This window comes from Engraulis encrasicolus, chromosome 10 (genome assembly GCF_034702125.1).
Source record: "Engraulis encrasicolus isolate BLACKSEA-1 chromosome 10, IST_EnEncr_1.0, whole genome shotgun sequence".
NCBI lineage: Eukaryota > Metazoa > Chordata > Actinopteri > Clupeiformes > Engraulidae > Engraulis > Engraulis encrasicolus.
The window spans coordinates 24,427,310-24,566,386 of NC_085866.1; the positions used below are offsets into that span (position 1 = coordinate 24,427,310).

A 139,077-nucleotide genomic window follows, 5' to 3' on the forward strand; every position below is an offset into this window, starting at 1 on the left:
TTATGGAAGTTGTCATGGAAATTCAGTTTTTTGGGTCTGGACAGTCTTGGAAAATCATGGAATTTTATAGCTGAAGAGTGGGAACCCTGTTACAAGTTTTTATGTGATCTCACAGTGGCAGAAAATGATTCCACATTTCACTCATTGCAGTACAATAAGCTCATTGTATGTTTTGATGGTTGTCAGTCAATAGTGGTGTGCATTGGCACGGCCCTTGCGATTCAATTACGATTCGGGAGGTAGCGGTTCGATTAGAATAGATTCAGTCCAATTCTATGATGCAGGCATTACATTTCTACTGAAAGCAAGACACATTTTTCATGAGTCATGAGGCAATGCAAGCAGTCAGATGCTGAACAATATTTTATTGGCTTGTGTGTCCCAGTCCTGCAATTTGAAGTGTTTTAATTAAATTTAGTTCAAATTTAGTTCATTTGCATTTACTTGAAAAAATATTCTGCATCGATTATGGCATTTGCCGAATCGATTATTGAATTATCTGTGCCCTTCATCATGATGCATTGCTGAATCAATTATTGTTGACACCACTGTCAGTTAGGGGTGTAAATAATGGAGATGCACCGGTTCCTGATTTTTTGGATCCTGCCGGATACCAGATCGATTGCTTAAGATCCTGCCGGATCCGGAACCGGATACCGGACCCTACAAAAGGGTTGAAACATATAGTCTACTCGCACACATGGGCCCTTTTTATTACGTTGGCTAAAAACTATTTTCTAGACTCATTGGTTTACTGCCACACTGCCTGCAATGGCCGCTTCCAAAGGGCTTTCACTCCATGCGGTGATTGGGGTTGTGAAAGACTGACTGAAAAGCCTAGGCTAGAGATGCACCAGACCCTGATTATTTGGTAACATGCCGGATACCGGATCCTCTGCTTAAGATCCTGCCGGACCCGGATCCTGTGAAAAACCCTATTATCCTGCCAGATCCGGATCCGGAACCGGAACCAGATCCGGTGCATCTCTAGTAAATAATAATCGAAATGTATCGATATATTGCGATATAATCTGACGATTGAATTGAATCACATCGTATCGTGGGGCATTCTTAAGTATCGAAAATAATCAAATCCCTGGCCCCTGCCAAATGCCTTAACTCCATAACATAAAAGTAGACAAGCAATTGGAAAAAAAGTCGAATCGAATCGTATTGTATCGTATCATGGGGCATTCTTAAGTATCAAAAAAAAAAACGAATCGCATCGCATCGAATCAAATAATAAGATATCAATATTGAATCGTATCGTCATGGAGGCTGTGATTTGCTCCCCTACTGTCAGTCAGTGTGTTATCCTGATTTTTAGGATCCTGCTGGATACCGGATCCACTGCTTAAGATCCTGCCGGATCCAGAACCGGATACCGGATCCTACGAAAGGGTTGAAACACATAGCCAACTCACACACGTGGGCCCTTTTAATTACGTTGGCTCCAGGGGCGGCTCTATCATTGGGCAAGGTCGGGCAATTGCCCGTCGTCAATTGATATTCATGCATGGATTTATCATGCGGTGGCAATTTAAGCTTTCGGGGCCCTTGGCCGCAGCTCGATGGGGCCCACCTAGATAATCTTGCTTCTGGGCCCATGTTTCCGTTGTTACGCCACTGCCTGCATTTTATACACCATCGATTATTAATTAATAATTTAAATGGGGCCTCAAAATTGTTCTTTGCCCAGGGCCTCAGATTTCCTAAAACCGCCCCTGGTTGGCTCAAATTATTTTTAAGACTCATTGGCTTACTGCCACACTGCCTTCAACGGCCGCTTCCAAAGGACTTTCAATCCATGCAGCGATTGGGGTTGTGAAAGACTGACTGAAAAGCCTAGGCTACATAAAAAGTAGAGATGCCCCAGATCCTGATTTTTAGGTAACTGCCGGATACCGGATCCACTGCTTAAGATCCTGCCGGATCCGGATAGTCTGAAAAACCCTATTATCCTGCCGGATCCGGAAACGGATCTTGGATCCTGTACATTTCTACAGTAGTGTTTCTCAGAGCGCCACCTCCCTCTGTGCCTTGTTGCCCCTCTACAGCCCTCCATGAGGAGTTCTACATCATGTTCTCCACAGAGAAGAAGTCCATGCTGTGCATCAACTGTTTCAGAGACATGCAAGTGTAAGCACAAACTGCACAGAGCAGATATCACATCACTTCAAACACTGTGTGTGTGTGTGTGTGTGTGTGTGTGTGTGTGTGTGTGTGTGTGTGTGTGTGTGTGTGTGTGTGTGTGTGTGTGTGTGTGTGTGTGTGTGTGTGTGTGTGTGTGTGTGTGTGTGAGAGAGAGAGAGAGTGCGCATGCGTCTTTATGTTTCTCTCACTTTCTTTCCTCTGTATGTGTGTGTGTGTGGGCGTGAGAGCATGCATCTTTATGTTTCTCTCACTTTCTTTCCTCTGTGTGTGTGTGTGTGTGTGTGTGTGTGTGTGTGTGTGTGTGTGTGTGTGTGTGTGTGTGTGTGTGTGTGTGTGTGTGTGTGTGTGTGTGTGTGTGTGTGTGTGTGTGTGTGTGTGTGTGTGTGTGTGTGTGTGCGCGCGCATGCATGCATGCGTGAATACATGCATCTTTATATTTCTCTCACTTTCTTTTGTGTGTGTGTGTGTGTGTGTGTGTGTGTGTGTGTGTGTGTGTGTGTGTGTGGGTGGGTGTGTGTGTGTGTATCTGTGTGTATCTGTGTGTATCTGTGTGTATGTGTGTGTTTTTTTTCTGTTTCTCTTTCCCCAGGGAGAGCAGAGCACACTGCATTGATATTGAGACAGCATATATGCAAGGCTGTGAAAAATTGGACCAAGCCGTCCTAGTGAGTGGTGAAATGAGCTTTTCACAACCCCTTTTCACACCCTAGTTCTGTCTCTGAATGAATGTATGTCGTCAGCTATTTTCTTCACAAAGAACATGTTCAAAGGCTGTTTACAAAGACTGACTACACAGTACACATGCGGAAATGCAACATGAATATGAAATAGTTGTCATATCATTGCATGCAGTTTTTCAATTGCTAACACAATCCTAGTATATCGTATGTGAGGCTCATTTAAAGACATTTTGTTATTAAGCTTTTTATGGGAAGTGATGTTTAAAGGAAATGTGCAGTATTTCCAAGCATTATTCATATTCATATCATGTTTGTGTCTATGTGTTTGCATTGCCGAGTTTAACAGTATAGCCACATTAAGCATAGCAATGCAAGTCAGTGGGAACAAACAAAACATTCTCAAATGTACTTATAAACTGCTTTAAAATTAATGTCAAATTCACCAAAGTGCAAAGCCTATTTAATCCCGTTCTGTGATCACTTTTGGTTTGATGCTAATGTTCCCATTTACTTCCAGTGATTGATTAGCTAAGCTATGATGATTCTGACCCAATAAATGTAAGTAGTGAAAACACAGAGAAGAAAATGATACGCACATTCATGAAGAATGCTTGGAAATACTGCTAATGTGTGAAAATCAAAAATGGGTGGACTGTTCCTTTAAAAAAATGGAAATGACCATCCATGCCATGCCACCTTGAAGATTTTTTTTAAACTTCTAACCTTTCCTTATACGTATTCATGAAAACCTGTGTTGAACTGGCAGTGAGATAAATTTGCAATATTGCATGTAGTATATACCGTAGTTCCAAAAGGGTCACATGTCATATAGTATGTCCAGCATTTTCATATCCATATTTTCATGTCCACCATTACGTAGTCCTACTTAATATTCCACTAAAGCCCTCACAATGGGGCATGTAGTGTACCCATTGCACAATCTCTTACACACGCATTAATGAATGAAACATGCAGCAAGATAAATATACAATATACTGCATGCAGTTTTACAACGGTCACATTTATAGCCAGTATTAGTCACACTTCAGGCTATGTTCTATTAAGCATACGTATAGGGTGTGTGTACCCCCTGCACGCACAATCACTACATACTAATAATGAGACTCTGTGCTGAACAGGCAGTGAATTGAAAATGCAATATTTAAATGTTGTATTAATCATAGCGGGGTCTGTGTAGCCCTCACACTAATGAGTCCCGGTGTGTAACAGCTGTTGCCTGGCTCTTGCCCGACCTGTAGTTCCACGTAGCTTCGTGACCACCACTACTAGGTCTGGGAGCATGTAGCAGGATTCCATTTCTCCACTCAAAAAATGATCGGAGCATTTATTGCTTCAATATCAGCAAATTCTTTCAAAAACGTTTTCTGTTGATCTCTAAAGCATCAATATAATCTATAATATGTCCTGTGACTCCTCAATGCGAGCTGCCATTGATATTGAAGCAATAAATGCTCCGATTATTTTTTGAGTGGAGAAATGCTCCCAGACCTCCGTGTGTGTTGAGCGCCACCAGGGGGCTCCAGAGCTACACACACACAGACACACAGACACACACACACACACACACACACACACACACACACACACACACACACACACACACACACACACACACACACACACACACACACACACACACACAGGTCTGGTAGGAACCAGGCTATAACAGCTGCACAATAGGTTCATCTTTCTAAACCTTCAAGAGATGAAGACTGTTCTCTTCCAAGACGATTTCCCCTTCATAACAAAATTCACCCTACTCATCTACACTAGACTAGTCATGCCTGTATACACATACAGTATAATTTTATGTCGCTGATTATGTCCTAATTGTATGTTGCTGATTATGTCCTCTTTTGTAAACTGTTTTGGATAAACATGTCTGCTAAATATAATGTATTGTAAATCAAAAAAGAAATAAATTAAACTGATTTATGTATGTGTATTTACAAAATTATTTATATGGAATATACAAGTCTTATAGTGTAGTCTAGTACTACAAGTATGCTATAAGTAGACTTAGGCCCTATAGTGTTATACCGGTGCTATTAAAGAGTAGGGCCTCCCCACACCGGCTCCGACAGCAGCACTGCAGAGCGCTATTGGTTCCAACAAGTTTGGTTACCCCCCTCACACTGGCACCGATGTATGTACAAACCCCAACTCCATAGAAGTTGGGACACAAGGTGAATTGTGAATAATAACAAACATTAGATGGAGAACGGCACAAAGAAAACATATCAGCCATCAAAACTGACCAAAATTATTGTTTTGGGGATATTCATGAATATGTAAAAACAACACGTCTCAAAAGAGTTGGGACGGGGACAATAAAAGGCAGCAAATGCCAAGGAAGACTAAAAACAAAACAAAAAACAACACTTAACAGTTAAATACATTAACCAATGAGATGATTTTATATACAGTGTTAATTCCTATCTTGGGCATGATTTCACCAGCTTAAGTGGAGGGTGTATTCCTTGTCATGTTTTGCAATGGTTTCCTTTCTGTAGTGCTTACAGTGTGACAGGTCGTGACCAAAAGCCCACCATTTTATCACCTGCTGGTCCTTATGATGGAGTTAAACTGTTAAAACATAGTAGAGAATGCAATTTGTCCTCACTATATGGCAGTAATTGAAGATTCAATGCCTGAGCGGCTTTTCATGCTGATTAAAACCCATTCATATCATTCAGCATCTATCAAATTAGAAATGAGTACATATGTCCCTCAAAACAATATTGTTTCTCTGTTTTAACACTTGATATGTTGTCTTTTCACTATTCTCCATCTAATTAACGGTTTGAATGTTTTGAAAATGATAGCATTTTGATTTTATTCACAGTTTACCAAACGTCCCAACTTCACCGGAGTTGGGGTTTGTATACAATTTCATTACAGCAGAGCATTAAAGCAGATCAATGGCCTGGTGGCTCCGACAAAATAAAACTCGTCTGTAACTGGCAGCCGGCATCCGGGGACATCAGAGCTGGTATGCGGAGTTGTATTGAAAACATTGGAATCGAGGCCCTAACGTGGCCAACCAGTAGGGCACTTGCCTGCCATTCGGCTGACCCTGGTTTGATTCCCGGCCCGGGTCCTTTGTCGACCCCTCCTCGTCTCTCTCCCCATTCGCTTCCTGTCCACCTCTCACACGGTCCTATCAAATAAAGTCGAAAAAGAATACAGTGGAATCGAATATTCCCAAAACAGTGCTAATGTGCAGAGGCCCTTATACTTTAAGTGGCCCATTATTCATTTTAAGAATATTTTTTATTATAAGAATTGTGTAGGCATTCAATCAGGCAGCTAAGGGGCTGCAAAGAGGCCAAAATGCAATATGTAAATTAAGTATGAATCATATTAATGTGTGTGTGCATGCGTGTGTGCGTGCGTCCCTGTGTGTGTGTGTGTGTGTGTGTGTGTGTGTGTGTGTGTGTGTGTGTGTGTGTGTGTGTGTGTGTGTGTGTGTGTGTGTGTGTGTGTGTGTGTGTGTGTGTGTGTGTGTGTGTGTGTGTGTGTGTGTGTGTGTGTGTTTGTGCGGCAGGCAGTAAAGAGGCTGCAGCCAAAATGCAATATGTAAATTAAGTATCCTATTATTGTGTGTGTGTGTGTGTGTACGTGGATGTGTGCGTGTGTGCATGCGTGTGTGTGTCTATGTGTGCGTGCGTGTGTTTGGCAGGCAGTGAAGGAGCTGCAGACGTCAGCGCGTGAGGCCATCGTGCTGCTGAAGGCCATGATAGGGGAGGTGAGGGCCAACGTGGACGAGGAGGAGAGCGCCATCTGCACACTCTTCAGCAGCATGCAGGTACACACACACACACACACGCACACCGCCATCTGTATGCTGTTCAGCAGCATGCAGGTACACACACACACACACACACACACACACACACACACACACACACACACACACACACACACACACACACACACACACACACACACACACACACACACACACACTGCCATCTGCACTCTCTTCAGTAGATTGCAGGTCAGATGTACTTAACTGTTCTGTAATGCTTCACCAGTGTTAGCAGCTGACCATTTTGCCATACAAACACAATTGCACGCACACGCACTGCACATACACCTGGACACACAGCGTCCAGGTGAGATGTACTCTACTGCATTGTACTGTACACTGCTATTGCTGTTAGCAGATGACCTTTTGTCTCTCTCTCTCACACACACGCACGCACAGACACAAACACACACACACACATGCGCGCACACACATGCACGCATGCACGCATGCACGCATGCACGCATGCACGCACACAGACACAGACACACACCCACACACACAGACACCCTCACACACACACACACACACACACACACACACACACACACACACACACACACACACACACACACACACACACACACACACACACACACACACACACACACACACACACACACACACACACCTTATGTAAGAGGATTAGCAGCATCTGGTGAATTGTTGGTGATGAGTGCCTTTTACTTACCTGTGAATGGACTCTTTAGACGGGGGATTTTGATCCTAAAACGTCACAGGAGTAGTTTAAAACCCACACATCCAAAAAACATCTGACCTGGCTGGGAGCTGGACAACCAGATGACTAAATAGAGATGAAAAAGGCAGCCACAACCAAGATTTTTTTTTTTGCTCCCACTTCTTTTATTTTTACGTAACGTTTCGGGTGAACACCCATCTTCAGACGCATCACTCAACGTTACGTAAACATGAAAAAGTGGGAGCTAAAAAATCATGGCCAAAGCGTCACGCACATCAGTGGGGATTAAAACCGTGTCCACTTTTGGAGCTCTGAGTGATTTTCATCTTCCTCTATCCAGGTCATCAGTCCACCTGGTTTTTAAAGTGACATTTCCACCATTTGTGACTGGATTTCAGACCCAGAGACACAGTTTCTCAGAATGAGACTTCTTTTTTTTAGTTTAAAAGTTTTTAGTTGTTAGGTTTTTTTTAGAATGTGCAACTAGAGGTCCTGAAGACGCACTATGCTTTTGCGGTTTCTTTCCAGAATTCATGCTGCCTATTCATTTATGTTACCTTTTTCATGAATACTTGCCACCACCATGAAATTCTAAGGAAATTCAGCTAACACTTTATTTTAGGGATACATCTATAAGCACTAATAAATACAATGTTAATGAGTGATTCTCTAATTCGCCTAAGCTTTTAAGTCCGTGGATTTTATTTGGCAATTCCACTAACTATTAACTGCATCCAATGATGTTTTGGACATTAGAAAACATTTATCTTTCATATAATACAGAAAGTGTAGACATAGCATTATTTCCCTCAGCAATAATGAATATTTAATACTGGTTTTGGGCGTTTTCATGCCGTCCTGTTTTCCAAATGTCAGATTCAGTCTTCATATTAGCATGTAAAGAAACTTGTTTTGCCCAAGACGATTGCAAATGTTGATTCACAGTAATCATCACAATATGACAAAACTGTCAGAAAGACCACTGTCCTTTCCATTATACATGAAATTTGCCATTTTGTGTGTGTCCACGAAAACTGTGTTAACCGTGTCACGGTCTGAAACCTCCTCCATAAATCAGTAATGGTTTGGTCTTAGGCCATACGAATAACATCACGTGATGTCATAACCTCTTTGGCAGGATACGGGAAGACTTTTTGGTAAATTTTGAGCTCCATCCTTCCATAATTTAATCCATTCTTTTTCATGTTCTCATAGCGGGAAAATTGCCTGTCAACTGTGTTATCAACATATTCATAAGAATCTGAATTAGAAATCACATGTAGAAAAACACAGATAACGCATACAGATACATGAATTGATTAATGTGTTGTGGTGGAACTTCTGAGGTCCTCAGTTAGCACAACACCATAAAAATGGCTGAAATGTCAACGGTGTTACCGTCAATGGTGTTACAATTAAGTATGACAGTCAGGGTTGCCAGATGAGGCTTATGATTTCCAGCCCAAAAAATGATCAAAATCCGCCCTAAAAACCCGCCCAATTCTATTGATTTATATGGCAGTGGGAAGGTTTTTCTGATAGATGCCATTTTTACCCGCACACGGCCATCCTAAGCAGCCCAATTGGGCGAGAACCAGCCCAATCTGGCAACACTGATGACAGTTGAGGAGGAGTATGTTTTTGCCAATTTATATCCATATTGACAGACAAACAAACAAAATAATTTGTGTTCTAGGGAGATGGGTTTGTCTGCTCTGTTTTTTTCTCCTAAAAAAGTGCCGCCCCTGCACTGTTGACCGTAACACAGTTGAGTAACACGGTTGACTGTTTTGAAAGTGTTTTTGCGCTATTGATCCCTTATGTGTTGGAAAAATCCTATGAACATACACTAGGGATTATCTCTGGAGAAGGAAGTCTTGTGTCTTGTGTAAGTCTTGTGTAACGTACCAACATACTCACACATGTGCAACCGGCCCAAGATTCGGACCAACTTGCTACGGTGAAGTTAAATCATAACCTCATGAGAAATTTTCATTTAGCTGATGTGGACATTCTTAATAGAACAGTACAAAGTCTTAGCTCCTCTACATCTGACTTAGATATTCTACCAACAGCCTTCTTCAAATCCGTCTTACATCTAATATCACCAGATGTACTTCAGATCATCAACACCTCACTACAAACAGGCATATTCCCAGGCTGTCTGAAAGAAGCCGTTGTGAAACCCTTATTGAAAAAGAACAACCTGGACCCACTGGTACTTAACAACTATAGGCCCATATCCAATCTACCACTCATGGGTAAAATAATAGAGAAAATAGTTTTTAACCAATTAACTGCCTTTCTAATGTCTAACAGCTGCCTTGATAAGTTTCAATCAGGTTTCCGTGCCTACCACAGCACCGAAACAGCTCTTATTAAAGTTATGAATGACATAAGATTGAGTTCTGATGCTGGCAAATCATCCGTCCTGGTGCTATTAGATTTAAGCGCAGCTTTCGACACAGTTGATCATGCCATATTACTACATAGACTGGAACACTGGGTGGGCTTTACAGGCATAGTAATCAACTGGTTAAAATCGTACTTAGAACAAAGAAGTTTTTTTGTCACCATTGGAGGACATACCTCATCACCAATGTCCCTGAATTGTGGTGTCCCCCAGGGCTCCATTCTGGGACCACTACTGTTCAATCTGTATATGCTGCCACTGGGACACATTATCGAGAATAACTCCATAAATTACCATAGCTATGCGGATGATACCCAGCTCTACTTATCTATGTCCCCCAATGACTACACCCCCCTTGAATCACTCTATCATTGCATTGACCAAATTAACAAATGGATGTCTCACAATTTCCTCCAGCTGAACACAGATAAAACTGAAGTAATTATATTTGGGAAAAGAGAGGAGAGACAAAAGATTGCTACTATCCTTGAAACGAAGGGACTGAAAGCAAGGGAAACAGTTAAAAATCTTGGGGTCCTCATTGACAGTGACCTAAACTTCAACAGTCACATGAAAGCTATTACTAAGTCTGCATTTTATCACATAAAAAACGTCTCTAAATTTAGGGGCCTTATGTCTAAACATGACCTGGAGAAGCTAATACATGCCTTCATTTCTAGTAAGGTTGATTACTGTAACAGTCTTTTTATTGGCCTCCCCAAAAAGACCATTAAACAGCTTCAACTTGTACAAAATGCAGCAGCAAGGGTTCTAACAAAAACAAGGAAGTTCGACCACATTACTCCAATTTTAAGATCGCTGCATTGGCTCCCAGTAAGCTACAGAATTGATTTTAAGGCAATGCTACTTGTGTTTAAATCATTAAATGGAATGGGACCCACATATATACTGGATATGTTTCAGCTGTATGCACCAACCAGGTCACTAAGGTCTACAGAGAAGAATTTGCTGGTGATTCCAAAAGTCAAAACAAAGTGTGGAGAGGCAGCCTTTAGCTTTTATGCTTCAAAGCTTTGGAACCAGCTCCCAGATAACGTAAAAAATGCACCGACTATTGATACCTTTAAATCTAGACTCAAAACAAAGCTGTTTTCAGATGCTTTTAACTAGCTCGCTTTTTATATCATTTTTTATCTCTATGTCTATTTCTTACCATATGTTTTTATCTGAATGTTTTAAACACATTTCTTAAAAATGTATTGTTCTTTTTATGTTTTTCTATTTACCATATGTTTTTAATGTTGGTGTTGTAAATGTTCTTTTTTTTTTTGTTTTTTTTTTTTTGTGAAGCACATTGAGTTGCACCTGTGTATGAAATGCGCTATAAAAATAAATTTGACTTGACTTGACTTGACTAAGGAGGGTGACTATATTCAAATCAGACGTTACAGGGATTTATGATGAAAAATGTGTCAGTCTGTATCACAGTGACTCATAAAATCCTACTTATGAAGCTCAACAATCACATTTTCTATATCAGTTGCACAGATTAATGACAACATTACTGCTAAGGGACATAAGCACTTTCAAACATATATTGTTTTAACTCTGTAGTATTTTTATATATGTTTGAAATGACATAGTATTTGTCCATAACACTGTTGACAAAATAATTAAGCAAATGTTCGCTTTCATTAGAGTATTTATCAAATGATTTAAGATTAAGCTTGGCAATTTGTTTGTTTGGAAACTTAAATATATACACTATGTAAACATCTAGGTCATTTAATTGAAAAAAAATACTGATAATTGACATTTTGCTTTTGCCAAAAGCGTAGGGGAATCGTAGAATCACTCTAATGCCTGCATAAGTAACTTGTAAGGCATGTACTAAGCAAACGCTAAGGCCTACTAGGTCCTTACTAAGGTTAAATTGGTAATAAATCCCTTATTGTGCATGAACAAGACATTTGCGAATACATGCCTAACAAATGTTTGATTTTGCGTTGTACATGCCTTACAAGTTGCTTATACAGGCACATTGTATGTATTAGTGCTAATAGATGTATCCCTAAAATAAAGTGTTACCGAAATTCAAAATGGACCATGCAGAAGATCCCCCTTTCCATGTATGAAAAGTGCAATTTTCTCAGTCATACTTAATACTTAGAATTTGATGGTGGTGGTAAGTATTTGTTAAAAAGGTAACATTGTGAATGGGCTGTATGGATTCTGAAAAGGAACTACTGAAAATATTGCACAGTGCACCTTTAAATTATTGAGCTTTGCCTTCGTCCTGTTCTTCTCCTAGTTGTACTCTGAGTCTGGTGGTATTACTCCTTGTTCCAAGCTAACATGTATCATTGAACCAGATGAACAGGAGGAAGGTAAAACTCAATTGTTTAACTCCAGGGAAGGTGGGAAATTAGAACCTTTCACAATATAATAGTGCAATGTCACTTTACTAGTTTTGCAGGTGTGCATCTGCTGCTTAGTCTAGTATAGATACTGCTACAGTATAATCTGATGCTGTATATATGAATGTGTACAATGCCTGCACAGAGACATACACACATGTTCGTTCTGTTCAAAATGCATTGTGCAATGTAGCCAACGAAATGTCCCTGACACTGACTTGACTGTATTTTCATTTCAAGGAGAAACTGGCTGAAAGAAAGAAAATTCTCCTCAAGGCTGCAAAAAGGTAAAAAAAAAAAAAAAAAAAGCATTCCCCTTCCATGTCCACCACTAGGATGACAGAGGAATCAGCAAAAAAAAAAAAGAGAGAGGGAAAGGGGGTTGGGTGGAAATCAAGCCCGAGAGAGCCTTCGGGGTTATATATCATGCATAGCACAGTCATTCTGCGTGGAAAATGCCATCCTTTCTTGCAGAATATGTTCCAGCAAAAATGTGGCCCAATGTTTGTGTGGCCCACAAAAAAAGAAAGCAAAGTCCAAACAATGCTTGAACTGTTTGAATCGTTATTTTGAAAACATAATGTCACTTTCAACCTTATTTGGTCTTCCTCAGGCTGCCTAATAAAACAGTAGAGCTCAAGCAGTGTTGCTTTCTTTTTTTGTATTTAACTTCAGATGTCCTCTACCTTTCCAACCAGGGCAGGATTAACCTAGAGGCTAGATCCCCACCTACCAGGGGGCCCCTGATTGTCCAAAAGCAAAAAATTGCAGAAATGTGACAGGATGCAATATTGAAAAAAAATCATGTGTCAGACTCTTAATTGAGCACAGTCATTAGACAAGTTATCCTTAATTCCGTTTTCATAATTATGACACTTTGTAAATTTGTCTCAAAATTTGCCTTCCGGGGGCTCCACAGCAACCTGAAGCCTAGGGGCCCCAGGCCATCTTAACCCAGCCCTGTTTCCAGCCACAACTGACTTTCTTCACTTGATATCAGACACCTTCAATTCAATACATTTGAAACAAGTAGCATTCAGTGCCATAGTTTTCCATGAAAACTGGTAGTTATTTATACCCGTTGAGCTTCAAAACGGAACTTGTTTGACATAATTGCTGAAAGGGGTAGCGGAGGGATATGCACACATTTAACTTTTTTTAAGCACAATATTTGTGCGGGCCTGACAAATGTCTTCAGCTTTCACACAAAGGCCTGATGTCTCAACACGTGTACATGGCTGTGTCACAGAAGAAGGCAATGCCATGCCTGTGTGCAAAGCGCATCAATACAAAATCCATTATGGGCCATTTAATGTCAGTGAACAAGACATATCACATTACTTTTTCAAGATGCTCTGGTGAAACTATCTGACGAGATGCACTCAATCAAGGGTGTTGATTCCAGGAAAACGGGACACTAAATAATAATAATAAATAAATAAATAAATAATAATATGAATTATAGAACCATGCACTAAGACAAAATATTTGTTTACATATTCATAGATTCACTTTATTTAATATGTTGCCGGAAAATTTGTGATATTTCGCAACAAGTACTGTATGTTAACTGCTATAAACAGTGCAGAATATTGATTAATTGACGAGAACTCTAATGAGGATGTGTGGTTATAGTTGGTTATACACAGCAGGTCTAATAGTCTAGCCCAGTACTGAAATGGCTGTCTCATTCATCCCCAGTCAGCATGAGGAGAAGGAGAGAGCTTTCAAAGAGCAGCTGTCCCATTTAGCAGCCCTCCTTCCTACCCTGCAAGTATGAACTCATCTCTCTCTCTCTCTCCTTCTCTCTTCTTCTCTCTCCTTCTCTCTCTCTCTCTCTCTCTCTCTCTCTCTCTCTCTCTCTCTCTCTCTCCCTCTCCGCAGTATTGACACGTCCATGTGTGGTGTTCATTTGAGATGATTTTATTTTTGCTTTTACGCACTGCTCTACTCATCCATAGAAATTGGTAGTACTGTAATCATTTTTGGAAATCATATAAGCACATTATTTGATACACAATATCTGCATTTAGTCTTTTTCCAGAAGTTATGCATACATGAAAATGTAGAAATAATTATGTCGATGTACGTAATTTTACGTATGATATTATTAATAGTATTGGACTTAATATTTGTTTCTATTTTGCGCAGGTTCACCTTGTGACATGTTCTGCCTTCCTCAGTTCGGCCAACAAATTCGAGTTTTTAGACATGGGTTATGTAAGTGCACAATGACAATGACAATGCCATTAAGTCACATTTCCACTTGGCTTGATATCACTCAAAACATTCGCCAGAGTACATGTCAGCTTTTGTTGACAGATAAACATACAGTTGTTAGAATGAAACTGGCTCCTGCTTATATATGTTTTTCATTACCAGCAACTGATGGAGAGGTTGAAAAAGATTGCAAAACTGCCTCACAGACTGCGGCCAACTCAGAGCAGTAAGGTACAGAATTATTTCATTACTGTACTCCATCCATGTACACGTGTCCTGCACACACACACACACACACACACACACACACACACACACACACACACACACACACACACACACACACACACACACACACACACACACACACACACACACACACACACACACACACACACCTGTGAAACAATTTTAGCACAAATGTATAGAAAAAAAGGAAAAAAACGGAAGCGCTGCGTGGATCCAGATCTTTTGACACGGGTGCTCTGACAGTGTGTGGATAAAATTGACATAAAAAAAATGAAGAGCAGGAAACTGTGGCACTCCGTTTTCTTATTTTTTAAAAGTACTCAGTACTTAGTAATAGTTTAATAGTAATAGTACAAAGGTTTGTACTTTTAAAAAATAAGAAAACGGAGTGCCACAGTTTCCTGCTCTTCATTTTTTTGATGCATCCTATGTATCTCAGATAAGATTATCAAAAATCATATTGCACTGCATGAAAATCTTGAAAAGTGAGTAGTATGTGTCTATCTTTGTATTGTGCAATGTGAGTAAATGTGCTGGAAGTGGAGCTTTGTAAATGGCAAGTAGGCGAGTGATATGACTCATCGCTGTGATGCGCTGTGCTGTGCTGTGCTGTGCTGTGCCTGTGATGAACAGATAAATTCGGAGTACCGGTCAGAGTTCGCTCGCTGCCTGGAGCCCTTGCTGCTGATTGGTCAACGCCGCTCCGTCTCCGGGAGCGTCTCGGGACTCGGCCACGGCAACGCCACTGGACTGTGAGTCAGTCTCTCGGCCTTGCGCCCTCATGCTCAGTCTGTCTGTCTGTCTGTCAGTCTGTCTGTCTGTCTGTCTTTTGGGGGCTTTTTATGCCTTTATTATGACAGAGACAGTGAAGAGCGACAGATAATTAGCGGGGAGAGAGAGCCGGGGAGGGCTTGGCCATATGACCTTGGGCCGGAATCGAACCCGGGTCGCCGTCCTCAAATTCTCTCTCAGTCTGTCTGTATTCATCCATCTTTATAGCCTGGGCGAAAGCCAACTGTTGACTCAAACAGTCAAACAGTCTGGCGAAAGCTTAGAGGAACCCGTCTCCATGAAGAGTGGGAGATGGTCTAATCTAACTCTGCCATTGTAATTCATTGGAGTCCCGAATTCAAATTGAAACTCATATTGTGTTTTATTAGCATGACTGTTACGATATAATGTCGCAAAAGCATACAAATTACAAAACAAAAGTGTGAATAGTGTTACCTTAACCAATCAGCGACGGATGGACTTTGTGGGTGAGTTCTGCGTCACCACTCTGAACTGTTTGCTGATTGGCTAAACAGTGAGCAAACCGAGCTAGGAGGGTTTCGCCAGACTAGGTGCAGAGCCAAAATCTTTGGTTGGAGTACATAGGATGGCGTCGCCAGGCTACCATCTATCCAGTTCCATCCATCTACCCATCCTTTCATCCATCCTTGATTGCATTCTTCATCTGGCTGCCTTTCTATCCAATCCCTCATCCAGCCTTGTACTTATTCAGTCTTTTTGTCTGTCCATCCATGTCCATATCATTCTTTCATCTATCCATCGATGTAGTTTTCTGTGTACCTGTCTGTCTGCCTGTCTGTCTGCCTGTTTGTCTGTCTGTCTGCCCATGATTACCTATCCCCATCTATCCATTATGCATCCATCATTGTGGTCCCTGCATCTCTTGTAGTTTGTCCATCATGTCTACTCATATAATGTAGCATACAGTCCCAGGAAAAAGTTTGTACACCCTTTGAAATTTCTTACCTTTCTGTCAAAATTGGTCATAAAACATGGTCTGATCTTCCCGGAAATCACAAGAAGGAACAACCAGAGTCTGCGTTAACTAATTCAACCCAAACATTTACAAGTTTTCATATTTTCATTGGCCATAAGATGTAAACATTCACAGGACAGCAAGGCATAAGTAAGTACACCCTTGCATTCAATAGGTTTTAACCCTAAGTTAGTCGCAATAACCTCAACCAGATGTTTCCTGTAGTTGCAGATCAGATTAACAGAACAATCTGGATGTATCTTGTCTCCCTCTTCTTTAGAGAACTGCCTCTCGTCAGCAAGGTTTGTGGGATGTCTGGAGTGCATAGCTTTCTTGACTTCATGCCATATAATCTCAATTGTTTTTTTGTCAGGGCTTTGACAGGGCTATTTCAGAATGTGTATTTCATTATTATGAAGCCATTCTAAAGTCGATTTGCTTCTAAAGTATGGGTTGTTGTCACATTTCAGCACCCATCCTCTTGTGTGCTTCAACTGTGTGACAGACTACCTCACTTTTTTCTGTAAAATATTTCGATAAACTTCTGAGTTCATTGTTCCACTGATAATATCAAACTGAAAAGGGCCTGAGGCAGCAAGGTAGCCGCATATAATGATGCTCACGCCACCATACTCAAAGGTGGAGATGATGTTTTGGTGAAGGTGTGGTTCTCCAGTTCTCCTCCAAACCTGACATTGTGTGTTCCCTTGAACAATTCAACTTTGGTTTCAACGTTGGTCTACAGAATATTTTGCAGTAATTCTATGAAGCATATAAATGCTTTTTGGCAAACCTCAAATGTGCAGCAATATTTTTTGGACAGAAACCCCATTAATTTTAGATTGGCAGAATGAATCCCATTTTTAACTATTCTTGGTTACATCTACTCCTCTGAATATGGTGGCGGGAGCATCATTATATGTGTCTACCTTGCTGCCTCAGGCCCTTGACAGTTTGCTATTATCAGAGGAACAATGAACTCAAGTTTATTGAGATATTTTACAGAAAAAACGTGAGGAAGTCTGTCACACAGTTGAAGCACACAAGAGTATGGGTCCTGAAATGTGACAACAACCCATACTTTAGAAGCAAATCGACTTTAGAATGGCTTCATAATAATGAAATACACATTCTGAAATAGCCCAGTCAAAGCCCTGACAAAAAACAATTGAGATTATATGGCATGAAGTCAAGAAAGCTATGCACTCCAGACATCCCACAAACCTTGCTGACGAGAGGCAGTTCTCTAAAGAAGAGGGAGACAAGATACAAACAGATTGTTTTGTTAATCTGATCTGCAACTACAGGACAAGTCTGGTTGATGATATTGCAACTAACTGAGGGTTAAAACCTACTTAATGCAAGGGTGTACTTACTTATGCCCTGCTCTCTTGTGAATGTTATGGCCTTATGGCCAATAAACATATGATAACATGTAAATGTTTGGGTGGAATTAATTAAAGCAGACTTTGATTGTTCTTTCCTGAGATTTCCGGGAAGATCAGACCATGTTTTATGACCAATTTTGACAGAAATGTAAGACATTTCAAAGGGTGTACAAACTTTTTCCTGGGACTGTATATATAATGATGATTATTTGCAAACCTTACAACTGAGATAGAGCCCCCCTACTGGCAAACTACAACTACTGTCACTACTGTGTTGTTAATGGATAATGTTGTCCCCTGTCACTGTTAGTTTATGCATAATGCTGTCTGTCTACCTGTCTGTCTGTCTGTCTGTCTGTCTGTCTGCCTCTGTCTTTCTGCCTGCCTGCCTGTCTGTCTCTGTCTCTGTCTGTCATTCTGCCTGCCTGCCTGCCTGTCTGCCTGTCTGCCTCCATGTCAGATTGCAGTCGTCCCTGTCTGCACCGTGCCACTGCCCTGCAGACCGTGACCTGCCCCTGAGCGCCTCGGTGGTGCGCAAGCCCACGGCCCACCGCTACATCAGCACCAAGGTCCTGCTAGCCGAGGGGGATGAGACGCCCTTTACGGACCACTGCCGCACCTACGAGGAGAGCTACAAGGTACAGCACCTAACCCTAACCCTAACCTTAACCTTAACATGACTAGACCACTGCCCACTTACAAGGAGGAGAGCTACAAGGTACAGCACCTAACCCTAACCCTAACCCTAACCCTAACACTAGACCACTGCCCACCTACGAGGAGAGCTACAAGGTACAGCACCCAACCCTTACCCTAACCCTAATCCTAACCCTAGAGGAAAGCTACGAGGTACAGCACCTAACCCTAACCCTAACCCTAAAGGGTGGTTTATGCCTCCAGTCCAGCGTCCCTGCGTCGTAATGCAGTGAGCCGCGCAGTTAACGTAGTGAAGCCCCCCCCATCACGCAGGTACTTTGGGGCACCTCCCCAAAATTGTGTCTCGACGCAGGGAGCGACGGCGTGAAAGGGCGAAAATAGGTCTCTGATTGGTCCTCTCGACCAGCCTGCTCTGTCCTCGAGTCGAGAACAAGCGCTACTTCCTTGTTCTAACCTTCGTCGGTCTACGGACTGTGAGCTCTTCATTAAATAAGTTGCCCGTGCTTTGTTGTTTGATTTATTTACACGAACCAAAGACAACACATGCGCTTGCAAGTTACGACGCTGAAGTTATTTGGACAGTTGAACAGTGGTTCCGAGGTCGAGGAAACATTCCGCTTCGTCCTCGACAAATGAGCCACTTCTTTGTTCCAAACTACCACTGTGGCTGCCAGTGCGATCAAACATGCACGTGATATAAAGATTTAATGTTTCATTTTCATTCTCGTCGAGTCTGTGATGCTAAAAAACAACCGACACGTCTAGTTTACTCTTTGTATTGAAGGCAGTTTCAGCGTGGAATGACATCGCGCAGACCGTGCTTCAAAACAGGGCATAAACCAAAATTAACTGCATCATGGCTGCGACAAGCTCACTCTGTGGCACAAGTAGGAAGCATAACCCGCCCTTAACCCTAGTGCCTTGTCCAGTGCAGCACCTATGGGGAAAGCTACAAGGTACAACACCTAACCCTTACCCTAACCCTAACCCTAACCCTAGACCACTGCCCAGCTACAAGGTACAGCGCCTAACCTTAATCCTAACCCTATCCCTAACCCTAGACCACTGCCGTACCTACAAGGAGAGCTGCAAGGTACATCACCTAACCCTAACCCTAACCCTAGAGCAGGGGTCCCCAAACTAAGGCCCGGGGGCCGGATGCGGCCCGCCAAGCCCCTTTGACCGGCCCTCCACCTCTCTGCACCTCACCATTTGAACTGGCCCAAAGAAGCAATCCTTACAGAAAAAAAATAATGATAAAATATATTTTTTAAATATTTTATTTTGTTTATCAACAGGCCTTCCTACAGTTTCATTTTCACTAACCAAGTGTGAATCACCAGAAGTTTCTTGTCTTGATAGTTTCTCTCTCTGTAATATAATATCTCACTGTAATATAAACAGGCCTAGCATTTCTATTGTATCACTCATAAACTGTCAATCACCATATTTTTCTAACCTTTCCTTGCAATTTTTACATGGTTATTAGAAATTAAAACGAATACCTGTGGTATTTCAAATTGAAAAACATGTGAAGTACTCACTTCTTTTGCAAATCACTTGTAATGCTGAACTATTTTGTGCTAGAAATTATGGCTATAACAGGCAGTGGCCTAGTATAAAGCCCACATGATTGATCCCGGCCCTAGAGGAAAGCTACGAGGTACAGCACCTAACTGTGAATAATTTCACATTATCACCTTAACAATTTCACTGTATTACCTTATCAAATTGACCTGAAAGAACACACAGGAAACAGAGGTAGCATTTAAAATCTGTGAGCAGATTTTATTGTTTAACGGCCGGAGGAGTTACTGCGTGGGAGCAGCAGCAAGTCCTAAAGTGTATACAGAAAACAAGCCTATTTAACCAGTCCCAGCCCCACAGTCCATGACATGATCTCATCTTTCCTGTCATGCATATGTAGAACTATATATGGTCTCTGTCTGTCCCTTGTTCCGACAATGGCGTCGTTCTGTGATGTATAGCTTCCACGTAGCCTAAACATCCAAGGTCATAGTTCAGCAAAGTGATAACTTAGAGAGAGACTTCTCTGGGAGAGAAGTCTCCTCCTAGTACAGATGTCACATAAATCAATGAGCAAAGGAGAGAGAGAGAATAACAGAGAATAATGAGAATCAAAGAAAACAAGAAAATCCTAACTAAAGGTTACACTTGTATCACATTGTATATTTTCAATAATACATGCAGATAATTTATTAACACTAACCCTTAAGCCCCCTACATTTGGGCTTGCATGCCCACCCACGGGGACCCTGGTTCGAGTCCGGCCGGGGTCATTTCCCGATCCTCCCCTGCATGTCTCTCTGTCCCTTTCGCTTCCTGTCACTGTCTTTGACTGTCCTGTCAAAATAAAGGCATAAAAGCCCCTAAAAAATATATTAAAAAAAAAAAAAAAAACACTAACCCTAACCCTAACCCTAAACCACCGATGAGGAAAGCTATAAGGTACAGCACCTAACCCTAACTCTAACCCTAAACCACTGGCTCACGGACGAGGAAAGCTACAAGGTACATCACCTAACCCTAACCCTAACATTAGACCACTGCCGCACCGACGAGGAAAGCTGCAATGTACATTAGAAAGAGGCTTGGAGAACTTTGCCAAAGAGAAGGTTTTCCACACAACGTTATCAGTCTGCAGACTTCTCTTCGCTTTCCACATTCATATGTATTGTGCAGCTTTGATATAATAGGAGCTCCATGCTCCATGCTCCATGCAAAAGGAAAAAATCTGCACCCTTCAGGTCTGTGTACAATACAGTATATCACGAAAGTGAATACACCCCTCACAGTTTTGCAGATTTTTGAGTATATCTTTTCATAGGAAAGCATTACAGAAATTTCACTTTGACACAATGATTAGTGACCTTTTAACAACATATTTAACCGCTTAAATTTCTTGTTCACTCAGAAAAAAGCTAAATACAGCCATTAATGTTTGAACATGTACTCACAAAAGTGAGTACACCCCAGATTAAAATCCGGTAGAGAAGGGGCTGTGTTGGCTTGAATCGTCTCGAATTGAAACGAAATGAAAAGGGATGAAAAGGGAGGTCATCAGTGTGCGTTTCAACCTTTCTTTGCATTGAACTTTTACATTTTGAGTCTGCATCTGGCTTAAATAGATTGGTGTGAGATTTGAATGCAATCCTATGGAGAATATCAAGATCTGCTTCAGTAGTCACAGTGCATGTTGACATGCATGTTTCTTTTAGGTGTATTTCAGATTGCCAATGTTGACAGCATTCATGCATCCCCAAACCATGTCAGTCCCACTACCATGCTTGGCTATGGAGAGGATACACCTTTTTTGTAAAACTCACTTGTTTACCACCACACATGCTTGACACCATCTAAAGTATATTTGTTTATCTTGGTCTCTTCATATCACACGACATGGTTCCAGTGATCCATATCCTTGGTCTGTCCATCTCTCTTGAGACCAAGATAAACAAATTTGCTTTAGATGGTGTCAAGCATGTGTGGTGGTAAACAAGTGAGTTTTACAAAAAAGGTGTATCCTCTCCATAGCCAAGCATGGTAGTGGGACTGACATGTTTTGGGGATGCATGAATGCTGTCAACATTGGCAATCTGAAATACACCTAAAAGAAACATGCATGTCATCATGCACTGTGACTACTGAAGCAGATCCTGATATTCTCCATAGGATTGCATTCAAATCTCACACCAATCTATTTAAGCCAGATGCTGACTCAAAATGTAAAAGTTCAATGCAAAGAAAGGTTGAAACGCACACTGATGACCTCCCTTTTCATCCCTTTTCATTTCGTTTCAATTCGAGACGATTCGAGCCAACACAGCCCCTTCTCTACCGGATTTTAATCTGGGGTGTACTCACTTTTGTGAGTACATGTTCAAACATTAATGGCTGTATTTAGTTTTTTTCTGAGTGAACAAGAAATCTAAGCAGTTAAATATGTTGTTAAAAGGTCACTAATCATTGTGTCAAAGTGAAATTTCTGTAATGCTTTCCTATGAAAAGATATACTCAAAAATCTGCAAAACTGTGAGGGGTGTATTCATTTTCGTGATATACTGTAGCTTTACAGAAGACATTTTGCACAGAACTAAAGTGTGCAGGTTTTTTTTTACTTGTTTCTCATTGAGTTGGGGAGTTGGTTTGGCCCGCAGCCTCACTTGCACTACATACAGTAATTTGGCCCTTGGAGAAGAACAATTGGAGACCACTGTCCTACACCTTTTTAAGAGAAGAGCGGTGACCCTGTCACTTATCCAAAGCGACTTATAAAGATGGCATATTACTTAGAATACTTTTGGATAAAAGCGTCTGCTAATGTCATGTCATGTCATGTCATGTCATGTCATGTAGACCCTCCAGAGTGAGATCCAGATGCTGAAAGACCAGGTGCAGGAGGTCCACAGGGACCTGACCAAGCACCACTCCCTCATCAAGTCCCACACCATGAACGACATCCTGGACAAGTCCGTAAAAGTGGACAGCGAGATCTCCACCGAATACTCCTCTGTGGAGAAGATGAGGGCCATGTTTGAAGAGGTAGAGGACAATTGTGACACATAGACCTGTACAACATGGATGGTTATGTGCCACATATTTATTTGTATGATGCAACATGTTACATGTTAACTTCTTACATGTTAAATAAATATATTTGACCATATTAAGTTTTTTTCTTTTAAATGGATATACCTTTCTTGTAGGTTTGGGAGGAGACTTTTCAGAGGGTAGCAAATGAACAAGAAATCTATGAGGGTAAGAAGACCAAAACAGATGTCTAGGCATATACTGTATGAAAGACGATATTGCTATACGTGTATAGCTGACTGGCTGTGCCTCCAGCAATAGTACAGTGTATATTACATAGAGTCAAGACTAAGATGTATTAGCCTGTTGCCACTTACTTGTGCCGGCACCCTTGTGCCAGTAACTGACCACATGGTGTCTCTGGTTTCATGGGGTTGTGCTTGTCTGTGTGTCTGTTTGTGTGTTCTTTCCATTATCCTGACTCTCGTCTTCCTTTGTGCTTGTGGCCTTGAGATGATGTACCAAGATGTCATTGACGACAGAGGTTTAATTCAATATCCCACAAAAGCGTAATTCAAAGGTCATTTTCTCCTTTTCATTTGGGATATTGAATGAGAAAATATCCCCCAAAGGTTGTTGTGGATAGGCTGACAGCGGAGAAACGTTGTTGTTTTCTCCATGGAAGCCGGGCGTTAGTGAAGTACAAGGTTACAAGCACAGGTCGAGGATGGGAGTTGTGATATTGGAACGTTGCTGCCACATACTTTGTGCCTGCATCCTTGTGTAGTAACTGACCACGTATGTATGGATGTGTGCACAGATAGGGATGAGGTGGTGCTGAAGCACCTGTCCCTTTGTCCCATTGGACAAAAAAATGTCAGAATGTACTGTGTGGTCCATTTGGACATAATCAACACACGTGTCAATAACCCTCCGATATGACATATAGCATCCCCCCCCTCCCCCCAGAACCTGCCCCCAAAATGTCTGTGCACACCACTGACTGACCACATGGTGTCTATGGTTTCATGGGGTTGTGTCTGTGTGTCTGTTTGTGTGTGTTCTTGTCCTGACTGTGTCCTGACTCTTGTCCTCCCTTGTGCTAGTGGCCTCGAGATGATAATGTTGATGATTGTTGTGGCTGGGCTTACAGCAGGGAAACGTTCTTGTTTTCTCTATGGAAACAAGTCAAGTCAAGTCAGCTTTTCTTGTCACTTTCTTCATATGCACAAGTCATACAAGGAAAATGAAATTAAGTTTTCTCTCTATACCATGCGAAGGCATAGACATACACAAGATGACTGACATTTTACAGACTGACATAAAGTGCAAGACAGGACAGGTAACAGTGATAGACTGGTTACAATAAGTGATTAATAATACCGGGGCGTCAGTGAAGCACTAGGCCACAAACACAGGTCGAGGATGGGAGTTCTGATAATGGAATGTACCCTGTGTGTCTGCAGCTCAGCTCCATGACCTGCTGCAGCTGAAACAGGAGAACTCCTACCTCACCACCATCGCCAGGCAGATCGGACCCTACATCCACTCCATCGCCAAGGTTAAGGAGCGCATCCAACCCAGGTGCAATAATACTGGCCCTACGCACAATTTACACTGGCGGTTTAAAGCATCACCATGTAGAATCGTTTCCTATCTCAATATGTTCAGCAATCACATGGGCATTGAGCCCAGTTACTGCTCAGTGTCATTGCTGATAGTAACCTTCGCTAAGGAGGTTATTTTTTCTGTCACAGTGGTTAGTTTGTCCGGCAGCAGCAGGATAACTCAAAAAGTTATGAACGGATTTTGATGAAATTTTGTGTTGTTGTTGGAAATGGCAAAAGGAACGAGTGATTAAATTTTGATAGTGATCCGGATCCAGGATTTTTTTAAATTGTAAGTTACATTATAGGCATAGGGTTCCACTTATATCTACTGTCAATGGTTCCAGCATGTAGATATTATGGCGTCAGTGACCCCATGGCCTTGGCAGAGGTTTGCACTCTCTGAGTGATTCTAGTTTCAAATGTTTTTATTTATTTTATAAATATTTCTTTAAAAACTTAAGTTAGAGCTTTTCCGAAGACTTATGTCATATTTGACTGTTCAAATACACATTTATTTGCATTGACTTCATGCCTTGGCATGTATATAATAAACTAATTTCTCTGTGAATCAGGCGAAAAGACCCCAAGGTGTGTAAGGATGACCGGACGGAGACAATGGTCAAAATCTATGATGACAGCAGCACTACTGACTCAAGGCAAGTGCTTCATTCATTTATGGTAATACCTGTAACTGTGCATAGCAGCTCTGCTAACAAAGTAAGGATAGACCGATATATATATCGGTATCGGGCCGATATTTGCATTTTTTAAGTGTATCGGTATCGGCCGATACACGTGTGGTTTTGGCCGATACGCAATATTTATTATTTTATGTCATTCAGGTTTTTTTAAAAGCACCAAGACACTTTATTTTTTTATTACTTGATTGTTAGACATTACTTGATTGTTTCAGTGGGTGTTTAAATGTTACAAGTTCTACCTCAATTTGATAATGTTAAAGGAATGTTTATTTTTAACTTGAGACCTGGAATATTTGTCATTTTTTAACCTTTTTTAACCTGGATATCGGGTATCATAGTGGGTTTTCAGCATGATCAATGCAGGGCAGCAGGTGGTATTGTGTAGCCTAGTCATTTTCAACCTTTTTTGAATTAACGCCCGCTTGACCTCATCATAAGCCTCTCAACGCACACTTGACCTCATCATATGCCTGCCAACGCCCCCTTAGTATTAAAAGATAAAATGGACTAATGCCCCCCAATGGCAACTAAGCACTGTCCCCTCTCAACTGTATCCTTCTATCTAAACGCCCCCCTTGGGCTCCCCAATGGGGTATTGTAGAGCATCTGTTGAGAAACACTGGAGTAGCCCATTACGAAGATGGGCTTGTCAACGGGTCTATGCAACTACATCATAACAACATTGCTATGACATTAACAAAGTGTCAGATTAGGACAAGACAATTCATGTATGGTAATAATAACCACACAGCAATGTTAACAAATTGTGTTTTCCCCAGAAGAAATGCATTTACTGGAAAACCGGGTGGTACTAACTACCTACGCTTAATAACTAAAGGCTCTTTTCCATTGCCAGTTTTCTGGTAGGCCTACAGCTTGACACAGCACAACTCGGCACCTACTTTTTGCTTTTTGATTCGGAACGACACAGCTCAATCGTAAAGCAAAAAGTGGCGCCCGAGTCATGCTGCGTCGAGCTGTAGGCCTGCCAGAAAATCGGCAGTGGAAAAGAGCCTATAGCTATTTGTACAAGACAATGCATAACAGAAGACTATGCATAACAGAAGAATGTATTGATATAATGTGTGTGTTATTGTGTGGACAGCAAGAATGACACGTCTAGCGCCGAGGGCGAGGGTCATGAGAAGGTTGTGGAGAACCCGTCGCTGCCGGACGAGGCTGGACCCAAGACCAAGGACCACCACAGAGCTAGCAGGCAGAAGAGCCCCACAGAACTAGTAACATGCCGCAAGGAGCCACCCATTTAGCAGCACCCACACATTAAAGCACATCACAGCAGGGTAGACACGTTTCAGCCTAAGACAGGCGCGTTTGCAGAGGACATGGTGTAGTAGTAATAAGTGCCGTAATGAGAACAAGCTTGAGAGTGCATGATTTTGCTTTAATTGGATCTTTTAACCTGGAAGCTTTTTTTCCCATTTAGCACACACACCAATTCTCAGCAAAAGACATCACAGGGCCATTTCACAGAGACTGGGCCAACGATGACTGTCTGGAGCACACAGGATGTTTTTCAGTTATTATTGTGGTTGGAGACTAAAGAAGAAGCGCTGAATCGACATGTTAGTCATGCTTGCACCATTAATAAAATAACTGAAAAAATGTATCCTTTGTGCTCCAGTCATCCTTGGCCCAGTCTCTCTGAAGGGGACCAACTTGTTTCCTAATCCTCCTGTCTACAGTCCTGCACTGTGAGCACCAATAAGGCTAAAGCACAAGTGACCTCCTTTCCCAACACCACAGGGCCATGCCTGTGAAGATTCCCATTCATCCAGGTCATGTTATCCAAATGAGTCAATTGACTTGGCAACAGAGCTGGACTTCATTCAATCTGGAGTCCTGACTGATTCCAATTTTCTGACACTTTCAATTCGCTTTTATCCAGAGCACCGTACAGTTATTTAGGTACAGGATAGTAGTTATAGTCCCTGGGACAATGTGAGGTTAGGTGTTTGTGTTGCTCATACGCATTTCACCCCTGGATGGGGGTATTGGAAATGGGAAAGCCCCCCAAAAGCTGCTCGGTGCTGCTTGACAGGTAGGCCAGACCATTCATTTTGAATTACTTGGGGACGGTTTAGTCGTCCTCCAGGCGGCCCACCAATAGGCGAACGCACGTGGACACATAACATACAGTACGTCATGAACATCAACTGTCAGCAATTGATCACAGCAGGTTTCAAACCAGAGCTGATCTCACTCATCCTACCCAAGCACTCCAGGGCATTGAGGATCCAGTCCAAAAATGAATTACTAAGTAATTAGTGTGGTCTGGTAAAACCAGGCTAGCTTGACAGTGGGGAAACCAGAGACGATTGATAGATGAGGAGGAGACTGTTCATAAGGAGTTTCTTCCAGTATTAGCATGACGGAATATTCTAAGCTGCCATACTATGGCAGCCACACCCCTTTAGGAGACGAGGAGAATCAATGGGGTTCAATGGTAAAGTCACACCCATTAAGAAGACGGGACTTTATCCCACTTCACTGCATTGGAAACGCATGCTACAGTCAGGGCCACTGACAGCTTGTGCCGGTCCCTCAGGATAAAAAACTCTAAAAGGGCTCCCAATCCAAGACGTGCAATTTAATGAAAAGCCAATTTTGGGGCCCCTCTCTCCCTGGGCCCGGGACAACTGACCCCGTTGTCCTCCCCCTACCGCAGGGATGAGGAAGGAAATGCCCTTTCATAATCCAAAATGATCTCCAGTTACGCTACTTACAGCTGAACCCTAGGACACCAACGATCATGATGCAGCCCAAGTGATGGTCAACCTTCAGTATATTTAACTGAGTTTTTCAGGGCAGATTCCAATAGCATAAGTAGATGCCAGTCTAGTCTGTGCAAATAAAATCAGTTTCAAATAAAGTCAAGTTAATGTCGTGATGTTAGTTTTGTGACAATGTATAGACACGTTGACGGGAGTATGACCATGGTGACAGGAGTAGAAATAAAGGTTGTATTTCATCTATGTACCATATTTCAATCCAGCTGCTTTTAAACTTGAAAGTATCAGGAAGAAATGTAATTATAGGAAATGATGGGAAAATACATCATTTTTTGTCATATCACCTTCTTCCAAAGCATGAAATAGACATACATTATGAAATGTTTTGTCAAAAAATTACATCATTCACTTCAAACTGATTAAACATGAACTTTATTTCACACATTTGAAATGTTTCCATTTTTCTTCTTTTTTTATTTCAATTTTGAAAACGTGAGTAAATGCACAGTAATCACCTAGGAAGTAAACTCTTTTTTTTCCTCCACAGTAAAATTCCCTAATAGGTCTGCGTTTGTATTATAGTGCAAGTCAACCATCATCTAAAAAAAAAAAAATCTGCATCCCGTCAGCAATATCACAGATAGATACCTACCACATGTGCTCATGTTCACAATAACCCAGGACCATTGTGTATACTTAGTGCTCTTAATTCGTTTAAGTGTGCTGAGCAGTCAGTTTCCATTACTCCACACATAATCTGTGTGCACATCAAACACCAAATCCAGTCAGTGCATTTCCGGTTTGGCCTTGCCCTGCCAAGCCCAGCCCAGCCCAGCCAAGCCACGTCAGGCAAAACAAATCAATACCCGATGAATCTCTTCCCTTAAACCCAAGCAAGTTGAGGAGTGCTGAGGCAGCTGCGCATCAGCCTTCATTCTCAGGTCAGGTCCACTGTGCTACTGGAATCAGTGCTGCTGTTGGTTTCAAGACTTTGAGATGGTTGAACACAAGGAGTGGGGGGTGACGAAGATGAATGAGTGGGAATGAAGATGAAATAAACAAACAAAAAATATATAGAATTTAAAAAAACCTCAGAAGAATTCCCTGAATAAAGCATCAACCTCTGGAAAGCACGTATATTTTGGTTTATTCCAAGACCAGGTCACTCTTGCAGACAAGCTACAAAGGTCTGCTACAACTGGCCCTTGACTCAAATAAGTTTTCTTTAATTTCAAATGCCACACTGAAAGGATCACAATCACTACTCAATGCTTCATGTAGAAAATCCTCTGAATAATTTAAATCCGCAACACAATTCCTCAGATGTTCCACAGCTAACAGCATTATTTATGTCCATCATCATAATCATAAAATCAAGCGTGACCAGCACGGGCCACCACAACAACCAAGCACACAGATTGCTTCTCGCATTCGCCACAAATATTGGAAACATTTTAAATAACCATCATCACTCCACAAAGTCAGATAAAAACTTGCTAACGAAACAGTAGTAAAACAGGACATGGCTTTGAATATGAACTTCAGCTAACACATCTGAATGGAAAAACACTGCCAAAATCTGGGTCAAGGTCCATATAAAACTCCTTTTTTAAATACAAAACTAAATAAAACAGGAACACAATCTGTCGCTGGCTAAAAGACAATACACTGGTTTCTATTGTCAGATGCCCAGACTCTAATTTAGGGTCCATTGCTGGAAATGATGCGTAAGCAAACATGACACCAGATACGTGATCAGTGGCCCTGATTCTTCAAGACGTATTCCTGAATCAGTAACATTTATGCTTGATGAAACAAACATTGCTCCCCATCTCTAATCTTTTGGAACAACCATCAGAGGGGCTACATGATCTGGAGAATCTTAAAACATTACAGCAAAAAACAAAACAACTTTACATTTAACACCCTAGTTATACACTGGGTGGGCTGATGCAACAGACATTGAAGGTGACTTTTTTTTTTGAAAGATGAAATGTATACATACAGAGTGAGGAATGAGTGTGCGTGAGAGAGAGACAGAGAGAGAAAGTGTGAGAGTGACAGAAAGAGATGACGTGTACATTACAATTTTATGAGTGTGATTACCAAAAAAAGAAAAACGAGACACTTTTTGTTTTGGAAGGTGTCTGTGTGGTTGAGTCCAGGTGGCCATGTGTGCCGTGCATGTTTGGTGTGCACGAGACGAGAGGTCAGTGGATGGTGGTGGTGGTGGTGGTGGTGTTTGGAGTCGATTGGTGGATACATCAACTCCTCAGCCATGCTCAGAGCAGACCAGTGTCCCCAAGACAATGCAGCTTGTTGTCCTGGTTGCCCTTAATGCTGTGACCCAGGTCCCCGGTCCATCAGACTAGAGAGAGAGAGGGGGGGGAGGTGAGACAGGAACCCCCGGGGCATATCCAGAGCATCACACTCCGGGCCACAGCCACAGCCACAGCTAGCCTGCTCTAATCTCACGGTGCCTGTCAAGTTCAGGTGAGGGTTTCTAGCTCTAGCTTCCCCCACCTTTCACACAATGTGCATTTCGTATCCCAGGATCTCCTCTTGCAGGCCCTCCCACAACACCTATCCTACCCAATCCAATCCAGTCCAGTTCAGTGTAGTGGAGGTAGTCCGTTCCACGTTTTTGTGTGTGTGTGTGTGGTTTAGGGGGCCATCCTGATCCCCCTGATGAAGGGAAGGCCAGAGGGCACCCTGCGCTTGTACTCGATGTAGTCGTCGCCGAAGAAGTGGATGAGGGAGATCTCCTCCTCCTCGATGCGCTCGCGGAAGAAGCGCCAGCTGGCCAGCGTGTAGCCCAGGATGCAAATAGGGTTGCACAGCATCACCTGCGGAGAGTACGGAGGCACGTCAGTTTTTTTGACAACATACGTAACACAATTTATCTTGCATCAAATGGAAATGCTTTTAACCAACACAAATCACAGTTGCACACATGTCTGCCATATGACAGCCGTGAAAGCCCATTGGGAAACTCCAACTCCCATTGTCATTGTGAGACAACACACCACAGCACACAAGTGAACACTGCACACTACGAAATTGCATTTATGCTTCACCCGTGGAAGGGGGAAGCCCTCAATGGCACTCCAAGGGAGCAGTGCGGTGGGATGGTACCATGCTCTGGGTACCTCAGTCATGGAGGAGGATGGGGCAGAGCACTGGTTAATTACTCCCCCCACCAACCTGGCGGGTCGTGAGTCGAACCGGCAACCTTTGGGCTACAAGTCTGATGCCCTAACCGCTTACCCATGACTGTCTGTGTGCCTGCTGATGCTCCAGTATTGCTATTCTTTTTTTTTTTATTTGTGCCAAATATCTTCTATTCTTGTAGCTCAGTGTTTCCCAACCTTTTTTGTCTTGCCTACCCCTTACGCCTTTTTGTCATATTATAAGTACCCCCTAACTCCTGCTATATATCTCTTACTCCATCCTAGTGTGGCTACATTCCATTCATTTGTCATCATTACATTTTTCCTGGAACCCCCTGCAGTTTGCTTCCATACCCTTATGTAGCGGATGCTGACTAGCAAAGTGTCTCCCATGCCCGAACCGGAGCGTTGAATGGTAGGTGGGGGTTCAAGCCCTGAGTGGCAAACTAGCGCAGCATCACCCCAGTTCCACTGGTGCCGTGACCCAGATGGGAGTGAGGATTAGGGGGGTGAATGTAACCGATGCCAACTAGCACAGTTCAACATAGAACATTAGTAACACCTCCCTCCAGAAGCCTCATATAGTATCCGTAGCACTGTCTGGACCTTAAGCTCAGCAGTATTGTATTGTGCTTCCCATGCCCGAACTGGAGCGTTGACTGGAAGGTGGCGAGTTCAAGCAAAATAGATCACCACAGTTACACCTGCAGTGTGCTTGCATACCCCTAGTGGTACACGTGCCCCTGGATGAGACGGCATCATACTTCCAATACAAGAGCAGTATTAATAAGATTTAAAACTCTACCTGATATGGCAGACTACGCTATCAATACTGCATCATCTTGTTACATTGCTCCAATTATATTGATTTTCCCCCCTTTGGCCAACTTGGGGCCCCCTGGCAGTGGGGGACCCCTAGGCTGCAGCCATATCTAGCCTGTGCATTAATCCGGCCTTGACAAAAGGGTCAGACAACTATGAAAATAAAGTTGTAGCTCGAAAACGTTCACTTGGTAAACTTTCTTTTTTTAAAGCAAAACGGGAGCAAGTGTGAGGAGGACATTCAACTTTCACGAATCTACCTGTGTGCCGATGCTCCAGTAGAACCAGCCCACGTAGGAGGGGTGCCTGAAGAAGGCGTAGACGCCGCCGGTGACCAGGATGTGGCTCTGCGACTTCTCGTTCTGCACGATGTGGTTGAAGTTGGAGCCGGCCGTGAACATGGCCATCTTCCTCAGGAACTCACCGCATATCACCATCCCCAGCCCCAGCACACTGAGCCATGTCATCTGTTTCCCATCTGAGTCAAGGAGATGCATTTATTATTATTATAAAGGAGATGTCTTATTTATTCAGTGTTTCCCACCGTTTCAGGTGGTGGTGCGTTACTCCGCATCAGAATCACAAGTCCATTTCTAAAGCAACTTTATGAATTACATTCACAACATGAAATTTCTATCTTTTCAGGGGACTTAGTCAAGGTGGTAGGTGTGTCTCGTCAAGGTGGCCGCCTTAGCAATAAAGTGCTGGGGGAAACCCTGTTATTACCATCAAGGAGATTTACATATTATTATCAAGGAGATTTATTTATTATCATTATTATTATTATTATTATTATTATGGGGAGTATTATATGGTCAGCTGAATGTTTTCAACACACAATGTTCAGCATTCAGTATTTATAGTCGTAGCTTAGAGTAGAGTAGAGTTACTTTATTGATCCCCAAGGGGAAATTATGGTGTAGCTCAAGGCTTAAAAAAAGGCTTAATTCAGCATTCAATACTAAGCTGAATGTTTTGACATTCTGAAAACTTGAAAGCGGTGATGATGGTGGAGGTTATTGGGGGGCTAGTTTGGCCAGAAAGCTGTGTGTGAACCTAGCTTGGCCTTACCGTCCAAAGCACAATTAATTCCCATGTATGGCTAATGCAAATCAGCATGACAATTAAATTTGACAGTGGTTGCTGTACGACTGGGTATAGGAACTTATCCACCATAGATTGTAGGCCTATAGATGAAATCATGTCTGTGGTAGTCTCTGGCATCTATAGGCCTACAATACACTCTCTGCTATACATCACACAGGGGGTTGAGCGATAAGATGGTTAAGTGATCTGAAATTGAAAAACTGAAGTTGAAATTGGGTAACGAATGCAGACCTGGAAATAGCAGCTTCTCTACTATGAATTCAATCCACGATGACGCAGCAGCAATCGTGTATTCGAAACTGTGGTTGAGGAGGAAGGAATCCAGTGTGAGACTGCGTGGGTTGATGATCGCCGTCACCAGATACTCCGAGTAGTGGAAGAAGGCGAGTGAACACATGTACCTAGAGAGAGGAAATCAGTGTAATTCAGTGGAATTGTCTCTTAGTGAAATTTTAACGACTCATCATACACTGGCTTGAATGAACGTTGGAGGGCACCTCCCCAATGATCAATAAATGCAGCTCGACTAGACACACAGTCTTGCGAGGGACAGCGAGTTTCACGGTGAGGGAGGGACGTGTTCTTACCATCCAAAGTGTGTCCATGTTGTGTCTGCACAACTTATTATGATACCGCATCCGAAGGCAAATCCAAGAAAGCATGCACGCACGGCGACCTGAGGAAAGGGGACAAGAGCTGAGTTACCAACAGCACGCGAGGGGACAGGTGAGGGACAACTTTAGTCTCAAACCCAACAGTTTGTTCTAGAGCTAGACCACTCAGTTAGGATGTTATCCAAGTGATCACCACGCAGAGGTGGATGACAGCTGTCCAGCTAAATCTACTTATGCTGCCAACTTAGCCAAGGTAATAGGCTTATGACAACAGTGGAATAGACAGCGCGTCTTACTGGTTTCACGACGGCAAACCAAAACAATTAACTAACAGAACGCCATGTCATAGGTAGTATTATTTTAGAGACTTACTTTCTTTAGGTATTGTGAAAAGTGTACGTAACTGACTAGCCCGCTAGCAAGCCATCTCTTACCTTGTATAGAGGTCCCTTGTATATCAGTAGAAGGAAGCCGTTGATTACTGTGAGGTACACAACCGAGGCTATTTTACCATTAGATCCCGTTAAATACTCGAGAACCCAGTCTATATGAGGTGCTACTGTTGTAAGAAAGGGGATCAAAAGAACGCCGAGTCCACAGAAAAAGCTAATAATACTAGTCTTCCCCTCTAACACCAACTTATTGCCTGCCATGTTGGAAACTGATGTCTCTCTCGGTCAAGTCTCGCGTTTTTTGACCGTGATCTCCTCCCTCCCTTCCATCGCTTTGCACTTCCCACAACTAGACACCAGAGGTCGCCGTAGCTGTTGTAATAAGTTTGAGAAGGAAAAAAATATGTGTCATTTGTAGATAGAGCTAGGCGTCCTGCAATCTGACGGGACGGTGGACGTAAAAAAAGACACATTACATATTTTTAGAATATATTATATAATATAATTTATGAAATATTATATAAAAACTATATTCGGCATAAACTTTGTGTATGCCATTGCCCTCTAGGCCTAGGCCCATACACTAACTATGCCAGTGGGTAGGGGCCTATGCCTATAGGCCTAAGTAATCAGTAGTAGCCTAAATGAGTTGTATTTCTGAATAGAGATGTAGGCCTGTCTAGAAATGTAGCTTACACGAATTGGCATTTTTTGCAATGGACTGGAAATAGACAGGCACAACATTAGTCCTGCTACAGCAGCCTATAGCCTGTGGCAGCATAAAATATCTTTTTTTATTTGCAAGAATATTCACTAGAGAGCTGTTGTAGAAAATGTTACGTTTATTAAGAAAATCATTCACATGTCATTCACAATACAACAATTTGGCTACAGTACACAACTATTATAATGAGGGTAAATTCAACAACCATTATGACTAATAGTCATAGTGTAAAAGTGTAAAAACATCAGAGGGTTCGTAGTGATTTCCAAATCCATCGATAAAATGCCACAAAATGCCCCCCCAACTGGAGCACTGATCAAACAGCATTAACAACAATAAAAAAGATGTATAAGGAAATACAATGGCAGCGCCTGTGACACCAAACATATACAAAATAAGCATGAATACACATAGATTATAGGCCTACTGTATATGAAATGTTGCATGGTGACAGTGTATTGCATATGTTTCCTCTGCCTCTGATATTTAGAGGGGTAAATCACTAAAACATGGACAGTACTGTGGCAGGCCCCTGTTTTTCCTCAGACAAGTTCCATTAAAAAAAGACAAGAGAGAGAGAGAGAGAGAGAGAGAGAGAGAGAGAGATGGAAATGGAGGCGGGGGTAGATAGACAGAGCAGAGGGAGGGAAGGAAAAGAAAGAAAGACAGAAAAAAGAAAGCAAGAATGAAAGAAAGAGAGGGATAGAGAGAGAGGCAGAGAGGAAGGAAAGAAAGACTGAGAGAAATATGATTATGGCCGATCACACAGCTCAGTGTGTGTGTGTGTGTGTGTGTGTGTGTGTGTGTGTGTGTGTGTGTGTGCGTGCGGCGGCGTGATTAAGATTTTAAGCCATAGGGGTAGATTTAATGCTTTAATAACAGCGGGGATGTAGAGAAGTCCCCCATGTCGACTCTGTGTTTCCTTTTGTGTCCGCTCCACTCATGTGTGATAAGAAGAGGGGAGCATGGGGAGAGGAGAGCGATGCTCACGTGTGCCCGGCTTTCCAACTCAGCATCCGGCGGGGCCTCCCAAACCAAACACTGTCTGCATGTGCTCAGGGGTGCCGACAGGGGGGGGGACAAAGGGAACAAATGTCCCGGGCCCAAGGAGAGAGGGGGCCCATAATTGGGTTCTCTTTACATTGTATCTATTTGGCTGGGGGGCCCTTTGAAATGACTTTGTCCTGGGCCCTGCGAAAGCTGTCAGCAACCCTGCATGTGCTCATTTGTCGTTTGGTGTTTTTGTTGTTGATGATGATGCTTGTGGCAAATTTTTTCTTTTCTTTTCTTTGTTTGTGGTTGGCAGTATTGGTGGGGAATTGTCATGGATTAGAGTTGGGGGGACGGGAGGTTGTGTTGAATGAGGAAACAATGCAAAGAGAGGATGAGGATGAATGGGCTACATCATGTTGTGAGAGGCTGATCCTTGAGTTCATGAGTGTAATAATGTCTCTGTTGGACCTTGATAGGACACGAGAAAACCCCCATGGCCCTACACACACACACATGCACACTAACACACACACACACACACACACACACACACACACACACACACACACACACACACACACACACACACACACACACACACACACACACACACACACACACACACACACACACACACACACACACACACACACACACACACACACACACGTGCGCACACACACACAAACACACACACATTCTCTCTCTCTCTCTCTCTCTCACACGCACACAGGCACGCATGCAAATAATGCGCTTTTCATTCACTATGCACAATTCATATACCCAGTACCCCAAAACCACATCCACTGCATGATGAAATGATGTGGCCCTGCCTTCTGGTGTTGAGCTCAAAAACAATGAAAAATTAAACAGGAAAAAGAGGCTTTAGAAAATAATAATGAGCAGTCAGACAAGCAATTGTGGAATGCAGGCGAATGCTAGCAAAGAAACTTCATACTGTATGGCAAACTTGAAAAGACTTCACGTCTTATTAGGATGACAGATGTCATTTGAATGCGTCTGAAATATTATGCGCTATGAAGGAGCTGCAGAACGTACGATAAAGAATGTGTACTACACAGCAGCAACTCTGCAGTGTTACTTCACTGTAGGACCAACACCGTGAGTGTGGCAGGCATTCAACTCTTTAGGTTTATAATTAACTCTGGAAAACGTACGTACTGTGAAATGAAAGTAGAGAAGACAAGTTAGCATGCAGCAAGCCTTATGTGTCAGGAGCACTGATGCTAGTCATGCAGACATACAGCAAGGACAGCGGAACGAGGGAATGAGAGAGAGAGAGAGGAAGAAAAAGAACAGTAAAACATGAAGTGTTAATTCAACACTTAGAGAGTACTCTGGGACTAAATACACTCTAGAAGTAATTAATCAACTCTCTACGTGTTCAATTAACACTGTCTTTTTTAAACTGAAAGAATAGAACAGTCACTGAGGAGAGAGAATAATTCCTTCTCTGCTGGAGGTTTTGTACTGTTGGGTTTGTCACTTCAGACGGTGATAAATGCTCCCCGGCTCAGGCTCACTGTGTCTGGATCCACGCACCGGCCTCGTTTCTGCTTCACACGGAGGTTTTCATGAAATTTCATGTAGCAGCGAAACCCTGTGGAGAGTAATAACACGTTATCAAATGAAAAGCATTAATCAGTTTCATGCCTCACATTAAAACATTAATCAGATTCATATAGCACATTATAAAACGTTCATCAGATTCAGGTCTCACATTCTCTCTCTCCTTTTTTTCTCTCTTCAGCTTAATGAAACATGTTAAGCATGACTTTTTAACATTCAATTATGCCTTTGGTCTTGTATGTGACTTTTACAGTAGCTACATTACATTTCATTACATTACATTACACTAAGCTGGTGCCTTTATCCAAAGTGATATTAAAGGTGGCCACCTTTACAACAGACCCCACCTGCACTAGGTCCCCTGAAAATATAACATAACTCAATTGCATGAGAAATGTAATTAATTACTGAGATTTCTTTACAAATCATGTCATATTTCATGTGAAACGGCATAACATTAAAACTGATAAGATGGCCGTAAATGGCCCACCCCTGGTGTCTTCAATTGTGAACCTCATATTGTATGCAGTGTAGCGTCACTGTCGTGATAGGCTACTGACTCCCTACTCACACATGCATTTGGCACTTGTTGAAAATGTCAAAGTTACAAGTTAACTTAAAATGAAGGAAAAACCACACAAGCTGATATTATTTGTTGTACCTTTTTGAGAATAAGATACCGCACACTCTTGTCCATTGTGCTGAATTTTATTTACAAAGCAACATTTCGGTCAGTGTGGCCTTTCTCAAGTTCAGAAAGGCCACACTGGCCGAAACGTTGTTTTGTTAATAAGACTCAGCATGATGGACAAGAGTGTGCATTATCTTCCTCTCAAAAAGTGATCTTGCACCCGCTACCGGCACCTCGAAACCTCTGGTGTGCGTTGGTCTCCTCTTTCAAAAGATTATTTGTTGTACCACCATGTCCACAAGCAGAAGCGTTTCGACCCTGAAGACATCATCAGTCCGAGAGCCAAAACACGTCTGCTTGTGGACATGGTGGCACAATAAATGATGAGATCCATCTCATGAATGCGTTTTTTCCTCCATTTTAAGTTTGCAATATCTTTTTTCCCTAACCCAAAAGTTCTTTTTTTTATTTCACTACAGAAGAGGGAGATGGGGTAGCGATGCCTTGGGTCTCAAACGATAAAATGCAGGCGCTCTTCAAGGAGAATGGGGCATCTATAGAGCATCAAAAATAAGCAACGTCCTGAGGCAACTCTGACAAGTCCTTTGTTTTATTTGTGCCACATGCACTGACGCAGTTCGACTCGGGCAGGTGTACAAGGTGTACAAGTTTTTTTTTAATTTCACTATAGAACTTCAGCGAGCCCATCACTACACTTGAAGGTCACAAGTTCACCCTCCTCACACCTGGAGTCTGTTTAGCTTTTTTTAGGAGATGTGGACTTGTGACTTGTGACTCGGACTGACTTGTGACTTGAGTCACAAATGACTCGACTTGAGACTTGACTTGCCAATATTAGGAGTGACTTGTGACTTGACTCGACTTGTACGCTATTGACTTGAGACTTGACTCGACTTGACAGTTTTAGCTTGCAATGACTTGCAATTGTGCTCCAAGTCAATGAATATATATTTTTTTTTGCATTTTGTGTGTGAAAAAAATGCATGAAAGACAGAAAAATAAATGATTTACCTTCAACCATAGTCAAAAACCATGCTAAAAAATATATATGATCAATTGTGGGTTGCATGGTCACCCAAACAAACATGAAAGCTTGTCTGCAGCCGTGCTGTAATGGTTAGGGAGTTGGGCTGGAGATCACAGAGTTGCAGGTTTGAATCCCACCCTTAAACCCACCTCTTCCTACATCTCCATCCATGACTGAAGTGCCCTTGAGCAAGGCACCTAACCCCATATTGCTCAAAGGACTGTCACCAATATATGCGTTGGATAAAAGATAAAAGTAATTTAATGAATAATTATAAACCGTGGTAAAACCATGGTTAGTTTTCAGAGTAAAACCATGGTTCAATTTATAGTTAAACCTAGTAAAACCAAAAACCAATGCCGAACCATGCTCAAAAAACTGAAATCATAGTATACCATGGTCGATTTTCGGGACATGATTGGCGAAGGGGGACATGCAAAGCAGTGTGGAGAGGTAATGAATTTATGACCAAAGGTAATTGTCAATATTGCACATATAATACAAGGTGACTTGTTAATGACTTGGAAAAAATAAGACTTGGACTTGGACTTGACTTGGCTTTGGCACGACTTGGACTTGGACTTGACTTGACTTGGCTTTGGCATGACTTGGACTTGGACTTGACTTGGTCAAATGTGTCGTAACTTGTGACTTGACTCGGACTTGATTGGAAGGACTTGAGACTTACTTGCGACTTGCAAATTAGTGACTTGGTCCCATCTCTGGGAGTTATTCTAATTTACCCTCCTCACACATGATGTATTAGACCTTAGTAGCATTGTGGTTGAGGATGCGTTACATGTTTTAAACTTTGCATACGCCTGTCTGTCTCTTTATATGTCTATGCCTGTAGCATTTGCTATTGAGGCTGCGGACTACTGTCTTACCCTCCTCACACATGCAGTCTGCGTAGCACTTGTTGTTGAGGCTACGGTTGTGAATCTCACATATGTGGCTCCTCAGATCACAGCAGGAGCCTGGGAGAGAGAGGGAGAGAGAGAGAGAGAGAGAGAGAGAGAGAGAAAGAGAGAGAGAGAGAGAGAGAGAGAGAGAGAGAGAGAGAGAGAGAGAGAGAGAGAGAGAGAGAGAGAGAGAGAGAGGGGGAATGTGAATCCAGTGCAATAGCCTAACACAGTCAGATCAGCAAAGTATAACAAATTCCTTTGAAGTCTTATATTTATTCCGTTTTAGCAAGACAGAATGCACATTTTTGCTACTTTTTTCCAATACATCTTTCTTTGAAGTTAAATTGGAGCTATATGCCGTTTTTAGTAAGATACTTTCAACTACAAATCACATTTTCCAACTTTTAAAATATTCTCTGTTTGAAGAGTTGTGCAAAATATAAGAGCTACAAACCTTCGTTGTCTTAATTAATTAACTTAATGAGCTTTGTGAATGTGAGAAGATGAGTAGACACAAAGAACAAAGTATTGCTCAACTCAGATGTACAGCTTTTTGTCTCAGGTGTGAAATTGGCAGTAAAGCTGAAAAATCTTGGGTGCCACCAGAATGTCAACGACGTAACATTTTACTAAATGTAACGTATTAATAAATGTTCTGTGTGATGTCGACTCGTAGTAGTGTAGTACAATGGTAGATAAGTCTTTTCAACAACTCATACATACTGTGCTACTTCTCAGCGACTAGACCCAGGGATGACTGGAGCAGTATACTTTTTTCTCAAAGTTGTGCACCAAAATAAAATAAAAAAAACTCTGAAAAAGTCCCTTGGTCTAGTCGCTGAGAAGTAGCCCAGTCTGTCTTGATTCTGCTGTCCTGGACTGTGAGCACCACAATCGCTGAAGCACAGACATCCTTCCTCTTCTCAACTACTATTACAAGGTTGCACTTTTGAAAGGGTGCACAGCGCATTATGAGGCGACAAGCCAAAACAAAATGATGAGTGGAGTAGACATAAATAGGCCGACCTTGAGGGCAGTCGACGTGATGGTCACATGGTGTAGCAGCAGTGTCCCTGCGTGTGTCTGTCGCATCTCCACTTATCTGGTCCACAACACTGTCTCTGCCTGAGAGAAATTAGAAGAGTGCCGCAGATGAAACACATGTGAAACCAGACACACACAGTGAAAACATCAGCGTTACTAAAACGCTGAAAGAGTTGAAATTAAGATGCTATTTGGTCCCACTTGAAAAACTTTGGTCAGTTTATGATTTTCTGAGCTTATTCTTCTCAATACTTTGTAAGTATTACGAGCTGTAGAGTCGAAATTACACTGGCCACCTGCAGAAGTTGACACTGACTTATGACTCACTGTTAGAGTAATTCAAATCTCCAAAGTGTTGTAAGTAGGCCTATAAGTTTACTCTGAAATATTGACACACCATTTTTTACTGCACAAAAATACTATGCTGGAGCACACACCTGTGTTTGCGTGGGTTGCACTGGCGTTTGGAGGCTCTGGCTGATTAAATGCTGTGCTGTGAGAAGGTGCCTGATGCCATGTGACACCCGGGTCACGGTTTGCTTTCCCTCCTGTGGTCAAGTCAGTTCTGTCAGTGGCTGTCTGTCCTTCAAAAGGATTGCTATGGTTGTGCCCTTTAGCTGTCTGCCTCTCCCGCCAAATGAAGCCTGGATATAAAGTGAAGAAATAGATTTTGTCACATAATAGACAGGCAGAGAGGTAGACTGACCGACAAGCAGGCAGGGCTGGATGGGGGGAAAAACAGGGCCCGGGCACTTTTGGCTTGAAGGGAAGAACTGACTCACCGGTGGGCCTTGTACCATCGTGGGCCCCTATTTTCAGAAATATAAAAATATGTGTACAGTGTGTATATATATATATATATATATATATATATATATATATATATATATATATATATATATATATATATATATATATTACATATCTGAAAATAGGGGCTCACGAAGGTGCAGGGCCCACCGGGAAATGCCCACTATGCCAGATGACCAGTCCAGCCCTGTAAGCAGTACAGACAGCAGACAGACAGAGAGACAGATACACCTACAGTAGGTTGGTAGATGCAGTCGACCGATGGTTAGACAAGATTCCTTTCCTGTAGACTTTTCCTGTAACTTTATATACAAACCATTCTAAGGTGGATTACATACCTTGCTACAAAATGCAATCCCAATCTCACCTTTAACATGCTTTTTCTGATCCGCCTTGTGCCTTGTATGGATCATCTCCTCTGGGCCCTGTCGCTCCCCCATGTCACCCCACTCCTCCCTGGAGCCCATCTCCAGCCTCACAGGTGCCAGCCCCAGCTCCACCTCCTCCGGGCCCTCCTCCATGTGGGGCCAAAAGCCCGCCTGGTGGTGCAGTGGCCCCCCTCCATAGGAGGTCATCATGGTGGAGGAGGAGGTGGGCCTCTCTCCTCCTCCTCCTCCTCTTCTGCTCCGGTGGTGGTGGTGCCCGCTGTGTCGTCGCCTGTGCAGGTGGGGCTGCTGTGCTGCGGAGTGCTCGGGGATGTGCGGTTTTGTGTTGCCTGTAAAGCTGTGGTGAGCCAGTGGGTTGTTGTTGTTGTTGTTGTTGTTGTTGTTGTTGTTGTTGTTGTTGTTGTTGTTGTTGTTGTTGTTGTTGTTGTTGTTGTCAGCGTCCAGGTCCACAGGTGGTTGGGGTTGACGGTGCTGCTGTTGGTTGGTGTGTGCTATGGTGAGCATGGAGACGACCAGAGCATAGAGGGCGAACCAAGAGATACTGGCCATCTCCGTTTTTTGTTGTTTGGTTGGATGAAAAAAGATATTCTGCGAAAGGAGGATACATTATGTAATTGAATCAAACTGTTTGGGGCCACCTCATTAACACTCTAACACATTAGCACATTATTTAAGCATTAGCAATTTTACCTCATTAATATACACAGGCGATATCATTAGCCTGATAAATGTCTTTGTGGTACTTATCGAACAATGCAATGCACTGGAGAATTGTATAGGCTACATGTAGACAGACGAATATCTCTATGGATGTAGACAGACGGATATCTTTATGAAATTCACATAGTAGGCTAAGTACACTATGTCGTATACACTGTAGGTGTAGGTGTACGCACATGTGTGTTTGAGTGTTGCAGGTCAGGGGTTGCATTTTGATTTTTTTTAAAAGCGGAAAGCCAAAGTAAAATAGCAAGATCAAGGGCAGATGTGCTATGTGCAATATCAGCTTTGACTGCCAGGTCTCTTGGTGACTTTCAATCCACTCCACTCTGCTTTCTCTCTCTCTTTCTTTCTTTGCCCCCTCTCTCTCTCTCCCTCTCCCTCTGTAGTGAACCAACAGGCCCACATTGCCTGGGGCACACTTCATTGATAATTTAGCATTCTGATATTTGCATTAAGCCGTCCGTGTCATTGGGAGTTATGGATGTCGGGGGTCTTTCCATCGCTAGAAGCCAGCTCTCACACCACCGTTACACTGTTTGAATATCTTACTTAGATTACGTATATTTTGTTGGAGAAGAATATAATAATAATAATGAATTTTATTTGAAAGCGCCTTTCAAAACTCTCAAGGACACTGTACAGACAGAAACAAAATTAAACAAGACACATAAACAGAATTTTAAACAAAAATAAATAAATGAATACAATTTTTTTTTTTTTTTTTAAATATGAAAATAAAATAAAATAAAATAAAACAGAATTTAAGAATCATAAAGAATAGGCTATTTGAAAAAGATAGGTTTTTAGCCTGGATTTGAAAAGGGGGAGAGAGTCAGTATTGCGGATGTCAGGGGGAAGGGCATTCCACAGCTGAGGAGCAGAGCAGCTAAAAGCTCTATTCCCCATGGAATTAAGACGGGCAGAGGGGACAGAGAGGAGAATGGAGGAAGAGGAACGGAGGGGGCGGGAGGGAACAGCAATGTGAATAAGATTAGAAAGATAAGGGGGGGCAAGATTGTGGATAGCCTTGAAGGTGTGGAGAAGTATTTTAAAATGAATTCTATATTTGACAGGGAGCCAGTGAAGATGTTGCAGTGCAGGGGTAATATGGTGACAGGAAGGGGTTTTTGTAATGATGCGGGCAGCTGAGTTCTGGACCAGTTGGAGCTTGTGGAGAGATTTTTGAGGGAGACCAAAGAGGAGAGAATTACAGTAATCAATGCGGGAGGTGACAAGATATAATATGATATAAATATTCCAGGAAGGCAGTGGCACTAATGTCCAGAAAGATAAATCTCTTCTTCGAGAACCGACACTTTTACTGTATACGCCACTGTTTGTGTTTTACCTATTTAGATGAATAAGTTAGGTGCTTTTGCACTAGGACTTTATTACCATGAAGCACTGTGTTCATGTTATGTGTTTATTATTCCCTTGCAGAAGACCTTTGGGAGCTGCTTGTTATACTGTTAAGTGAGCATAGTAGTACATCATACTTCAGTGGGGGGGTCTGAGAGCCATCCGTAGATACAGTACTTAATAAGAGTGTGGCTTTTTGAGCATTCTATAGAAAGAATGCGTTCTATAACAATGCAAGATTCTACAATTACATGTTGTATTGAATGACGCCCAGAATTCTATAGATCTTTCACTGCCCGAACATTCCGTCACACCGGTGTGACGGTACACTCTTAAAGGTTAAATGAGATTCAGGCATTGCCATTTCAACACTGCAATGCATACTATATATGGTACACTCAATGGTTAAAAATGCAGAAGTCACCCCCCATTCTATTCCCTCAATACTGCATGTCATGCCATGGGCTACTGTACGGTACATAAGCATGGCTGACAGCTACACTAGCCCGTACTTAAACCAGGCAGACACAGAGGCTGCTGTTCTAATCTGGAAGTGGCCTTTTCCACTGTCTACACACACACATACACGCACGCACGCACACACACACACACACACACACACACACACACACACACACACACACACACACACACACACACACACACACACACACACACACACACACACACACACACACATTCACACACACACATTCGTACACACACACGCACACACACGCACACACACATACACACAGCCAGAAACACACAGCTGGTGTTTGGCTAAAGCTTTAGCACATTATCATTTTCGGAGATTAGGGAGACTACTTAAAAACTGTGTCTTGGCATGTCCTCAGTGTGTTTTTTTGGGGCTGGGTGGGTGCTGCCACTGAAAAATATATGAGAGACAGATGAAAAAAGGGAGAGTCCTGTTTGAAGATCTGGGAAATAGGGTGAGCTGAGCGGGTACAGAGTGGCTTGGGTGAAGGGAAGAGGCAGATTTTATTTCCATCCAAAAGGATTAAGAGGGGATGGTAAGCAGGGCTGGCCTGGGGGGAGAAATAGGGCCCAGGCACTTTTGGGTTAAAGGGGCCCCTCAAAATTAGTAGCGCAGATCTGACTCATCAGGGTTTTTTAGGGTTTTTTTTCTACATTTCTGAAAATAGGGGCCCACGAGGGTGCAGGGCCCACCGGGAAATGCCCGCTATGCCAGATGACCAGTCCAACCCCAATGGCAAGGCATGGAGGGGGGAGGGGGGGAGGGGATGAGTGGGTGTATCAGTGCCAGCCCTGCTTCTCTGGCTATCATCAGTCCTGGGGTGCATTGGCAAAGAGTACTCTACTGTCTACTCTACTCTACTCTAAAAGTTAGGGCAGTCACTGCTGGTCGGGTGGTGTGGAGGTTGGAGGGAGCACACAATAATTACACCCTGAAAATATTTACCAATCCCAGGCAGCTACAGATGTCAGTGTTCATTGCAAATACATTCAACAATACATGCACAGTGGTTACCTGACAATACTATGTCACTATACAATGGTTACTATGTCACACAGATAAAAGGGGCGATCCCTGTTTGAAGATCTAAGAAATAGGGTGAGTGGGTAAGCGTAGAGAGCTGCATTCGAGAGGGGAAGAGGCAGACTTTATTTCCTTCCAAAAGGATTTAGATTGCTGGAATCCCTACTTTGGGAAAATGCAATATTTGGTTTATTAACCAAATGTTGAATAAACACAAACAAGGGAAAAGAAGAAGGAACACAACCAATGTACAAAGACGTGGTGGTTAATCCACAAGATACAAACAGTAAATTGCAGATTAACATATTACGCATGGGCCGCATGTTTTAGATTAACATCACGAAACAAATTCCAGGAAATACGGTTTGAGCTGTAGTGTGGCTGAATCCATTGCAGTGCTTCGGGAAAAAAAAGAATTCGCAAAAGGTTCCGATCACGTCTACTCGGATGTCTAAAATAGGTGGAGGTTGAGTTTGACATAGTCTGCATATGGGAGCAGACATCTTGGCTGATCCCGCTGACCTGCTTTATAAGTTATGGATCAAAGGAATCAAATCTAGTGCACACCTCTCAGCATCAGCGGTAGCTCCCGACGAGAAGTTTTAATGTGATAGAAGTAGTTTCCTGACAGGCAGGGTTATGTGAATAAAACATTCCCATTTCCATTTCCATGTAGCAGACATGGAAATAAATGGGCATAGACAACTGGCTACTGCTCCTCTGCACTGTATTGCCCTGTAAAGGCAAATTGCAGTAACAGCATATTACTGAAAATGGTTATGACAAAGCCTTATGAAAAATGAAAATAAAGTCTGCACACCAGCTCCCGTTTCTGTTATGTAATGTGACGTTTCGGGCATCCTGCCCTTCATCAGACATTACAAACACATGAAAACCACAGTTTAAATACCCATGATTCCATAGGTGGTTCAACCCCCCAACCAGGTGATCCCCATTGATGTCAATCTCCTGGGAAAAGGGACGTTTGCAACATAAACCCACATAGCGAATGTACAATATTTACAATATAATGAAAACTTGTCAGAGAAAACATGAGAGCTGGTGTGCGGACTTTATTTTCGTTTTTCATGTGACTTTGCTGGTCCAGCACCCAAAACGTTTTTGTGACGGATGTGCGTGTTTTTTTCTTTGTTATACTAAGCCTTATGATCCTCATGTGTCCCATTTTAAAGATATTGCTGTCAAATTTGCAATAACTACAATATCCAACCTAATGCCAAGGCTTTGAAGGTCTTTTTCTCACTTTCAATGTTGGCGTTGTTACTGCACTTTGCCTTTATGGCAGTATAAAGTTATTATTGTAGAATTAAACAATTTGTTTCTCGGTTCCATGAGTATAGTAGGAAAAAAGGATTCAGTAAGTACAGATACAGGAGTACAGATATTTCGTTGGTCCAAAAGGAATCTATTATGTTGTTGTTTTATGGGTTTTCTTGTATATATCATGTGCAGTATAGTATTCTAACTTTACGAGGATAAGCACGGCTACATATTAGCATGAAATTGACCAGTTCTGACCATTAATCCGATATGGGAATTGACCCATGTCTTTTTTTTCAGAGACTACTACTGTAATCTACTACTGAGTCCATACATATTAATACTACAGCCAGGCAGCTGACCTTTACAACTAATGAGACTATAAAGCCCACAGACGCACAAGTGGACTCATAAGGCTTTAGCTCAAAAAGCTGCTGTTCCCTGCTCTATCCAATATTTAACTCCACCCTGGAACAATAACTGCTAGTATGGTGTTGTTGCACCAAAACATTGGTAACAAACATAATCTAGTAGTGAATTTTACGCATAGACACATACGGATGTGATACCGAAAGACATTCTCTGCAGTTGCATCTGAATATGGAGAGAATATGTGTGTATGTTTTTTTTTTCATGTTTATGAGTGCCTGTGTGTGTGTGAGAGAGAGAGAGAGAGAGAGAGAGAGAGAGAGAGAGAGAGAGAGAGAGAGAGAGAGAGAGAGAGAGAGAAGAGAGAGAGGAAGAGCAAGCAGAGCAAGCATAGTCAGTCAGAGTGCAGTCAGTGTGGAGTCTAAAGTGATGCCATGCGGTGTACACATGACTGGCAGGTGCTACTTACACTGCAGATATCTCTGTTTGCCCCCGGGGGAAGGCACTGACAATACCCTCTCAACACACACACACACACACACACACACACACACACGCACACACACACACACACACACACACACACACACACACACACACACACACACACACACACACACACGCACACACACGCACACACACACACGGTCGGCAGCTCCTCACTCATTTTAGCTACTTTTTTTTTTAGATGAAATGCCTCTGGCTTCTCAGAGTCCATGCCTGAGAATATGACTTGCTTTTGTTCTCAATAACATTTAAATGATGCAGACTGCTTATTTAATACAATACGACTGATTTGGAATTCTGCTTTTTGTTGTTATTATAATATTCCAGGCTTCCATGGCAGTGTGAGTAGTACTGTGAATGTGATGCTACAGCATTATGGTAATTTCACCCTTTTCTAGCTCTGTAGCTTCAGCCTCAGCTCAGTCAATTAGCACATATATGGCGCTCATTACATTCAAAACAGCATAATTTCTCGCCACACTTTCTCTTTCAAATGCATGATCCCTTGCTGTGCATTACTGTGTCCACATGGCTCGCCCCAAGCATACCAAATAGCTTAAGCTTAAGTATTAAAACCCTTTTTTCTCCAGGCTATAGGTTTTGGTCATTATATATGCAATTATTAATATATAATTAATGCATAATTATTGTATGTATTGCAAGGACAGTAATAACTCATTTGTTAAGACAGCCGTCGGTACAGCTCTTGTTTTTGCTATAAATCTAGCTAAAAATTAGGACCAAATCATGTTATTATATTTTATATCACTGTAAATACAACTAAAATATATTTAAAACATTGCATTAATAAAAATCAACTGTACTTTGAAGTAATCTTAAGCATGAACTAGATCAGGCTAAAAGAAATGCAAATTGTAAATTCATAAACAAAATAAAAACAACCATGCATGCTGATAAAACATTAGTGCTAGACTGTCAAACACTGATTGGCAAAGCAATATGTGATGTAAATAAAAAAAAGAATGTAAGACTGGTAAGACTTACCAGACTCAGCAGAGGAAGCTCCAGTTGTGGCTTGCTGAAGTTGAAGTGCAGCAGCGATCTGAGTTAGAGAGCACAGAGTGCAAATGCAGTGGGATGAGACAGTATGTTGTATGGAGCGTGTGTGTGTGTGCGGGAGGGTTGTGTGTGTGTGTGTGTGGGAGTGTGTGTGTTGTGTGTGGGTATGGGTGTGTGTTATGTGTGGGTATGGGTGTGTGTGTGTGTGTGTGTGTGTGTGCGGGAGGGTGTGTGGGTGTGTGTGTTTGGTAGACATCGCTGCTGCTGGGAGCGCAGGAAACCACATGAATCGGTGACATCAGAGGAGGATGGGGCGGAGGTAGAGGAGAGGAGAAGAGGATGGGGCGTAGGTAGAGGAGAGGAGAAGAGGATGGGGAGGAGGCAGATGAGAGGAGGAGAGGATGGGGAGGAGGAGAGGAGAAGAGGATGGGGAGGAGGAGAGGAGAGGAGAAGAGGATGGGGAGGAGAAGAGGAGAGGAGAAGAGGATGGGGAGGAGGAGAGGAGAGGAGAAGAGGATGGGGCGGAGGCAGAGGAGAGGAGGAGAGGAGAAGAGGATGGGGCGGAGGCGGAGGAGAGGATGGGGAGGAGGCAGAGGAGGAAAGGAGAGGAGAAGAGGATGGGGCGGAGGAGAGGAGAAGAGGATGGGGCGGAGGAGAGGAGAAGAGGATGGGGCGGAGGCGGAGGAGAGGATGGGGAGGAGGCAGAGGAGGAAAGGAGAGGAGAAGAGGATGGGGCGGAGGAGAGGATGGGGGAGAGGAATAAGGAGAGGAAGAGAGCAGGCGGGACTCAGTGGTAGTTAGCAGCTGATTTACACATATTCAGCATTTGTCAACCACCCACAGCACACGGAGGCATGTAGCCAAGAAATAAAGTGTCAAAAATACATGTTCCTCTCCTCTACACTGCACACACACACACACACACACACATACAGCCTGAGTTATGGGGTTATATGCTGGCGGACAGGTAATGGGCTCACAGAAAATTGTTATCTTTATCGATTTTCTCTGGTCTGCCTAGTGGCCAAAGCTGAAACTATACTGTACAGTGTAGTATTGGCAATGGACATTAGACAGTGGGTCACAGTGCCTGGCAAATGATGCTGAAAGCCAGGCGGTAAGATTGTGTGTGCTTTCAAACCTCTCTGGCCGTAAAAGATTCAGATTCAGATTCAGATTACTTTATTAGTCCCATGAAGGGCAATTCAGTTTGCGGTCCCAGTCTCCATCAGTCAATGAATAGATAGTATAAATAAAATAAAATAGAGTATGTTTTTTATCACTTCTCTTAAAGCAGTGTTTCTCAACTGGTGGGTCGTGACCCAAAAGTGGGTCGCGGAGGGGTCATGAGTGGGTCGCGAAGCCTTGGTGTAAAAACAAAACGTAATTCTAAAAAAAAAAAAATCCAACTTTTCCTGCAACAATTTAAAACTTTTATTTTGATAGGCTAGTGAACTCCGAGTCATCTGTCGTCATAGATACAATCTGAATGTTTATGCGAGATAGATAGCGTGCAACCAGTCATTCGAGTCTTGGTTACATTTTGAGAATTGCACAGCCTTGGTCTCATTGCAGGGCCAGCCCCGGGCTGGCCCGGACAAAAGGGGGCTGACGGTGATCTCATCAAAAGGGGGCTAGGTGCTAAAGATGGCCGCCGGGCCAGGTTGTGGGGCTAAGGGCCGCTTTCCCTGGCCCGTCGAATTCGATGGGCCAGCAAGCACCGCCGAGGCTCGGAGGCGGGGTCAACCTCTGTGTATGGGGGACTTATCGCTAAATTCTGGGCAAATTATGGTTAAGCATTAGTTTGGGGTGTTTGGCTTTCTTATGGCATAATTTCATAAGATGCAACCTTGGCACTTCTGTTTGTGTTTTTAAAGTTATTTAGCCAACATAACTTTTTTGTTGTTATCAGGGCATCATGGGCACCACTACACTTAAACTTGGGATGTCATAGCTAAGTCATGTCGGCTTTTTTCTGCTTTTAGCCGCCAACTCTTGTGCCATTATCGTGATTTGGCATGCTTTCCACTGGACACCAATAAAAAGTGTCTCACAAATACTCACACATGACATTTATGTCGGCTTATTTAGCTTTTGCGCTATTATCGCCGAAGGTCTGGTAGGCTATATCGCACGTTTCAGACAGATCGCCAAACACAGTTTGAAATTTACACAAGGGCTTTAATGTCAAATGGATGGAAATAACATGAATGAATAGACAGGTGGCACGCCGCAACGAGGGGGTGTGTCGCTATGTCCGGGGCTCATAATTTTCTATAGCAACTGATGAAGGTGCTATGTCTCCGGGATTTGGTCTCCTTTCACATGGTAACTTATTCAATTACCTGCACATTCATGTCTCGCTATGTCCGGGGCTCATGCTTCTGTGCGCGATTGGGGGGATTAACTGGGCATGTTCGCACGTCTCCTTCTGTTCACTCTCAGTTGTCGAGCTGCTCGTATTTTCATGCGTCTTTGTCTTCTTAACATGCGCTGCGTCCCATACAGCTTCTGAATCGACAACTTTGCCATGTAATAAAACTGTTCTTGAAAGGCAAGCCATTTTCTTTACAGTTCTTGTCGTCTTTGTCCGTAGGCTACGAGCCAAACGGCGACCTGCTCCAGCAGAGTTTGCTCCATTTTCTTATCCTTCTTTGTCGTTGTTCTGTTGTTGTCCTTCTGTGATTTGGGGCGAAAGTGGGCTGTGCCCGACTGACGTTTCACAAACAAGGCGTGTACCTGAATGTGCCTGGGGTCGGCTATGAGTCCGATCAGGCAAAAAATGGCCCGGGGCCGGCAGCTCCGAGCCGGCCACTCTCCTGAGCCCCGGGCGGCCCCGGGCCGCTGAAGCGCGGCTAATGAGATCAAGGCTATTGAATTGAGTTGAACGCTAAAAAAAATTGGGTCTCGACCAAATGAGAGTGGAAAATGGTGGGTCCCAAGACTGTTCCAGTTGAGAACCACTGTCTTAAAGTGTCCATGCTGTCTTGTTTTCATGTGTTGCTGTCGAATAACAATCTACTGCAGTGGTTCCCAAAGTGGGGGACAGGACCCCTGGGGGTGGGGAGTCGGAGATACTGAAGGGGGGTTGTGGACAAGAGGGACATTGCATAAAAACAGGAAATCCACAGGTCAACAGATAACAGCGAAGACAATTCCATAATTTGGTTAGTGGCAGTATTCACTTGTATGGTTAATAGATGTATTTGCCGACCTGTAAATGTCCAACTATGGAAAATCTAGCAATATTAAAAGACAAAAAATTGCCTAGGCTAAGATTATAGTGGGTGGGGGAGTTGCGAAAATATTATGAAGTTCAAAAAACCACTGAACATGTTTGGGAACCGCTGAGCTACTGCGAGGTGTAATTGGGGGGACAGGGGTGTAGGGGTAGGCCTATACGCATAAACGGCGTGACGTGGGATGTGTGCCATATGCGTTAGTTTAGTTACACCCCTTTTGGGGGGAAAACATTGGGGGGAAAGTCAATGCAAGTCAATTGGTGGTGTTGGGAAAGAATAAACGAAAGACAAGGACCTGTAGACTGCATGCCGAAGACGTGTTGTGCTGTCGGCTGTTCAAATAGGCCTAATACAGCCAAACAGCCGTGGCTGAAGCATGGACTGTGTTAATGACAAGTTAATGACACATTCGGTTTGTTTTCCCCCAAAAAGGGGCGTAATGCACATTCACGAGCAAAGTACCCGGATGGCCGTTTATACGTATAGGGACATTGACCACCATATGCGCCGGTGGAATTAAATCATTGTACCTCGGAAAAAAACGTTTGTGCTATAACGTTATTTGAAATTGGAATTTACCACACTGTGTACTTTGTAAATTCTGTCTATTCAGTTCTCAACTGTGGATAGAATTACCTTCTTTTGTCAAAACCACTGAGTGTCTAAATAATGTTGCCAGGTCTAAACTGTAATGATAAACTAAGGAATAGTAAGGATTTTAGAATGATTCTGAAAGAATAAGTTGCAGAATGAATCAGCATGACTAAAATATAGTCAACTTTGTCAGTGTCCACTCCCCAGCCTGCATAGACAGTCTAGCTCCAGCTATGAATTCATGCACATATATTATCAGTAAAATATTCAAGAAAAAAATACAAAACCCTCGGACTTTGAATAATCCTGATAGTAGAAGTGTCTTTGCCTCTTTGGCCAGTGCATAAGGATGAGTCATATGCTGAGTGATAGTTAAGGCAGGGAGCCAACACTAAAAGCCTCACTCAGGACCGATCTCCACTTTCTCTTTGTTCGTCTAATTTCAACATTTTATTCCCCCAGCAGTCACTGAGGTCGTAGGATGTTTTCATGAAGGACTTGTGCCATTGCACATTCTGTGCTGGTATTTAACTCACTTTTATGCACAGCAGTTTGTTATTAAGAAGAAAGATTTTGAAATGGTGTATTTTTACATCAGTTTTAGGGGCAAAAAGTTGGTCACTCCTCGAATGCGCTCTCTGACATGGATTCACCAGCAAACAGCATTGAGACTGCAGTCTCCTGGTGCTGAAAGAAATATCAATGTACTATATACATCATAGCACACCAGAGCTTACTGAGAGCTAGAACTCCATGGCCCTAGAGCATGCACTAAGGCAAAGATGACTAGGGAAAAATTCTCTCTCTCTCTTCTCTCTTTCTCTCTCTCTCTCTCTCTCTCTCTCTCTCTCTCTCTCTCTCTCTCTCTCTCTCTCTCTCTTTCTCTTTCTCTCTCGCTCTCTCCCTTTCTCTCTCTCTCTCGCTCTCTCTTCTTTATGTTACAAATAAAAAGAATAAAACAGAACTGCCGCAGTATCATAGCTCATCTCTGCTTATGGAAGCTAGGATGAAAGGGTGTGTTTTATGTGTATCATAAGGATAGCATGTTACATGTTCACTCATAAGGGTGTACTATGCATCTTTGCTTGGAAGTTTACATTGATTCATTTTCAAATTGTTGCTAATTAATTAGTAAGTAAAATAGTAGTTTAGTTTTGAGTTTGTGTAAATACTGTACATGTACCTCCCAGTCTCTCTTATGCATATATGTGTAATAAAAAAATATTTACATATTTAACATTTACAAAAAATGGTATTGTAATAATTGTGTAAAGACTTTGTCATACATAACCTACTGCTGTGAAAATGGCATTATTTTTCTAGCCAGCCTCACAAAGTGCACTTTTCCTCTGTGTCCTGCAGGTGGCAGTGCAGCCTAGTTCCCGTGACTGCGGGTCCCTGGTGACACCCTCAAGAATTAGGTTCATCTGGCCTTGCGGCGCCCTCTGACCATCCATTTCAGTGAGTAAATACCACATTAACATTCATAGTAGCAACGTTGTGACACAGTTGAATTACACCTCAGAACTCTCTCTCTCTCTCTCTCTCTCTCTCTCTCTCTCTCTCTCTCTCTCTCTCTCTCTCTCTCTCTCTCTCTCTCTCTCTCTCTCTCTCTCTCTCTCTCTCTCTCTCTCTCTCTCTCAGCCTTCCATGTTTTTCTGCCTACTTCTCATTCCGCAAACTCCATTTCACCCCATTGCAACAAAGGAGCTGTAGAGTCATGCAAGATAGTAAAAATGCTAGATGACTAAAGGATGATCCATACTGGCTTCTGTGGTGTCACACTTGCACATGCACTGAATTTGTTGAATCGGTAGCGACATGATAAAAAGATGAATATTCGCCTTATGGCTATAATCTGGCTCAATTGTATGTTGTGCACTGTCCCTGTCAGATAAACAATAAATGAAATATAAAATATGAATATAAAAACATCCACATTCAACACAATAGAGATTTAACAGGTTTTTTTTTCATTCATCATGGTATCATGGTAAAGACTGTATAATGGACATAAAATACCAACACATAGACTTAGGTTTGAAATCACATTTTGACATTTATTTTTTGCAACGAAATTTCTCCACTAAGAATGCAAATTTGCACATACAAAAACAATATTTTTCCTCTATATCAAGGAATATGGCTTCACAATGAATATACACAAGAGCATGCCGCTGCTCTCCTACAGCATCTGCGTACAAATCACATACACTTCTTAGCTCTTTCTTATTCTGCATAGTTTGATTGAGCAGTTTCCTGCTTTTACAAATAATTCAAGTCTCACAGCCCACTTAAGGGCCAATGTAAGGCTCATGACGAGCACAAGTTTACAATAACACACACTTCTGTCTTTACAAAAGACCTACCGGCTAAGTCCACAACATTTTTTAAAAAGGAACAACTTTAAAAAGTAGAAAAATATATTTTTTCTATAGTGCAAATCGTTTCAAATCCAAATGAAAATATAACAAAACATCTCTCACTAACATCTCTCCCAACATCCCATTGAGGCCTATAAAACAAGGCCACTTCACAGTTTCAAGAGTCTCTTTTCACAGTGATACTGCTTCAACCAGGGATAGCGCCACTGTGCACATAGCTTCAGGTGTTTACCGTCTTCTTTTGTCAATGTCAGGCCCTTCATGGCTCCGTCCCAAATGTTCTTTCGATGACTACATAGTGCACTGGGAATGTAGTGACAAAACAATGCAACTCTTGGCATATGTTGTGATCTATGTAGTGAGCAAGGGAACAAAGCATACTTGGCCCATGTGTATACTGCTGAGACCACAGACACACTGCTGCTGAGAGAGACCACATTAGAGTGGTCTCTTCTGAACGCAGAGTTTCTCTGGTCTACGACGCAAAGGGCCATTTCATTTTCCATGTGTTGTCTTCTGAGTGCACTGTTCATGGCGCGGCGGTCTTCACTGAACACAGAGGTCAGGTCTGTACTGACAGCCAAGTCTGTATTGAGCACAGAAGCTCCCTGCTGAATGCAGAAGGTAGAGGCGATTCTAGTGTCAGCAGGGGCCCCAAGCGAAAATTAAAAATGTGAACATTTGAAGCTAAATTGCCACGACTGCAGTACAACATGAGCTGTTCTTCACCATATACAAGCTTGGGGGCCCCACGCGGCTGCCTGCCTAGCCTGGTGACAAGATGCGCCTACTGCACGCACAGGGGCGCTACGTCCTCGGCCGCGGAGGGGAACAGGCGCAGCGCGTCTCTGGAGTACTTGGAGTAGCCGGTGGGGGACAGAGGGATCTTCTTGACGCTGAAGAAGGACACGGTCTTGTCCCAGAGGTCGGCGTTGGTGACCCCGCCGCCACTCAGCTGCAGCTCCAGGGCCGTCCGCAGACGCTCCACGCCGTCCGTGCACTTCCTCTCCAGGCTCATGATCTTACACCTGGCAACATGGCAACACAATAACCGGTTATTATGGGATGTCAATATTACAGCACCATGACAACAGGAAAGGAATTATCCAGTAGACTTAACTTGCACAACACCACAGTCTACTAAATGAACTTAATGTGAGACATTAATAATTTAGTTCTTTCAAGAATACCTTAGTCAAAATCAGCAAATACTACACAAAAGTAGTAAATAGTTCAGTAGCCTGCTACTGTACACTAAACTTCTGCGAAAGTTAGACATTTGTGACTATGTAAAGTGACTCTATGATCTTCCAGAACTAAATAGGTCTACACAAAACCTCTGCGAAAGTTAGAAATTTTTGACTATGTAAAGTGACTCTATGACCTTCCAGAACTAATGCTTGAGTTGTTTCCATCACAAGGCCTTAGTTAGTCTCTCACCGTTTCTGAAGATCCTTCATGTTGAGGCTGTGGTAGTGTCTCCTAAGTGTCCAAGGGTGGCTTGCAGAAGTCGTTGTGGCCGTTGTTGTGACTGCTGTCTCCTCTCCTCGCCACCACACATATTTATATACGCACAAAAGCTCTATCCGCTTTTAATGAAATGCAAGTTCTCACACTTCCTAGGCCAATAGGCGAGCGCCTTTTTTGCGACAATGGCGGACATGAATTGAATTGGTTCGATTGAGGGGACTACAATGGCTCTTAAAGCCAGGGAGCAGGTGGAAGTGAGGACTTTAAATGGCCGCTGCCAATCAGGGGGTGTGGCGGGGGCCTGGGAATGGCTGCTGGAGAAATCGTAGATCAATGAAGACCTCAGTGTTGTTTGACTTGGGGGATATGATATGTGGTGGGAAAGTCTTGTCAAAACATCTGCCGGCCTGTAGGCTGTACTGGAGGATTCTGCAGGCTGGAGGAATTTGAAACACATAATACAAGTCAGTGGGAAGTTTCTGTCTGTCTGTCTGTCTGTCTGTCTGTCTGTCTGTCTGTCTGTCTGTCTGTCTGTCTGTCTGACTGTCTGTCTGTCTGTCTATCTACCTGCCTAAATTGATGTGTATGTTAAAAAAAGAAAGAAATGAAGACATCAGGATTTTTTTTCATTGCATCATTTCCTTGTCCCCCCCGTCCTTTTTTCCAAACAATTTCCAATTAAGAATACTTGTTTAGCAAAATACACTGTCTAGGCTACCTGTACTCTGTATATTTCATTAAAAGAGATAATGATATAAACTGCAGTTGCTATAAAATGGTTCTACATGCATACTTATAACGTATTACAAAGAATTCATGTTTTTTTTTTGTTTTTTTTTTTTAATTTTCAACTGTCTGTATAGCTGATCATGGCCATGATCTGTTTCTTGCCGATCACCACCCGTACAACCAACCCCCACCCTCACCCCCCTTTTCAAAATGTGGGAACAAATCTGAGGTGGCACCCCTACTGGCTATGGGACCTGAGCTGTGTGTGCAGATGGTGCGCTGGCTGCCAGCTACCCTGCTTTTTTTTGCCTAGCTCTTGCTGGTTGGTTGAATCACTGCTAGACAGTCTGTTCGCCTGCTAGCCCGCCTGTCTGCTAGCCTGTCTGTCTGTTTGCTTGCCTGTCTGCTAGCCTGGCTGTTTGTCTGCCTGACTGGATGTGACTGCTAGCTCGCCTGCTAGCCCGTCTGTCTGCTCTACTCTCGCCTGTCTGTTTTCTTGCTTGGCTGAATGACTTGCTAGCCTGCCTGGCAGGGCTGCACTGGGGGGGAAATCAGAACGGGCATTTTCAGCCAAGACCTTTCCGCCAGGCATTGAGAGAAGAAATTAAGTCTTTCACAACATTTTCGTCATCTATTCCCATTCCCATTTTGACGACAACAGCAAAAAATAATATTTTAATTCTGACTAAGGGAAGTCTGCTGTTGCGGCATGAGGACTGATACCACTACATTGAGGGGAGGACCAGGCCAAAATGATCAACATCAGTCCACCGGGCAAATACCCTGTACGCCCCATGGCCAATCCAGCTATGCTACCCTGCCTGGCTGTCTGTTCATCTGTCTGTCTGACTGACTGGCAAACTGTGCTGGCTGGCTGACTGGCGTGACTGTGTATTGGCTGGCTAAGACTAGAGATGACCCCATGGGCAGTTGAGCCGTGTGTGACTGGGGCACGCTTCTATTGTGTGGCTGGGCTGGCTGGCTGGGCTGAGGGGTAGAGGCTGAGGGGTTGGATGAGATGGGCAGTGTAGTGTAGTGTAGTGTAGTGTGGTGTATAGTGCTGAAGTGTGGGAAGGCGCTGGGGCCGGCCGCTCCCACGTTTGCCGGGAGCACGAGGAGCGTGTGACTGGACGGCAGCCTGCAGGCGGCCAGCTGTGTGTCTGAAGAGGGGGAGGAGGAGGAGAGGAGGAGGAGGAGGAGGAGGAGAGGAGAGGGGGAGGCTGGGTAGGATGAATTGTTTTGTGTGAGAAAGTGTGCTTGCGTTTGGGGTGTGCTTGGGTAAGTGTGTGTGTCGTGTGTGTGTGTGTGTGTGTGTGTGTGTGTGTGTGTGTGTGTGTGTGTGTGTGTGTGTGTGTGTGTGTGTGTGTGTGTGTGTGTGTGTGTGTGTGTGTGTGTGTGTGTGTGCGTGTGTGTGTGTGTGAGAGAGAGACAAAAGGGTGAAAGTAAAGTAAAAGTGTGTGACCATGATTAACGGAAATGAGCACAGGGCTGTCCTTCACATAGCTTCAAGACTTCACTTCACTTCAAGACTTCACTGGTAGAGAATCACAACTGGAGACAGTGACACAGGGAAATCAGTAGTTATCAATGAACAACAATGCAATACAGACAGCTTTGATAACACAACTTAATATTTGTACAATTTATAATATTCTTTTAAAACCCAGTTGTTAAATCAGTTACTTTTTTATTAAATGTTTACATCAAATAAACCACAGTGTCCGATGAATATAATTGTTTTTAAAGGTTATTTGTAAAGTCATAAATTGTGTTTTATGTCATTAGCAAAAAAATAATAAATTGAAATTCTCCACTACAGTGGTCACCGCATGGGTGTTTTTTATGATGACTCACAAGACACACAGAGCCAGACTCCCTTGGCTGATGGGAAACTTGATGCCAAAACTATCGAAACAAACGCCTGCCTGCCCCACACCACACACCACACCAACGCCCGCCACACAGCCTGCCATGCAGCAGCTCTGATCACTTTACGAGGTCACTGGTTTCCCAGATTCACAGGGCACCACGTGAAACATTCAACACCCTCTACCCTCCCTCCCTCCCTCTCCTCTTCTCTCTTCTTCCCTTACTCCCTCTACCCTCCTCCCTCCTCCCTCCCTCCCTCCCTCAACTTCTCCTCTCTTCTTCCCTTTCTCCCTCTACCCTCCTGCCTCCCTCCCTCCCTCCTTCCCTCCTCTTCTCCTCTTCTCTCCCTCCTGATTCCACCCCCTCCACCTGCTCCCTCGGGACGAGCTTATTGTCCCTCAGACACTAAGAGCTTACAATGGGCATGTGGCTGCTCACTGTTTCCCAGTGCCCAGCCAGGCTCTCCCATTGGCTGCAGACTGTGAGAACCTCCAACAAGCCCAAGACCCACACATTCATATGGAGATCTGGGGGTATAAATAGGAGCAGGAGAGAGACAGTCAGCAGCACACAGCTCAAGATCCTCTTCAGAGAGACCACAGCAGCACAGATACCAACAGCCATGGCACCTACTGTCACTGTACCCATGACCTACTCAATGGAGCATCTTCCACTGAACATTAAGGTGAATATCTTTGTCCTTAAGAGTTCCTTCCTTGTATCGTGTTTTTTTCAGTCTTGGCAATCTTTGAATATTGAATCAGTATCTAAATATTCTCTTCATTTGCCATTTCAGGTGCGAAAGCCTTTGGTGGAGAAACTGCGTAGAGATCGCATCAACAACAGCATTGAACATCTCAAGACTCTACTGGGTCAGGAGTTCCTGAAGCAGCATCCAGACTCCAAGCAGGAGAAAGCTGACATCCTGGAGATGACTGTCCACTTCCTGAGACAGAAGCAGCAGCAGCAGAATGCCTCCACCTGCTCCACTGCAGCCAATGAGGGCTACTCCAGGTGTATGCAGGAAGCTGTCAACTTCCTGTCTCAGTGTCATGTGCAGACACAGTCCCAGAGAAGACTGCTGAGCCACTTCCTACACAAGATGCCTGCAGCGGACAAGAGCACCAGAGTCCAGTCCCAGCCCAGCTCTCCAGTCCGCCACATCAGCAGCAAAGACAAGACTCCAGGCTGTGCTGCACTCTGGAGGCCCTGGTAGAGCCACATGGACTCTTACACCATGCACACCAACAGAATTCATATGGTCAGTCTGTGACTGACATGGACAGTGATTCTAACTATGTAGGGACCATGTCCCTGATATTCTACTGGGGTAGAAACAAAATGCCATGCTTTCATGTACAGAAAGTCTATTCTGTTATAGAAAGAAGCATTTTTTGACAAATTGTCAATTTTCTTTCAAGCTGCTTTTATTGATAAAAGCTCTTATTCTGGTGACATTAAGAACGATGTATCTGTCTCATAGGACATGAAATTACCTGAATTGTTATCTTACTTTTTGTGAGTTATCCAACTACTTCTATGAAGATGTGTATTTATCCAGAAGGATAAAATTATATTCCTAAAAAATATGTCAATATTGATTATATGTATTATGTGTATTATATACAGTACATTTGTGTGTTTGAGCACAACATCTCTGTTTTATGAGATAATACAAATTTACATGTTTTTTCACGTGTTGACATTGCCAATATGCCTTACTGTGTTATTTATAGTATTCACTCTTTTTTGAGTTACAGCCCAATCTCTATTGTGAGAATATTTTGTTTCTTGTGGAAACCTTTTGTGAACAATGTGTCAAAGTTCTTGATAATCAAGATTATGGTACAGTATTTTGTGGAAAAAATGAAAGCTTTAATTGCTTTTGGACAATAAATACGAAAGACATATCATACATACGGTTCCCTTGAATCATTTCCACCCATGATACATGGTCATGGTCTGTTTACATAATGGGGATGGGGATGATAGGTTCTGACATGAATAGGAATTAAATCCTAAATGGGAATGGATTCACCATCACATACCAGTATATCATGCAATAAGAGTTACAGTATGTCATCCAATTAATATCCTGTCATACTAACTGAAAATACTTTTTAAAAAAAGTTAAAACTTCTTCAAAGTTTGTTTGGAAGTCAGAGGCGTGCTCAGTCCCTTTAGAAAGATGAAAAAAGTATTCTTGTGGGTGCTCTTTGGTTCAAGGTTCAATGTCAAAAAAGTTGCTTGAAAAGAGAAAAAACTTTTTTTCACCAAGGCACTCCAAAAGGAGGTTTTTTTTGGAGTGCCTTGGTGAAAAAAAGTGTTTTCCCCCTTCTTCAAAGTTTGCTGCTACATCTCGTATGAGGCAATCCATTTTTTTTCAACATTAACTGAAAAAAAAACCCTGTAATTTCAAATCAAATTGAGGAAGTACACAAAGGAAATGCATTTAGAGAGGAATCCCTGATGTCACCTTTCAACGTAGAGTATAGAGTAGTGTACAGTATCATTTATTAATCACAAGGGGAAATTAAGGTGTCCAGTAGCATATATACACTAGGCCTACATAAATGGAGAATACACAAGACATTGCACACATCATTACACATATATTAACCATATAGCTCACTCTTACATATTCAGCCAAAGGTGGTTCTCTCTCTCTCTCTCTCTCTCTCTCTCTCTCTCTCTCTCTCTTTCACACACACACACACACACACACACACACACACACACACACACACACACACACACACACACACACACACACACACACACACACACACACACACACACACACACACACACACACACACACACACACACACACACACACACACGCCCAGCTGCGGTTGGTGATGAGAAGTATAACAGTGAGGCATTACATGTACCATAGCTAAGTGGCACGGAGCAGGTACACTTAAACCCTCAGAGCTGTGGTGTACAGAGAATGTCCTCCTATCCAGCTATGTTTAGCTTATTTTCAACCAGCACACTCCTCTACCTTTCATATGTAAATGCACAGTATGTTCGGGTGATGGTACATTGTGATATTTCAAGGAGTGTACAACATGTACTGTATATGTACCATGTCTTGTTATGAGGCGGCCCATGTAGCCTACTGTGCATCTTATTAGGCTACATTCTCTGAAGTAAAACAAAAAAGACTAGTGATTCTAAAATTCATTGTTTTTTATTATAATACTCAAAGGCTACTACAGAACACATAGAACATGTTACGAAATGTCAGTGAAATATTTGGGTGCATGGTGGGTATTAAAGAGTACTTATTAGGCCTTGTGTGTACACGGGGGGCTCTTGTGACGTTGTTGACAGAGGGCCGCATTAGCATTTAACAAGGCACACGTCTATTGTCCAGGGAGCGCTTTATCTGGTTTGTCTGAATGGGCAGAGTGTGGGAAAGCTGGAGAGAGCGCAGTCCCAGTCCCAGTGTCTGACACACCATAAACACACCACACAAGGGCCCAAGTCTGGGGCTGTCACATAGTTGAAAGGGGGACTTTGTGACTGTAAAACAAGTGTGGTACGTGGGTGTGATGTGTACACTGAGGTGGGGGAAAAGGCACAGGGACGCTATACAAACTCAATAAAATTGTATCATTGTGGTCTATCTGCAAACAAACAGACACAAATAGAAACACTTTTAAAGCGTTGAGTTAAAAATTCTTTGTGGAGTTATTTTTCAGCATTAGCCCATTAAGACACAGCGTTATTAATTAGTTGCTGTTACCAGAATGGCAATGACCAAGTTGTAGTGAATTACTAAAGGCCCAATGACGTCATTGTAGTGTAGTGCTATGGTAGTTAACTTTTCAGTGACTATAACAGTGTTCTGTTGGTGGAACGGCGTACATTATGGGGCGACAAATATTTTGCTCATTGTAATTCAAAGACACTAAAACAAATTCTCCATTCCTGTTAAAACAAATGCACACATAAGTGTGCACGCGCGCGCGCGCGCACACACACACACACACACACACACACACACACATACACACATGTGCGCACACACACGCGCACACCCCTCCACCTGCTTCTCTAATTGCTACTGATTGTCTCTTGGGACAATCCGACTTCATTGGACATGTGGCAGGTCTCCATTACTGATTGTGCTCCCAGGCTCTCCCATTGGCTGCAGACTGTGAGAACCTCCAACAAGCCCAAGACCCACACATTCATATGGAGATCTGGGGGTATAAATAGGAGGAGGAGAGAGACAGTCAGCAGCACACAGCTCAAGATCCTCTTCAGAGAGACCACAGCAGCACAGATACCAACAGCCATGGCACCTACTGTCACTGTACCCATGACCTACTCGATGGAGCATCTTCCACTGAACATTAAGGTGAATATCTTTTTCCTTAAAAGTTCCTTGCATTGTGTTTTTAATTACTGTTACATCTCTTTGAATCCTGAATCAGTATCTAAATATTCTTTTCTTTTATCATTTCAGGTGCGAAAGCCTTTGGTGGAGAAACTGCGTAGAGATCGCATCAACAACAGCATTGAACATCTCAAGACTCTACTGGGTCAGGAGTTCCTGAAGCAGCATCCAGACTCCAAGCAGGAGAAAGCTGACATCCTGGAGATGACTGTCCACTTCCTGAGACAGAAGCAGCAGCAGCAGAATGCCTCCACCTGCTCCACTGCAGCCAATGAGGGTTACTCCAGGTGTATGCAGGAAGCTGTCAACTTCCTGTCCCAGTGTCATGTGCAGACACAGTCCCAGAGAAGACTGCTGAGCCACTTCCTACACAAGATGCCTGCAGCGGACAAGAGCACCAGAGTCCAGTCCCAGCCCAGCTCTCCAGTCCGCCACATCAGCAGCAAAGACAAGACTCCAGGCTGTGCTGCACTCTGGAGGCCCTGGTAGAGCCACGTGGACTCTTACTACATGCACACCAACAGAATTCATATGGTCAGTCTGTGACTGACATGGACAGTGATTCTAACCATGTAGGGACCATGTCCCTGATATTCTATATTCGTGGAATTCATGAATTATTATTTTTTTTACTTTCAGTGATGAATATTTTTCATGTACAAAATCAGATCTTTATCTGTTTTAGTTCTTTTCAAGACAAACATGCAATTACTACATGCATGTTCTGACTACACAGAATACGTATGTGTTAACAGCCTCTAGGAGGCCTTCTGCAAAGAATGTACTATTCTGTCTTTGACATTTTACATTTGTAGAAACATTACAGTTTGATTTTATGGGCTGACAACTGTTCTTTAATTGTGTTTTAAATGTCTTTAACTGACAGTACAATTTAATGGGTGTTCTCCATCTTGAGAATTATTTACTGCTTCTATGAAGTTCTACATTTATCCATGAGGATAAAACACATTTTCGGTGTGTGTAAACACTGTATTCTGTAAGAATCCTGAATGTATTGTCTCAGTTTTTTGAGACACTTGAGAATTACATATGCTATCATGTGTTGGTTTGTTTGCTATATTAGCAGATATTATGCTCAGTTTTGAGTTATTGACTTTTCTTTGTTTGGAGAGAATTGATTACCATGTGGACATTTGTAGAAAGATGTTTCAGAGTCCTGATGTTCAGGATTACTGCAAGTGTGCTATTTGAAACTCAAAAGCTTTCGTTGCTTATAGACAATAAAGACGAAAGGCACAATCAATTCCAATGTTTCTGTTCCTCTTTCTCTTATTGGTTTTGAGGTGTGTATTACATTGCTGTTCCATCATAAGAGCACGCCCTTGATCTGTTATCATTAGACCGGCTTAAATGTGCATTCTCTCTGTGAGACAAATATCAGACCACAAGACATCTGCCTCCAAAAACAAAAAGCAAAAGTAAATTAAAATTTCATATATAATGGTAGAGGCTTTTATAATCACGGGTATTTCCTGTCATATTAAAAGGGGCTAAGTCAGTGGTATAAGCACATGAATGCAAAAACACATGAATGTGTCTATAAAACAAATGTACGAAACTCCCTGACAGCCATTTATTGGCAAATATCTCAAATTTAATTTCACAATTATTACACAAATCATTGTTTAATTCAGCAAATATAATAAACAGCAGCAACAGGACTTTTTTTTATCTAACGTGGTCTCAAAGTGACTAATGGGATGATTTATACATAACCCTACACACAGTTTATATTACGTAACAAAACAAGATGTTATATATTTTGTAAACTACAGGAAATATAATAAGTATGTGAAGAATGAAAAGAATGCTCATATACTGTATATTTCTGAATCGTTTGTCACTGATGTGTGGGACTGTTGGAATGCCATTTAAAATCAGTTCCATTCAGTATATCTTTGAGGTGTGTTATTTTAGACCTGAAAGCTGTTCTTTCAATGTAAAAGTCACATGACTACAAATGTCAGTGAAATATTTGAGTGCTGCATGGTGGGTATTAAAGAGTACTTATTAGGCCTTGTGTGTACACGGGGGGCTCTCGTGACGTTGTTGACAGAGGGCCGCATTAGCATATAACAAGGCACACGTCTATTGTCCAGGGAGCGCTTTATCTGGTTTGTCTGAATGGGCAGAGTGTGGGAAAGCTCCTGAGAGAGCAGTCCCAGTCCCTGTCCCAGTGTCTTAAATGCCATAAACACACAACAAAGACTTAAACACCATAAACACACCACAAGGACCATACTATGCATCCAACACATTGGGAGCTTTAAAGGCTGACCAATTGTCAATTGTGCATTGTAGACCACCATTGCTCACAATCTGGGACTCTTCTTTGGTGCCATTAGAAATTACCCCCTTGATTTCCATTGAGATCTATTGCTTACCTTTACTGTGCTCTAGTAAAAATTTATCACTATCAGACATATACAGTCTTTAATGTTTAATGGCTGCTGTTGTAGTGTCTAGCTTGAATAACTAAAATGCAGTGGACACAAATTCTGTGCTTTATTTTCAGTATTGTACCCTTTCTTTTTTACAGTGCCACTGACACTTGACAACATTGTGTACACACCCACACGCTACCCAGCCCACCTCACAACACACACGCACGCATACGCACACACACACACACACACACACACACACACACACACACACACACACACACACACACACACACACACACACACACACACACACACACACACACACACACACACTCCACCTGCTGCTAGGCTGACTGCTCCTTCTCCCCTGAGACGAGCTCACTTCATTGGACATGTGGCAGGTCTCCATTACTGATTGTGCTCCCAGGCTCTCACATTGGCTGCAGGCTGTGAGAACCTCCAACAAGCCCAAGACCCACACATTCATATGGAGATCTGGGGGTATAAATAGGAGGAGGAGAGAGACAGTCAGCAGCACACAGCTCAAGATCCTCTTCAGAGAGACCACAGCAGCACAGATACCAACAGCCATGGCACCAACTGTCACTGTACCCATGACCTACTCAATGGAGCATCTTCCACTGAACATTAAGGTGAATACAGTTGACCTTGTTTAATTATTTGTAACTGTTCAGTATGTCAGCCGAGCATGTACGTTGAAGATGTTGAGCAGTATCTAAACTTTATCTTCATTTGCCATTTCAGGTGCGAAAGCCCTTGGTGGAGAAACTGCGTAGAGATCGCATCAACAACAGCATTGAACATCTCAAGACTCTACTGGGTCAGGAGTTCCTGAAGCAGCATCCAGACTCCAAGCAGGAGAAAGCTGACATCCTGGAGATGACTGTCCACTTCCTGAGACAGAAGCAGCAGCAGCAGAATGCCTCCACCTGCTCCACTGCAGCCAATGAGGGCTACTCCAGGTGTATGCAGGAAGCTGTCAACTTCCTGTCCCAGTGTCATGTGCAGACACAGTCCCAGAGAAGACTGCTGAGCCACTTCCTACACAAGATGCCTGCAGCGGACAAGAGCACCAGAGTCCAGTCCCAGCCCAGCTCTCCAGGCCGCCACATCAGCAGCAAAGACAAGACTCCAGGCTGTGCTGCACTCTGGAGGCCCTGGTAGAGCCACATGGACTCTTACTCCATGCACACCAACAGAATTCATATCGTCAGTCTGTGACTGGCATGGACAGTGATTCTAACTATGTAGGGACCATTTCCCTGATATTCTACTGGGGTAGAAACAAAATACCATGCTTTCATGAACAGAAAGTCTATTCTGTTATAGAAAGAAGCATTTTTTGACAAATTGTCAATTTTCTTTCAAGCTGCTTTTATTTATAAAAGCTATTATTTGGTGATATAAAGAACTATGTATCTGCCTGTGACCGGCATGGATAGTAATTCTAACTATGCAGGGACTGTGTCCCTCATATATCTGTGAATTCATGAAGTTTTAAAAGAAAAAATCAGATCCTTATCTGTTATTGCTCTTTTCACGGAAAAAAAAATGTGTATATGTGTTTTAACTATGCAATTGTACATGTGCACAGAATGCACTGAATGCACAGAAAATGTATTAAGTGCCTCTATGAGGCCATAATGTGGAAAATATTGTACCATTTTGTTGTAATGAATGTACTGTATATTTAAGGTACTTATGCATAGGAATCTGTTGTCAGGTTTACTTACTCTTTTATGACTTAAATTAAGTCCTACCTCCTCTATATTTGAGATTATTGTGTTTGTTTTGGAAACAATTGCTTCTTGATGTTGAAGATTCTAATTTGTTTGTTCAAAACGTGAACAATTTTTATTGCTATGTGCAATAAACAAATGAACTAACATATTAAATATTCTGTGACATCATTTCTTAGCAAAATCAAAAGTGAGTGAATACAATTACTCTGACTATACAATACATGATTTCATTTCAATGCAAGACTGATTACACTAAAAATTTACTTTCATACATAAGTCGGCAGGCATTTTTCTCTCTAAAAGAAGTTGTCAACATGTGTCAGGACCTACATACTGTACGTAAGTGTACAGGACACAGTAAGTTGCTTTTTAAATTCAGTACTTTGAGAGTAAGACCAACGCTACAGTATGACTATTATTTATTTATTTATTTGTAGTTTATTTGGCAGGGACAATGCAGTGCACTATTACATGCAAGGCCATGACAAAACTTGTAGATGGGATACATAGAGTAAAATGTTTATGGCCAGATGACTTGTTTGCAACCCCTGTCACTGATCAGGCACATTTATATCAGCAATAGTACAGTTGACTAATACTATCTAAGTTGAACTAACACAGTACAATCTGCTGTGTATACGTACATGCAGTACGTGTCTGTATCAGTATGTTAGTGTTTTTACTGCAATGCATGTGTGTGTGTGTGCGCGCGTGTCTGTGTGTGTGTGTGTGTGTGTGTGTGTGTGTGTGTGTGTGTGTGTGTGTGTGTGTGTGTGTGTGTGTGTGTGTGTGTGTGTGTGTGTGTGTGTGTGTGTCTGCCTGCCATACCAACCTTGAATGAGCCATTGGCTTGACACACACACACACACACACACACACACACACACACACACACACACACACACACACACACACGCACACACACGCGCGCGCGCACACATTCACACATACACACACACACACATACACACAGAGACAATGTTTAGTTTAACTGCACATTGGAGACTGGTCAAACACAATTTAAAACTTCTGTGCTAACACTGTTACATATATTTATGACAATTAAGTAGCCTACAATTGACTTGACTTGACAGTATGCATGTGGTCAGGAGGAGGAGGTTATCTGCGACCTAATGAATGTTCTGTCAGCTGTGTTTTATTATAGCATGTATCTGGAGCATTACAGATCACCTAGCTGTTCAGTGTAGCCAAATTCTGTCCATTTTCCAAATGCAAAAATATATTTAGTTAAACTTTAAGGTAAATCACAGGAAAGGTGAACACATGTATTGAAGAGAATATTGTTACTGACAATGTATGCAAAGATTACCAAAGCATCTTCAAGGTTTTATTCAAATAGTCCCTTCTGTTCTTGACCCCCTTGCAGTACCTCCGCTTAGGAGTCTGTCCCGAGCCCCAATTTGGGAACCACTGCAGTACAGTAGATTAAATTAGCCTTTATTGTCTCTACAGGAGAGACATTTTGTGTGGGAGAAGGTGTGTATACCACTGACATAGCCCCTTTAAATATGATTGGAAATAAACTCAATATCTTGTATGATGTATTGCACATGATTATAAAAGCCTCTATTGTTATATATGACATTTTAATTTACTTTTGCTTTTTGTTTTTGGAGGCAGATGTCTCATGGTCTGATATTTCTCTCACAGAGAGAGTGCACATTTAAACCGGTCTAATGATAACAGATCAAGGGTGTGCTCTTATGATGGAACAGCAATGTAATACACACCTCAAAACCAATAAGAGAAAGAGGAACAGAAACATTGGAATTGATTGTGCCTTTCGTCTTTATTGTCTGTAAGCAACGAAAGCTTTTGAGTTTCAAATAGCACACTTGCAGGAATCCTGAACATCAGGACTCTGAAACATCTTTCTACAAATGTCCACATGGTAATCAATTCTCTCCAAACAAAGAAAAGTCAATAACTCAAAACTGAGCATAATATCTGCTAATATAGCAAACAAATCAACACATGATAGCATATGTAATTCTCAAGCGTCTCAAAAAAACTGAGACAATACATTCAGGATTCTTACAGAATACAGTGTTTACACACACCGAAAATGTGATTTATCCTCATGGATAAATGTAGAACTTCATAGAAGCAGTAAATAATCATTCTCAAAATGGAGAACACCCATGAAATTGTACTGTCACTAAAATACATTTAAAACAAAATGAAAGAACAGTTGTCTGCCCATAAAAGCAAACCGTAATGTTTCTACAAATGTAGAATGTCAAAGACAGAATGGTACATTCTTTTCAGATGGCCTCCTAGAGGCTGTTAACACATATTCTGTGTAGTCATAAATGTAGTAATCACATTTTTGTCATGAAAAGAACAAAAACAGATAAAGTTCGTACATGAAAAATATTAATAATTGAAAGTAAAATAAATAATTAATGAATTCCATGAATATAGAATATCAGGGACATGGTCCCTACATAGTTAGAATCACTGTCCATGTCAGTCACAGACTGACCATATGAATTCTGTTGGTGTGAATGGAGTAAGAGTCCACGTGGCTCTACCAGGGCCTCCAGAGTGCAGCACAGCCTGGAGTCTTGTCTTTGCAGCTGATGTGGCGGACTGGAGAGCTGGGCTTGGACTGGACTCTGGTGCTCTTGTCCGCTGCAGGCATCTTGTGTAGGAAGTGGCTCAGCAGTCTTCTCTGGGACTGTGTCTGAACATGACACTGGGACAGGAAGTTGACAGCTTCCTGCATACACCTGGAGTAGCCCTCATTGGCTGCAGTGGAGCAGGTGGAGGCATTCTGCTGCTGCTGCTTCTGTCTCAGGAAGTGGACAGTCATCTCCAGGATGTCAGCTTTCTCCTGCTTGGAGTCTGGATGCTGCTTCAGGAACTCCTGACCCAGTAGAGTCTTGAGATGTTCAATGCTGTTGTTGATGCGATCTCTACGCAGTTTCTCCACCAAAGGCTTTCGCACCTGAAATGATAAAAGAAAAGAATATTTAGATACTGATTCAGGATTCAAAGAGATGTAACAGTAATTAAAAACACAATGCAAGGAATTTTTAAGGAAAAAGATATTCACCTTAATGTTCAGTGGAAGATGCTCCATCGAGTAGTTCATGGGTACAGTGACAGTAGGTGCCATGGCTGTTGGTATCTGTGCTGCTGTGGTCTCTCTGAAGAGGATCTTGAGCTGTGTGCTGCTGACTGTCTCTCTCCTCCTCCTATTTATACCCCCAGATCTCCATATGAATGTGTGGGTCTTGGGCTTGTTGGAGGTTCTCACAGTCTGCAGCCAATGGGAGAGCCTGGGAGCACAATCAGTAATGGAGACCTGCCACATGTCCAATGAAGTGAGCTCGTCCCAGGGGAGAATGAGCATCTAGCCTAGCAGCAGGTGGAGGGGTATGCTTGTGCGAGTGTGTGTGTGAGAGAAAGGGGGGAGGGGCAGGATGGAGAGGATAAGTATGAAGACCTAAATTACATATTGCATGTTGACATATTCAATTTCCCACCACTTTCAATGACAACGTATGATGTGGCAAAAAAATACCAGAACAATGATGCCGTACAGCCCAAAAAACAGCACTTAAACAACAATTAAAACATGAATTGTAGACTTCAAGTGGTAATTAATATAAGGCCAGTGTCCTTGGTGTGTGCTATTGATAATGTGTGTTACTGTGCCATGTCTGTCTGTACACAATCCTTTCAAGTTGCCCATGGGTTTGCCCAGACTGGGTCATTCTTGTTCTTGTGTGGTGCGTTTATGGTGTGTCAGACACAGGGACTGGGACTGCTCTCTCTCCAGCTTTCCCACACTCTGCCCATTCAGACAAACCAGATAAAGCGCTCCCTGGACAATAGACGTGTGCCTTGTTAAATGCTAATGCGGCTCTGTGTCGGCAACGTCACGAGAGCCCCCCGTGTAGAGCAAGAGTAACAAGTAGCCTCCAAATTGAACCATAATTGCTGGTAAATAAACAAGGGTCTCTTGTACCAGGACGAGCACGTGACGAGAAAGTAAATGTTAGTCAGTCAGTCAAGTCAGTTTAATTGTTTACATAAACAGAGCCATGGTGTTGAAAAACAGACGTTATGGAAACTAGAAGAGAAAGTGACAAAGTTCTCACGATTAATTTATATTATGTAGCCTACCTATTTTGGTAACTTAGCTCTGTCATACATTCGTTACAGACTCTTGAGTATATTGTGTCATTAAGTGCTCCATTTTACAACGAAGTTTTAAAATTTAACCACTAAGATCCACTAAGACCTTTAATAAGGAGAATATCTTCTTTATCAGACGACAATATATTGGATTCAACTTTAATGTCATTAAATATATAATGACAAATTAGAGTAACGAAACGCTGTTTACCATCTAATCAGATATGCAAATGGAAGAAATGCAACATATACAAGGTGTGCAGTAAGGCTTTATATTTGTAAATCAAATGCATTCATTTACAGCTAGTGCAAGTAAATGTGGAAATAACCCACCCACCTAACTTTCCAAAAAATGACTGTCATTTGGAGAGTTTGTGGTCACATTCAGCAGATGCTTTCATCCAAAACAACTTACAAATGGAGGTCATTCTCAATCTAACAACAGTGGACAGGTAGAGGTGTGAAGGAAGTGTGTCAGCTTTTTGAAACACACCTGACCTGAAGCAAAGTAACGACAGCAACGTTTTGGGGTGTTTGTACAAATTAAAGGCTACTTATTAGCCCTTCTGTACACAGTGGGGTTGCTCTCGTGACGTTGTTGAAATGGGGTGCATTAGCATTTAACAAGGCACACGTCTATTGTCCAGGGAGCGCTGTATCTGGTTTGTCTGAATGGGCAGAGTGTGGGAAAGCTCCTGAGAGAGCAGTCCCAGTCCCAGTCCCAGTGTCTGAAACACCATAAACACACCACCAGGACCTACAGTAGTCTGGGATTGTGTGCCAGTCTTGGCCAAGTAAGTTTTAAAAATAACATGGAGCGAGCTGTGGAGTATGGAGGCCAACAGGCTTAGTTTCATCCTCAGGGCCACGTATGACGTGCTGCCCTCTCCAACCAACCTACACCTGTGGTATGGAGAGGAACCAGCCTGTCCCCTATGTGCAGTTCCTGCAAGCCTAAAGCACATCTTGGTGGGTTGTAAGACCAGCCTGACCCAAGGAAGGTACACCTGGCGCCACAACCAGGTGCTGAAGAGTTTGGCTGCTAAACTTGAGGAGAAAAGACTAACCACCAATGCCATGCCTCCAAATTCCCAACCAGCTGCTCCATGGAAGACACCTTTTGTCCGGGAAGGGGAGAAAAGGGGAGCCAAGCCAGCTCCTTTGGAGGTGGGCCCACTGACCATGGCCCGGGACTGGGAAATGCGGGTGGACCTCAGTCAGAGGCTCCGCTTTCCACCTGAAATCGCGGTAACAAACTTGCGCCCTGACCTGGTCCTATGGTCCAATTCCTGCCAGCGTGTCTTCATTGTAGAGCTTACCGTCCCGTGGGAGGATTCGATTGGGGAGGCGTATGAAAGGAAGAGGCTGCGGTATGCCGACCTTGCAGCGGAAGCAGAGGGGCGGGGCTGGAATGTGAAGGTGTGGCCTGTGGAGGTGGGCTGCAGGGGCTTTGTGGCCAGAAGCACCACGGGGCTTCTTAAGGAGGTCGGTGTCAGAGGGCAGGCCCAACGGAGGGCCATTAAAGAGCTGTCTGCAGCAGCTGAGGAGAGCAGTCACTGGCTGTGGCTGAAGCGTAGGGACACAACATGGGCTGCCAGGTGACCATGTGATGCCACCGTACAGCACACACCCAGGTCTGATCAGCCTGTGGTGGGCCAACCTGTATGAGAGTGTTTTGTGTGAAATGGCCGAAACACCCAATGATGCAGGATACACAACTGACGATGTGTTGCGATGGTGGCACCACATGGCCATCACTAAACCCCACTCCACCATCACCTGTTATGAACATGAAGGGACTTTAACACCTAGTCCTATAATGAAATCTAAAGTGACGCTTTCATAAAACGAGACAGGAACAGTGTTGCCATACGTGTCTGATCAAAACCCGCCGAAAAGGTGCTCAAAAAACAGTTCAGTTCAGATTTTCAGCGTTTTCACCCGCAGACGCTTTTCCCAAGCAGCCCAACTGCCCAATCTGGCAACACTGGAGAAGAACCACTTTGAATAAATCATTTGGAATCATCATTCCAATTTAATTTAATAAAAAATACAATACATGGGAGTCCAAATATGATGTACTGTATACAGTACAGTGTAGACCCCTTTACTGTTTGTACACAGATGTGCAGGGGTGGACAAAGTAAAAGTAAAAAAAGAAACACAGTTTCTTTTCAACACAGGTAACTTATCTGAGTAAAAAGTAGACCAATGTACTTGTCTTACGATAAGCTGATTCTGCACAGGGTGGGTTGAGTTTGTTGTGGGTCCTTGTTAGGTTTTTATTGTTTTTCAGTAATGACAAAGTCTATGTCAATAGGTAGGTAAAATGGAGTAAATGGTGTAACAGCTTTGTAATATCGTGTGCTACTGTTGTAATTACACCACGAAAGTACTTTTACTTTTACTTTGTCCACCACTGCAGATGTGACGTAATTAGAATAGCGTAACAAGTGTACTCTTAGGATATCTATTTTTTTTTATAACCGTACAAGTTTCAGGACGACAGGTCTTCTCTTTTTTGGGTCCGCACTGTCTGTTAGAGAGCGTGTGTGTTTGAGTCAACAATGCATGCGCAGTCAGTGACGGCGCAACTTCTGAACGGGTCAATTCAGTACACACGTACAGGTACACTAAAAGGTTTAGAAACGTTTCAATCTTTGAACTGCAAATGTGTTTATATACAGATTTTTTGCCTGTTCATATTGGCTCGATTTCTCTACAACATCTGAAATCATGACAAGTGTGCCATTTCATCAAACTTTCCCACACACTTTCTCTCACACCTACATGCACGTGCATATTATCCACCCACCCACACCACACACACACACACACCCACACCCACACCCACACACACTCCACCTGCTGCTAGGCTGACTGCTCCTTCTCCCCTGGGACGAGCTCACTTCATTGGACATGTGGCAGGTCTCCATTACTGATTGTGCTCCCAGGCTCTCCCATTGGCTGCATACTGTGAGAACCTCCAACAAGCCCAAGACCCACACATTCATATGGAGATCTGGGGGTATAAATAGGAGGAGGAGAGAGACAGTCAGCAGCACACAGCTCAAGATCCTCTTCAGAGAGACCACAGCAGCACAGATACCAACAGCCATGGCACCTACTGTCACTGTACCCATGACCTACTCAATGGAGCATCTTCCACATGACATTAAGGTGAATATCTTTGTCCTTAAGAGTTCCTTGTATAATGTTTTTCCCCCCACAATTTTTACTTGTCTTTAAATGCTGAATCAGTATCTAAACATCCTCTTCATTTGCCATTTCAGGTGCGAAAGCCTGTGGTGGAGAAACTGCGTAGAGATCGCATCAACAACAGCATTGAACATCTCAAGACTCTACTGGGTCAGGAGTTCCTGAAGCAGCATCCAGACTCCAAGCAGGAGAAAGCTGACATCCTGGAGATGACTGTCCACTTCCTGAGACAGAAGCAGCAGCAGCAGAATGCCTCCACCTGCTCCACTGCAGCCAATGAGGGCTACTCCAGGTGTATGCAGGAAGCTGTCAACTTCCTGTCTCAGTGTCATGTGCAGACACAGTCCCAGAGAAGACTGCTGAGCCACTTCCTACACAAGATGCCTGCAGCGGACAAGAGCACCAGAGTCCAGTCCCAGCCCAGCTCTCCAGTCCGCCACATCAGCAGCAAAGACAAGACTCCAGGCTGTGCTGCACTCTGGAGGCCCTGGTAGAGCCACGTGGACTCTTACTACATGCACACCAACAGAATTCATATCGTCAGTCAGTGACTGGCGTGGACAGTGATTCTAACCATGTAGGGACCATGTCCCTGATCTTCTATATTCATGAAATTCATGAAATTATTTCTTTTCCTTTCAATGCTGAATATTTTTTTGTGTAAAAAACAGATATTTATCTGTTTTAGTTCTTTTCATGACAAAAATACAATTACTACATGTATGTTCTGACTACACAGGATATCTGTTAAAAGCCTCTAGGAGGCTAGTCTGTCACTGACATGGACAGTGATTCCAACTATATCGGGACCATGTCCCTGATGTTCTACTGCAGGATTTTGACATGCTTTGATTTTTGAAAAGCTGATGAAAATGGCTATGAATCTGAAATTGCTTCATATAACTGCTTTGAATCCCCAATGGGGACATTGTTTCCACATGTATGTTCTTATGTGAACTAAATTACAATTTATTTTAATCTTCCAGAGACCACATCTTTGTAAACGCTGGAAATCTTAGAGATTACTGTATATGAGTGTATTTGAACACTGTGTTTTTAACTTCTATGAAGTTAAGAAGTTGAAATGTACCCGGGTTGTATAATACCCTCATGATGCTCTTATGTACCCTATATTTAATAGGACTGAGTGCTAAATTGTAATTGTCTGTTTTGACATGTCTACATGTGGCATGTGATAACATGTAATTTTTTTCACTGGTTGCTGTTTGTTATGTGAAAATGTGCCTTACTCTATTTTAGAGTACCCAGTAACATTTGATTGAAAATGTGTTGAATTTCTTGACATTCAAGAAGATGTTGTGACATCAAAAATAGAAAAAAAAATTACGCTTTTGAGAAATAAATATGAAGACAAATCAAATGAACGTGTGTCTTTGAATCATTTTGAAAGTAATACCCAGCCGGTAAATTATAGCCCCTGATGTGCAATAGAATTTAAAGAATGCAATCCTCCATAATCTGAAATATGAGTAACAGTAATGAAGCATACTGTATGCATCTTACTGTATACAATATCTTTTTTGTCAGTAGACGAAATATTAGATTCAACTTTAATGTCATTAAATGTATAATTACAAATCAGAGTAACAAAGTATAGTGTTGCGTACTGTGGTGTAGTGTAGCATACTGTGTACATCCTGTATACAGTAAGTCAATAAGTACATTCGACATGACATCAACGCAGACATGCGCATGAAGACAGCAATGCACCCTGGATCAAAATGCTGCATGACGGTTAGATTTCCTGTCAAACTTCGAAATTTCGTCGACGTTGCGTTGACGAGGTGACATGTCACATGGTGTAAGACTATGGTGGGATGAATGTGGCTGCAGTCAGATCTTGCAACCTCTGCAGTTGCTTATCCCCTTCAACGCTCGTCGGCCGACTGCCTCCGAGGTCACGCGCCCATGAACTGGTTGGTCAACAACTCACTCACGTGTGTATATGGGTCTTGTCTCACACCTCTACACAAGTTTGCGCAGGTCCCCACTTCAGCTCCTCCTCACTGCCTGTCCCCCCACTCCTCACACGTGGTGTGTTAGTAGAGCAAACCGGTGCGAGCTCATCGTCTCGTTCATATTTGTGGCCGACTGCAAATGCGCTGTATTTAATAACACCCACATCGTGACAACAAGTTCTCGCTCACGTGCTTCCGTCAACGTTGGTCGACAGCAACAAAGTCGTACGGGGCTACTGAAATGATCATTTCAGGCCTCAGACCACCATTGCTCCATCCATATTTATTATCAGAGGACTGCTACTCCTAATTTCACTTTAGAGAGAGAGACACACACTTTCTCCTAAAGCGACTTAGTTATTTACAGGGTATTGGTTACAGTCCCTGGAACAACCTGGGGTTAGGGGCCTTGCTCAAGGGCACTTCAGCCATGGATGGAGGTGTAGCGGTGGGATTCGAACCTGTAACCCTCTGATCTGAAGACCACCTCCCTAACCACTAGGCCACGGCTGCCCCAACTCTTAAGGTTTCCAATTTAGAAAGACAAATAGTGATTATGCAGGTGATGCTGAAGTACTAAATTCGTTAAGTCATTTTATGGAGTGACAGATTAGCTGATTTTAGTTTGGATTGAAACAGATTTTTATCTTTCTGATCAGTTTAATGAATTAATTAATTTTACGACATGTCATTTTGTTTAATGTGCTATGCAGTTGCCATAACACTGCCATCAGCATACTGTACATAAACTGTGTTGCAAATATCAATGTCATATCCTATCTGGATTTGTTTGACAAATCTTCAACGATATCTTCCTCAAAGGTCAAGCAGGTCTTAATATCAACCCATTAAGACACAGCGTTATACATTTGCTGTTACCAGAAAGGCAATGACCAAGTCGTAGTGCATTACTAAAGGACTTGTGTCATGTCATTGTATTGTAGTACTATGGTAGTTAACCTTCAATGTACAGCGTGCCACTGGAGGTACAGCGTGCATTATGGGGCTACGGGTTTATGAGTTAAGCAACAGATTTTTGTTAGCATCAGTTATTCATTCACATGAGGGGAGATATTACCCCATAATATTTGGATGTGTTGTAGGGAATTAAAGGGCATTTATGACCCCTCTAGAGGGATGCTCTCGTGACACTGACAGAGAGGGCCACATTAGCATTTAACGAACGAGGCACACGTCTATTGTCCAGGGAGCGCTTTATCTGGTTTGTTTGAATGGGCAGAGTGTGGGAAAGCTCCTGAGAGAGAAGTCCCACTCCCTGTCCAAGTGTCTGAAATGCCATAAACACAACACAAGGACTTTTATACACCATAAACACACCACAAGGCCCTATAGTGTAGTTCAACATCACTTGGTAGGGTGTCTTTGATTGTGTGCTACTGCCCTACATCACACGACAACTGTGATACAGTTATAATGAAAAGGTATGTCAGTACCATTTAAAAGCATACAGTAATTTAACAGGGGAATTAGATTCTATTCAAATCGGTAACTTACTTTTATTGCCACTATTTGGTCAATATGGTTGGCATGTACTTATTTGTAAGTTATATATTTCACGGTTTCTTATTTCACCCTAGTATAATGTACATACATGTATACAAACGCATTACTGTATGTGTACACCTAAACACACGTACATGTACGCACGCACGCGCACACACACGCGCGCATACACACGTGTTTACACACACACGCACGCACACACGCACACACACTCCACCTGCTGCTAGGCTGACTGCTCCTTCTCCCCTGGGACGAGCTCACTTCATTGGACATGTGGCAGGTCTCCATTACTGATTGTGCTCCCAGGCTCTCCCATTGGCTGCAGACTGTGAGAACCTCCAACAAGCCCAAGACCCACACATTCATATGGAGATCTGGGGGTATAAATAGGAGCAGGAGAGAGACAGTCAGCAGCACACAGCTCAAGATCCTCTTCAGAGAGACCACAGCAGCACAGATACCAACAGCCATGGCACCTACTGTCACTGTACCCATGACCTACTATATGGAGCATCTTCCACTGAACATTAAGGTGAATATCTTTGTCCTCAAAAGTTCCCTGCATTGTGTTTTTAATTACTCTTACATCTCTTTGAATACTGGAGCAGTATCTAAACATCTTCTTCTTTTGCCATTTCAGGTGCGAAAGCCCTTGGTGGAGAAATTGCGTAGAGATCGCATCAACAACAGCATTGAACATCTCAAGACTCTACTGGGTCAGGAGTTCCTGAAGCAGCATCCAGACTCCAAGCAGGAGAAAGCTGACATCCTGGAGATGACTGTCCACTTCCTGAGACAGAAGCAGCAGCAGCAGAATGCCTCCACCTGCTCCACTGCAGCCAATGAGGGTTACTCCAGGTGTATGCAGGAAGCTGTCAACTTCCTGTCCCAGTGTCATGTGCAGACACAGTCCCAGAGAAGACTGCTGAGCCACTTCCTACACAAGATGCCTGCAGCGGACAAGAGCACCAGAGTCCAGTCCCGGCCCAGCTCTCCAGTCCGCCACATCAGCAGCAAAGACAAGACTCCAGGCTGTGCTGCACTCTGGAGGCCCTGGTAGAGCCACATGGACTCTTACACCATGCACACCAACAGAATTTAGAGTGGCATTCTATGAATGACACCAGAAATTCTACTTCAGTCTTTTGTATGCAAAAGAAATATGAATGTCTGTTCACCTGCAAGTGTTGTCAATATTTGCCAACACAATATTGAAGAGGAGAAATGACCTCATATTCATTATTTTACATATTGTACAATTGCAAGCCTTTTTCTGAAAATCAGTTTTGCTGTTGTTTGCAAATGATACTCATTCCATCCGGAATATATCTGTTTTACATTGTGTTAAATGAAGCTTACTGTTCTGTATGACCCATATTGGGTTGCTATGCTCTTTAGCATATGCTACTATGAATTGCTGCTTTGATGTCCAGTAATGTTATTACATTATTATTCTGTGAATATAACAAACAGTTCCCATATTCTGGGTGGAATTGCTTGAATAATTGTAATTGCTTGAATAATAATACAGTGCCTTTGGATCATACAGTGCATTTGTGTATTGTGTGATCTACTGCAACATGTGTGTATATTACACACCTGCGGCTCCCTTATCACTGTGCCTTGAGAAAACAAAATAAAAAATATGCACTTAATTGAAATACTATTTTCTGCCTCTTTACTTTCAGTCATTGAAAATTACTTCCACACAGTATAGCATTATTTGTAGCTGTGGTTTAATTGTTAGGGGCGTGGTCTTCGGACCAGAAGATTGTAGATTTGAAATTTGAATCTTTACTGGACATCTCCCTTTACACCTCCATCAATGGCTGATGTGCCCTTGAGCATGCAATGTAGTGTAATGTAATGCAGGAGCCCTCGTTTTGAAGGTGATTTCAAGCTCTTGAGAAAGCCTATTTGCATACAATTTAACTCTTTTGAGTATCACGACCTGGCTGAGTGAGAATCCTAACAGACACAGCAGGCAATTGATTATCATTATTCTTTGCCATTAAACGTGGCTCTTGACAGGGCCACTGACTGAGAGCTTTGGCTGGGCCCAGGACAATGTCATCTAAACCAGAGGTTCTCAACTGGAATAGTCTTGAGACCCACAATTTCCCGTGGTCAATACGTTGTGACCCAAACTGTGTGTCGCACCGTCAGATTCTTCCAATAATAATACAAAATATTACCATGCATTTCATAATATGCATTATTATTTGCATTGTATGCTGATATACAATGTGTCTTATGAAGTAGTGGAGAGGAAAAGGCCTATTAACCATGTTTCACTCTGTCTTCGACATCATAGTCATTTTTAGTGCATTGCATCACAGCTCCGCGACCCGCCCAGGAACCCTCTGCGACCCACTTTTGGGTCCCGACCCACCAGTTGAGAATCACTGATCTAAACGTTCCCCTCACCCAATACATACAATGTAATGAGGACACTATTCTTGGGCCCGGGGCAACTGTCCCATTTGTGTGCACCCCCCCTGTCAGCTTCCCTGGCTCTTGATTTTGTCTCCTTTTAAAAGTGGTTTCAGTTAGTGAGGGCGGAGAGTACAAAACTAGAGTAAATATTATGAAATTGATAAATAAATCATTAAAATTAATATTTTGAATACTGACATTCATAAAATTATTAACTTTAAGTTAATAACCATTAACCTTTTATAGGTAGAGTAGGCCTATATCATTTTTAGCTGGCTAGTTTATTTCCAGAATTTAACCTACCCATTCACAAATGTTGCCTTTTTGCCCACAAATACTCACTACCTCCATCAGTTTTCTAAGTATTCATTACATGAATACATGAATACATGACTTAGAAAGGTACACTTTTCAATCAAATATGCGTGAATCTTCTACATGTCCACCATTTTCAGTGATAGACATTAGTCATTCATCACAGACATACGTATTTGGCCAAAAGATTACATTTATGAATGGGCACATACGTCTTAAAAATAAACGAATACAATTACTCACTGAACCTTTAATGAAGGTCCAACGAACAGTTTACCAGAGATCATTTGAAAAGCTATATGTGCGAACTGACAGAGAATGCAGAACCAACAATGAGGCTAATTAAGGTTAGAATAGCAAAGACAATCCAATCCACATACGTTAGGCTACTACATAATGTGGGCCTAAAAATCTACATGCCAAAGACTTTGTGCTAATATCTATATCATGTTTTAAAATGTGTTGTATAGTGCTTATTTTTAAGGTCCACTGGTGTAGTATATGATGTCAGGTTCAGTGTTCAATTCGTTCAATTGATGTGGGTAATCTGCAACAGTGGCTATGAGGAGTATTACATAACTTTCGCCATAACCCCTTTCTGTGTGTCTGTCTATTGGCTGGTGGTGGCGAGCACAGTGAGTGAGAGAGCCTGGGTTATAACCATTGGAGACTTCCAGATGGTGGCACAATATGTAAGGTCTACCCCCAGTGTCAGTGAAAGATCAAACACAATGGCTAACGCGATGTGTAACAAGACACACTTCCATTGTTCCCCTATTGAGGACAGAGAGCAAACAGACTGTGGGAAAGACTGGAGGACCAACTCACAGGCACAGACAGCATGGGAACTCTTCTTGCCTGCAGAAAAAGAAAGAAGAAAGAAAGAGAGAGAGCTGGAGAACTACCAGCAATAGGTTCCCACACTTAATTGTGGGTGGTTCTTTTTACACTTCAAACAATGCCAAAGTCTGCCACCTAAATGGGGACAACACAAGCCAAACTGTGAATCTCTGTTGTGGAAGCAGCATACTTAAACAATGTCTGTAAGATAAGACAGTAGCCTACATTTACTGTCTCCTGTTAGATGGCAAGTATGACAACTTCACAACTAAAAGAAAAAAATTACCAAAAAACTACATCTAAAATATCACTTCAAAAAGTATGCTTCATTGGGCTCTAAGTAAAAGGCATTGAGCTTGTTTTCTTTGTCTTTTAGAAGCATCTGATTTTTTTCGTTGGAAGAACAGAGATTTTTATATAGACAACGGTGTTGTTCTGGCATCTATAAATTATATTACCATACATATGCTGTGCCTTCTCACGAGATTTCCGGGCACCAGAGAACATTCCACCACAGTCATGGTATCCAAGGCTATTGTTAACTAGTAGCCCATTTTTTGTGTGGACAAACGCGCCTTCTGACCATGGTTATGTGTGCGCAGCGTCTGTCCACCTGTACCAAAGAAGGGCAAGACGTTTTCCCACACTCGACAACCACCCAGCACGCTGCACTAGACAATGGCCAAGATCAGTCAAGGCGATGACCCCCTCAATAACGGAGACGGCTTGTCTACAGGGCGTGTGAGCGAAGTGTGCGAGGCAGGCGCAAGCGTGTGAACTGCAGCTGAGGAGAGAATGTCATGAGGAAGGGAGGGGGCATGCGCCATGACTCAATAAATTAATCGCATACTTATTAATAAAGATGAAGTAGCCTGGGTTTGCAGTGCTGCAGCCTACTATTGCCATGTAATGCGTGCATTGGCTTAGGAGAACAACATAGTGGATAAATCGCAGCATCTCTACAGTCGACATTCTTGATAAGAAAGTAGACAAAACTAAATAGAAAACTGGACTGAAACAGATGCCGTTCCCTTCGCCTGCTTTTGGTATTGAGTTGTGTGTGGATTCCAAGAGCCAGCAACACGAGTCTTCCAAATAAATCCTGGTGTTTAATTGCTTGCCATAAAGTCAGCACTCGGAAACATATGCGCAAGGAACACACTGCAAGCAATAATTCTGTGTTAAACAGTTGAAGACAAGTCGCGTGCCTCCTCATCACCTCACCTCCACAAATTGTTTCCGAGTGCCATGATCAAAGGCCAAGGGATCTTCTCACGCTGTGCCAGTCACTTCAACCTCGCTTCCCACCTTCACACAGCGGTGTGAACGTGAGTCTTTTCGCCTCGTGGTTTAATTAAAGGTGTCCACGTGCCATAAACCACACGCGCTACTCGTGGGCTAATAACTTGCCTGACAACTAACTGTCGTCTTTCAGTGTATGCTTTTCTGTAGGCTAGTGAGTCTGAAAATGTGAAATAGTTTGACTAATTTTAATTTTCGGTAACCTCAAGTAATTCTGCTGAATTAGTCCGTAACCTGTTACACTGATACGATAACTACAGTGAAATAGCCTACAGTAGGCCTCAATTCAATTCAATTTGTTATGGCTACTCCAGTGCATGGGACCTGCATCGCATCACATTGCAGTTATTTGTAGCTAACTCTGGTACTGGAGTTGTCCTGTACATGGCCCCTGTCAAGTAAACCAATAAAATAGAAAAAAATAAAAATAAATAAAAATCTATCCACCTATCTATCTAGCCTATGCATTCATCCATCCATGCATACTTCCATGCATCTATCCATCTCAGTTTTCTTTATTCTATTTCTTTTTATATTATCTTTTATTTGAGATTGTATTGTTGAAGGGTAGTTGTCATTCATATTTCAAAAAAAATCAAAAGACCATACATCAGCACCAGCCTGTGCCAGAAAATTTCACAATAGTATGTGTCCTACACATTTGTATTGTTTCAGCAACACCAAGGCTTGGACTGGTGATACCTTGGGAATCTTTTTTTTCTCAGGATTGTACAAACTCGAGGCCAACCATAAAGTTGGTTAAAAAGTTACGTCTCCCCTTTGTTGATGTGTCAGAGTCTATTGGTGTGAGAGTGTGGGAAAAGAAGCCGGGGACAGGCCAAATGTCTTTGTAATGGTAATGCCCCACTATAAATACTGTGGCGTGCCTTCAGACTGTCCCCCATTTCTCATCTAGCCATCGCAGAGACCAGAGGCCATGGCCCCTTACATTGCTGCCCTGCCTGTCCCTGCGTACCACAGCCTTCCTCTCTCAGACAAGAATGGATTCAAGGTAAGTTTTTCTAGAATCATGAAAAATAACTTAATATTCATACTTTTTTCTTACATTATTGCATTGCATTGCATTTGGCAGGTACTTTTTAACTAAACAACTTACAATCGAGGACATAATTATAGCCAACACCACTAGCAGATACGAAGTGCAAAGGAAGTATAAGGAACAACAAGTGCAGAGTGCAGTGTAGGTTTTTTTTAGAGCATTTTAGAGCATTGCTATTAGAGCATTGTTTTAACATATCTATTTTTTTCTTTCTTTCTATCTCTCTTTTTCCAGTTAAGGAAGCCCTTGGTGGAGAAGATGCGGCGAGATCGTATCAACAGCTGCATCGAGCAGCTCAAGTCCCTGCTGGAGACGGAGTTCCACGGCCAGGACCCCAACGCCAAGCTGGAGAAGGCCGACATCCTGGAGATGACCGTCAGCTTCCTCAAGCGCCAGCGGTTGGAGCTGGTGGGGTCTGCTTCCATGTTGTTGGACCAGAGGGACTACAGCCAAGGCTACTCCCAGTGCTGGAGGGAGTCTGTCCAGTTCCTGACCGCCAGCTCCTGCACGGGAGCACCCCTGCGTGAGCATCACAGCCCGCAGAGACAGACTCCTCAGGATTTTTCCTCGCCTTCCTCATCGCCCTCCTCCTCCTCCTCCTGCTCCCCGTCCACCTCCTCTCCACCCACCTCAGTTTCGTTCATCTCTTCTTCTCCTGTCGTATCTAAACATAACTCAGTCAGTGTCATCCACCATGCTGTAGGCCTAAGCAAGAGGCCTATGTGGCGACCGTGGTAGTGATGGCGCATCCCTCCTTCCCTGACTGACTTTTTTTACGAAACCCTGAGGGATTTGTCATGTGTGTCTCTCAAAAGTGTTGGAGATGTTTTATTTTCCACTATTGTATTTTTATGTGGTTGTTTGTCTTCATATTGATGGACAAGAGTATTCCAATGAGTAATGTCCTTTACTATTGTTTGTCAGTGAAAAAGGATCGTATTTATTATTAAGTGAAGGACGACTTCTTTCATGGTTACGTTGGCTCTTAAAGTGTTTTTTTTTTTACATGTATAACATATTTTAATGTCCATTGGCGAATTCATACTGTGTTCATTTGGTTGATGATGGTTTGTTTCGTATAATGTTTTTTTTATAATGTTCGCATGTTTTTTGACAACTCCAGTGGAGTTAACTGTGTACCTATCAGATATGTGAATTGGTGTAATGTAGGGCCATTTCAGAGAATATTTCTCTTTGTACTGAAATGCCCTAGGCCGGTCCGAAATGTTTGCGTGTTCACAATGAAGTTCTCCATATAGTGTGTCAGTTTGTTAACTTACACTGTAAGGGTCACTACATGGTAGAATAAGCAGATATTTCAGATTAGGTCCTTGTTGTTTGATTATAGCAAGCTGATTCTCTGGCTTCTTCCAACGTGTTTGTATATACAGGTTCAGAGTTGTATAAAGTAGAAGTAGAAGTATTCTTCCAGATGCAATTACCTCACCAGTGGTATGCTATTATATGGTTTCAACTTTGTAATATCATACTACTAGTGTTGCAATTACATCTGTAAATGTACCTCTACTTTACACAACTTTGTACAGGTTGCTGTCATAGGCTCTCACAAAATTCAACATCTTCAGTGAGTTGTCACACACAAAGCAGCTGCCCACACCGACCTTGGTAAGAGCTGAGAAGTGCTCTCTCTGTGTCCATACAGTTCATTACCACCCTCAACTGTGACTGACACCAGCTGCTTCGGTTTTGTAGGCCATATTTGTGATTTTTTGTGTCATATATTATAACGGGAAGCTCTTATCTGTTATGTTATGTTGTGCTTGTTATATTATTATTTTTCCCCCAATAAACATTATTCATTTTTTTATCACTGCTTAGTGTTGAAATCTTTGTTGTGATGATGTAGTCCGGATTACACATAACTGAGAGCACTGAAAAAAAGTTTGTGTTACTGTGTAGTGGAGTGTATGTAAGTTCATCATATACATGTATTTCCTTAATTTCCCCTCGGGATTAATAAATGATTCTCTACTATATAGTCACTGGCACAGCCATACATTCCTCAGAGTGCAATGAGTGCTAGAGTAAAATGAGCATTAAATCACAATTAATGAAGCTCCAAAAGTGTCTTTATACAATCATGTCATATAGGCCCACTTATACTATCATCCTATCATGTTTTATTGAATTGCAAATGGCAGGCTATGTCTATATTTAATGGGCACACAGTGTGTGAATGCTAGACTATACTAAGCTGGTCACCCCTGTATGAGCCGTGCAAAGGTGCTGTCACTGAGAAGTCACATTGCATTAACATTAGCATTTATGTTAGCAATGAACAATAATGTACAATATGTTACTATTTAGGTGTGCATATATTGTTACATGTGTAAAAAAATAATACTGGACACGCACAGTGTAATTTTGGTATTCATTTTGATACCATATGTTTTTAATTAATATTTCTCAGTATGAGTTGTCTAGTGATTATGTTGCTTTCACAGAAATCCAAGGACTGACATTCTGTTATCCAGTAAATCCACTTGTGCCTGCAGTTTCAATAGGGATTACAACATAAAGGAACTTGATTGTACTTTACAAATACGTCACATTTACATCAATAACTTAAAAGTGGTGAATGTCGGAAACATTAAAATAAGGCATTGCGGAAGTTGGTGATACCGTAGTCAAATATCACATAATTACACTTGTGACTTTTTGATTCAATTGTGATATGGGTGAATTCCGGTAAATTGGGACACTTTTTTTGTTGCATATAAGCGAATGGCCCAAAGTGACCCAATTTACCTGAATTCACCATATACTGTAAGGCTTTTAAAAAAGGAGACATTGTCCTCAAAAAGAATGCCAATACTGTACCAAGAGTAGACCATTAAAAAAGTGAACAATAAGCTCCACAGGAGTCAACTGCTTTGCAGACATTTTAAAACAATGCTAAAAGTTTAAAACTAAGCTTATAAGTTGTGTCGGTCACTAGATAGAATCACCTGAAGCATGTAAGCTATGATTATAATTCAACCAGGAAACGTAAAACAAACAAACAAACAAACAAACAAACAAAACAACTCTCTCCTAAAACAAAACAGAAACACAAAGCAAAAGCTCGGGTTTCGTAACGCGTCCATCAATATGATGAGAAACAATAATAACAACAACAACAACAACAACAGAAAAGCTTAAAATTGTGAAATTAAAACATCTCCAACACTTTTGAGAGACACTCGGTGTCCCTCAGGTTTGTTTATATTAAAGTCCCTCCAGTGTCCTGTCCATCATCCTTACTGCCAGGGTCGCCACATGCACCTCCTGCCTGCCGCATGGTGGATCACACTGACTAAGTTGTGTTTGGTGATGACAGGAGGAGACATAGACAAGTCTGAAGAGGGAGATGGACAGGGCGAAGAGGAGGAAGAGGAGGAGGAGGAGTAGGACGAGGAGGAGGAGAGGACAATGTCCCGGCGGGGAGACCTGGGAGGGCTGTGAGGTTCACTGATGAGACTCCTCATCCTTGTCCTCGCTTGACTCTGACTGGAGCCAGTAGTCATGACGACCATCTCAGATGGAGATCCAGAGCCACACACCACATCGGACTCCTTACTCCAGGGCTGAGGAGGAGGGAAGGAGGAGTAGCCATCGCAGGAGTCGTAGTCCCTCTGGCCGAGTGAGCCGACGCCGACGCCAAGCGGTCCCAGATGCAGGCGCTGGCGCTTGAGGAAGCTGACGGTCATCTCCAGGATGTCAGCCTTTTCCAGCTTGGCATTAGGGTCCTGGCTGTGGAACTCCGTCTCCAGCAGGGACTTGAGCTGCTCGATGCAGCTGTTGATGCGATCTCGCCGCATCTTCTCCACCAAGGGTTTCCTTAACTGTAGATTAAAGAAAATAGAAAAGGGAGTATTGGTTAGTATGACTCTCAGCAAGTCTGAAGAGTATTTTCAGAGGTTTTAAGAGTATTATAGTCTTTCTGGTAGTATCCAAATCAAAAAGTGAGTCAACGCAATTCACAGCACTGAAACGATTCGCTGGGTGCAATAAACTAGGCTATCTAAAAAGAGATACTTACTTTGATTCTCTCCTTGTCAGAAAGGCTGAGTCCATCATATGAGGGTAATAGCGAGACTGTATTAGGAGACATGTTTCGTTGTGTGTGTGTGAGAGAGTGTATCTATGCCGTCTCTCTGTCGTCTCTCTCTCTGTATGGCAGCCGTATGAGAAGTGGCAAACCTGCACAGAAGGAGGCTGGTATTTATAGCCTAGCATTACCATTACAAAGCCATGTGGCCTGTCCCACACTAGCTTTCCCACACTTCTGACACCAGAGGGCTGAATCAATACTCCTGAGGGGGGTGGAGATGGGGAAGGGTGGGGGCCCGCCAGGAGGAGGAGGAGGCGGAAGAAATCAATACCTCTATGGTCAACCAAACCGCCTATCTGGTTCAATAATCACAGTGCTTCACATGGTCGCAGGTGGGGACATGCAAGCACAGTGGGATGTATGTCTTTACGATGTTTACTATATTTGGGGGTTCTATTGTTTCTTTGTTGTTGTTTTTAAAAAAACTGATGATTTCATCATATTTTTTCTTATTCTATCTTATTAGTAAATTAATATTATCTTTGGAGGACAACAGTGTCAGCACATAGATGGATGACAAAAGCCATTCAAATCTTATTTATTTGGTAAATTCATTTATTTCTATTTCTACTATTATTACAATTATTATTATTATTATTATTATTATTATTATTGTTATTAGTATTTTCTTATTTCAATTATTTATTGTTTTGTTTTGTTTTTTTGTTGTCTTTAACAACTCCCCAAGAGCTGCTGTACGTACATGTATTGCCAGTTCTTCTTTCATTTTCTTTTTTTTTCTCACCTTTTCCAAAGCACACGTTCACCGATCCTGTCCTCTGATAAATATACGTAGGACAGATGTTCTTTTGGGGCCCCCTAATGTAGATTAAACTCAATTAGCCGCCCGGACGCTCCTCCCGGGCCACACGCCCGTTGTGTGTCCCCGTCCCTGGTGAGAGCATTAGGCTGCTGAATGGAGGGCCAGTGTGGGAACGGCATCCGCCGACTAGCTCACACGTTCCCGAGTCAATGGAGTTGACCTCACCCACAACAAAAGGCCTTTTATCGGCCTCACTGCCCGCCAGCCTCCCACTCTCGATTATATTGTGTGTATGCGTGTGTTTGCGTGTGTGTGTGTAGTGTGTGCGTGTGTGTGTGTGTGTGTGTGTGTGTGTGTGTGTGTGTGTGGGTGCGTGTGTGTGTGTGTGTTTGTGCATATGTGTGTGTTTTGGGGAGGGTGTGTGTGTGTGTGTGTGTGTGTGTGTGCACGTGCGAGAGAGAGAGAGGTGGTGGGGGGTTGGAGTTGGGTTGGTGTGTGTGTGTGTGTGTGTGTGTGTGTGTGTGTGTGTGTGTGTGTGTGTGTGTGTGTGTGTGTGTGTGTGTGTGTGTGTGTGTGTGTGTGTGTGTGTAAGGGTGTTGACATGAAAAGAGAAAGAAAGGAAGAAAGACAGTGCGTGAGGGAGGAGCTGGAGCTGTGTTTGGATGATCATTACTACATGTCATGTTTCATATTATTCAAAGTGATTCAGATTCACACAGACGATCATCTGTATTTATGATACATTTATACTTTTATCTTTATTGCACATGTTATACTGAAATATTACTATTAACTGTTAAATCACATTGAGCTGCAAGGCTTGTATATATTGTGCAATATAATAAACATGTTTTTATAATAATTATTTGTATTAGCATTAGTATTAATATAAGTAGTAGTATTGGTATTGTAATTGTTATTACTAAGAAAGAATTGCATTTGCTGAGCTGTGTCATTAGACCTTTTGCTGAGGTTTGTCCAGCATTATTACTTTTCAAATCACGCACATGCCCGGGCAAATGACCCCCTAAACAACGCATCACATCACCCGATGCCAGCCTGCCAACGGCTCTCAGGCAGCCCTGCCCACATAACTGCCATCTATTATTCCCCACAAGAAGAGAAGAGGGCATATGCCCAACAGACTAGGGGGAGAAAAATGCATTGAGCAAAGACATTGATTTCACCAGATGCTGTGTTGGGTTGTGTTTCATCCCCCCCCCCCCCCCAGGCACGTGCAGAGCATAGTTGCCCACGGTGCCCGAGCAACGGCCCTTTTGCCCACATTGGCTGATATTGCCCTTCCAAGGGAGGGGAAAATAATATGGCAATTATAATTTCATATTTCAATATCATTTGATTTCTTTATAATTCATAATTTTGATTGAAGTTTTGTACAATAAAGACTTAAGTCAGTCATACAAATTCATCAGACCCGTCGAGAATGGGCACGAGCGATGTGAGGTAGGCTACGCAACAACTCCGGTGGGGAGGGAGAAGGCACGCGACAGGCCCTTGAGCGCCTATACTAAGACACACAAAAGATTTTGAAGATGCCTGGGTGTCGGCTAGAGCCCTACACACAGTCTACATATTAGGGTACAAAATATGCTCACAATCAACCTCTCTAATACAATGTTGAGTTTAGAACTTTTAGTTATCATACATCTGACAGCCAGCCAGCGCCACGTTTAGCAAAAAAACCCGACAGCCAGCTGTAGATATGCCTCGGAAAAATAGGCTAAGATTTCATGTTTCAACTGATTTGCTTTGCAATTCGTATTTTTGATTGAAGCTTCCTAAATTAAGTTTTCAAATTCAGATTCACCTGCACCTCGAGAGATAGGCAAAGGGAGGGGCAGCATATGCGCGATGCGGGGGGCACGCGCAGCTCTACATGCCATGGGAGGGAGGGGGAACAAGCATGCATGCGAGTCGACCAGGGCAGAGACGCAAAATATGTCGAAGATGTCGTGGGAGTAGAGCGACTGCCCTGACGGCCTGAGGTGAGCTGGAAACACAGCAGACTACACAGTATTAAACTAGGCCTACATGATCACAATTAATGTCTCTTAAAGCCGATCTCGAGTTTAGGACGTTTGATCCTAAATAATCTGACAGCCGGGGTGTGCCACGTTCAGATATTGGGGGAATACGACAGCCAGCTAGCTTGCTTGCAGTCAACGTTTTACATGGCTCAGGTTGTTTTGTGGAAGGCTGACCCAACTAAGAAACATGCAGATGACATGTCGTTTTATCAAGCAAGAGAGAACTTAAGGGGGGTAGGCTAGCTAAAGGAAGCACATCTCTGCAGAGTTGGCTGCGAAAAAAATGAACAGGTGCAGGTGAGGCAGAGAATCTTTTTCAGGATTGTAGAGGTTTGATCTTGGTGAGACCGCTAGGAAAGTGCGTTTTCTTACGCTGATATAGCCTATTCTCCGACCCAAAGATAGGCTACTGTTTCCACTGTCAATGTCCATGTAGCCTAATTGAAATAAATCCACTCCACGTGATAACTGACGTTTACTGTTCTTCTCAAGACATAGGCCTACAAAATGTGCTAAAACTAAAATATCTGTAATGAAAATAAAAGGTTATAAAGTCTGCGAGAAGCTCGGAGCTTCAGAGCAACATATAAGAACTGGTGCTCCCACGCCACGGTTCTTTGCGATCTGAAATGAAAGCCGGCTCGTCCTTTCTTAAAGCGACAGTACACATTTTTAATATAGGCTACAAAAGACCCAACAAATGACCTAAACCTGTGAATTCTTATTGTTTTAGCTTTCCTATATAATATTCATCATTTTAATCATGGAATATGCCTATTAATTAAATTTCAAATTCAAATTAAATGATCTTTTTGACAATTTTTAACTATTTCTATTTATTATAACTTAAAGTCTACTTTGGCTGCTACTAGGATTATAAAGATGACAGTGGGTTAATTGATTAAGCGTCCTCATATTTAGCTTATTAATTTACTCATCATTTCATTTCATTTAAGATGAGGATGACTCAGAGCCACAGACCTCTGCACATAGGGCAGGTATCAGTGATGCGCGGGCTGACGAAAAGACAAGACACAACCCACCGCTTTTTTCCCTAGTCCACCCGCTTGCCCTGACCGCAGGAAATATTTATGAAAAAATATTGACCCGCCTTTGAAAATAGTAGCCGTGCGTCTTTATGAACACCCTAGCGTCATTGGCAAAGCGCAATCACGTCAATAAAGGTCTCAGCATGGTTCACTTCCGAGGGGTCTGGATACACTTCTCATCACAGAAAATGCTGAGCTGCAGGTATAAGTTCGCTTAAATGGTTGATAGGGAACAGGTAGGCTATGAAAACACCCATAGTGGCAATGTAGCCTACAACACTTTGTCTTCTTTTGGTTTGGTAGGCTACTCCTCTGCTCTGTCCTTTTCCTGAACTGAAATTGGTTTCGCTTTTTTCCTATCCCGAAGTTGAGGGACAGGGTGCCAAGGCCACCCCCTCCTTCACCAGAGACCAAGCGGTTAATTTGGGAGTTTGGGAAAGATAATCGCGTCACATGTGTGTGCACAAACCACAAACGCAACCTGCGCCGCCTGGTGCCACTATAGGCAACGCTTGTCTTTCTAGCGCAAATGATCATTTAGCCCACACAAAGCGTGAACTTTCGTAATCTTAGATGACTGCAATGTAAAGATCCATACATGATCACGTAGGCTGCAGAGCCCTTCTCAACTGATTGACAGTTGCACTCACGGTGCTACAACGCGACATGCCCTGTCCAACAAAAAGTAGCCTAGTCTATGTTGAATAGGCTAGATAACATTTTCTCACAAATTATTATTTTCTAATATGAGCATTTCGATCATAATATGTTTGTCTGTTACCCAGACTACCAAGTTTGCTCTTCATACAATGCTATTTTATTATTTAGGCTATTTATTAGCCTATTTATTTATTTTAAGTGGCGGCATTGCTCTTCCACTGTAGGCTAAATTAGGCTACTCAAATGAGCACTGCATTCAAAGGGAATAGGCTAATAATTTGGACATTGTAGGCTATAGGCTTTAGTAGCCTATTCTATTTCGACAATGTAGGCATAGCCACTCGAATCCCTACCTGTGGAGGAAATTAATCTGTAGGTTGGTGAGCAGACGGAGCCAGCCGTCAAGTGGATTGCCTCGTAGTCGTGGTACGACACAGGAAATGAAAACAAACTCTGTAAGCAACACATGAGTGCGAAACCATTACAATTGTATAAGAAAATATGTAGGCTATATCCATCACTGCACTGTTTAGAGAGCACCCTCTGTGTTCTTCAAAATGCACTCAATGGTTGCACCTGCTGCACCAGTTGCGCGCAGAAGATATTCGGCCGACGCAGGAGCCATTAAGTCTCCTGCAGAGCGCGTGGCACCATCGTAGTTATTCAGCCATATAAACTTTGATCTATTTCGCAAAAAATGTCCCTGTCTGCTAAAGTAACTATAGCGTATGGCTATAGCCTACTTTAAAATTCGGCATCATTTCAAAGGTCCTGACCGACCGCACCCGACCCGAATTTCATTAAAAATAATATTTCATAACCCGTGCCTGCGGTCGACCGCAGTTAATTGCAAGCGCCCGCTGATTTCGGGTCAGCCCGCGCATCACTGGTAGGTAGGCATAAGACTGATAATCTCTGTGACTGATACAGGTTTAAAAACTATCAAGGCTTTTTCTCATAATTTCATTTAATTTAGGGGCAGCCACATACCACACATGAGGAAATGTGGATCAGGAGACATTTAGGGCAGGTGGGCATAAGGCTGATCATCTCTGATATGATTAATAGGTCGGCCTACATGTTTAAAAACTAGCATGTTATATCATATGGTACGCATATTCAGGATACTATACAATAAAAGATATTAATAATTATGACAATAATATACTACTTCTACTACTACTACTAAAAATAATAATACCCATGGTGCAGTTTCCTAAAAATTCTGAAGGCCGCTCATTGTTGATGTTTTTTTTTTGGGGGGGGGGGGGGATTGCCCTTTCTTCAGGTTAGAGCAACTGCCCTTTGAAATTCCTGTGCACGTCCCTGCCCCCCTCTCTCTCTTTCTCTCTCTCTTTTTTTCTCTCTATCTCTCTTTATCTCTCTCTCTGTCTTTCCCTCTATCTCTATCTCTATCTCTATCTCTATCTCTATCTCTCCCCCTCTCTCTCTCTCTCTCTCTCTCTCTCTCTCTCTCTCTCTCTCTCTCTCTCTCTCTCTCTCTCTCTCTCTCATTTATTAAGTACTGATGGAGCTTGTTCTGACCAGTATAATATTATTTCCTTGTTTATCAACTGACAAGGAAGATTCCTTTTTGCGGCTCACTCTTAAGCTGGACTGGGCAATTATTTTGGTCCAAAGATCACAATTAGGTTTTACGTATTGATGGCTATTTCAGTGCTACAAATTGTAATAAAATATAATTTGATGAATTCAGTAGCCTAGGTTAATCTCAGAATCGAATGACCACTGTTTTGGGTACCTGTCACATTTTCTCTATCCAGTTGAGTCATAATAAAGGTGCGAACCCTGTATGCCTTTAAAATATGTTTTATTGTTTTCCAGGTGTTCTTTTTCAACCAGTGACCACTGGAGAGCACTACAACACAAATGTATTCAAGGCTACATAATGATTCTCTACAAGGTACAGCATGCAGGCACAAGATAGTTTTATGCTGTGTAATTTATGTTTAGAGAAAACGCAAGATAGGAATGCACAAAAAGATAACTTTTGAGATAGAGGATTCAAGCCTTCCTGACAGCAAACCATATTCAAGCATACTTGTTATATTATCCAAACAAATCCTACATTTTTGTAATGGATTTTATTTGGTACATTTGTAACATACAATTATAATCGCAAATGGTACTGCTTTGATACAAGTGTGATAATCTTTTACTCAACATGTACATTTGAACCCATCTTTGGAAATGGGCTGGGGCGATAATCTATAGCTTAAATAAAATAAACATAATTCATTATCATTGTAAATGGGTTTCTACCACTTGCCACAATAATATGTTATCAATCTTTACTCATGGTGTACATTTGAATGCAATTTTGGAATTGGGCTGTGGTGTTCATATTTGGCTTGAACAGTAACAAATCCTATACATTTACTATTTTTGTTACTATTACTTTTATTATTGGGCACATTTGTCTTTTCAAATGAACATTGTGGGCGAGCACAGAGAGCACTGATGATGGCAAAAACCTGAAATGTCTGCTTTACTCTGCTCTTAGAAAAAAAAAAAAAAAACCTTGTGTTTTTGACCTTGGTGTATTATTTAGTGCACAAACCTGCTCCTACATTGAACTGTACTTTTTTGGGTCCACGTACCTACTTATTTTTCTAAACATCTAGAGTGCAACAATACCCTTGATAAATGAACATTGTAAAAAGAAATCAAGTGGTAAGTTAAATGTGTGTGTGTAATCATTCTTTGCTCATGGTGTACATCTGAATACAGTTTTGAAAGTGGGCCGTGGTGTTCATCTGGGGCTTGAACAGGATGATGTAGACCTTGGGCATGAAGTAGCCGCCCAGTATGCCCAGCACGCTGACCAGTATGGCGCCCACGTGCATGGCCATGGAGTACTCCTCCCTGTTGATGCTGTAGAAGGTGAAGAAGGAGATCCAGGACAACATGAACATCATCAGGCTGAAGGTCACACACTTGCCCTCGCTGTAGTTGGCCGGCAGGTCTTTAGAGAGAGAGAGAGAGAGAGAGAGAGAGAGAGAGAGAGAGAGAGAGAGAGAGAGAGAGAGAGAGAGACTTTATCGATCCCCAAAGGAGAAATTCAATGCTACCTGGCCAACCACACACAACACATAACAGCAAGGCAAATCAAACGCATAATAAATTAGAGCTAAGAAATAACAAAACAACGAAACAAAACGAAACAAGCAACAGTTCATCATAAAAACACACAAAGAATCACTAAAACATTATACCACTTAAAAAAGACACAAGCAGCTGTCTTTAAAAAGTCTGATAGCAGCAGGAGTTAAAGATCTCCTAAACCTTTCGGTGGGGCACCTACGGAGGAGGAGCCTTTGGCTTCTGCCAGTTTTCGTGAATATGCTGAACAGTGGGTGGTCATCCATACTGTTGAAGGTCTGCACACTGCCAATGGGATCACTGATTCTTGAGAAAGCGGCTAAAACATGTCTCTGCAATAAACTGCCAATTCTGTTGAAAGTAAACTACATTTTCATGAACAAAATGAATCCAGGTAAAGACCCAGGGGTCTGTTAGACAAATGTACAGTCGTTTGAAATATTTAAGTGTAATTTTATTACTTTTCATGGCTATAAACCTGCCCACACCCTGTAAAAACAGCTGTCCCAAGGACAGACATCATCATTTCAATTGACTTAAAATGTAAAAATCACTGATATTATTGAATAATATCACCCTGATGTGAAAGTCAATATTGAAGTGGTTCTGCAGATATGCACATAGTGCGTGTAAAGCAATATTTACTACTATTTTCTGATTGCTCAAAGTGTGTCCAGCATATTAGTCACCACCGTCAGATTTTTTAAAAAAGACAATAAAATCAGGTATGCACAAAGTCATTGTCATTACTTAGGACCCCGTTTCAAACCTTTAGCTCTACTGAATACTTCACCATCACTGAAGCTCCTGTAAGTTTACAAATTTTGCCTCAATTTGTTAATTTGTTTGGACACTGGTTCTGTCCCAACCATAAACTGTCAACACCGTCGGGGGGTTTAATAGTATTATGTTACATTAATGTTAATTATATATACATTTTCAGAAGCGGCATGAAGCCCATAACAAACAGAGCAAAAACGAAGTGGCTAATGTGAGCAAAAAATGCACAATATGTAAAAGAGTGTTTTTTTGTCTCACACCGTCAGATGTCACCACCGTCAGATTTTGTTCCGCTCATCATCTTGTTCCATATTCTACTAAATTGTGCTGGTTAATGAAACATTACCAGACATGTTAGTAATAATTGTGACCCAAACTTATACTCCAGCCTCCACTGAAGTTCATTTGGAGGGTTTTTTGTCACAAAACCTGACGGTGGTGACATCTGATGTAGTTCACAAAAAAGCATGTGTTTTACATGTTTTTGACAAGTTTTAAGAATATGCTTCCAATAAGTATCTACAATTATGTTGAATTGTAAAAGTAATTCACTTAAATACATATTTTTTTACTTCTAATTCTGTCTGACGCTGGTGACAAAACCAAGAAAGAGCCCATTTTATGAAAAATGTAAAACATGGGGAGCTTGGCCAATACATTCACTGCACAGCCAAGACCTTCATCTATGATAATACGCCTCTATATTTTGGATTTGAACAACTTAAAACCTGTTTATGCCACATTTTCAATAATCTAGGCCTACTTCCTAGAGTATCTAACAAATGAAGAAAAAAGTCATGCACAAACATACTGTGCACACACAAAAATAAAGTGTTTATGCTAGATGTCATTGACTTGAGAGGGCTATTTATTTTGCTAAATGTAGGTAATAATTAGTTCACTTTCACCACCTTCAGATTACTGTCACCACCGTCAGTTCTTAAGTCTCCACCGTAAGAAGGAGTTTTGGACATTTTAAATGAATGTCCTTACAAAATTTTCCTTTGGAGTTGTTGAATTACCAAAGTAATTGCAAATTTAAGCCTACACGAATATTTGTGAAATTACAAAAAATTGTTTGATCTATTTAGGCATTAAGTAAGCATTGTCTGACAGCACATATTTTTAAATTAGAACACATGAAGCCGTATTAAAATAGAATGAAAGTGAATTTTCAACATTTAAAGGCGTATGTGTGAACCAAAAAACACACACAATCACATAAAAACTTCAGATACATATGCAACCAAATCAATACACTTTTTATTGCTTTTAAATTGTGTCTGACGGTGTTGACAAAAAACAATGTATGATCGGAGAAAAACCTGATTTCTGAAAAAAATTCAAAATGGTGAGATTGGCCTTGTGCATTTCTGAAAAGCCAAGACTTTTGTCTACGAGGATATACCATATTATTTTGTAATTCACTTCGGTTTTTTCTTTCGAGATTACAACCTGTTTTAGCCACTTTCTCAAGAATCAGTGGTCTACAAAAATGAACTTTATTTTTCAAAAAGCAGCGTTTCCATCACCCAGACCCATATGCCTGATGAAGATCCAGGGTGATCGAAAGTTTATTTTTTGGAGCTTATTGCCAGTGTGCAGACCTAGCCTACCTACTTCAAATGTCTGACACTCTTGTCTGGCACCTGCAAAAAGTGTTTTTGGATGTGCTATCCAAATCTACTGGTCGTCCATACTACCTTTGCCCATGTAGCTCAGGCAGAAGCAGAGCAGACTGAGGCTGCCCACAAAGAAGAGCTCCACGAAGGCCCCGGGGGACATGGTCTTGCTGCACTCCTCCACCGTCCGGTCTGGGTAGAAGGCGTGGTCCAGGCTGGGTTGAGGTGGGTCCAGGGCGGTCCTGAGGACCGACACCAGGAGCACGGCGGCGGACACAGCGGCGATCACGGCCTCCTGCCCGTGGCTCTTGGACCAGGTCTCATACCAGCGTGGCAGCCTGGAGGAGGTACAGGGTGCTGAAAATTGCACTTTTCGTACTATCCATCATCTCCATATCCGCCATTTTGAATTTCCAGAAATAGACATTTTTAGCTGCAAAACCTACTGTACTTTGGTCATACTGGTAAATATTAGTTTATTATTTAGTAAATATTCATGAAAAGATCACATTTGGCAATAGGCAGCAGTTTCAATGAACAGCATAGTTGCAATACCTTGTCTGACCACCATCTTACACAGTGCACCTTTAAGTTAGACAATCAGTGCATACAAGCAAAGATGAGATGTTAGACAGACTAAATAGACAATTTCAAATTTCAAACACGTTCAAAATTCTACATTCAAAAGTTAATGTTAATGAGTAAAATATAAACAAAAAACTACCAAAAAACCAACAACAATAACAACAAAAGGCCAGGAAGGGGTACTTGCACATTGTTGTAAAAAACATTTTAGTAACCTAAAGGAGGTAGACTTCCAAGGAGCAGCAAGAAAACCAAAATGCAACAAAGACCAGAGTTCAAGAACAGAGTCTGAAGACATTTCTTGAGCTGTCCTAGTCCTAGTCAGACTCTATGGGATGATGTGTTTGTGTGTGTACTCTACTTAACCCTGTACTAATGTATATATATTTTAAACTAACCCTACTTAGCATCTGCACTTGTTGCTCTGTATATTTCCTGCACACTTTGCATCTGCTAGTGATGTTAACCCCTTAGCGTAGAGCCTATGTTATAACGTGGCACCAAAATTGTAATGGCTATGTCTTAATGTGTTACTTAAGGCTCTCTGTAATGTCACTGCAATGTTGTTATGATGTAGTTGAGTATTTTCAGCAAATAGTGAATAGGCCCGCCGGCAACATTATCTACAGTAAGAGGCTACCTATGATTATGTCCTCAATTGCATCTGCCAGATGCAATGTAATGTTAAAATACCCCGTCAAACTGTACCTGGAGGACCACTTGAAGATGCAAACCACCTGCAGGGCGCGCACGGTAATGCAGGACAGACACACGGTGATGCTGAACACGTACAGCGGCTGCTTGAGCAGGCAGCCCAGCGCGCTCGGGTGCCCGAAATGACACACCGTGCTGGCGGACGCGGCCGTGAGGGCCAGCAGCATCACCAGGCACGTCTTGCCGCCGGCCGACTTGACCACGGGCGTGCCCAGGTGGAGGAGGAAGAGGAGCGCGGTGCCCAGCGTGAGGAGCAGGGTGGCGCCCAGGAGGAGGAGCAGAGCGATGGCCAGCGGGTGGTGCCAGGGGAGGAAGAGGAGGGTGCGGGAGGAGCACGCCTCGCTCGCCTCCACCGACCACTCGTCCACCTCGCAGGACGGGCAGCTGGTCTCACCTTGACAGGGGAGGAGGCAGGTAAATATAACAACAAAGTGAAAGTCCATTGGGAAACTCCAACTCCCATTGTCATTGTGACACAGCACTCCACAGCAACAAAATTGAATGTGTGCCTCACTCGTGCAAGGGGGCTGCTCTCAATGACTGCCTGTACATGTATTGTACCTAATCCGCATTATAGTATTTTCAACAAGTTACAAAAGGGATAAAAAAAAAGATAAACAACTGTCTGGAAACAGCTAGTCAAACCATCTTTACATTTCCATTGCTACATGAACACACATGAAACAATGATTCATAAGCATATGAGCACTGTTCATCAGCTATCAAATAGGGTAATGTACAACTGTATACTGTGAAATAACAAATTATGATCCATATTATTTTCAGCTCATGATGAGCAAATCATGTCAGATCTTCCATGTTATGTTCATAAAAAAGCACACACACCATAAGGAAAGAGAGCTGGATACAGTACATTTACATAACATTGCACTTAGCTGACACTTTTATCCAAAGCGACAGGGCATTGGTTACAGTAGTGGAGTGAAATTCAGGGAGTGGAAGGGTGGGATTTGAACCTGGAACCCTTTGATCTAAAGCCCATCTCCTTTTAACCACTAGGCCACGGCTGCCCATTAACTAGTAGCAAAGAGATTTAGAATGCTGCCTACCGGTGTCATTGAGGAAGGTGTACGCGGGGCAGGCCATGCAGTCAAAGCAGCACTTGTGCTGTCCGGTCATCAGCTTCCGATAGCCCTCAGGACACTCCGGAGAACACAGGGACTCAGGCACCTGAGAGAAAGCAAAACGGCATACAGTACATAATATTAAACACACTTACACAGGCAGGCATACTGTACATGTGAAAAATACACACGCACACACACACACACACACACACACACACACACACACACACACACACACACACACACACACACACACACACACACACACACACACACACACACACACACACACACACACACACACAATGTCTCTTTCTTTCCATCTCTCATTGTCTGCACTGTAGCAATGCAAAGAAAATGAGATGTCATATTCTAAAAGCTAATATATAAAAAAAACTAACTGAAGAAAAACATAGAAGTAATAATTCCATATTGCTGATGAATTATTACAGTCATAGAAGGAATACAGACAGACCATGTCACCGGTCCACCACGGTATCTTGGTTGAATCGACGGTCAGCGCCGGTGGGTCAGGGAGGTACTCTCCAACCGTACGCAGCCTCCACTCATCCCCAGCCCACTCCCAGGTCACAATGTCATAACCCGTCGGAGGATCCCCGTTCTCATCGAAGTACACTGAAGTGTTTCTGATGGAGAATCTGACCGTTTTCAACCCTTGGAAAACCTGAGAAGCAAAGACACCCGATTTGATGTCCATGTGATGATGTGGCACACCCCATAATATTAAGATAGTAACTTACAGTATATAACTAAGGATAGCACAAAGAACACAAACAGATTGATGCAAACTCTCCTTTTAAATGAGGATGAATTCGGGTAAATTGGGACTGCAAATGGAAATTAGCTATAATCTTTACTTTTGTTCCCATGACTTGTGCATGGTCCCTGCTTCAACAAAACAAAACAAAACAAAACAAATCGAAACAAAACAAATCAAAACAAAACTAAACTAAACTAAACTAAACTAAACTAAACTAAACTAAACTAAACTAAACTAAACTAAACTAAACTAACTAAACTAAGCTAAACTAAACTAAACTAAACTAATTCACCACATTCCACACACACCCAATATTAAATCTTAAATCAAAATTAACAGCAGTCCTGACAATATATTTATTCATACAGTACAGCTTCTGCTAGAAAGTCACTAAAGCCTCTTTTCCACTGTTGGTTTTCTGGTAGGCCTACAGCTCAACACAACGCAACTCCGCCACCAATTTTTGCTCTTCGATTGACCTGTGCCACGCCCAATCGAAAAAGCAAAAAGTGGCAGCCCAGTCGCGCTGTCAAGCTGTGTATGCCTACCAGAAAACCGGCAGTGGAAAAGAGGCATAACAGGCATAAAAGCCAATACTGTACCATCCAAGAACAGAAGCGATAAGCTGACCTACGTACTGTACCTGCCAGGGGTCCACGTCCCGCCTCTGGCATCCCCCCTCGCTGCTGCACCCCAGCGCGTCGTGCAGTGCGTGCGCTATGGCGTACACGGCCTTGTAGACATTAAAGGAGGAGATGAGGTCGTAGTTCAGCAGAGGGTAGTTCTGTGTCGCCATGGTGATGAGATCAGTGTTCTGAAGACAAGGGGCACTGTGCGCTGTGACACTGACATTGGCGCCCTCCTGAGTGTCGTTCAGGACGGAGAGGGACTGCTCCTCGAACTCCCCGAAACCAGAGAGGGTCGAGCTTTGCACGGACACGCCCAGAACCGTCCCGATGGTGCGGATGTTTTCGATGCCGGACACCAGCGTGGCGACGGACCAGTCCTCGGTGCCGATCCAGACTTTGTTGGTGACGTTCTGCTCGATGACGACGGGGAAGAAGCCGCTGACGATCCTCTTGCTGGAGAAGACCACGACGGTGCTGACCTTGGTCTTCAGGATGCCCTGCACGATGCCCACCAGCTGCTCTTTGGTGTCGGCGTCGCTGTTGGCCACGATCACGCCCTGGTAGGCCACGCAGATGCCGTAGCCCGCCGCCAGCTCCGACAGGCTCTGCATGCCCTGCAGGCCGTACTCGTTGTTGCTGCCCAGTAGGGCCACCCAGGTCCAGTTGAAGCGCACCAGCAGCTCGATCATGGCGTGCACCTGCAGAGGGGGTCAGCAGTAATAAGCGTGAAAGTACATTTGTGGTGTATTTACAACACTAGCACATGATGTTACATAGCTCTTGGGCAGTCATGGGTAAGCGGTTACGGCGTCAGACTTGTAATCCCAAAGTTTGCCAGTTGAACCGCACCAGGAGCTTGATCATGGCGTGCACCTGCAGAGGTGGCAAAAATTAAGGTGTGAAAGTGAAGTGAAAGTCCAACTGGGAAACTCCAACTCCCATTGTCATTGTGACACAGCACTCCACAGCACACAAGTGTTCACTGCACACTGCACACAACAAAATTGCATTTCTGCCTCATCCATGCAGGGGGGCAGCCCACAATGGCGCCCCAAGGGAGCAGTGCGGCGGGATGGTACCATGCTCAGGGTACCTCAGTCACGGAGGAGGATGGGCGCGAGCACTGGTTAATTACTCCCCCCACCAACCTGGCGGGTCAGGAGTCGAACCAGCAACCTTTGGGATGCAAGTCTGATGCCCTAGCCACTTACCCATGACTGCCCATTGTAACAAACGAGATAGATAAACTGTGTTGTTACTTATAAACACAAGAAACACTACAAGGACCCACTTGATCTTGACTTGATTTGATCCAACCAGTATCGAGTCAGCTGATTGTAAGAGTACACACAGGTCTACTTTTTACTCAGATAAGTTACCTATGCTGGAGGGAAACTGTGTTTTTTTCTTTTTTTACATTTCTTTTTTTACTTTTGACACCTCTGTACCTGGTACTTATCGCTGGGGATGGTGCGGAAGAAGGCTGGGTAGAGGCGCTTGTTGCTCAGCAGCTCATTAGAAGCTTCGTAAGAGATCTGTAAAGATGGAGAATGGTAGGAGTTGTTACCATACTATTTTTTTTTTTTTAAAGTTTGGTCTGTCCCATTCTCATTCTCAGTTTTACCTGACTAGGTAAAACACCCATTCTCATTCTCATTCTCATTCAGTCATACCTGAGGCACCAGATAAGCTCCCAGGGCCGCCGCTGGGACGAAGCTGTAGCTGCTGCTGTCCGGTCCCACCACAGCCACTGGCCTCTGTACACCCTGGACGCCGCCCATATAGGGGAAAAATGGTAAAGAACTTATAAGAATTATATATATAAAATGTATGATTTACTCCTGAAAGGGGGCCCTTTTGGGTGCTTTCTCATACAAAATTATAGTATGGACAAAATATTATATGAAGCATACAAAGAAAGTATCATACACATTATCTTCAAAATCCATGTACAATTTGAACTTTATTCATACTTTCGCCTAATAATTCTGTATGAGAAAACACCAAAAGGGGCCACTTTCAGGAGTAAATTTAGACTACCTAAAGAATGTATATCTGTTTCATATAAAAAACCTGGTGTATGATTTTAGAATATCCTTTTTAGAATATACGTAGAATATAGGATTTTAGAATATCCTTTTTAGAATATAGAATGTATGATTGTAGAATATCCTTTCCATATGGGCGGTCTCCTCCTCCTCTGGTGCTCCCCCGCTGGTCTGCTGTTGCTGCAGGAGGTCCACGGTGGCCAGTGTGCTGGCTGGCCGAGAGCAGGTGTCGTAGGCCTCGTAGCCCAGCGTCACCCCAGGGAGGAGGGCCGGGCTCGACGTGCCATTGTTGATCTCCTCCACAGCAAATCTCAACGCTTGCAGTAAGTGATAGCCGTGCTTGTTTTCGAGGCCACTATATACAAGGATGAGGGGAAAATGAAAAGCCATTGATCAGCTTGGAGCAGGCTTCACTGTTAAATAAAGGGGTAATTCCTCGCACTTCTGTTTTAACTTCTGGTGCATCGACGAGAGAGAGGCAGGAAATTGTCACTGGAGAGACAACACAGGAGTGGCACAGATGTAATTATTTTTGTTTTTTTATTCAAGTGCACAACATTAATAATAATAAAAAATAATTAAATCTGTGTTGCTCCGGTGTTGTCTCTGCAGTGAAAATTTCCTTCACTCTTAAATACTAAAAAAAGTTGGCGATTTCTTTATACTTTATGGAATCTAAATCTATACAGGAACAGACATATGGCAGTCAGCTCTCATCACTTCTCAATCTCTGTATGACAGAAGAATCTAAAAATGCAGTAAGACCATGTTTTCTGTAAATTTCCACATACTAGAACAACTACATTGGCTTTGTCTTGTGAATAAAAACTTACTCTTTGCAGTCTCCAAGATAGGGTTGACCGGTATCCTCATACTTAGTGTTGTGGAGTGGAAACCAGCCAGTGATGGAGTAATCCCCAGGAAGCTGAAGCCCCACACCATCACCCATGACAACCGCATCAGGACCAGGACCATGCATCCAGATGGAGCAGAGCAGCAGGAGAACACCGTGGAGCATCCTCACCTCTCCCATCTCTCCATCGGTGTGTGTCGAGGAAGATATCGTAATGGGTGATATATGCTCCTCATGGTTACCTTTCATTCCATGAAACACACGCCCAAACACCCACATGTTTACACACGCACACACACACACACACGCGCGCACACACACACACGCACACGCACACACACACACACACACACACACACACACACACACACACACACACACACACACATAGACGCATGTCCGTGCAGAAGTGGGAGTTGATTTGCATTGTCCATCTCAGGGTGTTATGAGTTTGCATGGGCCTATTTGTATGACTTACCACACTATTTCTTTACTGGGTGAGAAAACTGAATGGATGCAATAGCCCATGTCAAACCCACATGAAACAGATGTACAAAAGATGTACATGGCAAAACAGGTTTTCATCAAATCTTATATGAGAGATGGGCCACTTTCATAGTATGGGCCATAGACAGTAGGTACTGTTGGTGTAGGTGCAGTAATCACTTGACAGAAATACAGTATGAGAGAAATATTGATAATGATAATGATTTGCATTTGCTGTTTTTCAAACAAATAATCTCCAAAATCAATGTCAAATGTCCCTCCAAATCAAGTTTCCAAAATGAGTGGTGAGTGGTCATGGTGACGTTGTGGCGTTCTCAGAGAGAGAGAGAGAGAGAGAGAGAGAGAGAGAGAGAGAGAGAGAGATTTTTTTTTAATTTACAAAACTCCTTTATTACAATTTCTCGGAATACAGCAACACAAAAAGTGCCATGAAGTAACAATCACAAAAAACTAAAGTTACATAGGTAAATACATCTTACATCTCAGCCAGGTGCCAATACATGTGTAAAAAGCAATTCATCGTTCCTAACAGAGCACACAGCACCATTATGACACCAGATTTGTTCAAAAACCTCCACATCGTTCATTAGCTTATAGAAGCGAAAATCAATTAAAATGCGAGATCTCACAAGGGCAGCAAAAAGCAGCACAATATCAACACTAGTGTTTTCTTCAATTTTGTTTCTTCTGCTGATATACATAGCCATTTTGGCTTGGCCCACAAAAAAAATAAAAAAAATTGACACTTATTTCGTCGTCTCCGCACATATTTCGAGCCACAAATAAAAGATACAATGGAAAACTGCTCATTGAGCATTGTGAAAAGCAAAGATAAAACATTACACAAAGGTTTCAGCCTTACACATTGCATAAATGCACGAAAAATGGTTTCTCTTTGAGGACAAAAAGGACACTCAGGGCCAACCTCAGGGTATAACACAGAAACAAAAGCATTCACTGCAAACACACCATGGAGGATTCTCCATTGGAGATCCCCACACTTCTTGGTAAAGGGTGGCTTGTACAACACTCTCCATTCAGGTGCTGTCAGGTAAGAGCACACACACACACACACACACACACACACACACACACACACACACATACACACACACACACACACACACACACACACACACACAGTATGTGTCTCGCACTTTAACATAGTCCACTACGACTGACACCTCGCTGCTGTCAGGAAAACACACACACACACACACACACACACACACACACACACACACACACACACACACACACACACACACACACAGTATGTGTCTACACTTTAACATAGTCCACTACGACTGTCACCTCGCTGCTGTCAGGTATACACACACACACACACACACACACACACCACACACACACACACAGAGACGCACGCACGCATGCACACACACACACGCACACACACACTATGTCTCTTCACTTTAACATGGTCCACTACAACTGTTGTTTCTTTGCTAACACGTGCACAGTCACACACAATTCACTTCAGTCCGAGTTCAAGGGGAAATTTATTAGTCCATCTTTTGAAGGAGGAAGGAAACCAACGCACACCAGTGATTTCGAGGTGCAGGTAGCGGGTGCAAGATCATTTTTTTTAGAAGAACATACCGCACACTCTTGTCATCGTGCTGCAATTTATTAACAAAAACAATGTTTCGGCTCCTACGACCTTTCTCAAGTTCTTACACAAGCAAAGTGGACTTTACCCATTATTCAGGGGTCCCAGCATCACACGTCTCATAAAATATATGATGTTAAAACAAAATATGACTAGGGGTGGGCATAGATTATTTTTTTCAGTCTAGATTAATCTCACTGTAATTATGAAATGAATCTTCTATATCAAAATGGCTCATTCAGAATAGGCACGGTAGCAAAATAATGACCAAAAAAAACATTGGGGGGTTCTTAAGACAAATGGCGCATTAGACCAGAGCTCATCTTTTTTTCCAGAATGCACCTCATCTTCAAAAAAATGGTCATGTTGATACTTGCGCTACAAGTTGTAGAGAGGCAAATACAGATAAATCTATCAAATATTTAGGCTATTTACACGTAATCAAAATGACCTCAACAATTCAGCATTTCTAATGGAGACAGAGAGAGAGAGAGAGAGAGAGAGAGAGAGAGAGAGAGAGACAGACAGACAGACAGACAGATAGACAGAGAGAGAGACAGAGAGAGAGACAGACAGAGAGAGAGAGAGAGAGAGAGAGAGAGAGAGAGAGAGTTACAGTAGAAGAGCAGGGTAAGGTACACATGTCAGTGATCCCAGAATTCTTACTACTGTATTGGTGTATTGGTGGTGTATTGGTGGTGTATTGGTGTGTAATGTGCCCCCACATATATGCAGTTAAAGAAAACTTTATTTGATCCTGACAATTTACATTGACAATTTCTCAATTAATTGAAGATGGACTCCCACCGACATGTTTTTCGTACAATGGGGCGACATAAACCCAAGTGGCCAACAAATATGCAGTTTATTTTAGAACTTTATTTGATTTACATTTATTATTTTTCAAACAAATAATCTCCAATTTTTTGTGTGTAATGACACTCCCACATACAGGTATATGCTAAAAATAACGGTAACACTTTATTTTAGGGACACAGCTATAAGCACTACATACAATGTTAATGCCTGCATAAGTAACTTGTAAGGCATGTACTAAGCAAACGCTAAGGCTAGAGATCCATTATAGCGTTACGTTATCGCAGCTCGACGTACTGGATGTCCCAGTGTCGACGCACTGCTACTACAGCTCGCGTGGCCCGGGAGTTATATACAGGAAGTATATCAATCTACATTTCTAGCCGTTTTTATCCATATAGCAAACCAACTGCCCCTAAATTACAGTTCAAAATGCTCTTACCGAACTCGGCACATGTGTTTTTTTCACACACTGGCCTCGTGTTGTTATGCCTATGGTCGAAATCGAACATAATCATTTGAACCCAGGCATCATAAGCACATGCAACATACATGCTTGTGGTCTATATTTTGTACATCCAAAAGTTCGACAGATGTCAAAAATCTAGGCCTACTTTTACCGAGGGAAATGCACCTTCGTGATGACCACAGGTATCATGGGACATCTTCATGTAATCAACAGTCATTGGGTAACGCAGTCCGTCAGCCGCTGCTAATTTGCATAACTTTCGGGAGAGCTCAACTCTTTGACGTGCCACCAGACCCACGCTCGCCGTGCCGGAATCCCAACATGCTTTGCGAGTCCGGTAACGACGATATGCCGCATTTCATTGAAAATGAATTGAATGCGTTGGTACGGCTTGCGTAAAACTGACAAATGGATTTGCACCGTTAGGCCTACTAGGTCCTTACTAAGGTTAAATTGGTAATAAATCCCTTATTGTACATGAACAAGACATTTGCGAAGACATGCCTAACAAATGTGTGATGTTGCTTTGTACATGCCGTACAAGTTACTTATACATGAACATTGTATGTAGTAGTGCTAATAGATGATCCCTAAAATAAAGTGTTACCAAAAATAACTTTATTTGATCATGACAATTTACATTGATAATTTCTCAATTAAGCAAGCTCCAAGATCTTGAAGAATATGCAGTTTAAGAGAACTTAATGTCATCAATGGCTTACATTTATTATTGTTCAACTAAACAGTCTTCAAAATGAGTGGTGAGTGGTCATGGTGATCTTCTGGTGTTCAGAGAGGGAAGAGCAGGAAGCCACTGAAGGTGCAGGGTTTATTAGGACTGTCATAAATCCTCCTGAGTTCTGGTATCATCAGGTTTACTCTATCTCCCTTCTCCAGCTGCAGAGTCAGGCCACCGGACAGATAGTGGAACTGTCCATCAGTGTCATACTCACGCAGGCTCATGAGCTGCTGTCCATTCTTATGCATCCTGATATACATGGAGCGTCTGTATAGATCATCCATAACAGTGAACCTGAAGTAGTAGACCCCCCTGACTGGAGCTGTGAAGAAGCCCGTTGCGCTGCTGTAGGCCTCTCCTACATTGGTGATGACTTTCTTGAACACCAAATTCAGGTCATTAATCACAGCATATTGGTATCCGGATCCAGATTCCTTTAGACCTGCTGAGAAGGCCACCTTGGGTGCTGCTTTGATCTCTCTATCTAGATTCTCCACTTCAGTCTCAGTGGATGCCAGTCTGGTCTTCACTGCTGTCAACTCTGCCTCTTGTGCTGCATTTTCCTTCTTCAGGTTGTCCACCTCCGTCTTCATTTCTGCTTTGGTGTCCTGTAGCGCCCTTTCCAGAGCTTCAACCTTGGTTTCACTTAATGCCAGCCTTTCTTTCACTGCTACATTGTCTGCCTCATCTCCAATACGTTGTAGTGTTACTCTCAGGTCCACCATCATGTCTCTGAGTTCCTTCAGCTCAGAGACGTCCGGGGTAGAGAAGTCAACGCCGTTGCTGTCTGTCTGGACTCCACACATGGAGAGCAGCAGCACCAGCAGTGAGATGGCAGCCCTCATCTTCCAAGTCACTGCAGAATAAAACATTCAACAGATTGACTGTCAAAGTCAAGTCACAGTGTAAGTTATAGTCTTCAAAAGGCAACAAAAGCCAACAAAAGGCTAGCAGAGAAATCAGAAATTGTGTTTGACCACTCTCCAATGTGCAGTTATATTACAAATGTAGCAGAGTGGAGGTTGGTAGGATTACTAACTTTTAAGCAATTAGGTTTTAAAAGGTGACTACGCCAGTCTCGTTAAGGGTGAGACAACCCAGATGTTAAAAATACAATTTTCCCCGACAGGTTCTAGATGACAAGGATGACACAGCTGTTGCACATACAATAGTTTTTATTTTCTTCTGCTTTCAGTCTTATTCGTTTTCAAAATGAGCAGGCAGTTCACTTGAGTCCATATACACAAACAGAGTCTTAACTCTACTGAAGTCAATACAGGTACATATCGTGAAACGGTGACGGCTTAAGTGCGAGAGCACTGAGTAGGCCTAGTACAGGTAATTTACTGAGTGTGTTAACTACCCACTGCACTGCGAATGCAAAATAACACTGCAATCAATCAAAACTGTACACACAAAACATAATCAAAATAAACAAAATAAGTCACAGCACACTAAAATGATTCACAGTGAAGAGGTAGCCTATGTTTATCAAATCAGGCCTCTTGGCAGAGAGTTTACTATACCACTCAGGGGGATCTACACCTCACCAATAAGTTTACACGATACTGCTACAAATCTCAACCGGCCAGTCCCCAATCACTCATCCCTTGTCTAAGGGGTGGGTGACTGGAGCTGACCGTGTCAGACCGTATGGCTGAAAGACGAAAGCGTCGCGCACCTGCGCAAAGGAACAACAACCTGCCACTACTAAAAGAGCTCGTGGTGGTAAAAGGCAAAATAACAAACACAAACACCGGGAAAAGACGGCGGCGTCCCCCCACCCCAGCCAATTGACAATAATGTGCTCAACCTAGAAAGCACAAGACAGACTGGGTTAATGCCAGGGAAATGCCATTATCAATGAGCAAGGTGTGGCATGAAAGCCACAGGCACAGAGTGACGGTTAATTGGAAATTACCTTCAGTTGCAATTGGGAAGCACTGGACCGAGCTTGGAAGTCTACGGTTGACCCTTGCTTCACCATGCAATGCTGCAGTGAAACAACATCTCGTTAGCCACAGTACAAACATAATTGGCTATCGCCAGGTGCACACAGAAGGGCTTACCTTCGAGCCGGTTAGGCTACATGCGGCAACCTGGCGTCCGCATTTCAGCTGCGCTCTACGCGCTCCAGTGTGGGTCCAACACCCAACACGCCAACATCACCTACTTCACCCAGCGTACAGGGCTTCCCCAAGCGCCAACCGGTACTGAGGTTAGCCACACCTGGCTAACAGACAACATAGTAGGCAATTTATACTAACCGGAAGGGCTCCACCCTCGCCCACACGGGCAGCTGTTTTCAATTACAACATGCACACTAACAGGGGACCTAGTCCAACCTGTTACATTCGCCCCAGCTTTGAATCGGTACCGTCCCGGTGCCGCACTGTAGCTCACCCTATGATGGGGATAGACACACACACACGCGCGCACACACACACACGCACACACCTGCGCGCACACCTAACACATACCCAACACATTTATCAACAACAACATAACCACCACGGCACATATACACACACAAAACAATAAAACGCCGGATGGCGATGGAGTGGCCATGGTCGAGTCCCCAGAGAGCGGCCGGCCTCCGCCCGAGGTGTGGCTATCCAGCCCAGTCCTGGCTGGTCCTCTGGTCGGCTGCTGGGGGGTGCCCCGGCGCTGCTCACTCTCCGATTGGACTGTCGGCGGGGTTCGCACACGACGAGAGACCCGTGGCCCATCACACTCCCGTGCCAGGTGCCCTGGCTGGTGGCACCTCCAGCACTTGATTGGTGACCGTGGAGACCGGGGCCGCGCAACAACCCGTGGCCAGTCGCACTCTCGCTCCAGGTGCCCTGGCTGATGGCACCTCCAGCACGTGAGCGGCGACCGTGGAGACTCTGGCTGCGCGTCGACCCATTGGCTCAGCAGGTCCAGCTGCCGCTGGTTCCGCGCTGCCATCTCCTGTAGCTCCGCCAGTTCAATCATTTTGGGCCCTGGGTGCCCGCCGCGGTGTCGCCCGCCGAGGGGGCAGCCGCCGTCTTTCCCCAGTAAAACAACAAAAAGAAAAAAAGAAAACCACGAGCTCTAACCAACAGCTGTGCCTCACAGGTCATCCATAGCCGACATACGCCAAAATGTAGTGGGCGAGACCGTTACAGGAAGTAGTTCGACTACGCCACCCCCGGGGGTGGAGCCCCCGGAGGAAATGAATTAGGGGTAGTTACAGATACCCCGGACCAACACACAATGTACCCGCACAATAGATTACCAGGCAAACACAGGTTCGTGCACAATGGAGGCAGAGACAGTGGTGACAATTAATAATTCAAATCTTTATTATTCTTTGCGTTATAAAAATATATTTCTCTCACTCTTTGTAATAGAAATTTGTCATATGGTCAATGGTTGAATGAGTGTATGTATGTGGTTGGTTGAAAGTGAGAGCACCACTGAATAAGCGCTGTGAGTTTGTGTTTTTCCTGTAGAAGCGGAGCAGCAGCCGAGGTTGGGAGACCGCCCCTCTCTCGAGATTTGGACCAGCCATCCCTGTGAGTTTTTGCATTTTCCAAATTTGTCTTGATCGGTTTCCGCAGCATGTCGCGGGACGCACAAGAGATTAGGGATGAGTTGGCTGAGGTAAGAGCCGAGAATGAGCGCTTAAAGGCCTCCCTCGCCCAGCGGGCCACAAGTACGAGCACACTAAATGGTAGCGCCCCGGCAGGGTCCGCTACAGAACGTTTGGTCCTTGTCCCAAGGGAAAAGAAGTGCCCATTGTTTAGGGGAAATGGGGGCATAAGTATCGAGGCGTGGAAGGAGGAGGCGGAGGCATGTATGCGGGCGCGCCATTTTTCTGCTGCCGAGAGAGCCTATTTTCTTTACGATCACTTGGATGGCGAGGCACGGGATGAGATCCGCTATAGGCCGAGAGAAGAAAAAGAAAACCCAGAGAAAATTTTTGAAATTTTACAGGAGCTTTACGGTTGCCCACAGTCATACGTGGCCTTGCAGGAGGCGTTCTTTTCGAGAAAACAGCAAGAGGGAGAGACATTGTTAGAGTTTTCAATCGCATTAATGACCCTTATTGATAAGGTTAGACGAAATGCGCCTGAGGGAATTCTTAACGCTGACGTTCTTCTGCGTGATCAGTTTGTGGAGCATGTTAACGAGGGCGCCTTGCGTCGTCACTTGAAGAGTTTCATTCGGACCACGCCGTTAGCCACTTTGATCGCGGTGCGTAAGGAAGCCATGCGTTGGGAACGGGAGGGCGCTGCCGAAACGCAGCGGCCGCGTAGCTTTTCCTTGTCTTCACTCGATCGCTCCCTTGGGGTCCCTGGTACCTCTTGCGCCGTAAGCATGGATCCCCGTGGTGGGGCGCCGACCAGATCTGATATGGAGAAGTTGCAGGCCGACATGGCGAAGCTCATGGAAATGGTGCAAAATCAACAGGCTCAGTTGCAGCATTTTTCTCGGGGTGCGGCCACACAGGGGGAGCCACGGAGGCGAGGTCGGTCTCCTCGGGAGGGACCCCTTGTCTGCTGGCGCTGTCGTGCGACAGGCCATATTGCTGCGGATTGTGACGGAGAACGAGTGGTGGGGCCCCCACAAGCACCCTCCCGTAGAGGCTCCGGGTTTACGGAGAATGGGCCCCTCCAACCGAATCAGCCCTCGGGAAACTGACGCCCACCGGACTGAGGAGTCACAGTCCGGGGGGGGCCTCTCTTGGCTCACGTAATGCCCTTGCCCCTGCCAATGCCGCCGAGGCGTTACTTTCTAACTGTCCACATCTGCTCGTCCGGATGGGCGGGGTTCAGGTCCCCTGTCTCATTGACACTGGGTCTATGGTGTCCACCGTCACTGAAAGTTTCTTTGCTGCCAACTTCGAATCTATGGGGCAGGAGCGGTTACGCTCATGTCACTGGCTGCAGCTCCGAGCGGCCAACGGCCTAGAGATTCCTTACTTGGGCTACTTGGAGCTGAATATTGAGCTTTGCGGGAAGAGTATGCCTGATTGCGGTGTTCTGGTCGTTCGCGACCCCCCAGGGGGCACGGCTTCCGTGGTCCCTGGGGTTCTTGGTATGAATGTTATCGGCAAGTGTTATAAGGAACTTTTTGGGCGGCACGGTCCCACGCTTTTCGATCTCCCATCAGTGTCAACTGCCCCTCGACCGGTGCTGAAAGCGCTGCAACACTGTCATCAGGCTGAAATCCGGCCCACCCCCGATACCAGCGGCGTGGTGAATGTCCGGGGCCGTGCGCCATGGCGGGTTCCGGGGGGGACCATGAAGTTGATTCCTGCCACCTGCCCTGAGCAACATTCAGGGCTTGGAACCCTCTTTGAGCCGACGGACCGGGGGTTGCCCGGGGGGTTGCTGGTGTCCCCTGCCTTGGTGCAGGTGACCCGTGGCTTGGTGCAGATCCCTGTAGTTAACGTCGGTTGTACGGACGTCCTGCTGTACCCTCGTACTAGACTCGGACAGGTGAATGCTGTGTCGATCATCAGCTTGCCACGGGACGTGGTGGAGGTCCGTTCCGTGGCCGCCATTACTGACCCTCAGGCGCCTGCCCCGTCGCCTTTGGAGACACAAATCCGTGCAGTGGACTTGTTACCCCTGCCTGCCGAGGAACAGGCTGAGGTCCGGGCCCTGCTTCTGAGGTACTCTTCGGTCTTCTCCGCCCATGAGGGCGACTTGGGTTGCACTTCCCTAATCTCACACGACATCCCGCTGTTGGATCCGACACCGGTCCGGCAGCGTTACAGGCGCATTGCCCCCTCCGACTACGAGGCCGTAAAAACCCATATCAACCAGCTCCTCCAGGCGAAGGTCATCAGAGAAAGCAGTAGTCCATTCGCTTCTCCCATTGTTCTAGTCCGGAAGAAGGATGGGAGCTTGCGACTCTGTGTCGACTATCGCCTGTTAAATGCCCGAACTCGGAAGGACGCCTTTCCGCTTCCTCGGATCGAGGAGACATTGGACATGTTGGCAGGTGCCCGCTGGTTTTCTACGATGGACTTAGCCAGTGGGTACAACCAAGTCCCCGTGACAGAAGGTGATCGGGCCAAAACGGCATTCTGTACCCCCTTCGGGTTGTTCGAATGGAACAGAATGCCTTTTGGCCTGTGCAATGCACCAGGTACATTTCAACGATTAATGCAACGTATGTTCGGCGACCAACAGTGTCATTCCGTTCTACTGTATCTTGACGACATCGTGATCTTCTCGTCCACCGTGGCGCAACATCTACAGCGCCTGGAGATGGTCTTGACCCGGTTGCAGTCGGAGGGGCTGAAGGCTAAATTAGGGAAGTGCGCGTTCTTTAAGCCGGAGGTTCAGTACTTGGGACATGTGATCTCTCAGCACGGTGTCTCTACCGACCCTGGCAAGGTGGAGGCAGTGGCCACATGGCGGCGACCTGCCAATGTGTCGGAGCTCCGATCGTTCCTAGGCTTCGCCAGCTATTATCGACGATTCGTCGAAGGATTCGCAAAGCTGGCCGCGCCGTTGCATCGATTGGTGGCCACCTTGAACGGGAGCCGTTCCCGTCGGCCCTCGGGGCAGCAGTTTCTTGATGCATGGTCAGAGGATTGCGAAAGAAGTTTTGAGGAACTCAAGGGTAGGCTCGTGTCGGCGCCGGTACTGGCGTACGCGGACTTTAGCCGCCCATTTATTCTTGAGGTCGACGCCAGCCATTGCGGACTGGGCGCGGTCCTCTCGCAGGAGGTGGACGGCAAAGTCCGACCGGTGGCATACGCCAGTAGAACGTTAAGACCTACAGAGAGGAATATGAACAATTACAGTTCTATGAAGCTCGAGTTCCTCGCCCTAAAATGGGCCGTCACCGAGAAGTTTCGCGAATATCTCTTGGGCCAGAAGTGTGTCGTGTACACTGATAATAACCCCCTGAGTCACCTCACTACTTCCAAACTCGGGGCGGTCGAACACCGGTGGGCCGCACAGCTTGCATCATTTGATTTTGAATTAAAGTACCGCTCGGGTAAATCTAACGGTAATGCGGACGGCCTGTCGCGGCAGAATCAGCCAGACCAAGAAGACGTGAGTGACCTGGTTCCGGGTACAGCGGTCCCTAGATTGCTGCAACAGGTAGCGGCTCAGGGAGATGGCGGCACCGCCTCTCAGTCCAGTGTCTCGGGGTTGTTCCCCCACGCTTTGCCGGTTCTGCGCACTCTGCAAGCAAGCGACCCCGGTGGTCAGCTGCAACCGGCCGCTGTCCCGGGGGGTAGCATCACCGCCTCTCAGTTGGTTGTTTCGGTGCTGCCCTCCTACCCTTTGCCGGACCTGTGCGCTCTGCAAGAAGGAGACCCTGTTATCCAGCCGATTCTGGCCTTCTGGAAGGCGCGTCGGCGGCCTACTCGTGAGGAACGGGAAGCTCTGTCACCCTTGGCCTTGATCCTGTTGCGGCAGTGGAAACGGTTTGTGGAGAACGATGGAGTCCTTTACCGGAGAGTGCTACACCCCAGTGGCCGTGATGAGTGCCTCCAGCTGGTTTTGCCGGCTGCCCTGCAATCAGAGGTCCTAAACCAGCTCCACGAGCACCATGGCCACCAGGGGATTAATCGAACACTGGAGTTGGTTGGGCAACGGTGTTACTGGCCCCGCATGTTTGCGGAGGTGCGCCGATGGTGTGAAAAGTGCCTTAGGTGCCAAGAGTCCAAAGGGGAGCCTCCTCTAGCCGCCGCGCATATGGGCCACCTACTGGCATCTCGGCCCAACGAAGTGGTAGCTGTGGATTTCACGCTTTTGGAGCCCACGTCGGGGGGGGTGGAGAACGTTTTAGTCATCACGGACGTCTTCAGTAAGTATTCCATCGCCGTCCCCACCCGGGATCAGCGGGCCTCGACGGTCGCCCAGGTCTTGCTTGTGGAATGGTTCTACCGGTTCGGAATTCCTGGTCGGCTCCACTCCGACCAGGGGCGCTGTTTCGAGGGCACCCTGATTCAGCAGCTTTGCGGGCTGTACGGGGTCCAGAAGTCCCGAACCACCCCGTACCACCCGGCCGGGAACGGCCAATGTGAGCGATTTAACCGCACTCTACACAACCTCCTGCGTACCCTACCGGCCTCTCGGAAGCGCGACTGGGCAACTTGCCTGCCGCACGTAACCTTCTGTTATAATACCACCCCGCATCAAGCGACAGGAGAATCGCCACACTTCCTTATGTTCGGCCAAGAGCCACAGCTACCCGTAGACTTCCTCCTGGGCCGAGTTCGGCCACCGGTCCATGGTCGAGTGTGCGACTGGATACAGGAGCATCAGGCCCGGCTTCAAGTGGCATTTGATGGGGCTCGGGAGCGTTTGGCCGCAGCGGCGGAATATCGCAAGGACAGACACGATGCACGGGTGAAGACTGCTGTTTTAGAAGTAGGGCAACGGGTATATGTACGCAACCTCGGCGTGCGAGGTCGAAATAAAATCCAAGATGTGTGGAACTCCCAGGTACACATGGTGGTGCGTACCCCTTCGGAGACCGGAGCCGTGTACACGATCGCCCCCGTCAACGATCCAACGAAGCTGAAGCACGTTCACCGCAGCATGCTGAAAGGAGTGGTGGGCCCCCTGGCCCCCGACACCCCCCGGGGTCGGGCCGACCAGGCGAACCTACCCCTGTCGACTCAGGGGAGCTATCGAGCGAAGAAGATATCCTTCTTGGGGAGCAGGTGGGCGATGCTGACTTGGGTGTCCCAGCAGAGCCCCATGCACCCCAGGGTGGCACCTCAGGAGGAAACGAAGGGCAGCGTCGGACTTCGCAGGCTTCCCCCAGCAGTTCGGCCGCTCAGCTACCCGGTCGTGGCACTAGCAGCAGCGAGGTGCCCCCACGCCGGACTTTCCGGTCTAACGCGGGACAACACTCTAATCCCCATCGGCTGCCTGGTGGGGCGACTTCAAACTCTTGATGGAATTTTGGATCTGGGAGTGGGGGGGAAAGCGTACCTGCATCGTCGGGCCGACGATTCAACATGTGGGGGGTAGATTGTAATGGAGCGCTGCTCCTTTAAGGGAAGTCTGACGCTGCGGCACACGTCACCACGCCGCTCGTAGAGGCTTATGGGAAGTCTCTTCATAAACACTGCCAGTGGCTAGTATTCGGTAAGCCTGCAAAGTTCCCCTTTGCGCGTTTCATCGCCACCGGCGAATGCTGTGGTTGCTTCTCCCCTCGCCGTCGAGAGGAGTGCGGTGTCCAGTTCAGATCTAGGAGATGTGGACCATTTCTTGTCCTCGTGAGTATGTGGACCATTTCTTGTCGCTGTTTATGTGCTAGCCAGCAGCTAGTGGCTAACTTCGCGTCTGCTGTTCTATAGGTTGTGATTCCAACTTGGCGTCTCTTACTTGGCTAGAGTGATCTCTTGCTTCTCCACTGGCAAGGACTTCGGTGGACAATACCAACGGTTACCTTGCGCCTTTCCCGTCTCCTGCACGCCGGTATGTATTATAGTGGGTTAGCTTGTGCCTTTACCCAGCTCTGACTGTTTGTTTTCTTACCATGGTTGCTAACGACGGCCATTATTATGGTTTCAGCGTGTGGTCGCTACCGGCGCCTCGGCCGTGTACCTCTGTATTGACACTCCGACTGTGAGAATTGCGCTGCGCATCGGTGCACCCTCATCTCCGGGTAAGGTAACCTCTCGGCAGCAGAATCGTGTGATAGTGGGTGTCCTGCTAGCTTGGCTAACGCTCTCCTCCTCCCTCGCAGGTTGTATCCGTGTGGCCGTGGTCAGACACACCACGCGTTTAGGTGCACGAGCGGCGACTCTTAGCCCCGGTTGTGTGGTGCCTCTGGACGCCGGGAACCCGTATCTCGGCTGCTGCTCCGGCCTCGGGAAATTGGACATTCGTGCGTGTGTGTGAGTTGGCGCGCTTTAGTTCAGTGTGTGTGTGTGTGTGTGTGTGTGTATGCGTGTGGGCGCTCGGCTCGGTGTGAGCTAGTGTGTGAGCCATTCCACAGTGTGTGTGTGCGTGTGTGTGTGTGAGTGACGAGTGAGTGTGGGGATACCTAGGGGACTGCACTGAGCTGAGCCTCTGGGGTTGGTTTACCTCATGTTTTGATTTTCGTTTACTTTCGTTTGCTGTGCCTAATTTCCTTTTTTTCATTATTTCATCCAATTATCTAATTTCTTATTTAACTGCATGTATTTACTGGATTTTGATTTATTTTGCATGGTTTGCTGATTTCTTGTTGTTTCTGTTTGCCGTGAATTATTTCTGTTTGTTGTGAACTATTTCTTTACTTTTTCTTTTGTTAATCCTGAGGTGTGCCATTCGCCCTATTGTGTTAGCTGTGCCAGCCCCTAGTGGCAAAGTCTGCCAACCTGAGTGTGGGTTCTAAGGCCTTAGGCCTACCAGGTGTGTTGTCTATTGTGAATTAGTGAACATACTTTGGGGCCGGTGTTTACAGATCCGCGGGTGTGGTGGCAGCACACCCACCCCTGCACTTTACTGTTACCGTGAACATACTTTGGGGCAAGTGTTTATCTATCTGCGGGTGATTGCGACAGCACACCCACCCCACTGCACTTTGTGAATTGTGAGTACCTTTTTATATTTTATTACAAAGAGTGAGAGAAATATATTTTTATAACGCAAAGAATAATAAAGATTTGAATTATTAATTGTCACCACTGTCTCTGCCTCCATTGTGCACGAACCTGTGTTTGCCTGGTAATCTATTGTGCGGGTACATTGTGTGTTGGTCCGGGGTATCTGTAACTACCCCTAATTCATTTCCTCCGGGGGCTCCACCCCCGGGGGTGGCGTAGTCGAACTACTTCCTGTAACGGTCTCGCCCACTACACATAGAAAAGAAATAGACAATAGTCAACACACACACACACACGCACGCACGCACGCACGCACGCACGCACACACACACACACACACACACACACACACTTAAGCTTCTTTATTCACGATGATTGTCTACAATTACATGTTGTTTCTAAACAACACCTGTTATTAATATGTTTTATAGACTTCCAATAAAAATTGATCTTACCTTCAAGAACGCCCCTTCTGTCACTGGTGTCTGTAGCAGTAAGACTGATGGCAGAAATTGGCGCAGCAGCAGTGTCTGGAATTGGACTCCGTGATCACCCTCTTTTTATAAGTCCCTTCTTACACCTATTCCCAGAACACGGGACGCGCAACACACAACACACACATGCAATACACCTCCTGAGGAAATAATTAAGGACAAAAATGCAACGCGGTGGTATAGCAACAGTATTGCAAGACGGCCTGCGATGTTCTCTTCCGTTCGGCCTGTGTTGTATTTCACACACTGTTTTTCACAACTCATCTGTTGATGAAGACATTCTTACTTTCACACACAAAGACAGGCTCCAAGTGTATTTATCAATCTGGTACCCGAGCTCCCACTCACCACTATGTATCCACCATGGACAAGAGCAAGTCAGTGAATCAATGTCACATATACCGAACAGTTGCCCTTTTTTGAAAAAAAAGAAAGGCCTTTACGTTTCCCATCATGACAGGAATGTGAATATTTTATAGATTGCCATCCTTATTTTCTCCATCAGTGTCAATACACAAAATCTGTGTTGTTAGAGAGGACATGATTGCCAACCGCGGTTCTGCAAAAATGTCTTTATTCTCTGATTTGAATGCCACCAGGCCGGATATGACAATTATTGATGAGAATAATAGTCAAGTTTATATCCTGGAAGTTGGATCCTGTTTTGTTTTCCTAACGAAACTAGTAATACTCTTCTCTCTCTACTAGTAAAATATCACCCTCTGGAACAGAAAAGAACTGGCCTTGGCTATAAAAGCCACTATCTAGCACTTATCTTTGGAAGCCTGGGACATATACATAGACTTCAGTGTGTGTGTGTGCGTGTGCGTGTGTGTGTGTGTGTGTGCGTCTTGTCACTAGGGCTCTAGTAGGCTATACACATTCCATGTAGCAATGTAGGCCTACTGTATATTTGTTGCAATATAGCGAATGTATATCTGCCATAAAGGTACACTGTGCAGGAAATGGTCAAAAAAAGGTAGGCCCTACCGCAACTATGCTGCTCATTGGAACTCGGCTGCCTCTTGCCAAATTTGATATTTTCATGAAAGTTTACCAAGTAATAAACTAATATTTTCTAGTATGGCCCAAGTAAAGTCATTTTTTCAGCTAAAAATGTCTATTTCTGGAAATTCAAAATGGCGGACCATGGAGAAGATCCCCCTTTTCATGTAAAAGTGTAATGTTCCCAGTCATAATGAATACTTAGAATTTGATGGTGGTGGTAAGTATTCATGAAAAGGTAACATTAGTGAATGGGCAGCATGAATTCTGGAAATAAACAACTAAACATCTTACACAGTGCACCTTTAAGTCATTCCAATGCTGCTATGATGTAGTTGAGTATTTACAGCAAAGAGTGATTAAGAGGCTGCATGACAATATCATACATAAATCTTCATTATATGCAGTATGGTGCAGTAATGAGGAAAGAGAGCCTTTTCCAATTCACTAATATTGCTACATGGTGTTATTTCAATGTTCTTAGCTTTGTCATTCGGTGTGATAGTGAAAAAAAATCCTAAGTACAACAATTGCCATTTATCAATTCAACGATGCATTTTGTTCATCACTCAAGAAATGTGTAATATACTATATATATATATAATTATTATTATTTGCTTATATATTTTATTAAGGAGAAGCCATGAGAAGCAATAGGAGAAATGGGAACAATTTGTGTGTGTGTGTGCGTGTGTGCATCCATGCGTGTGTCATGTTCAGGGTACCTCAGTCACAGGGGAGGATAGTGTAGTGTCTCATTCTCTTGCTCCTTCCCACCTGTCAGTGTAATTAAATGGGGAATTGAAACTTTTGACCCTTTGGCTGCAAGTTCAACTTCTTAGTCCCTCCAACCCACAACTCTGCGATCCAAGCAGGGCCCAGGCACTTTTGGCATAAAGGGGTCCCTCATAATTAGTGGCGCAGAACTGACTCACCGGTGGTCCCCTCGTGGGCCCCTATTCTCAGAAATGTAGCAGTAATACTGAAAGACAGAAATCGGTGCAGCAGCAGTGTCTGGGACTTGGACTCCGTGATCACCCTCTTTTTATAAGTCCCGTCTTACACCTTGCATTGACGGCCTGCGCCATTCTCGTCCTTTCCGCATGTGTTCTATTTCACACACTGTTTTTCACAACTCATCAGTTGATGAAGACATTCTTACTTTCACACACTGTTTTTCACAACTCATCTGTTGATGAAGACATTCTTACTCTCAAAACAAAGCCAGTCTCCAAGTGTATTATTTATCAATCTAGAACCTGAGCTCCCACTCACCACTATGTATCCACCATGGACAAGAGCAAGTCAGTGAATCAATGTCACATATACCGAACAGTTGCCCTTTTTTGAAAAAAAAGAAAGGCCTTTACGTTTCCCATCATGACAGGAATGTGAATATTTTATAGATTGCCATCCTTATTTTCTCCATCAGGGTCAATACACAACAACTGTGTTGTCGGAGAAGACACGTTTTCCCACAGTGGTTTTGCAGAAATGTCTTTATTCTCTGATATGAATTCCACCAGGCTGGATATTACAATTATTGATGAGAATAACAGTCAAGTTTATATCCTGGAAGTTGGATCCTGTTTTGTTTTCCTAACGAAACTAGTGATACTCTTCTCTCTCTACTAGTAAAATATCACCCCCTGGAACAGAAAAGAACTGGCCTTGGCTATAAAAGCCAATATCTAGCACTTATCTTTGGAAGCCTGGGACATGTACATACACTTCAGTGTGCGTGTGCGTCTTGTCACTAGGGCTCTAGTAGGCTATACACATTCCATGTAGCAATGTAGGCCTACTGTATATTTGTTGCAATATAGCGAATGTACACTGTGCAGGAAATTGTCAAAAACTGTACTGCAACTGTGCTGCTCATTGAAACTGGGTTGCCTACTGCCAAATTTGATCTTTTCGTGTGTGTGTGTGTGTGTGTGTGTGTGTGTGTGTGTGTGTGTGTGTGTGTGTGTGTGTGTGTGTGTGTGTGTGTGTGTGTGTGTGTGTGCGCGTGTGCATGCATGCGTGTGTCATGTTCAGGGTACCTCAGTCACAGGGGAGGATAGTGGAGGGTGCTCATGCTCTTGCTCCTTCCCACCTGTCAGTGTAATTAAATGGGGAATTGAAACTTTTGACCCTTTGGCTGCAAGTTCAACTTCTTAGCCACTCCAACCCCCAACTCTGCAATTCAAGCAGGGCCCAGGCACTTTTGGCATAAAGGGGCCCCTCATAATTAGTGGCGCAGAACTGACTCACCGGTGGGCCCCTCTGTGGGCCCCTATTCTCAGAAATGTAAAAAAAGGCCGACAGGCGGACAACAGATGCGTCCCTCTACGCCAGTTCCAACTATGCCACCCCCCCCCCCCCCCCAAACGCCCCCCTGGCCTCCTCCTAGCCTGTCAACGCCCCCCCGAGGATATACTTTTTGTTTATTGGTCATCATGGACACTCCAAATATTGTGGCAGGCAGCAAGGCGGCAAAATGGCTAGACATGGCTTTATTTTTTTGCAGTTTAGGGTATACTAAGCTTATCATCATTGTTGGATTTGGAAAAGAACCATAGGCTATGATTTGAAATTTCACATAGCCTAGATGAAGTGAACATTACAAATTACCAGACATTTATTAGGCCTAACAACCTTTAGTATCACGCCATTTCAGCAGTATGTGCATGTGGGAAAGAATCTAAACATCGACAAATAATAAATAAATAAAACCGTTTGGGTGAATCATGCGCTTATGGACTTTTTTTCAATACCAGCTTCACCGTCAAGGCACAAAGCAGTGAAACTCAATTACCCAGAATGCTGCACGTGAGCTCTGTACCCGGGTGATTCTGGAAAACAAACATGGCGGCAACTCGCTTTACCAAAGATTCTCTGTACCTTAATAATGTGTTAATCCGACCCTAGATTTCTTAACTGATGAAAATCGAAGGCAGAAATCAACATTGTAGTGTCTAAATATGAGGTCGATTGGTCTATTTGTGGCGTACATCACGATCGGCTGAGTTGTTGGCCTCACGTTTGTCAGTTAGCCTGTGGCTAGGCTACTTTTCGCCAACGTTAGCATCCGGTTAGAAAGGCTATGCTTGCACGCATTCGCTCCGGTCCAAAATGGCAAGTCTGCCGCCTTGTGGCCACATGAAGGAACAATTGAAGGAATGCGTTTCAGACACAATTGAACGAATGCGTTTCAGACGGACGGACGGACGGACAGACAGACCCTCTTATAGAGATGCTGGGACGCATCTAAAAAGGGGTCCACGGGGAAATGCCCGCTATGCCTGATGGCCAGTCCAGCGCTGGATTCAAGGAGGGTATAAACATGCATACCTTGTGAGCGTGCCTGTGGAAAAGAAAAGGGTTGTAATCGATACTATCATGTCTGAGATGGTGTATCAGTCTTTGGGCCACCTGCTAGGCAAATCCGTGTGATTTGAAACCCTGTGTCATTTGGATGTTGTGTTGAGTTACCGTCTGGCCGCTGGCCACATGTCACAGCTCCCCTGACCACTGAAGAGCCCATTTGCCTCTAAAGAGACTTTTATTTGCCTTTGCCTGGTTACCACCAGACCTAATCACAAGTGAGAGTGTCTTTCAGATTTGAACGATTGTGTAGAACTAAAGGCAGCAGTATGGGAGTTCCCAGGCTATATTTGCCTGATTATGCCTTAGTATCAGAGGGCCTACAAACAGGCCTGTTGCAACCAGGCCAGCAAACTAGTCAATTGCTGAAGGCCCCCAGCTGAAAAGGGGCCTCCTGAAAATTACTTATGTTGTTGCATTCAAATGACGACAATGACAGCATTGTAAGGCAAAACCTCCCTAAATTCAATTGATATTTAATATTGTTATCAAATTCTCTCTTGAGGCTTGAGGGGGCACCTCCCAAATAGTGAGGGGAAAAAAGGCCCCAAATCCTTCTTTGCCTGGGGCCCCTAAATATCTTGAAACGGCCCTGGCTACAAAATGACCCAAAGTCCACAAGTTTTCTCTTCAGAGCCTGTCCAAAGGAAGACAAATGCAAATCTCATGAGTGCTACTATCTGTTGTGTAATTGTTGTGCGATCGTGACAAAGAGGATGGATGTGAACTAATGACCACAAAGTTTTTTTTTCACAGCTCTCACACAAGAAGGGCTATGAAGATGGATGCAAATATCATCCACATGCTGTATTGTTGTGAAATAATGCATTATTATTGAAAATTAGTTGTCCTATCTTAGGCCTTCATATGACATGAGTTGTTTATACGTTGGCTTTTGAAATTGATTCTTTTCAAAGATTATATTCCAATTCTTCTGAAAGCTCTTCAAGATATTTTTCTTCAGCAGAATGTAGGCTAAATAGCTGATCCTGATCAAAACTAAGATAGACTCAACTGTCCAAAGTCAGGGATTCCAGACTTAACTCTTGTATACATTCTTCTAAAAACCTTTAAAGGTGCACCGGGGTAAGATTGTGGCCAGAATAGGTATTGCAACTATGTTGCTCATTGAAACTGTGCTGCCTTTTGCAAAATGTATTCATTTAGGGCGGAATTCTCCCACCCGCTTAAGTCAAAAAAAGTGCGCAACAGCGCCTCCGAGCTTACTCAAGCCAGTGAGTAAGCGGGGCTTACGCGCGATTTCATCACTTGCGCACTTTGGGTGGGGCCAGGCCAAAATCAGGGAGTTTCGCATGTAAATGAATCCTAAGCGTATTCTCCCGTGCACTTACGTGCGTTTGCCTTTACGCGCATCAAAGGGCTGTAGTAAGGTCAAGCGCCACTATGAGGTAAAATGTAATATTGCATTTGATGCTCGCTTGGCTCGCATTTTGAACATGTTACACGGTAGGCTATGCTTTGTTGATGTTCCTTACCGTCAGCGTGAGTCCAAAACGAAATTCATTCACAGTTCCACATAAACATCCTACATTAATTGACCAGCTGCTCAGAGCATGTTCTCATATCGGTGAACTTACAAACAAAAGCAGGTAATTAATTAATCAGTATGAGGATCATCATGTTGTCTCCACGGACGGTAACCAAAACCAAAAACACCTCGTTGCAGGTTGCACCATGCACAAGTAGGCTAAATTGACAAGGCACGTCAGACTAAAGACCGCTGTTCCAGTCGTCCTCACAGCCACCCAAAGTATGCCTATTCAAAAACAACCGTCACCATTTTTACTATGTTGTAGCCACGACGTTAAGTAAAGGGTTTTTATTTCAACTCCAACACTTTTGTGATTTATTGGAACTCGTGCATATGCGCATGTAACCTATTAAACTTTCTGAACTGATGCCCGACATACAAAACCACCACATAGGCTACTGAGGTAGGCTACAGGTTGTCCTATCTGTTTTTGTAAGGCAGAAAATATTTCCTGAATGTCATTACAGCTAAACGTAAAAGGTAGGCCTACATATCAGAGCATGTCTTTGGCATTTCTCTTCTGGTCTCTATTACACACCATCAGCTGCGCGTTTAAGTCCTGGCTTGGCATTGCATGCATGTCCAATTAATTCCCATGTCTGCGACAGAATATTAAGTCTCCGTTTTTTCATGATGATCGATTTCCTTGTTCATTCTTCAGCATGCATGTAGCCTAAGTGTAATATGCTGACGGACAGCTGAGATCCACATATTTCCAATTATTTTAATGTCACGTTGCTGTACAGAGAAGCGGAGAAACACTTTTAAAAGTCAGCAAACAGGCCTACTATGTGTTTGTATAACTGTGGGAATGATCAGCATTTTAAATCACTTTTTTATTTCCGGAATTGTCCAGGCAACACGCCAAACTCCAAAACGTTTCAACGTAAACGTAATCATGTTTATTATTTCAATCAACCTGTTGCGCACCAAAACGCCCAGCTGAGTTCCCGCCAAAGGGACACATCGCGTTTCCATCTCATTATCTCACCTTCAATACTTGCCTTGTGCTTGTGAAAAGGAGCGGAGGTTAGATTTTGAAACGCTTTTGCAAGAGGACTTTTGGCACGTGGTTTTAAATTCAAAGTTAAAGTTCAGTGTTGGATCTCAATGGACTGCCGAGGTTTTCACATGGTTGATCTGAAAATCCATGCTCCATAGTTTCTTTGTAGCCACAGCTGATGAACTTGGCGGAGACTCATCCCCCCATTTAGCATATATCACGCCTATGTTGGGCTACGCGCTGTTTTTCTGAGTTAAGCGCGAGGGGTGTGGCGAGGTTCCAGAGGGGAGAATACGCGTAAGATAAGACCGCGTAAAATATGCGCGCGTAAAACCGACTTAAGTGGAGACGGGAGAATTCCGCCCTTCATGAATATTAATAAATAATAAACCAACATTTACTAGTATGACCAAAGGACGGTAAGTTTTGCAGCGAAAAATGCCTATTTCTGGAAATGCAAAATGGCGGACCACGGAGAAGATCCCCCTTTTCATGTATATAAAATGCAATTTTCCCAGTCATAATGAATACTAAGAATGTAATGGTGGTCGTAAGTAGGCCTATTACAAGGTAACATTTAGGCCTATGAATGGACAACGTGAATTCTGGAAATTCACTACTAAAAATATTACACAGTGCACCTTTAATCTGATTACATTACCAATATCCAATATGAGTACTTGGAAACTATTTTAAGACTTTCACTGGCAGAGAAGTCAAAGCTCAACATACCAGATTATGTGGTTGACCAGTGTTGTAAGGGCGCCCTCTAGTGTTCAAATGTGGCTCTGACAAGTCAATTGTCCAATTACTGTCAGATGACTAATGTCAAGTCAGCACAAGTACAGATTTACATAATTATGTGTTTTGTGTTAAAGAAACATAACAAATAAACATAGTAAAATAATACGTATCAAATGAACACAATCACAGAATGGAGAGGCAAACAAATTTTAATAAAACCCTGACAAAAGAGACTGAAAGAGGGGACATCTTGGGATACATTCTTCAGATACCATTGCCCGAAAAACACCATAGAGCCATGCTTTTACATACTCATCCATTTCATCTCTTGTGCAACTTTTAAAATGTCTTTTTTACTCACTCACTCTTTGTTACATAAAAAAGAAAGGAAAACTTTTCTCTTTTGTTTTTACAGATTTGTGGAAAAGAAAACAATACCATGTCAAAGACATTTGGTCAGAGAGAGAATTCAGCTAAAGAGAGGGATGGAATGGCTAATATTCTTTAGAAAATACCCTCAGAAGTGATTTGATTTGTTTTGAATCAGTGACAGACACCCTGACCTGACGCTGCTGGAGGCAAGCATACTGCAGAAAGCTGAGAGAGAGAGAGAGAGAGAGAGAGAGAGAGAGAGAGAGAGAGAGAGAGAGAGAGAGAGAGAGAGAGAGAGAGAGAGAGAGAGAGAGAGAGAGAGAGAGAGAGAGCAGCCCTTTAAAAACACAAAATACACACAAGGTCTGTCTATACACCCAGCAGAACCTTGTAAAAGATCTGTAGTTAACACATTGCAGGGCAGACGTCCCCTATAAGCTATCCATGCCTGGTTTCCACAAAACAGGCAGAGTTTAATAAGACTGAAATAATAAGGCTAAAATAATATTGAGATATAATCTTAGGCACAAGGAAATCATTCAAAGAAAAGATTTAAATAAACATACAGCAAAAGGAGAAGTGGTCCTTTTTGAATAAAAAAGGTCTGTTTAAATCTGTTCATGAAAACAAAACAGATTGAATACAACATGGATTCTTTCATAGTTTATATTAAAAAAACAAACTTAAGATGTCAATTAGATTACTATATATAAAAAAACAGGCAACTACGGCCAAGAAGCTAAATGATTTTCCATAACCCAGACACACTGGAAGCGCAACAGAAAACATCAACTAAGGCATACTCATTCATAGCCTGGGAACTCCCATACTGCCTTTAGTTCTACACAATCGTTTCGATCTGAAAGACAGTATGGCGAGGATGACTCATAACGTACAAGATCATGGGATCTGTGTCATAATGGCCAAGCATTCCGACCTTAACAGTTTCTCTCACTGACTTCTATTATAACTATATATACTATAGAAGTCAGTGGTTTCTCTGCCCAATCAGAGAGCAGGGCAGTGTGTCATAATAGCCAAGTATTTCGGCCCCATACGGGATTTACAATAGGCAACTCCCCAGACCTAATCTCACTTGTGATTAGGTCTGGTGTTAACCAGGCAAACTCATTCAGATCATGTAGAACAATGATATAAGGAAAATTAAAAACATAATAATTGCTTAATCATGTGAAACTATATCAGCAAATACTATATTGATGATAAGCAGAATATGTGTGCAGGGCACACAACGAAATATGCTGCAGTGTGCAGAAAAGAACTCAATGAACACATATATTTCATATAATAAGGCTATCAGAGAAACCAGAGATAGAGGAATATATGTGTAGTCCTATAGGCACAGTGGGTTTACCATCAGAAGGAACTTTCTCTCACTTGAGTCCTCCCCAATTCATGGCCATCATCCCAAAACAGATGCTTTACATTTCTTAAAAAAACAAAAACAAAAACAAAACAAGACAAACAAAAAAACAAAAAAAAAACAAAGGCATTTCTGTTAACTTCTTCAGAAGAAACAAACCCCCCAAAAATCTGCCTGGCAACAAAAGAGACAGATTTACATAGAGAGGGACAACAATTGGTTTTGAAAATAAGGCAAGCTTATTGCATAGTACTCGGTACACACAGTGTTGCTACTTCTTTAGTTCAGCGATGGTGCTGCCGGAACAGGTGTGAGACACGGCACAGTTGAGTAGTCTGAGCTAGCTCTAAACCCGCTTGCAGACACTGTCAAAAATCAAGAGGTTCATCAAAGAACCTTAAGTTGGATCTTGAGCGAACCTAACAGTTCACTGAAGAAATCTATACATTCTCTGAAGAGCTTAAAAAATATGGGAAGAACCCCGAAGTTCCTTGGAGAGCTTTTAGAGGTTCTTACACAGTGGCAATTGACCGATCTTTTGCGTTCCTGGGTTCTCTGAAGAACAATTAACAAAAACCTCACGGTTCTTCCAAGAAACAATTTGTCACATACAATTTCCTCTGATTGGGTTCCTCAAAGAAGGCTTTTGGGTTCCTTTGAGAACATTTAGGGGCAATCGAAAGGTTCTTTAAGGAACTTTTATTTTGACAGTGTAGGCTTACATCACCTCACCATGGACACTCCTTGCGCCTCCATGATAACTAGGCTAAAGCACACACACAGGGCTGGCTACTTCTTTGTTTGTTTTTTGAGAGTGTCCCCTGTTAAGAAGTAATTTTTTTTCTGAACCAAATGCTTGATACGTACAACAGAGATTGTCTCGAATATGTGTGTTGGTTTTTTTTGTGTGTGAAATGAAATGCCTGCTTTGTTGGCATTACACATTTCACAACACAGATGACCGATGACGACTGATAAGATACAGCAGGTATTGTTTTGGTGTTAAGGTTGGTGAGTTGTATTACCGTGATTGAGTGCAACTGAGTTTTGTGTTGAACTGCTACTGTAGTTTAGTGAAGCAGAGTGTGTTCGCTAAGGCCGAATACACATAAGTCATGAATGTCATCATGATATGTCCTCACACACATCTATTCATACTGATAATGCACACCTGTCAATAAACAAAACTCCCAACGGACAATGCACACCTACGTTTTCAAAACTCTCTCTAGACAGATAATGCACCTCAGCTATGATGATCACAGATAGGGCCGCTGACAGTTTTAGCCGGGCCCAGGACAAAGTAATCTAAAATGGCCCCCCATCCAATACTGTACACTGTAATGAGGACCCAATTTTGGGCCCCCTCCCTGGCCCGGGGACAACAGGCCCTGTCGGCTTCCCTGCCTACGGATAATTCACACCCAACACTCCCCAGACAGATAATGCACCTCTGCTGAGACACAGCTATGGTCACCGACAATACACAAAATGTGATGGCGACCCATTTCTGGGGCCCCCCTCTCCTCCTGGTCCTGCGGCATCTGACCCGATTGTCCACCCCGCCAGCTTCGCTGCTCACAGATAATGCACATCTGTCAAAACACCACTTTGGACCAGTGTTGCCAGATGTAAGATAATTATCGTATTTGTACCATCATTTTGTCTATTTTGTCCTCTGTACGATCAAAAAAACATGACGTTCGATAATTTTAGAGTTGTCACTCAGTTCATCTAGATGTCTTGAAACAACAATTTGGGCCTTGTATGATAATTTCCTCCCAAAAAGCCCCCAAAAACGATAATTTTGAGGTTTTGGTACGATAATTCCGCATTTTCCATCTGGCAACACCGCTTTGGACTGACCAAGAACTAGCTGCTACCTACTGCATGTGTGTGAGAGAGACATTCATGTTTATGTGAGCTGTGACTGATGGATTGCATTGACAGCTGTGGGAAGCCACTGAGGTGAGATGTGTGTGTGTGTGTGTGTGTGTGTGTGTGTGTGTGTGTGTGTGTGTGTGTGTGTGTGTGTGTGTGTGTGTGTGTGTGTTTGACAAGGAGAGAGACAGAGACACAGACAGAGGTAGAGAGCTAGAAAGTGTGTGTGTGTGTGTGTGTGGTGTGTGTGTGTGTGTGTGTGTGTGTGTGTGTGTGTGTGTGTGTGTGTGTGTGTGTGTGTGTGTGTGTGTGTGTGTTTGACAAGGAGAGAGACAGAGACATAGACAGAGGTAGAGAGCTAGAAAGTGTGTGTGTGTGTGTGTGTGTGTGTGTGTGTGTGTGTGTGTGTGTGTGTGTGTGTGTGTGTGTGTGTGTGTGTGTTTGACAAAGAGAGGGACAGAGACAGAGGTAGAGCGCTAGAAAGTGTGTGTGTGTGTGTGTGTGTGTGTGTGTGTGTGTGTGCGCGCGCGTGTGCAGCCATGCCATGGCAGTGCGAGGGTTGCAAGGGAAGGGAGCCTGCCACACACGTACACGTCCACACCATCTCCTCTGGGTTTAGGAGATTCAAATACATTCCCCCCCAGAAGTAGCAATTTTTTCTTTCTTTCTTTCTTTTTTTTTTTTTGTCAAATAAAGCACCAATACTTGCGCTTAGGAGTCACAATGACTCCAAGTGGTCCAGTGGAGAAAAATAGAGATGAAGGACTTTTGGGTACAAGAGTTCTGGAGCAATGACATGGATATTGGACAGACTGACATGACACATCAACTGGTGTCCTCATCCGCCGTCTGTCCATTCTCTTTCACCTCTTCCTTTTCCATCTGTGTCTCCGTCTTTTTATCTGTCTCGATCTGCACATTTTCCATCTTCCCCTCTACTTCCTCCACCTCCTCCTCCAGCACTTCTTCTTCGTCGTCTTCTTTATGAACGTCCTCAGACATCCCCTCGCTCACTCCGCTGCTCTCTCCGTCCCCTACGTCCTCTTCCTCTTTGTCCCCCGTGTCCCCCGGCGCTACATCCTTGTCCGCTGGCGCGTCACTGGTGTCTACAGCGTCCTTCTCGCTGTCCCGCTCGGTGTCCCTGTCCAGCTCGTCTGGGATGTCGTCCGTGTTTCCTGAGTCACTGCTGCCTGCCGAGCTACACGTGGGGGAGCTCCTGTGGCAACGGCAACAAGACACAATGTTACTTGGCATGGTAGAAAATAGTTTGAGAGAGCCCGCACACCTCAAAGGTTTCCTTTTAAGCAGGTACTTATTCAGGGTACATCAGTCAGTTTTTTTACAAGGAAGAGCGCGACACTGCTTCCTCACGGTTCACCACTTTTTATTTTTCTTGGTGCTGACGAAAGCATTAAGAAACACAAAAAGTGGTGAAGAAGCAGTGTCGCGCTCTTCCTTGTAAAAAACTGACTGATGTTAGAAAACAGTACCACAACTTCAGGACCCCTTCACATGTGGATCACAATGAAAATTCCTACACATGGGCCCTACTTCACATTAGGGATTAGCCATGACACTGTGGTTATAGGCAGGGCTCTGAATTAACACCAGCCAATTGGCCACATGCTTTAATGATTTAAAAAAGATGTTACCCTCAAGGTTCACCTGATATCCTTAGCACTAGCAATGTCACTCTTTACAAAATGTTAATCCTCCTAAAACATACCTTTGCATGAATCATTGACCTTTAAGCATGCCAATTTCCACCTTACATCCAACTTCTCCTACGATATGAAATATTGTGTGAACCTTCTTTAAATGTTTATTTAAATGTCCTTTTCAGACACACATCACAGAAGACAGTTCACAAACATGACAAGTCACATGTGTAGGCATTGTGTTAACATTCTTGTAAGGTTGTTTAAATGTCCCGATTCACCTGACGTTACAGGCTGCCTGTATCTTCACAACGCACCTGCCATTATGGTCATAATGATGACATTTCACATGTGAGGCATTGTGTGCATACGTCTGCAAATGTTGTTTTTCCTGACACATCTTAATCCTCAGTAAGGATTAAGGAATTCTGTCAACATTCTTCTAAGGCTATTTAACCCATTTTAGCCTAAGCCCTTTTTGGGAAAGGGTGCCCTCTGCCTAAATATCGCAGCCTTCGTTCGAAACACATACAAACATCAAATAAGTTGCATTTAAAAGCCATCATTTTGCATTACAATGTGTTCATTCAGCTTAAACATACCCACATTTGAATAAAACCCCTCAAATCTCAATAGCCCGAATGCAGCATATACAGAATGTGTAGGCAGGCTAAAATGGCTTTTCCTAAACGTACCTGCCGTTGGCCCCGGGTCCGGAGCCCTTGATGAGCCTCCTGCAGGTCTCCATCTGCACGTCCAGGCCTCTCTTCATGCTGCACATCTCCATGTACTCATGCAGGTGCCGGTTCATGTCATTCTTGGCCGTGGCCAGCTCCTCCTGAGGATGAAGGAAACAGAGACACATGCATATGGGTATAAACAGGAAACAGAGACACATGCATATGGGTATAAACAGGAAACAGAGACACATGCATATGGGTATAAACAGGATACAGAGACACATGCATATGAGTATAAACAGGAAACAGAGACACATGCATAATTGGTTTTACTATTTGAGGTGCTCATTGGGTCCCCCCTGTACCAGGGGCTGGGTCCAATAGCACTCTACCGCCAGAGACACATGCATATGGGTATAAACAGGAAACAGAGACACATGCATATGGGTATAAACAGGATACAGAGACACATGCATATGAGTATAAACAGGAAACAGAGACACATGCATAATTGGTTTTACTATTTGAGGTGCTCATTGGGTCCCCCCTGTACCAGGGGCTGGGTCCAATAGCACTCTACCGCCAGAGACACATGCATATGGGTATAAACAGGAAACAGAGACACATGCATATGGGTATAAACAGGATACAGAGACACATGCATATGGGTATAAACAGGATATAGAGACACATGCATATGGGTATAAACAGGATATAGAGACACATGCATATGGGTATAAACATTAGACATATCATTCCATCTCAGATCTGTAGCTGTGTCCTGCTCTCACCTCGATCTGGCCAATGGTGTCCTGGTACTCCTTCTCTCTGTCCTTCATGAGGGTCTCCGTCTCATCAATCAGGCTGCCCAGACTGGCATCGTTGGATGCCTAGACAGGAGGGCAAACAGAGCACACAAGGATGGATTGCTACACAGGCCTACCGAGGCCCAGTCCCAGGGGCCCAAGAGCCAAGGGGGCCCTGAAGCCCAAGCCCTTTCATTTCCATCATCATGTTGCGTTATAATCACACTTTTTACAAATTGTATTTTAAGTTGTGATAAGCCACTGCTCATCTGTTTAGAAGGTGCAGGATTCAGTTGAAATTTCTGTATAAAAAGGAGACAATCCGCAACACTTCAGGTCTTTTTTGTGCAAAGAAGCTTTACTTGACTTGCAAGCTTTCGGTCCTTAGACCTTCATCAGGCAGTGTGTAACAACTGCATTTTCACATTTTCTCTGGGGACAAACACCCAACAACATAGGGTCCCTAACATCTGGAGAGGGGGCCTTATTTGTTGTCTGGCCCAGGGGCCCATTGAAGTCATGATCCGTCCCTGCAAACACACACTGTTTCAGACGGCAGAATAAAGCTACTTTAAGCACTTAGAATACTGATGCATCCTGGGAGTCCTCAAGAATACAAAGTAGGCTTTTTATGTCTGTTTCATTATGCACTCCTGGAAATATGGCAGTGCTTTCACAGAATGCCTTCACATATATCCAATAATGCTAAATAAGGAGTCAGCAAGCACATTGACTTCATTAGCCGTATGTCACTTGCATAGGCCTATTGAGGATTTGAAACGGCCTCTGCAAATGTAGTAGATCTTACACATACACACACACTGCCTAGCTTCAGAGAGTGGAAAACCCTGGCACATATTTAAATGAGCTGCACATTTGCTGAACCCACTAATCACATACCTCTTTCAGCCTCAGATTGACAGGAGTCGTAACTTAGTCAAACAAATCATTATGGTGTTAGCTTGGTTAGGAGACCCTTGAAGTTTCTTTAAAGATCTCTTTTTGTCTGTCTTCGAATGTCTCCCTTTTAAAGTCTCTTTAAATGGTCTCTGGTCAGGAAAAGTTTCAAAAACACTCAAGGCTGCCTGACCTCCCATGACGCACTGCTTCTTGGCTAGGAGAATGGTACTTTCAGTTTTCTTTTAGTGTTGTCTCTTTAAGTGGTCAGAAAAACTTTGATAAACACACAAGTGCCTCTAAAGTCCCACCTTTCACTGCTTCTGTTTGTGTCTCCATTGTCTACCCTGTCAGTCCCGTTATATGTATATATATATATTTTTTTTATGGGCAGTCATGGGTAAGCAGTTAGGGCGCCACACTGCTCCCTTGGGGCACCATTGGGGGCTGTCCCCTTGCACGAGTGAGGCATTAATGCAATTTCATTTTGTGCAGTGTTCACCTGTGTGCTGTGGATTGCTGTGTCACAAAGACAATGGGAGTTGGAGTTTCCCAGTTGGGCTTTCACTTTCATATGTAATACATCCGTGTCTCAGTTTCTCCACTATCCCTTCTCTCACTGCTTCTAGGCTTTTACTTACATGTACATGTACCAAAAGTTAACAATCATTGTACTACACTACTATGACATAACACAGAATCTTTATTAATGCATTACGACTTGGTCAGTGCCATTCTGGTAACAGCAAACGTATAACTTTGTGTCTTAACGGCTAAAGAAGCTTTCAGTCAGGAAAACTTTGACAAATAACTCTGTTTTCTCTACTATCCCTCCCATCACTCACTCCTTCTGTGGCGTCTCCACTGGTGGCACCCGTTGCCGTGACGACAGCGCCGGGTGAGTTGTAGTTGCAGAAGTCCTCCCAGAGCAGCAGGGTCTCCTCTGTCTCCTCCCACGCCAGGCTGTCACAGTCGTCATCAAACTCAAACGTCTCCCGCCTGGAGACAAAGGAATTGTCTAAAACACTTCTGCATGTGAGGAAGGACAGACGGGGACATAGACGGGACAGACACACACAGACACAGAGAGACAGGCGCAGAGACACAAACGCACACACACAGACGCAGAGACACAAACACACACACACAGACAGAGAGAGACAGAGACACAAACGCACGCACACAGACACAGAGAGACAGACACAGAGACACAAACACACACACAGACACAGACACAGAGAGACGTACGCAGAGACACAAACACAGACACGCACAGACATAGACACAGAGACAGAAACACACACACACAGACACAGAGAGACAGAAGTAGAGACACAAATGCACAGACAAACACAGAGAGAAAGACGCAGACACACAAACGCACAGACAAGCACAAGAGACGGACACAGAGACACAAAGACACACCCAGCAACAAACACAGACACACGGACAGATGAAGACACACACAGACACACAGAGAGGAAATAAAGGAAAAAGAGGAAAAGAAGGAAGGAAAGAAAGAGGAAGAAAGGACATAAGAGGACACACAAACACAAAACGAATACATGTCCTTAAGAGAGAGGATTGGAATGACAGAACAGAAGAAGACAGCAAGACAGATCACCAAAGTATAAACACAGAAAAACACAGACAATCAAATAGACCAATACGGGCTATGGAACAGTTATGATTTAGAATCACCTAAACTTATTTAAAGTGCCACCCTGCCATCTAAAATGAATGCGGACAACAATGAGTGAAAAAGCACTGTAAAGTTTTCATGCAATTCACCATGATGACCACATGGTGGCACTGTATGACAACACGAGAGATTCCACATTTGCACTGACCAACTCATTGACCCCATATCGAGGTGCGGCCAGACAGGCCAATACTGAGCAGATTCACCTGCGGTCAGATGCAGGAACAACTGCGGTGATATTCAACACTGAATTTATTGCTCTTATTTTCCTCAAGTTTCATGCCCTAAGGAGAGTGTACAGGAATCCAAATGGCCTTCTGTAAACAGCTCGGCCATTACGTTTTAATGCAATGAAATAAAGAGAAATGAAATTAAAATAATCAGAGGTGTCAGTCCCAGGTTAGTTAAGAAGAACCCTTTTCCTGCTTTCTTTTTTTTTGACTTCTCAGAGTAAGCAATCTTCCTTTAGTACAAGTTATTTAACCTGCCTTGAGTACTAATTGTAATCAACAGCACCTCTGAATATGATTTTACTACATGTCCTTCCTTTGACATTCAATAACTCATATATCATCTGATGAAAAGTTAACTACCATAGTACTACTATGACTTATTATATGGTTGTGACGTCATCAGTCGAATGCTCCATTCATTTCAACGGGGCTCCCCAACGTTCGCACGTCTGTTATTTTTCGATAACGGACGGGTTGGTCTATAACAGACCGCTGTCAATGGCAACAAGACTTTTCACTGCTAAAGCGACTTTTCAACAAGACTCTAATCAGCTGCTGTGATAGACAACACCTGTTGTCCTGACTACCTAGCTGTTGCCTAGCGGTGTTCCACAACGGCACTGTTTTGTTTTGCGCAGCAACAATCTTAACATTAAATAGGCCTAAAGAAATGTCCCCGCCATGTGTGAATCATTTAAGTATATCCATATAATAAGCGGGTTAACTTTCGGCGAGTCGGTCGCTTTGTGGAATAGCAGCACTTCAGAGAGAACAAGACCCCTCCGCTCCGCGTCGGGGTCTAAAGATTCTCTCTGTCGTGCTGCTATTCCACGGTAGCGACCTTCTCGCCGAACGTTAACCCTTACATAACACAGGGCCTATAGAAATACACTGCAACTTGATCGTTGCCATTCTGGTAATAGCAAAATGTATAAGGGCATGTCTTAATGGGAGAA

General features: G+C 43.5%; 13 protein-coding genes across 15 annotated transcripts in view; 7 read left to right on the plus strand and 6 right to left on the minus strand.

The window, feature by feature from the left end:
• Positions 1-29,618, plus strand: part of rnf207b (ring finger protein 207b) — a 35,124-nt gene extending 5,506 nt beyond the window's left edge. The window contains exons 5-18 of the mRNA XM_063209437.1: positions 2,058-2,139; positions 2,744-2,819; positions 6,538-6,663; positions 12,398-12,444; positions 13,859-13,931; positions 14,309-14,377; positions 14,540-14,608; positions 15,260-15,378; positions 18,243-18,420; positions 22,817-23,002; positions 23,167-23,218; positions 24,457-24,574; positions 25,173-25,332; positions 26,396-29,618. Coding sequence (XP_063065507.1) covers positions 2,058-2,139; positions 2,744-2,819; positions 6,538-6,663; positions 12,398-12,444; positions 13,859-13,931; positions 14,309-14,377; positions 14,540-14,608; positions 15,260-15,378; positions 18,243-18,420; positions 22,817-23,002; positions 23,167-23,218; positions 24,457-24,574; positions 25,173-25,332; positions 26,396-26,569 — 1,529 coding nt within the window. The 3' untranslated portion in view covers positions 26,570-29,618. The remainder of the gene's footprint in view (positions 1-2,057; positions 2,140-2,743; positions 2,820-6,537; positions 6,664-12,397; positions 12,445-13,858; positions 13,932-14,308; positions 14,378-14,539; positions 14,609-15,259; positions 15,379-18,242; positions 18,421-22,816; positions 23,003-23,166; positions 23,219-24,456; positions 24,575-25,172; positions 25,333-26,395) is intronic.
• icmt (isoprenylcysteine carboxyl methyltransferase) lies at positions 28,468-34,417 on the minus strand. Its single transcript, XM_063208424.1, has 5 exons — positions 34,199-34,417; positions 33,738-33,826; positions 33,382-33,551; positions 32,304-32,521; positions 28,468-30,897 (listed from the first exon to the last, which is right to left on the minus strand). The coding sequence occupies exons 1-5, from the start codon at positions 34,415-34,417 to the stop codon at positions 30,715-30,717; spliced, it is 879 nt and encodes a 292-aa protein (XP_063064494.1). The 3' UTR covers positions 28,468-30,714.
• A 25,526-nt stretch (positions 34,418-59,943) lies between these two features.
• Positions 59,944-60,572, plus strand: LOC134457652 (transcription factor HES-5-like). The gene is made up of 2 exons (XM_063209654.1): positions 59,944-60,041; positions 60,153-60,572. The coding sequence occupies exons 1-2, from the start codon at positions 59,979-59,981 to the stop codon at positions 60,570-60,572; spliced, it is 483 nt and encodes a 160-aa protein (XP_063065724.1). The 5' UTR covers positions 59,944-59,978.
• Positions 60,573-63,665: 3,093 nt separating this feature from the next.
• On the plus strand, positions 63,666-64,256 carry LOC134457653 (transcription factor HES-5-like). The gene is made up of 2 exons (XM_063209655.1): positions 63,666-63,728; positions 63,837-64,256. Exons 1-2 carry the CDS (start codon positions 63,666-63,668, stop codon positions 64,254-64,256), a joined length of 483 nt encoding a protein of 160 aa, XP_063065725.1.
• A 2,509-nt stretch (positions 64,257-66,765) lies between these two features.
• Positions 66,766-67,422, plus strand: LOC134457654 (transcription factor HES-5-like). The gene is made up of 2 exons (XM_063209656.1): positions 66,766-66,828; positions 66,941-67,422. The coding sequence occupies exons 1-2, from the start codon at positions 66,766-66,768 to the stop codon at positions 67,358-67,360; spliced, it is 483 nt and encodes a 160-aa protein (XP_063065726.1). The 3' UTR covers positions 67,361-67,422.
• Positions 67,423-70,486: 3,064 nt separating this feature from the next.
• Positions 70,487-71,091, minus strand: LOC134457657 (transcription factor HES-5-like). Its single transcript, XM_063209659.1, has 2 exons — positions 71,018-71,091; positions 70,487-70,909 (listed from the first exon to the last, which is right to left on the minus strand). The coding sequence occupies exons 1-2, from the start codon at positions 71,078-71,080 to the stop codon at positions 70,490-70,492; spliced, it is 483 nt and encodes a 160-aa protein (XP_063065729.1). The 5' UTR covers positions 71,081-71,091; the 3' UTR covers positions 70,487-70,489.
• A 4,114-nt stretch (positions 71,092-75,205) lies between these two features.
• LOC134457655 (transcription factor HES-5-like) lies at positions 75,206-75,818 on the plus strand. The gene is made up of 2 exons (XM_063209657.1): positions 75,206-75,285; positions 75,399-75,818. Exons 1-2 carry the CDS (start codon positions 75,223-75,225, stop codon positions 75,816-75,818), a joined length of 483 nt encoding a protein of 160 aa, XP_063065727.1. The 5' UTR covers positions 75,206-75,222.
• Positions 75,819-79,296: 3,478 nt separating this feature from the next.
• LOC134457656 (transcription factor HES-5-like) lies at positions 79,297-79,994 on the plus strand. The gene is made up of 2 exons (XM_063209658.1): positions 79,297-79,359; positions 79,468-79,994. The coding sequence occupies exons 1-2, from the start codon at positions 79,297-79,299 to the stop codon at positions 79,885-79,887; spliced, it is 483 nt and encodes a 160-aa protein (XP_063065728.1). The 3' UTR covers positions 79,888-79,994.
• A 3,102-nt stretch (positions 79,995-83,096) lies between these two features.
• her12 (hairy-related 12) lies at positions 83,097-86,466 on the plus strand. Its single transcript, XM_063209438.1, has 4 exons — positions 83,097-83,189; positions 84,637-84,732; positions 85,015-85,303; positions 86,444-86,466. The coding sequence occupies exons 1-4, from the start codon at positions 83,097-83,099 to the stop codon at positions 86,464-86,466; spliced, it is 501 nt and encodes a 166-aa protein (XP_063065508.1).
• Positions 86,467-88,001: 1,535 nt separating this feature from the next.
• On the minus strand, positions 88,002-88,894 carry LOC134457423 (enhancer of split m7 protein-like). The gene is made up of 2 exons (XM_063209439.1): positions 88,823-88,894; positions 88,002-88,625 (listed from the first exon to the last, which is right to left on the minus strand). The coding sequence occupies exons 1-2, from the start codon at positions 88,892-88,894 to the stop codon at positions 88,041-88,043; spliced, it is 657 nt and encodes a 218-aa protein (XP_063065509.1). The 3' UTR covers positions 88,002-88,040.
• A 6,422-nt stretch (positions 88,895-95,316) lies between these two features.
• On the minus strand, positions 95,317-105,790 carry LOC134456849 (taste receptor type 1 member 1). The gene is made up of 10 exons (XM_063208427.1): positions 105,618-105,790; positions 104,944-105,139; positions 104,410-104,502; positions 104,185-104,271; positions 102,751-103,434; positions 101,802-102,011; positions 101,309-101,429; positions 100,233-100,632; positions 99,021-99,277; positions 95,317-96,400 (listed from the first exon to the last, which is right to left on the minus strand). Exons 1-10 carry the CDS (start codon positions 105,761-105,763, stop codon positions 96,132-96,134), a joined length of 2,463 nt encoding a protein of 820 aa, XP_063064497.1. The 5' UTR covers positions 105,764-105,790; the 3' UTR covers positions 95,317-96,131.
• A 3,807-nt stretch (positions 105,791-109,597) lies between these two features.
• On the minus strand, positions 109,598-120,970 carry LOC134456850 (complement C1q-like protein 2). 2 transcript variants are annotated; one of them, XM_063208429.1, is made up of 2 exons: positions 120,797-120,970; positions 109,598-110,654 (listed from the first exon to the last, which is right to left on the minus strand). In XM_063208429.1, the coding sequence occupies exon 2, from the start codon at positions 110,641-110,643 to the stop codon at positions 109,849-109,851; it is 795 nt and encodes a 264-aa protein (XP_063064499.1). In that variant the 5' UTR covers positions 110,644-110,654; positions 120,797-120,970; the 3' UTR covers positions 109,598-109,848. The 2 variants fall into 2 exon arrangements, with proteins under 2 accessions (XP_063064499.1, XP_063064498.1); XM_063208428.1 differs by having other exon boundaries at positions 109,598-110,682.
• An 11,496-nt stretch (positions 120,971-132,466) lies between these two features.
• Positions 132,467-139,077, minus strand: part of iffo2a (intermediate filament family orphan 2a) — a 43,352-nt gene continuing 36,741 nt past the window's right edge. Inside the window, exons 6-9 of one of the 2 annotated variants that reach the window (XM_063208430.1) lie at positions 137,032-137,215; positions 135,275-135,373; positions 134,499-134,641; positions 132,467-133,361 (exon numbers count right to left, since the gene is read on the minus strand). In XM_063208430.1, coding sequence (XP_063064500.1) covers positions 132,971-133,361; positions 134,499-134,641; positions 135,275-135,373; positions 137,032-137,215 — 817 coding nt within the window. In that variant the 3' untranslated portion in view covers positions 132,467-132,970. The remainder of the gene's footprint in view (positions 133,362-134,498; positions 134,642-135,274; positions 135,374-137,031; positions 137,216-139,077) is intronic. The other variant, XM_063208431.1, reaches the window with a different exon arrangement.

Coding starts and splice junctions, on each gene's coding strand:
- LOC134457657 (XM_063209659.1), bottom strand. CDS start 71,080: ATGGCACCTACTGTCACTGTACCCATGAACTACTCGATGGAGCATCTT. Junction 70,910..71,017: donor ATCTTCCACTGAACATTAAG/GTGAATATCTTT, acceptor TTATCATTTCAG/GTGCGAAAGCCTTTGGTGGA.
- her12 (XM_063209438.1), top strand. CDS start 83,097: ATGGCCAAGATCAGTCAAGGCGATGACCCCCTCAATAACGGAGACGGC. Junction 83,190..84,636: donor TGTGCGAGGCAGGCGCAAGC/GTGTGAACTGCA, acceptor TTTCTCATCTAG/CCATCGCAGAGACCAGAGGC. Junction 84,733..85,014: donor CAGACAAGAATGGATTCAAG/GTAAGTTTTTCT, acceptor CTCTTTTTCCAG/TTAAGGAAGCCCTTGGTGGA.
- LOC134457652 (XM_063209654.1), top strand. CDS start 59,979: ATGGCACCTACTGTCACTGTACCCATGACCTACTCAATGGAGCATCTT. Junction 60,042..60,152: donor ATCTTCCACTGAACATTAAG/GTGAATATCTTT, acceptor TTGCCATTTCAG/GTGCGAAAGCCTTTGGTGGA.
- LOC134456850 (XM_063208428.1), bottom strand. CDS start 110,670: ATGTTTTATTCTGCAGTGACTTGGAAGATGAGGGCTGCCATCTCACTG.
- LOC134456849 (XM_063208427.1), bottom strand. CDS start 105,763: ATGCATGGTCCTGGTCCTGATGCGGTTGTCATGGGTGATGGTGTGGGG. Junction 104,503..104,943: donor AACAGCAGACCAGCGGGGGA/GCACCAGAGGAG, acceptor GGCGGCGTCCAG/GGTGTACAGAGGCCAGTGGC. Junction 96,401..99,020: donor CCTGAGCTACATGGGCAAAG/GTAGTATGGACG, acceptor CTCTCTCTAAAG/ACCTGCCGGCCAACTACAGC.
- LOC134457653 (XM_063209655.1), top strand. CDS start 63,666: ATGGCACCTACTGTCACTGTACCCATGACCTACTCGATGGAGCATCTT. Junction 63,729..63,836: donor ATCTTCCACTGAACATTAAG/GTGAATATCTTT, acceptor TTATCATTTCAG/GTGCGAAAGCCTTTGGTGGA.
- LOC134457655 (XM_063209657.1), top strand. CDS start 75,223: ATGGCACCTACTGTCACTGTACCCATGACCTACTCAATGGAGCATCTT. Junction 75,286..75,398: donor ATCTTCCACATGACATTAAG/GTGAATATCTTT, acceptor TTGCCATTTCAG/GTGCGAAAGCCTGTGGTGGA.
- LOC134457656 (XM_063209658.1), top strand. CDS start 79,297: ATGGCACCTACTGTCACTGTACCCATGACCTACTATATGGAGCATCTT. Junction 79,360..79,467: donor ATCTTCCACTGAACATTAAG/GTGAATATCTTT, acceptor TTGCCATTTCAG/GTGCGAAAGCCCTTGGTGGA.
- icmt (XM_063208424.1), bottom strand. CDS start 34,417: ATGGCAGGCAATAAGTTGGTGTTAGAGGGGAAGACTAGTATTATTAGC. Junction 33,827..34,198: donor ACAAGGGACCTCTATACAAG/GTAAGAGATGGC, acceptor CCCTTTCCTCAG/GTCGCCGTGCGTGCATGCTT. Junction 32,522..33,381: donor AGAGAAGCTGCTATTTCCAG/GTCTGCATTCGT, acceptor TCCTTGACTCAG/ATGGGAAACAGATGACATGG.
- LOC134457423 (XM_063209439.1), bottom strand. CDS start 88,894: ATGTCTCCTAATACAGTCTCGCTATTACCCTCATATGATGGACTCAGC. Junction 88,626..88,822: donor CTGACAAGGAGAGAATCAAA/GTAAGTATCTCT, acceptor TTTAATCTACAG/TTAAGGAAACCCTTGGTGGA.
- LOC134457654 (XM_063209656.1), top strand. CDS start 66,766: ATGGCACCAACTGTCACTGTACCCATGACCTACTCAATGGAGCATCTT. Junction 66,829..66,940: donor ATCTTCCACTGAACATTAAG/GTGAATACAGTT, acceptor TTGCCATTTCAG/GTGCGAAAGCCCTTGGTGGA.